This window comes from Lissotriton vulgaris, unplaced genomic scaffold, assembly GCF_964263255.1.
Source record: "Lissotriton vulgaris unplaced genomic scaffold, aLisVul1.2 SCAFFOLD_1256, whole genome shotgun sequence".
Classification (NCBI taxonomy): Eukaryota; Metazoa; Chordata; class Amphibia; order Caudata; family Salamandridae; genus Lissotriton; species Lissotriton vulgaris.
In genome coordinates, this window is record NW_028242559.1 from 43,587 (window position 1) to 187,765 (window position 144,179).

At 44.2% G+C, this 144,179-nt stretch overlaps 1 protein-coding gene across 1 annotated transcript; it reads right to left on the reverse strand.

Moving 5' to 3' along the window:
- Positions 1 to 61,060: 61,060 nt before the first annotated feature.
- LOC147668911 (zinc finger protein 862-like) lies at positions 61,061 to 63,130 on the reverse strand. Its single transcript, XM_086948351.1, has one exon. It carries the CDS (start codon positions 63,128 to 63,130, stop codon positions 61,061 to 61,063), a length of 2,070 nt encoding a protein of 689 aa, XP_086804477.1.
- Between the last annotated feature and the right edge of the window lie 81,049 nt (positions 63,131 to 144,179).

The following is a 144,179-nucleotide window of genomic DNA, read 5'->3' on the forward strand; positions in this document are numbered from 1 at the left end:
TCTGATTTTTGTTTACAGGTCGTGGTATTATCGTGATGATTTTGAGTATGTAATAAAGAATGTCGATTTGTGTTGTGCAAATAAAGAAATTATGCATTAGTGTTCATTGGTAAGCATGCTTTTAATAAAAGTATAGTTGCTACTGTATTTTAGTTTAATCATTTAGTTAGCATTTGTCGTATTTATTTTGGTCGGGCGGTAAGGTCATGATCGGTGAGCACTAATTGGAAGATCCCTATGAGTGGGCGTCACCCAGCACGGATGGGAGCGCTCGGGGGAGGTGGCCATTGGCCCCTCAACGGGGAGGCGGTCCCTTCTAAGGATGGGTCGCCGAAAGAAGAGGAAAGGCGGTCAAGGCCCCTTCCTGGGTAGGAGGGGTTACAGCCCCCTCCTGGGGAATTTCCCGGGGCCAGGACGTCTGCGACGGCAGATATGGTAAGTTGTGTGGGGTTTGGGGGGAGGTCAACACTACCTTCTAGATACCTCACACGAGTCCTCGTACGACCTCTAAGTGGCGACGAGTTTTTTTGGGGCCCCCGTCAAGTCAAGGGAAATTGGTAATTGCACTTGAGGTACGCCTCTGGGCCGCCCCTCACAAGTGAGGGCGATATTTCTGGGTTAGGGATCTTGACACCGGTTACGACCTTGCCGTTGGCCCTTAAACGTTAGGATGTACAATTTCAAAATTTCAAGTAAATGTTTTGCAGGATGTTAGTTCGGCTAGGAGAACCTTTGTATTAGAGACTCTGTTAAGGTTAGCCAAACATCGCAATGTAGTAATGAAATTGTACATAATATGAAACTGTTTATTTAATGTTTTAATTTTGTTTCATATTTTAATAAATACGGCCGGGGGGGTTACTCCCTCCCGTCTTCCAAAGACTTCAGAACTGTTTCCGGTTTCCCATCCTTGGGGATTGTGTTGAGAGGGGGTGGCGGGTATCTCAGCCATATTGAATTCCTCCATTGCACTAAAGCACTCCAAGCCTATTTCCTTGCGGATTCTTCATCTCTCCTGCGCCAGCTAGGGTTTAGATAAGCCATTATCATATCCACTGATTAATTAGGGGTTCTGAAAGGTACACTCACTATATAATTTTTTTAAATGTCTTTAAAAAATACAAACCATCTTTACACACTTATATTCTCCAATCCTTGTTTTGTTACTTCAGCTCGGTTGAATCACATTGAATCGACCATTTTCAACAGTTCTTTGTACTTACCTTAAGCATAATAAATATTTAAAAAATTATATATTACAAAATTACCATCTGTGGAAGACACAAAAAAATACAGTTACAATATATCTTTTACAATACAAAATAATTTGTAAAGTATTACATTTGCCTTTTTTGCTATTCTCAGAATATATTGAATTTCACTAGAAACAGTGACTTCAACATTACTCATCACATAACAGTGGGCAAAAAAAAGACAATCAATAAGATTATCTTAAAAAGAACTTTCAACATTCTCAATAACAATCTAAGAAACAGAAATAAAACATATCTTAAATGTTTTTTTCTAAGAGCAATTTCTTAAGTAAATATGACACATCTCAAACAATAATAAAATAACAAAGCACTATGATTAATTTCCATACACTGTAAATAATGTTACTTACAAATATATGCTGACAAAATATACTACAAAAACTCGTTATTGCTTTCACATACTTTTCCGCACAACCAAATAGTATGCATCATATTCTTACTTTGCAAACTGTCCAAAAGTAATTCTGAGCATCTGCCTCCCTGCCTTCTGATCCAAAACCACCGACATCATTTTCTCCGTCGCCAGTCTTCATCCCTCAACCTAACGCTATTCAACATCTACATGGCCACACTCACACAAGTAGCCCACCATCACAATTTAACAACATCTCCTATGCCAACAAAACCCAGCTCATCCTCTTCCCAGCTCATCTTCTTTACCAAAAAGCGACATACCACCAAAAGCAACCTCCATGACACAATGAAGGACGTCACCAACTACATAAAGAGCAGCTCTCTAAACATGAACATGAACAAAATTAAGGTACTCATCCTCAGACCCACCCCCTCATCCTTGGACGACTCCTGCTAGCTGACTACACTGTGGACAGTACAAACACCTACCAACCATGTCCAGAACCTAGGATTCAACCTCAACTCCTCCCTCTCCATGTGTAAGCAAGTCTACACCATTGCCTCGTACTGCTATAACACACTCCACATACTCCGCAACATTTACAAGTGGATCCTAACCAAAAGAAGAAGAACAGTGACACAGGCCCTCATCAGCAACAGACTGCACTGTGACAAAACACTCTACACAGCAATTCCAGCCAAACACCTGCAGCAACTACAACAAATCCAAAACACCTCCACCTAAGTGATCATCAATGTCCCCTGCTACAGACACATCACCCACCACCTGATATACCTACACTGCCTCACTATCAACAAGATGATCACCTTCAAGCTCCTTACCCTCACTTACAAAATACTCTACAACACCAGGCTAATCTACCTTAACAGCAGTAATCCACAAAGGCCAAATTTTATCTTACATTTTTGGCTTTAAAAATATTAGGTAAGAATTTGGTAACTCTTTAGGCAAACGTTGCTTAAAAACTAATTGACTATCATTACAATGAATCCAACCTTTCAGACATCTTAAATAAATAGTGTAATGCCCAGATGTTGTAGAAAGTCCATCATGAAAAATAATTGCAACAGCTACAAAAGTTCTTCCTGATATTGAAACTTGATCAGCTACAAAAATTGTGATTAAAGTTTCCAATTTTCTTCCATCACCTCTACAACGTTGCAGCATTAAAATTACATACTGTCCATATCTTTGTATAAATAATGTTGATGACATTTCAGATTTACATTGGCTACACTCCATGTTTTGACTTGTTCCTCTAATTAGATTGTTAAAAGACACTGATTCACAGTCAGGTAAAGTCAAATATATGAATCTTTCAGTGTTTATGTTAGTGCTACATGTAAAGAAACAATTTTGACAGTCATGTTGCCATTTATAAGAAAGGCCAAAAAGGTTTTCAATATCTATACCTTCATCTTCCAGTACAGCAAGCATAAACATTAAAGATTCCTGACAATCTTGCTGAATATTTGGCGTAAATTGACTAGAACCAGAACATATGCCCAAAACATTTCAAATATCAGAAACACTTTTTATTTTACTTTTATCACTACTACATTTCTCATAAACAGAATACAACAATGAACAGAATGTTTTGTCCCGATTTTCAACAATTTGCTGTTACAAACTTTCAAGAACAAAAACAACATTAACAACTACATTAACATAGCAGTTGACACAACTATTTTCAAACCGATAACCAACATTCTCTTCAACACTGCCCTTTTTCTTTTTTTTTGCAGGCGCAACTTCATCTTGTTTTTTTCTTTCTCTACATTTTCACTAAAGATATTCTCAAATCTTCCTTTCCTATCTACCATATGCTTTTCAAATACTGGATATTGACCTACATTAGGTGCATATTCTCTTCTTAACCTAATATACTCTTTCACACAATTTACATCTGCACTAACCTTTGTCTCATCAAAATCAATCAAGTACAATCCAGATAAAGTTCTGACTCAAGACAAAGCAACATATGCCATACCCTCTTTAAACACGGTACTTCCAATATTCACTAAAGCACTATCTACACTTAAACCTTCAGATTTATAAATGGTCACTGCATACGCCAAAGAAACAGGAAACTGTTTTCTGCGAACATACAAATCTTTTACAAGCAAAAACCGAACTGAACAATGACTAAATTGTTGTACTTCTTCAATTTGATCCAATTTGATTTTCAAAAATTCAACACCATCTCTATTTATGTAATTAACAAAATCAACAACTTTACCCATTGCTCCATTTACTAAACCTTTTTCCACATTCAAATTACATAGTAAAATTAACCTACAGTTTACGCATGCATACAAATTATTTTCTAAACCAGCAGTTTTACTTATCGATTTCTCTAAAGAATCCAATTTCCTCTTCAACTTTTCACTCAAAATAATAGTGATTCCTTCATGGTCTATTTTATCAATAGCTTACAATTTTAAAATTTCTTCATTTTCCAACTTCAACATTTCTTCATTGAATTTAGAACATTCACATAGTGTTGGCATTAAGCAGATTGCAGATTTATTTTCTGCAATTGTCATGTATATTTTCTCTGGTACAATATTTTCATTTGGAAACAAATTGGAAAGTCATCGTCTCTGTAAAGCTTGTTTGCCATGTCCAGTCATTTTTCCAATTCTTATATCTTGAAGAATAGTTCCATAATCAACTTCATTTGCTTGTCGCATATTTATAATAAGTTCCTTATATTCAAAATATGACCAAATGTTTACATTTCCAATACTCCCCAAAGACTTTCTAGTATCTTCATGCAGCAGTGTTTTAAACACTGGTTGTCCTTTTACAGGAGTAAGTTGTAGAACATCTCTAAAAACTTTGACGTGCTTTCCTCCAAATAATACGTCATACTCTGTTTTAAGAGTTTGCTGGATTCTTAACTGCACAAAAGCCAACATTAAGTTTGATACCATGCTTACATCATCAATAATTAGAAGTTTCATTTTCCTCATAACTCTTGAAACTTCACAACAAGCTTCTCCAGATAGCTTGTGGTATTCTAATTTGTTTTCATGATCTACTGGTAGCAATAATAAATGATGTAAAGTAATTCCTTTAATATGGTGGGCTGCTAATCCAGTTGGAGCAGTGACAACACAAGACAAACGCGACGCAGTTGTTTTCTGTAGAAAACTTCGGATTACTTTAATTAAAAAACTTTTGCCTGTTCCAGCTTGTCCACTCACGTACATTCGGATAGGTTCAAATGATGAGCAAGAGCACTCTTTCTTCTCATGAAGTAATCCATGGTCAATCTGTTCTCTCACTTGCTCATATATTTCCGTTTGCTCAAGATTTAGTTGTTCTTCCAAATTTCCTAAGTTTCTAACATCTTCTTGACCTTTATACATTGCTGTTTCCCCCTCTTCCATAGAAGTTGCTGCTTCATTTTGAACAAGTGGCTCTCCTAGTGGGTCCTGACTCAATGGAGCAGAAGTTTGACTCTCTTGAGAACTCTCTCTAGAAATCTCAGCTGCAATTGTAGCTTCTTGCTCAATTTCGTCATTCAACATGTTCACATAATTAGCAAAAACAGCACATTGTATAGTATCTTTAGTTGCATTGAAGGAATCGTCATAGCTCTCGAAATCTCCAAGTAATTCCAATTCTGAACGCCATGGCTTGAAAAGTTGCAAAAGAGCTAAATGGTAAAATTCCCTTTTGTCAGGTGTTTCGCAACTCAGTTTACGGTGATTAATCAAATGTCCTTTTCTTTGTTTCACCAGACATTCTTCGGAACCAATCACGGCATATATACCAATATTGATGTTTTCTGTAATATTGCGTTTAAAAATATAGTTTTTCAGCACTTCATAGAGACAAATGTTCTCAAAATGATGACTTCTATTTGGATAATATGTATCAAACATATTTGTTTTCACAATATCTGTACTTTCTGGCTCTTTTTCAGCTAAATATTCAATTTCTTGTACAGATTTAAGAACTCGGGTACGTGTTGCAGCAAGACCTAGACTCACCCAAATGATTCTTCTTGACTTGGAGTATAGACTTGCAGATGATAAGCAATCCGAGCATTCATACGCTCCAATTTCTTGATGAGATAACATCTTCAAACTGTAAGTATATAATTTCTTACTTAGACTCTTCTCGTGGGAAATCTCTTTCCACATTTCCTTCAATTCCATCTTTTCTGATTTTGTTAAAGTACGATGTTACATATCGAGCAACAGCAATGGAATTGTCTGCAACATATTGAATATCCATGTTAGCATTCCACATGGAGAAAATGACTTGGTTATAGTCATTTATGTATTTTGACTCTTTGTTTCTTCTTAAGTTGTAGGTATTTTTTGGAGACTTTCTTTTGATAGTAAGTTGCAAAGATGACATAAAACTGTTCACTCTTCCTTTCGATATTACTGGATGTGGAAATGCAAAACGACATTTGGTGTGGGACTTTTCCTTAGATTGGTACTTTCGACGACAGTACTTCCCACAACGATGGCTTTGGAATCGTAAGACTTGTTGTCTTAAGTCCTTATCTTGTATACTTTTGAGTATATCACATGTAGCATATTCTTCAATAAAAGACAACACAGTATCATCTGAGTCTGTACCAAATTTGGGAGCATCTTTGATCCATATTAGCATGTATATGTGAGGAGCACCTCTTGCTTGATACTCCTTTCTCCAAAAGAAGTTCAGAACCGCTCCAAGAGGAGGATTTTTTTATCTATGATTGAAATACCTGCATATATTAACTGGATCCAAAGAGCACAATTCTCCAGGTGTCTTGTATTCAATATTTAGTATATTTGGATTTGCCTCTCGAAGAAATTGAAGTAAATCATCCCAAGCATATTCAGCACAGCTTAGAGTAAGGAACCATGTAGGAGTTCCTAAGTTCCTTAGCATACATTTGAGTTCTCCATGACGACGATACCAGTACTCATTAGTAGCACACTGACACGCCATGAGATTAATTAGCTGAGATTCCAAAACATTATCTTTCTGCAGTACTTTAACTATAAATTCCTTTGCCGAAACATTTTGCAGATGTACACCTGTTTTCAATATATGGTTACTGCATAAGAAAGTCTAGATAAATCACTCTCAAACAAAAGATGAAACAAATACGGAATACATTGTCGAAATCTTGGATCTTCTGCATATAATCTTGATGTCCGGTATTCAGATGCAGGAATCTGCACAGGTAGGTCATCGTATCGTCCTCTTTTTCCTGTGGGAAACAATTGAGGGAAACAACGAGCATCAAGCTTTTTTCCCATACACTAATGGGACTTCCTTTTGCTTCTTTCATTTGGAATAACTCTATAGTATTCCCCATCACTTCTTTAGAATGCAGTGGATGAACACTGTAATGTTCGTAGATTTCTTCAATTCTAGACACATCCACTTTTTCAATTTGTCCAGATGGCAAGTCACTATCTTCTTCTACATACACATTTCTGTAATATTCATTATTTTTTACCAGATACAACGTTGCCTTTTTCACTTTCTTAACATCCACTAATTCTTGCCAGATTACTCTTAGTAGGAACGCCATTAACAGGAATAACTAAAGGCTCATCCTTTACGTTTTCTACACCAATTGTTTCAATAATTTTCTTTAAATCTAGAGGCAAATATACAACTCTTCCCTTTTAAAATCTCTGTAAATCAGAAGGAGGCAATTTTCCTGTCTTATGCTCTGTATGAACAATAGCCTGAAATGGATGCACACATTGAATAAGAATAGACTCATTGGTATTTAAATCCATCAGTTCAGAAGGAATATTTACCAACTCAAGATTATTATGCACAGCTCTAGCAGGTATTTTGTTCTCGTCTAATTTGTTGTATTCATATTTACAAATACGCTGATCAGAACCCAAATTAAAATAATTCTCTACCAACAAATAAGTTGCAAAATCCTTCCACTCATTATTATTTTCCTTTTCACTCTTTAAATACAAATCAACACTCCAGGTCTGATTGTTATAATGAGTTTGTCGACAACAGACACAACAATAATTTGGCCTTTCACCTGAAATCACTGTAAACTTTGCAATTTCTTGCTCAAAATTATCTGTACTCCAATGTTGTACATTCTCTTCTACATTTCCTTTTATTAATATCTCAATTTCTGCACTGTCTTCCTCAGGACCAAAATAACTAACCTCAATTTCATCACAAACGTTCTTTACATTTGATACAGATCCATGCAAAAGAGAACTGTTCAACTTTTTTAACAGTAGAGCTGGACTTTTTGCATAATACAATCTTCTGACTAATTTCCTCATTTCAGAATGATGTAATCAATAGACTCTTGCCGTACACTACAAATACTACTACAATTTCAAGTGTACGCTGGAGCTTAGGACGTCTCCCTAAAACTTCATCAGCTAACACCTCTTCTGTATTTCTAGGAACAATTTTCTCTTTCTCAATAGGACAACCATTTCTAACCTCATAAGCACGACCACTAGTGTCAACTGCATGCAACAAATCATTTCTCTGAAGATAACTTTCTTCATTGAAAAAAGCCTCAGAATTTGAACTATGTTTCCATTCCCCCCCAAAAAAACTCACAAAAATTACTTCTGCTAATTACTCTTTTCCACTTACTTTTGTCCTTCATTAAATGGATTGGTTTATCTAGTGATCGAATTCTATTGATTACTAAAATAAACAATTTTGTTTTCAATTCGAAAGCTTTCTCAACTACATTTTCTATACCTTTCGTCTTCTTATAAAATGCTGTTTTCTTTTACATCCCTTAATTTCTTTAATTAAATTTAATACAACTCTATTAAAAAACATTTTTTTCCTAATTTCCATAAATTGTTTTTTTCTCCATTTACTATACTCTATTTTTTCTGCAGTTGACTTTCCATGATTGTTCTCTTTATTCTTCTTTTTCTTTTTTTGTTCCAGACACACTAATACCATTTTTTCCTTTGTGTACACTATTCTTAGTCTTTATTATTTTTCTCAGAAAAGTGTTCCTTCTCTTACCAGGACTTTTTTTCTTTTTCTTAACACATGGTTCTTCATGTAAATCTTGTGGATGACTTCTCTTCAAATAAACACCTTTCTTTCGTTGTTTCTTCTTGTGACATTTGGTAGGCATGATACAGTTTTTTCAGTATTGATAAACAGAATCTATTAAAAAAAAATATATATATAACATTACAAAAATAAATATATGAAATATTCTATAATATTACTTATAAGAACAGAGGGAGGATTATGACGAAAACGTGAGACTATGAAAATAAAAGTACTTACAACAAGAGAGGAAGAAGTATGAAACAAGGGAAAATATAACGAAAAAGGGGAGTATGAACAGACACTGCAGTATAACGGGATAAAGGAAGTATGAATATACTGGAAAGTATCAATAGGTAAGGGAGACTGAAGAGAAATATGGAAATATGAGGAGAGAAGAAAGAGTATAAGAAGAAAAAAAGAAACTAAGAAGACAGAGGGGGCACTATAAGAAGAAAGAAAGACTCTAAATAAAAAAGAAGGAATATGTGAAAAGACACGCAACTATAAGAACAAAAAACGAATACTAGCAAAGGACAGTGTGTAATAGGACAGACAGAACAGTACCAGAAGAGAGCACGAAGAATGTGAGGAAAAGTGGAGCATAAGGAAAAAAGGATGTACAAGAACAGAGGATACAGTCTGAGGAGAAAAGAAGGAGTATAAACAGATGGAATATTATGAAGAGTGAAAAGTGTATGACGAAAGAGGCAGAAGTATGACAAGAGAAACAAATATAAAGAGATAGATCAGTATGAAAACACGGAGAATATGAAGAAAGTGCTGCAGAGTGTATGCAGGGAGTCAAGGAGGAGTAAGAGAAGAGAGCAAACAATATCAACAGATTTAAGAAGTATAAACAGAGAGGACAGAAAATGAAAAGAGAAAAGTAATATGAAGAAAAAGAGGAAAATATAAACACAGAGAGAAGGAGTATAGGACAAAAGGAAATATAAGAAAAACTCAGTATAATAAGGAGACATGCACAAGTAAGAGCAAAGAGAGGAGAATATGAAAACAGGGGGGAGTATAAGAACAGGGGGAAAATGAGGAGACGAATATGACAATATGAAAAGACGGCAATATTAGTAGAGAGTGCAAAGTATAAGAAAAGAGAGGAGAAATGTGAGTACAGAGAGAAGAGTATTAGAAAAAAAAGAAAAGTGTGAGAAAACAATAGGGAGTACCTACAAAGAACAGCGAGAATAACAAGAAACAGAGAATATAAAAACAGAAGAGTATATATGAAGAAAGAGGCAAGACTGTAAAAAGACACAGAGACAAAAATGTGGACATTTTACACATACATACATGTAAACAACCAATTCAAATCCTTCACACATTAATTCAAAACAAAACACACATGTCTATTGCTTTAACATTTCAAACCTTTCCAACTGACATAACTTTCCACCCTACCCCCAACAGATCATGCAAAAGTAAACTGTTAACAGAGGTGAAAAATTCTGCACTGTATAAAACACTGCTCCTCAACAATTTTACACTATGCATAAGCACTTACTTATAAGTACCAATAAAGAGAAAAGGTCTCATTACAAGCAATCAACATATAAACACATAAACTTGATCGATATCTTTAAAATATATATTTTTTATTGATTTTTTGTTGCTTACGTACGCTTATGTGAAACGACTTTCAGAATTGGCACAGTACACGTACACTAAATATACCGTAAAAAAAAGTAGCATCAATCACTAACTTTTTTCAATCCCCAGGGACCACATCCACCGGTGCTCAAATATAACGTTCAGCACCATGGGTAAAGCCCCAAAACCCCCACAGTGCCAGTCGGCTCCCTGCGTCCTTTGGGAGCCAGCATTGCTTTTTGTCAGAGAGACCAGCTTACATGCTGCTCTCTCAGACGAAAAGCAATCTGCTTTCCTACTTGAAACAGAACTCTCGCCCTACCATAGCAAAAAGCAGTGTCCCAGGGATAGACACCCCATAACACTACAGAAGACGGCCCTGATCATTGTAAACCCCCCTAAACAGTCCTAGGGGGACAGGAAGTCCTATAGCAAAGAGCAAACTTTTCCTGTCAATCTACACACTTAATCTACACACATATACAAATAAATAAAAAATGACATGTATTCCCATTAAATCAAAACGAAACACACTTCTATATTGCTTGAACTTTTGCACCCTTCCCAACTGACAAAACTTTAAACCCTTCCCCCATTGCACAATCTGCCAGTTGCCATAGAAACACTTCAGAAAACATCTAACTCAGCACAGAGGTGAAATTTCATCATACATTGTTGCAAATTAAAACAGCAAGTGTACTTGACTTGAGACTATACCAGCTTATCTTACGTAAAGTTATTTTTTTGTATCAGTTTTTCTTAACCAATACAAATCAGGCTTTTAAAAAACAGAAACATGCATCCTAGCTTAGTGTAGAATATTGTTGAACAACCAATCATTTCTTTTCTTTTTCGAAAACTGCATGTTGTCCACCATTTTAGAAAAATCTTACTTTTCAAACTGCCATTTCATTTACAGAGACCTTCAGAGTGCCTCTAGATCTCTCTTCAAGATGTTTACAGTGTGAATTGTGGGACACAGCTATATTTTCTGGAGCCAAAGGTACGCACAACAGAAAAGAATTCACAAAGACCTATGTTTACCAAATGTAGACATTAAATGGATTGGACAGAGAGGATTAAAGTGGCATCAATTGATGCCATTGGTGAAATCCTTTTTAAACCTCCAACACCCTGACCTCATAATTGTGCACTGTGGTGGCAATGACCTAGGCACTTTGACAGGGGTAGGTCTGGAAATGCTTATGAAGGGCTCGTTTCAACAATTGATAACACTGTTCCCCAAAACTGCCTTTGTATATTCTAATATATGCCAAAGGCAGAAATGGAAGTGGTCCAACCACTATTGTCCATAGATTGAAAAAGCTAGGAAACATGTGAATAAATCTGTTTCTGCCTTTCTCCGAGACTATAGAATGGGGTCCATCTACCACAACAATCTACGTTTCAATATGGATGGCATCTGTAGGAGAGACGGTGTACATTTTACAAATGAGGGAAACAGAGTATTCCTCTTGAACTTTAGACTCTGCATTGGTACTTACTTGTAGGTACTAAAATATTCCAATAAACACAAGGGCTCTTTTTAGAGCCACCCAACATCTAAACACATACACTTCATAAATATCTGAAAAATATTCTTCATTTTCTTCATTCAGTACGCTTATGGGACGACTTCCAATCTTCGCACCGTACGTCGTCCATACGTGCTTGGTATGCGTACGATAAATCAACCATTAAAAAAATAGCCTTTATCACTAATTTTTTATAATCCCCTAGGACTCCATCCCCCGGGCTCAAATGTAACGTTGCGGACCGTGGGAAGAGCCCAAAGGCCTCCACAATCCCAGCCGGCTCCCCACTTCCTGCGGGAACCGGCATTGCTTTTAGTCACAGACGGCAGCTTACATGCTTACATTCTACTTTCAAAGATGATTTCAACACTTATACATTTCATAAAATAATATAGTACTGCACGCTAAAGGAGAAAAGTCAGTACAATTATAATAGAATAGAAAATAGAAAAAAAAATACTTCCACACTCAACAAACTCGTAAGCAGACTTCACAGTTTAATTTAAAAGCACACAATAACAACAAGTTTTTGAAACGCATTATACAATAAAATGCGTCACAAAATAGGCTACATATATGGTGACTGTATTGTAATGTCACATAGAAAAAAGAAAGCCACTCTTACGCTACCAGGAAAACACAACAACACTATAAAGCCCAAATTTCCATTGTAGTGATTTCTTAGTTTCAAGTCTAGTTGTCGGATCAACACACACACTCCCTCATGACTGGTATACACCCACACCACACCCATTCTGCGTATCCGTCACTACACACGTGACCCAATGTATAAAAAAGACAGAGCGCACGTGTTGTATGCCATTTTAGAGTTGTTCCCAAAGCACCTAACAAGGGGCCCACTACCACATGCGTGGCCTCTTTGGTCACTGAGTTAGTGGCACCATATATGAGACTTCTTTGTTGGAGATCGGAACTACCTCATGAAGAAGGTGTCTTTTCCACAAAAAGGTGAGCAGTGAGGCTTGAGTTTGCATTGGAAGGAGTGAAAGGGTTGTAGCTGACTACATACAAAAATGCGACTTAGTGTTTTAGACGAACGCACTCCTACATAATGTATTAATTTACATGTTTAATTTTTTTTTCAAATAGCAGTAACATTTTTATAATCGCTAAAATGTCCGGAATATATTCACAATACAAACAGTTCGTAGAAATCTGACAATCAATGTCTATAAAATCGCGATATTATCTAACTCCAAATTAATATAGCAAGAATTACCAATCATAACATCTTTCTTTTAATATCTTTTAGATGTACAGCTTCACGATGCATTATGTAACACGGACAACGGCAATAGCACAAGGTGAGCAAACAAACTTGTTTCTGAAACAACAAGAAGTTATATGTCAAAGGAGAGAATATGTAGTATGCAGCAGGTGCAAAAAAAAACATTGGGCTAACGGGGCTTCAGCTAGGATGAGATAGCTTCCTGAGCCCACACACAGTCAAACCCGAGTACGTCACAGGTCTTTTAAAATATTTTGCTTGTTAATGAGTCTTTGATAACCCCCCCCTCGCTTACAGCCCCTGCAGCTCCACTCTTCTTTTTGCTTGAACTAAAACCCCCACCCCGGATTTTTTCTAGCCCCCTCAATCCCGATATTTTTAACTGTGGTTGTGCCTCTGGCTTCACGTACCCCTCCCCTGTCGAGTGTGTCTCTCCCACGTTTTAATGTCCTTTTTTCCCTTTCTCTTTCTTACTCTCTCACATCGTTTCTCTTTCTTTTTTAAAGATTTGGACGCTGCTATCTCCACTCTGCAGTATACAACCATATCTGAATTGAAATGATTAACTTTCTTGATTACAGTGAAGGCTTCTTCTACATGTAGAGCACCATCTTTCAATAACGCCAACGGCACTAGGTGACAAAGAATTTTGCTTCCGAAACAACAAATTATCTATGAAAAGAGTGAGTGGGTAGTGTGCGCCAGCTTAGCTGTGTAAAATGTATAATTACCTCCGACCAGTGACAACAGATAGGTTACAACAGTCTGACAAACATATCTACAAGCTTATTACGCCATTTTTGTGTCACTTTTAACATGGGAAAAGTGACTAAGGAGCTTGTAAATCTACGTCTGACTTTTCAGGAAAAAATCTCAACTTCAGACTCTACGAGACAGTTTTAATGTTGTTTTCTCTCTCTCACTCTCTGTGACATCATTTCTCTTTCTCTTTTAAACTTATAGAAAATGCTGTCTGCTTTGACGTGTAGAAGAAAAAGTGTCTTCAAGTTGTGAATTCCACTGGCCGCAGTGTTTGGCCACAGTGTTTATACAACGGTAAGCACAGAGGCCTAGATATACAATGCCTTCATTACAATGCATTAGAAATAAGTCGGCATATTTACAATCTTTTTCTGCCATATTTGTGTCAGTAACACAGTAGGCACTTCCAGATAGACACCACTCGAACGCGCCACTGTAACAGAACTGAAATGTACTAGGCACACTGCACATGTAAAACTGTGGTGTTCCTATATTTGTGAAAGGAGACAGTGCGTAGTGTGCAGCAGCTTCACTGTGTAAAATGTATAATTACCTCTGAGCAGTGACAACAGATAGGTTACAACAGTCTGACAAACAGATCTACAGGCTTATTACGCCACTTTTCTGTCACTTTTAATATGTGAAAAGTGACGCAAGGAGCTTCTAAATCTACGTCTGACTTTTCAAGACAAAATCTCAACTCCAGACTCTGCGAGACAGTTTTAATGTTGTTTTCTCTCTCTTTCTATCTCTATGACATAATTTCTCTTTCTCTTTTAAACTTATAGAAAATGCTGTCTGCTTTCACATGTAAAAGCAAAGGAGTCTTTAAGTTTTGAATTCCACTGGCCGCAGTGTTTATACAACAGTAAGCACAGAGGTCTAAATATACAATGCCTTCATTACAATGCATTAGAAATAAGTCGGCGTATTTACAATCCCGTTGTGCTACTTTTGTGTCAGTGACGCAGTAGGCACTTCCATATAGACACCACTTGAATACGGCACTATAACAGAAGTAAAATGTACCAGGCACACTGCACACGGAAAATCGTACTGTTACCTTGACTTGTAATGCTTCAGCTCATTTACTCACATCTACATAATTCTAAACTCTAATTTTCTTTTTTGTTTTGCAGATTACTAATCCAACGTCTTTTGGAGTCCACTTCACAATTTGTTTATAATATTGTTTTTTTTAAAGTTATTTTTCTAGTTGTTTATTTGCCTCGTGCTGTTTGACTGACAGTGATGGCCTGAGTCAAAGCTGTGGGACCCAGGGTATTATTGCCAGGAGAAAATAAACTTTTTCTTGTTCAGTATTTGGGAACTTTTGATTATCAGGTCACTATGCATATATTTTTATTTTTCTGTTCACAGGTGAGGATTCTGTCACTTTAGTATTTGAGATGCCCTGCACGTTTGACCTTCTGGACTTTAACAGATTCTCGCAGCTCCTCAGTGGTCTAGATTTGTCACTAGGATTCCTTATGACACTAAAGGTTAGTTCAGTAGTCACCTAAATTATAATAGCCCATAAGTGTGCAAGCTCGGTCAACTGTTGGCATCTGAATTTGCTTAAATGCTCTGTAATCTGTGCTGAGTTGCTTGACATGCGTACAGCAGTGTTCAAAGCCAATATTTAAGATATTGATGTGTTTGTATTTCTTCATGGGTCTGACTTGTCATGGAACCAGGAGCAGCTGTGTGAACGGCCCAGCAGTCATGCTATAGAATGCTTGGTGACTGGCAACTAGCACTCTTCAGGTGTCTATACAACTGACAGCAGTGTTGTTCTTTTGAAGTTCTAGTGAAAGGGGTCTGCAGTTACAGCTCAGGAGGGTATCAACAGGCTCTGAAGGATAGGGAGCCACATTACACCACATACAGCAAATCACCAGAGCAATGGCTAATCTCACAGACAGCAGCGTGTTGGGGATAGGTGCTTCTGGCTCATGTGCATCTTTCAGCAGGACTTTCAGATGAACCTCACGTCATTTGTCATTGCCCTTGTTGTAACTAAATGTCAGGGCATTGCAGGCATGACTTGATAAGAACAACCTAAGCAATTACAGAAAGCACTCATTCTCTCACGGAAGAAGAGCAGAAGGACTTAAGTACAAATCAATCACAGCTCAGGATAATCATTGGCTAGGCCTGGGGGTTCATTAGCTGGTGCCATTAAATAGGCCACGACCGAGACCAGAAATGTGGAGAAAACTTGCAGTGACATTTCAAAGTCATCTGAGTCAGGCAGGACAGTAAACACATATGAACGCTATCACCACTTTGGATGTCTCTTTATGTTAAAAGATTGAGTCTACCACTAGCCAACTAATTATTTAGAAATATTTACTGGACATTGGAATGTTCCTATAAAAGTAGGTTTTCTCAGGCTCTATTGTAAGTGTACCAAATGTTTCTGGTTCTTTAAATTTCAGGAATAATTTATTCCATATTCAGGTGGCACATATTGGGAAGGAGGGACTACCCCATTTTTCACATTTGTATTTTAGGACACAAAGGAGGGCTTTGTGCAGTGGTGGCTAGTAGAATTTGAAAGAGGCTGATCTCAAGATAGTGCCTCGTTGCTCCCGCTGGCGCGGGAGCCGCTTCTCTCACTTGGCTGTGTCTGGAGGCAGAGACTACGTGTCCCAGGGGGAGCGCTGTGAAAAACCCACACCTGAGGCTGATCTCAAGATTACCGGCGCATACATAGTACATCGTCACTTCCGCTGCACGGACGTGCGCGGATGTGCGCCGGGCGAAGCCTGGGCCAAGGGCGGGCCCGTTCAAGCATGGACAAGGACGGGACGGGCCACCTCCTTAACATCTATGCTCAAGCAAGGTCAGTGAACACCCGTAAAGATCTAGTTTGTTTGACAGAGTCTGGATTGTTATATTCTTCATAGAAGCTTGCCATACCTGTCGCATTCATTATGGCCACCGGCCCCACTACAGGAGGGAATAGCGGGAAAGGCGCTGGTGGGTCTCTAATGGGCACTCTGGATAACTTTCTCATAAGAGTATCGACAGCCTTGGCCAAAAACATCAAACTGACTGAAAAAAGACTATCTCTTGACCCCCTCTTTGACAAGCGGTCGTCAATGAGAAGTTTGGCAAAGGATAGGTCACCTGTCCCCAAAGAGGTTCACCTCCAGGATACGCTGTCCTCCCAAGGGGAGGGGGGGGGCGGTGAGAGCAGCTGTATTTCTCAGTTAGCCGGGCACCTTGCATCCCCGGAATCACGGCCTAATATTTCTATGGCCAAGACTAACCCGAGCATTTCCTCGAAGAGGCTGACCTCACCTAATATTAAGACTGCATGCAGTACCTCATCCAAAGCGTGTAGTACCAAAAAGAAAACATCCAGGGGCTCAAGCACAAACATTGGCAAGGAAAGTAAAAAATGTAAAGGAGGTGGCGACCAAGGAGAATACTACATCAAGTACCTTAGCTTGTCCTAATCCATCGCCATAAGTTAATGAAGAGGCTAATCCATTGCCTAATGTGGAGGGCGAACTATCGGGTGAACGGGGTCTTTCGTTTTGGAAAAGGCTGGAATCTACTGTTAAGAAGATAATTCACCCGATACATGAGAGACTGGACTGTATTGAGAAGAGACTGGTATGCCTGGAACATTCGCTTGCTTCGGTCCAGTCACGGGTGGGAAATCGGGGTGGCGGTCCACACTGTACATGGTCAAATTCGATAGGGCAAACGGCTGGGGGCACAAATTCTAATGTTCTGCTAAATGGTAGTAATAATACCCCAGTAAATAAACCTGAAGTTCCCTGTGATGTTAATCCTCCAACTAACCTAGCAGGGGCTATTCAAACAGCCCAGATAGAAAGGGATAAAAATACGATGGTTAGTAAACCAGTAATGCAACCTCGCCCACTGTCTAATTTCCCTCCAGCTCATGTTGTAGCTAGCCTGCCAACTATAGAACTCCCCCCAGAGTCAGCCCCTTATGTGGTAATATTAGCGGGGGTTCCACCACTAGAACGAGGGAGATATATTTGGAGTTAAAGAATAAGTGCATCTTTTGGCTTAACGCAAATTGGCCTTTGCAAACCCATATATGCGCAGAAATTCTATTTGTAGGAAGAGTTAACAGGGTGGGCAGATGTGCAAAGTCTGTTGGGGGCGATTGTATTATCATTAATTTCAGGGACAGGAGATATGTTGAACACATTTGTAATTGGCTACAAAAAGATCTCAAGTCCATGATTCAAGGGAAACATCACTTACAACGCAACTTTTACAACGAGATACTATTACAACGCAACTTTTACATCGCAAAAACTTTTACATCGCATGTATTTACAACGAATGCTTTTACAACGCAGGTACCTTTACAACGCATACCATTACAACGTAAGTATTGGTAAGTATATAATTATATTTTAAATGTTATATGTTTAGGGTAAAGGGGTATTTTTAGGGTTCAGGGTCAGTTTTGGGTTTTTGGGTAAAGGGGTATTTTTGGGGTTCAGGGTCAGTTTTTAGTTTTTGGGTAAAGGGGTATTTTTGGGGTTCAGGGTCAGTTTTTAGTTTTTGGGTAAAGGGGTATTTTTGGGGTTCAGGGTCAGTTTTTAGTTTTTGGGTAAAGGGGTATTTTTGGGGTTCAGGGTCAGTTTTTAGTTTTTGGGTAAAGGGGTATTTTTGGGGTTCAGGGTCAGTTTTTAGTTTTTGGGTAAAGGGGTATTTTTGGGGTTCAGGGTCAGTTTTTAGTTTTTGGGTAAAGGGGTATTTTTGGGGTTCAGGGTCAGTTTTTAGTTTTTGGGGTACAGGGGTACAGGGTAAAAATAAATTTAAATTAAATTTAAATTAAATTACATTAAATTATATTTTTTAAAATTAATTTACGATTATAAAATTAATATATATTTAACAATACTTACGTTGTAATGGTATGCGTTGTACAGGGACCTGCGTTGTAATAACATTTGTTGTAAATACATGCGTTGTAAAAGTTTTTGCGATGTAAAAGTTGCGTTGTAAAAGCATGCGTTGTAATAACATGCGTTGTATCGACATAGATCCATGATTCAATCACTCCCACTGTTTTATTTTTATGCACCAGTACAGGATTTGTATAGGGAAATTCTTCTAAAGAGTGAGGTACCGAATCACTCCATTGTTCGGAATGTCAGACTGCATAATAGGTTCGCGGTCCTATCTGGGTTGGAGAATTGCGATTGACAACAAATTCAGAAAGGCTGCTATAGAGAGAGCATAGTACAGGTGCCCGATAAATATGTAGCCAGAAGTGAGGGTCAACTGCACGAAAATGTAAGTCTACCGGTAGGTGTGATGAGGTCTAAGGTAAATAATGGAACTATAGTTATTACACAGAAGGGTGGCAAACTTCCTTCCCAGCACACATCAAGTAGGGTAAGTCCCCTACTTCCTATGGACCCAAATATACTGTTGCAGCTTAATTCCGCTGTAGTAAGGAACGATATAGCGGGTGGGCGTTGAAGTACAGCACGCCTGACATAATTAATATATTGGAATCTGGCGGGTTTGGGGCCCAAGTTAGCGTCGCCATGCTGGCTGAGCATTATTGATAAATTTGACATCTGTCTCTCTCAAGAGACCTGGTCTGTTGAACCAGTATTTAGATTGGGCTACCTGAACCTCTATGTTCCGGCTGTGAGAGGGCAGAAGGGACGTCCAGTAGGAGGAATGGTGATATGGGTCAAGCAAAATTTAAGCTGCATTATTCAATTACTTCCAGTCTTACACTATGACATTCTTGCAGTAAGACTTAGCTTCCTGTGTAGCCTAAAAACAGATATTATTATCGTCTATGCTAGAGGTGTACCCGGAGGGAAAAAATCGGAGGTAGTAACGGCTTTGGAAGCATTGACCGAATCCATGCCAGCTAGTGTATTGCCTCTAATTGCGGGTGATTTTAATACAACTTTTGAGCCTCTAGGACTCGAAGACCTAAATCTGTCAGAAGAAGAAGATTCTAGATGGGGCGTCCCCCAACTTGAGACGATGCCTATTAGTAAATGGACTGAGGCCGCATTGCACCTGAATGGGTTCTGTCTAGGAAATCAGCTAAAGGTTGCTAATGGTCGAACACCGTCGGACAGGATGGGGAACAAAACCTATTATAACGGCATAAGGTCAAGTAAAATTTACTATTTGCTTGTTCACCTAAAGCTTTGGCATTCTCTTGTGGATACGGAGGTGAAGACTCGCATAGAGAGTGACCATAACCCCTTGACCTCATTATTTAGACTGGGTGTTGAGGGAACGGTAGGTGTGACTGAAGAACTAATAGCCCCAGAAACTATCCTAACAAATGACGAACGTCACCTTAAGTGGTGTAAAGTTGCTGAACAACCTGAAATGCTGATTGCTATTAAAAACAGAGTAGATAAGGTATTAGCTACTTCAGGGTCAGGTGTAACTAATGGGACGAAGTATAGTCCATTTGTGGAAGACCATGCTGATATTTTTGCCAACCTCAAAACCTATTTCTGCAAGTCAAGCTCTGCTAGGATAAATCAAAGGAAAAATCGGAGAGCTGGTATAATAAATCTTGCAAGGAAGCCCGGGCTGAGTTGGGCCTAGCATTAAAAACTGAGAACCCAAGAATAGTAAAAGTGGCTCGAGGCAACTATAGGAAAATAAAGTGTGGGGCAAAAAGAGAATGGGAAGATCACAAATGGCAGGATCTCAAGGGAGCTGTTCGTCTAAAAACCCAAAGCTATTTTGGGATACCTACAAATGGGAAGGAGGTGGGTGTGCGGATAGCCCGCAACACAATGTCCCCCATAATTCATGGATTGAGTATTTTAAGCCCCAATATGCCAATATAGAAGATACTCAATGTGAGGCGGCTTTTGTTTTTACATTTTATGAAGATGCCGTTTTTAGCTTAACTGATGTTGATAGAGCACTAAACTCAGTAATTGAGGGGCGAGCCCCAGGGATGGATTGCATACCTGCGGACTTATTTCTAAATGATAAAGAAAGATGGCGATTATATATTGTCCATCTATCAAATGCCATAGCCCAAGGGATGGCTGTCCCCAACTTATGGAAGGGAGCAGAAATTGTGCCTGTTTACAAAAAAGGGGATAAGTCGCTAGCAGGCAACTACAGGCCTATTAGCCTGATTGATTCTATCCCAAAAATAATGGGTCGCTTAGTCCTGGGGATGATACAGGACTGGATGGACGAAAGGAACATCTTGAGTCCATTGCAGGCCGGTTTCCGCCCCAGGACTAGCACGATAGATCAAGTCTTTTGGTTTATTATTCTTTATTGGCGAACAGTGGTCCTGGAGAATGGGGTACTTTATGCGGTATTCGTTGACTTGAGGGAGGGTTTTGACCTAGTCCCGCTTTGCAAATGTTGGCGAGTCTTGGAAGAACTTGGAATCGCCCCGGAACTGTTGACCTTGGTCGTCTGCTTTCACGAGGACAATTATGCTAGGGTCAGGTGGGGCAAGCGGGGTGAGGTTATGGATGCCTTCCCTGTTGAGCGGGGAGTGAGGCAGGGTTGCGTCATGGCGCCCACCCTGTTCTTGCTCTTCGTGAATGGGGCGGCAGAATACCTCTCCCTGGTCCCTACTGACGCCCCTGTGATGGCTGGTAGCCGCGGCCCGATCCTCATGTTCGCGGACGACACCTTGATAATCTCAAAAACCCCAAGTGGTCTGCAACGGGCCCTCCAGGGCTTCACAGACTTTTGCCGGCTGCGTGGACTTTCTTACTGAACATAAACTTTCCAAGTCATTTAAGCTATTTAGAGATAGTATATATATGAATAACTGCCTGCTAGAGCAGGTTGACGCTTTCACGTATTTGGGGTTCAACCTACAGAGAGATATGCACTGGAATAGTCAATTAGACCTGACCATATAAAGACACCAGCAACAGGCAGGTTTTTCTTCTTAAAAGGTGTAAAACTTCCCTTACAAAACCTATCAGGCCACTACTTGAGATCTACGGGATGAAGGTGTTAAGTTCGGTCCTTTACGGTGCTGAACTATGGGGGTTCGAAAATTTGAAAGATCAGACATTATTAGAAAATGAATTCTTGCGTAAAGCTACTAGTGTCCCAAAAAGTACGCCCCTAACACCTCTGTTTTGGGATCTAGGTAAAATAGCAGTACAAGATCTGGCCATTCTGCATCCATTACTGTATTGGCGCAGATTATGGACAACTGAGGAGTTACACCATTATGCCCGGGGCCTCAAGGAAAATTTTGAAAAGGATCACTTTCATAAAATTAGCTGGTTGAAGGCAATTAGATCCCTGTTAGTGAGAATGGGTATAAGTGAACTGTGGGATGACCCAACAAATGCAGTATTTCCATCTAAGACAGATATGAAGGCCACATACTGGAAGCTGGTTACCTCAGAAAAATGTGTAAAAGGCCTCTCATCTCACCTTACAGGGAGATTCCTTGAATTCAAGGCTTACCCAGCGTTAGAACCGTACTGGGACGCCACTGAGAAACCGTCTGACCGCAAGCTTTATTTCCAATTCAGGGTAGGCACTCTCCCCACAAGGTCATTTACAGAAGGGTGGGCTGGAACTAATGATGATAAATGCCCTAAATGCAGGGACAAACAGGAAACCATTAGCCATCTATTGTTCTTTTGTCCCCTGTATACTGCTTCACGGGAAAAATGGGTAAAACCAGTATGTCAACTAATTGGTTCCCGAAAACACAAAGAGGCGCTAAGAATATTATGTACAGATCCCAGCCTCCTAATTGCTATAGCTTTGGCAAAGTTTTTGAAATGGGCGTGGGTAATTTGATCGAAAATAAATGGACAATATTACTGGTAGATTTAAGGCAGCCCTTATTATGATTAACTGAGTCATGAGGACTGACATCTAGCTTATAGCTACTGCAATCTTTACATCCCCTTTTTAAACAAATATTAGACTGGTTTTAAGAGGTTGTCTTTTATAGTTATATATTCAACATTAGTCTTGTGGAGTTTAATCTTTTTTTAATTATTTATGGAAGTGTACTTTTATAAGATTTTATCTTGTGAGAAACGTATGTTTATGTGATACTTTTATGACGTAATTGTCGAATAAAGTTTATGAAATGAAATGAGTTGCAGGATGCGGCATCAAGTTCATTCTATTACTCCCATCTCCCCACAGGCGCAGTTCCATATTTGTCATGAAAGGCAAAGCATTGAATAACTGAATCAAATCAGTAATGTTAAAACAATGCATAGTGACAGTCTGAGAGAATTGTGCATAACCAGTTACATTGTACAAATTCATTTTTATACATGGCGAGATTAAGGGATTTGCCCAGAATTAAAGGACATTGAACCAACTCTGAGACTTGAACCAGGTACCCCAGTTCCAAAGTTGACACCTCTAACACCATATCCTCTCCTATGTTCAAGACTCAGTGCGTGAAAGACGTAGATAGTTTTTTTAACACCATCTCAGTCGAGACTCTGTGGATTCTGATTTACATGGGCCACTCCCATTCCTTTTACCATAGATCATTGGCTAGGTTTCACAAATAGCAGCAGAAATATCTACTTAAATAGTAGGACCACAGAATACAGGAGTGGCACCTGCACATGGAAAAATACACCAAACATCTATTTGCAACCAGGAACCGAATTTCAATCTGTAGATCCTACCTACTTTTTAACTTCCACAAAACGCTCATCTTTTCATCCATCCCAAGTGAAGATACCATTCCTTTATTAGGATAGCACCCACTTTTACAGAGGGACTGCTATTGCTCTAGCAAGACCTTAGCTGAACTTTACAGCTGAGCTACCTTACCTTGTGTGATGTACTTCCAGGACCTCTCAGCATTGCTAGTAATGTGCTGGATAAATTATGTCAGGGTGTGCTTGCACGAATAGCAGGAAACTTTATAAATTATTGGTGGCTGATATTCAAGATTCATAATTAATGGTTGTACACTCCTACTTTGTCTGAAAAAGAAGGACTGGTTAACAGGTGCACTTTTAATGTTGGGCCTATTGACAGTAGTATGTGACGATGACCTTTTGGATTAGCAATCTCTGGCTACGGTAGGTAGTAGTTCTATGGAATTTTCTGGAAACTTTTTGAGAGGCTGGTAATTGTAGGTTTGGCCACACACAGGTGGGCAGTCTAATTGAGGTTTTGATCTGAGTGCCAGACTCCCTATGAACATTAATACTAAGAAAATTCTAGTCACAAGCAAGATGAGCATTTGTAATTGTATGTGCTTAAACAACCTACGCAACGGGGATTAAACATGTGCCTTGCCAAGTTTTGATTGTGTACATTATGAACAATAGTGACTGTATTATGTGATATTGAAAACACCAACTGTTAGCCACAAATCAAATGGAACATTTGGGAATAATCAAATTGCTTCACACTTCCAGACACTGGCAAACAGTGAGCTTGAAGCTAGTTTACAGAAATCAAAGCAGCAAAGCATATTGCTGGATCTAAAACACAATTTGCCTGCCACTTCATTTGGAAACCAAACACAATATTCGTAAACTTGATTCCATAGTATCCTGACGTATCTCATTACACAAAAAAATGCACGCAATACCAGCGTTATGAATTAGAAAAACTATGGTCTCCTTATACCTTTGTATTTTGCTCTTTGTTATTCATCTGGTGGTTGCCCTTCTGCAGGCTTTAAGTGGGCCGGCACCCTGTTGGTCTCAGTTCTAAGAATAATTAAAAATAAAATAGAAATAAATCCACTTTGGGCTCTATATTTGATGCGCTTACCTTCACAGGCCTAAAATCATTCTGAACAAAGAAAAAAATGTTCCGGCAATCCATGTCAGTAATTTAGTTCCCGTTTCTAATTCACATTTTACTAAGTATACATTTGATAAGAGTGTTTTCCATATCCAAGATGCTGTGTTTTTTGTGCTTTTTTGTGTAGCACATTACTCTTGTTAAGTGCATACTTTGGACCAAGTCACCTCCATGTTTTTATAATGGGCCATGATAGCTCTGGAGTTCAGGTTGCAAACCGTTCACGTTTCTCACCGTAACTGTTAGTGGCTCAAAAAGGTGATAAGAGTGATGCCAACGTGGACATCCAATTCTTGGCCTCTCAGCACAGCACACAGGGCGTGGTCATGCTAGCATGCAGCATTCTGAATCCTGCCAGGACATGAAGAAACACATTCTGAAAGGTAGTCATTTACTCCAACTTGTAAAACATGTGTGTTAGAAATGGGATCTCTGGTTGGCTGAGGCTTGCGCCAAAGCCAGGCAGAGACCACCACTCTAGGCAGGGCAAGGAAGTTACATGCCAAAGATAACCCCTGCTCACCTCCTTGGTAGCTTGGCACGAGCAGTCAGGCTTATCCCGGAGGCCATGTATAAAGCATTTGCGCACGCACACAGCAACAACATCCCACGCACACTACAAAAGGAACTCTACACAAGGTTATATCAAAAATAGGCTTTGTATCCTCAAAACACATTAGAATAGTAAACACATAATATAGATGGAGCCACCTGGCACTAGGTCATATCTACAAGGGAATTATTTACACATGACAGGGCCACTTGGACCACTGTCAGAACCATCACAAAGTGAACTTAGTAAAAGTAAAACAGATCAGAAACGTACAACCAGTAACCACTGGTAATCACTGTACTTAGCATCAGCCTGTGACATAAACTACATTATGAACAGTATCACATCAGGCGCCAATTACATTCTGAGTCAACCTCACCAGCATAAACACATTATGCAATCATCTCACAAGCCTAAAAACGTTAGACCCTAACCTCCTAAGCATAACTCACATTAGGGGCATAAATCACACAGAGAAACATAATCTCACTAGCATAAACCATGATACGCAAAACAACCTCATAATCAGAACAACCACATTTCAGTGGCGGCTGGTGACATTTGAAAGTGGTGAGGCGTAAATACTGAACTGTGGTGAGCGAATTCAGCAAGCGAGGCCGAACCACCTATGGGGGGGTTTGGGGGGTTCGGGGGGTTCTCCCATGAGAACATTTTGAAAAAAGAGTGGCCAAATGGTGCATTCTGAAGCACATTTGAGAAAGAGGTTGCTTGGCGAATACATCTCTGGGAGTAGCCAGACAAGTCTATTTGCACTTGCACAATTACATCTCTCTCCCTGCATTCACATAGGCACAGTCACCCTGCAGTCATAGACCCATTACTCGCCCTTCCCTGACACATCACTAAGCCAGCATTCACCCATCCACATCACTCACTCTGGACTCACACAGGTACACTGCTCAACCTGCACTCACACAGACATCACTCACCCTGGACTCACACAGGCACACTGCTCAGCCTGCACTCACACAGACATCACTCACCCTGGACTCACGCAGGCACACTGCTCACCATGCACTGACACAGACATCACTCACCCTGGACTCACACAGGCACACTGCTCAGCCTGCACTCACACAGACATCACTCACCCCGGACTCACACAGGCACACTGCTCAGCCTCTTGCAATACTCGCGGTCGTGCCGTGGGGGTCATGGCAACATTGTATATTTTATTAAAAGGGATACGGCTATTTTTTTTTACCAGTAGGTTACCAACAAAACAACGTTATTATGGGCAATCTCCGGAGAGGGGCCAAAAAATGAATGGGCATATCATCTAAACTGACGTGTCTGAGCTGTTTTGAGGCACAATAGTACTCAGTGTGACAAACTGACACTTTCAGAATCTTCATTCAAAGTTCCCTTTGTCTGCCTCATCTCACCTGCCACGAATCCAGATTCTAAACTTTTTAAGTTATTCTGTGCTGCGTTCCGGGCTTTGTTACAGCGCCTTGGGCACCCGCAGGGCACTGGACTGTGACTCACCTCAGCATGAACTGCTGCAGGCTCGAGTGTGCGCATTCAATTTATATCTGAAGCACATGCGCTGAATCCTATGCGTCGTGACACAGAGCACCCTTCATAGCTAATGGAAAGTCAAAATTGCACGTAACCCACATGGAGGATGAGCGGAAGTTAGTAACATGATCTATGCAAACTTTACACGAGCCTATGTAGCCCGGGCAGATAGAAAGACATCAAAACAATAGGAGCTAACTGTAACATTAAGTTGAAAACGAAATCATACAAGAAAACGCATCTAGCCATACCTGAATAGAGCCCTAGGAGAGACAGTACTCAAGCAGATCCTTAGCAAGACTCATGGTACTCGAGTCACAATTAAAGAAGGCAATAGAAGATAGAAGTCACTAGCCAGGGTCGGCCTGTGCAGACTATGCCACATAAAAAAGGAAACCTTGGAGCATCTATTTTTGTTGTTGTAGATTTATGTAGCGCAAACTCGACTGGAAGGTATTGGAGCGCTTTACATGAGAACTAGGTACGTTAAACAAGGACACAATCATTTCTTGGTAGGCACGGAGAGATTCAATGATTTGCCCAGAATCAGAGGAAACTGAGCCGACGCCGAGGGTCGAACCCGGTTCCCCAGCCCAAAGTCGGCAGTTCTGGGCGTAAGGCCACAACCTCCCCCCCAATAATGCATCCGCCCGGTTCTTTAAAAATGCTCAGCGCACTTTAATACATTTCTATCTAGTGGGATGCGCACATGCTCTGAAGCAAAAGACCTACACTTCTCCGCGGAAACCCTGCTGACCCGTAGTCGGGGAAGCAGGGACTAACATGTGGGCTGTTTTGCTGGCACTTCACCCAGACACCCCCTTTCAGATCCTGGGGTTCCGTTTCATGTGATATCCTATTGCGTTCTGGGATCTGTAGTCACTCACGGGATGCCGCATTAAATCAACTGGGCTGACACAGAAAATGCCAGGACACATTATGTTGCACGTGTAAGTGAACACGGTACACTTTCCTCAAAAGTCACCATCCCTTCTGTGCCAGGCCCCAATTGTGGCACAGCGGGTAAAGGGTGGTCTTTGAATAAGGGGGGGGGGATCAGGTGGTGGTCTGGCCTGCTGCCCTCAGAAGGCAAATACTCGTCCAGCAGATGGTTCACCTTCACCGGTTTAACTGGGTGCCCTCCCCCCTCCCCCTCACCCTTCCCCACCCCTCAGGCATCGCCCAGTGGATTAGCGAAGCCCAGAGAGTGAGACTCGCTAGTTGCCACCAATCCATTGTTTCCCGTCTGCTTGGGTGAGCAAACAAAATGGGTAATGTCGCGCAGGGCTGGGGTTAACAAATAAAACATTTCAATTTTTAAAACTTACCAGGTCCGCGCCTTCTGTGCTCCGGGGTCCAGGTCTCATGATTGCTGTTGGCGCCTAGCCGCCTACAGGCACTTCCGCCGACCGCCGATCCCTCACAGCCAATCCTGGCGCCTGTAGGGCACAGCTACTCTCTGCCCACCCAGCCCATTAGAAAACAGAGGCTTGAGCCTTTGCCCCAGCCACAGCAGGCACTAGTGCGCATGCGTGGGCACGGAGAAAAATGTGCCCTCCGTCCCCACTCATGCGTACTTGTGCCCCACTTGTGTCCCATGTCTGACGACAATGTGAATGCCTGTCAGTTAGCATGACGTCGGTCCGCCCACCCCCTTCAGACTCTGAAGGGGGTGGGCAGACCGACGTCATGCTAACTGACAGGCATTGTCAGTTCAGTTCTTCTACAAAGGCAGGGCATCTCCGACCGAACTTAAGTAAACTGACTGAGAGTTCAGTTTACTTAAGTTCACAAAAACCGAGGGAGGGAGCTGCGGGCACCACGGTCGGATGGCTGGTGGGGCAACGCCCCAGCGCCCTTAATGGACGCACCGCCACTGCCACATTTAGAGGTATAGCACAGGATGCATAGAACATACTACATGCATTACATGTCCCAGCATCACCATCACATTAGGGCCTGGTGCCCTACAAACCTAATAGTCCCCCTGGCCAACTGTCCATCTCAAAAGGGGGCTCAAATGCCCTATGTCCCAAAAGTCAGGGCTGCTGCCAATGCAGCGAAAGTCAAGGGTGCGCAATCTGCGCAGACCTAAACGTTGCAGCTGCTCACTACTTGCTGGGCAGCTGGGAAGACATGGGGCAAATGAGTGCATTTCACTCCTAACTTCAGTAAACATGCCCCCAAAGAACTGTGCGCATGGGCTCTCAATGGCCCTTGAAACAAATTCAGCCAACTTTGGAGCCACACGGGGCTCTGAAGCAAATGATGCCACAACTGGGGCAACCACGGGCCCCTCTGGCCCTGGAAACAAATATGCCCCCTTGGAGCGCACTGGCACGGTAAAACCAACACGCCCATGATGTTACAGCGGCCTGCAACTGCGGCGCCGCTGTGGAAATCAGCCTAACACTGGGGGCGGGTACCTGGCCTTTGGCCCCAACACCCCCAGAACATTGCACAATTCAGCCCCACTCACCGGGCTGTTGTGTTGCGCTATTCCGGTCTCCTCTTCACCCGGTCCCGCTCCTGGGGGCCGGGTCTCCTCACAGGTGGCGGGCGGTGCTCTCCCACTCATGAGAGCCTCGCTAGGGGATCCAGCTGTGTCTCCCTTGCGGCGTGAGGCTTCCCCTTGCTCCTGGGAGCTCCGCACTGAAGCCTTTCATTCTTCACCCAGGCCCCCTCCTGGGAGCCCTGGGACGTGTTACGGGCACTCAAGGAGGCGGGGTAGGCTCCCGTCCTCCTCGCACGCAGTTCAGCTTCGCACTCTCCTGGCAGGCAGCAGACCCTGCCCACGTCACAACAAGGGCTGCCTGACTTCTGGGTCACGCCGAGAGCAGCCTGGAGAAGGCTTTGGCACTGGCTCGGACAGCGGCGGTGAAACGCGGGGTGGGCCCTAGTTTCATTAATAACATATAAGGTGTGCAATGAGGGGTAGGCTCCCTCCAAAATTAAAATATAGAGCAGGGTGGGCAACCACTAATCCCAGCAATTTTGGGGGATCCCTTTGCTGGGGATTCCCTCAGGGCAATATGCAGCTTAGCGCTGCCAAGCTCTGGGGATCCTTTTGGAGCCAAATCTCAGCGCTCCCAGTGCACAAAAAGGCAGCATCAAGTCTTGGCAAAGTCAAAGGAAGCAAAGGGTCCAAAATGTCCTGGAGGCATCAAGGGGGGCAATGTAGGATCCAGGGGCCAGCACACAGGGCCCTCCAGCAGGGAGACAGCCCCCATGGCGGTCCATCCTGGGCCCCTCCTCTGTCAGGAACAGCACACCAGGAGTGAACTATTTCATGGAGTCACAGCCCCTTCCTTTATACACCATTTTCCTTTGTGACACTGCACAGGGCTGGTGAAAAACCAGGCGCAACTGGTTTTGGGGAGCTTTGGAGCACTTTGTTGTGCTCAGCTTCTCTCCATTGTCAGGTGGGGGCTAGGTGCTCAGATGCATCACAGGGGGTGGAGACAGCAATGTGGAGGGAAGGCACAGCCCTATTCAGGTCCTAGGCGCAAATCCTCCCTCCCATCTACATGCAGATCTCCCTATTCCCACTGGGCAGACCCATCCTGGCTCCTGGAGCCACCCACATCATCCAGCACACAGAAATGCCAACTTCTAAAAGTGGCACTTCTCCACTAGTCACAATAAATCTGCGCACACCATTGCGCAGCATTTATTCTCACGGGTTCGCACATACCAAACTCGCCCCTGCACTCCTCTCATATCAGGAATACCATGGACACACATATCCCCCATGCATTCCTATGGGAGGGCAGGCCAATATCACCACACACACTCAGAGCGCGCACCCCCTTTACACTGGGCGACAGTGCTAAAGTGCGCAGAGGCCAAAAATCACTACCATCATGTCAGAGCTCAAGGCAAAACGTTCAGGGGTGATCCTGCCAAAAGGGCCAAGTCCAACAATGTGTCTGTGAAAAATATCTTTATATAGCAAAAACGATGAATATGGACTTAAATTTATGTCTTGAAATAAAGTTGCCTAATTTATTCAGGCGACTTGCTTTCTAGACACAGAACGCGCTGAATAAATCATCTGTTTCTTCTCGTTCAGAATTGATACGCTGCCAAATGCCCAATTTATTGCCTGCTGCTGCACCTCCTACACAAAAGAGATACAAATGGAAAATGAAAGAGAATGAAGAGAGCAAATGAGAGGAAGAAGTGGTAGAGGAGGGGTGAACCGAAGTGTGAACGATGACAAACGAGCAGAGAAAGGGAGAAAGAAAAGCAAGAGGAAAGGTAAAGAGATGGGCTACTTAGTTAAAGAGCAGTCTTGTCCTGACATGTCCTCGGCTCATCTAGTTGGTGTCCACGGAGGTCCGTTTCTTTTCCACAAGGAAAGAGCTTGTGACCTGCCCTGGAATCACAGTTCTCTCAGCGCTGCAAGGGCTCTTGCGAAAGGCTGTAACCCATCCCTTCACAAACTCGTCACCATGTAGCACTCGGGAAAGAGAGGGTGGTGAGAGGCAGCTCTAAATGACTGGCAAGCAGCCCTAGGAGTACAGGTACAGCTGTTTCATAATGCGATTCTTTATTCCAACATTATTGGGCGGTCCCTGGGGACCCAAAAGTGTTGCAGACCTGGGCTGGCAGGATGTCAGCCCGGAGCCGGATGTCAGCCCGTAGCCTGCTAAAAATACACGTAATATTTCTTCAAAACCATGACCTAACTGGCACAAGTGCATTAGTGGTGCAGCGCAAAATTATCCACCTTACCATGTCACAAAACACGTCACAGTTACCGAACAGACACCCGGTATGAACGTGCACTTAGCACATGTTTCTTGTGTGGTTTAACAAAGTAATGTAAGTGTTGTACTTTGCATCATTATTAAAGAAGGCATTCACTGTAGGATTAGAGAATTTACTCGCACTATGGAGAATATTTACAAAGGCTTATCGCCACCAGAACATCACTTTTATTGGCGCTCTGGTGACGATAAGCCCTTTGCCTTATTTACAAGGCGGCGGTAAGCCACTTAACGTGGTTAAACACCACCTGGTAAGTAAGGCTCCTTTTCACGCAGCACTTGGCGTGAAAGGTGCAGGCAATGGGTGTTGCTGTGGTGATTCCGCAGCAACACCCATTGCTTTTGATGCTGACCACTATTTACAAGGGTGGCGTAGATATGGGGCAGCACCGAAATTAAGACCAGGGAAAACCTGGTCTTAACCTGGCAAAACAAGGAGAAGTGATTGATCGCAATTAGTAATTGTTCATGTGCAGGAAGGTTTCCCATCCTGCACATAAACAATCATTTCAAAATGATGAGTTGCAACTTCTATGTGTGCTGCACAAAGCAGCCACATAGAAGTTCCAAACCACCATTATGGATTGTTTATGTACAGGAAGGAACACCTTCCTGCAAATGAACTAACATTCCCTGCAATGCAAGCAACCTTGCACCATGGTGCCTGCGTTGGTGCTAGGCAGATAGATTTCGCCCCAGCGCTAGGGTAAATACAGCAGTATGCTCCATTATTGTGAATACAGCGCATTCCTGTGTTTTAAAACTGACAGAGAACGGTGTTAGCAATTTTGGAGCTACACCTCGCTACACCAGTTTATTGCAAATATGCCTCTATTTGTTTATCATAATTGACTGAATTATTTGTTGAAGTCTTAATGAAGTAACCCATTCTCAATTAATAGATAATGTGCTCAGTATGAAGATGTAATTCGACTTTCATAATGTGTGATCTGATACCTTAAACAACACTTACTATTTCAATAACTGGATAGAAATCACCTTCACATATGTAGAATGTGATATAACTTAAAACGATAAAAGAGTTATGTAGTGTGTGCATTAATGCTTCATTTATTTGATTAAAATGTAGCTCCTAGCCATACTTGCACATGATTATTTTGAGACTGACTGAATGTTACATGTAATGTGAATCTAATGTACTAGAATTGTATTTTTATTTGTTTAAATGTGTAAATGCATATAAAACGTGCACCATTGAGTTCATGCTTTTACTTGTCCTTAGTAGGCTTGTTTTTACCACACTGCATGATGACTGGTTTTCATTTTCTCCTACGTGACATTTCTTGTTGTTAGTTATAGAATAGATACATTACTGTACTAGAGATAGAAGGAAGCGCCTGAGAAGAAGACCTTGACGAACGAACGTGGGGAAACAGATCGTCAACTGAAAGGCATCTTGATCAAATCTTGAAAACTGATTATTGAATTAGAAGGAGATGTTGTTCCCATGTCCAGTGTGGGATAACCTGCTGATGTTGCAGTCTGAAAATTAGAATTGGACAAGAACAATGGGCCACTGGTGATGCGTAAAAAGGGGTGTTACCTAGTGGACATTGTGTGTTATAACTTAGTGCTCACCGAATCTGGGTTTCAAACTTCTTTCAGATTTTCTGTTGGAGCCTTCCAGATCCCTCTCTACATGTCCCGATACTTTCCTCAGAATGCTCAGAGCATTTCCCCTCCACCTTGAGAGGTTCATACCTCTATGCCTACTTTGTTTTCTACATAAGTGTTGCTTAGGCTAACACTTACTTTCTGACCCATAGAAGACTCTTGTCCGAGCTTCCAAGATGCTGACACCTTCCCTACTTGATTTTCTCTCATTTGATTTAAACTTCCTAAATGGAAATTCCTGATTGAGACTCTTTAGAACTTTGAACCATTCTTTAGCAGGAACCCTATCCTAGATAGACTACATTAATTCATGCAGAGACAACAGAACTTGTGACTCTTCTCCGAACTTAGATTTTCTGTTGGAGCCTTCCAGACCCCTCTCTACATGTCCCGATACTTTCCTCGGAATGCTCAGAGCATTTCCCCTCCACCTTGAGAGGTTCATACCTCTATGCCTACTTTGTTTTCTACATAAGTGTTGCTTAGGCTAACACTTACTCTCTGACCCATAGAAGACTCTTGTCCGAGCTTCCAAGATGCTGACACCTTCCCTACTTGATTTTCTCTTATTTGATTTAAATTTCCTAAATGGAAATTCCTGATTGAGACTCTTTAGAATTTTGAACCATTCTTTAGCAGGAACCCTATCCTAGATAGCCTAGATTAATTCATGCAGAGACAACAGAACTTGTGACTCTTCTCCGAACTTCAAGCATTGCTAGGACTGCCTGTGGCTATTCTGTATTTCTATAGCATGGTTTTAAGAGTTGTGCATTTGAATTTGAATTTGTAATAAACCTTCTTTACTCTAGCTACTGATTCCTGGTCTTCATTGTGTAGCCAAATGCGTTGCACTGTTATTTGAATTTGCTTGATTGTTAATGCTATCACCCATCACCTCTCAATTGGATACAAAAGTCCGTCGGAGGACCAATAGTAAGCAAGTGGGAAGAGAAAACGCTGTATATCTGTGCCTAAAGAAATCTGTCTTGCAGCCTGACATCCGTTTTAACAAGGCAGCTCTGCATGTATGCATTAGTATAATGCATTTATTATAATGGAAAATGGATGGTAATTGCTTTTTGCAATTACCATCCATAACGCTGTGAAATTAGAATGGTGCAGCTCCTCAGCACACCAATAGAAACTGCCAATTGCTTTGTGTGCTAATCTAAGCTGTCTTGGTGGCTGATACATGTTGAAAAGCATTTGCAATGCAATAGGTCTCACATTACTTAAGTTTGAGCTATTGGCATTGCAAAATATTGCAACACCAATTGCAACAAAAGTCTATAAAATGTAGGCCAAAAAATGTGTTTTTATTCTTTTTGCAATAGTGGCATGCTGCCCTTTAGATGAATATGTTTAAAAGTAAAGTGTGCCATACTGCGATTGCTACAATAGTTAATTGTGGATGCGTTAGCAATTTATGTGTGCACTGATTGCTGGTGGTGTGTGTGCCTGTAGAAATTGTGCACTGATGGCTGGTGGTGTGTGTGCCTGGTGGAAGTGTGCACAGCCGGCTGGTGGTGTTGGTGCCTGGTGGAAGCGTGCACTGACGGCTGGTGGTGTGTGTGCCTGGTGAAAGCATGCACTGACGGCTGGTGGTGTGTGCCTGGTGAAAGCACGCAGTGACGGCTGGTGGTGTGTGTACCTGGTGGAAGCGTGCACTGACGGCTGGTGGTGTTTGTGCCCGGTGAAAGTGTGCACTGACTTCTGGTGGTGTTTGTGCCTGTTGAAAGCATGCACTGACGACTGTTGGTCTCTGTGCCTGGTGAAAGTGTGCACTGACGGTGTAGTTGTGTTTGTGGTTGTGTGTGTGTGTGGTTGTGTGGTTGTGAGTGTGGTTGTGTGTGTGGTTGTGTGTGTGTGTGTGGTTGTGGTTGTGTGTGTGCTTGTGTTTGTGTGTGTGTGGTTGTGGTTGTGTGTGTGTGTGTAGTTGTGTGTGTGGTTGTGTGTGTGGCATTGTGGGTGGTTGTGAGTGTGTGGTTGTGTGTGTGTGAGATTGTGTGTGTAGTTGTGTGTGTTGTGGGTGTGTGGTTGTGTGTGTGTGTGTGTATGGTTGTGTGTGTTGTGTTTGTGTGTGTGGTTGTGTGTGTATGGTTGTGGGTGGTTTTGTTTGTGTGTGTGTGTGGTTGTGTGTGTGTGTGGTTGTGTGTGTGTGTGTGGTTGTGTATGTGTGGTTGTGTGTGTGGTTGTGGTTGTGTGGTTGTATGTGGTTGTGTGTGTGTGTGTGGTTGTGTGTGTGTGGTTGTGTGTGTGCGAGTGGTTGTGTGGTTGTGTGTCGGTGTGTGTGTTTGTGTGTGGTTGTGTGTGTTTGAGACAGGCAGCCACCCTGCACTAGCTGATGAAGTCAGCTAGTCACTCTGCTTCACTGCACTGGCACGATGAGATGCCATGTGCTGAAGGCAGCCAGTCACCCTGCCTCGTTGCACTGGCACGATGAGATGTCAGCTGGTGAAGGCGGCCAGTCACCTTGCTTCTCTGCACTGGAATGATGTAGGTTCACAAATATTATCACTTTATTCCTCCCTGGTGTCCCCTCAAGTCTTTCTTTCATCCCCATCCTCACCATGAGAGACTGAAAGACTGAGATGAAATGAGTGACTGGTTGAGAAAAGGACAGCCTCTGCTGAAAGGAGGGACAGAATGACGAGGGTAGAGATAGCCCGTGTAGTACAGGATGGCAGTACCACTAGAAGACAGTGGCAGGAGGAGTCCACTAAGAAGTCGAGAGCTTCTGGTGAAAGGAGGAACGGAGTGACTCAGAGAGGGAGAGACAGCCCACTGGGAGGGCAATTAGGAGAGACTGAAGGGTTGAAGTGAATGGAGGAGACCGGTAAGAAGCAGATACTCTAGTGAAGGAAGGGGCAGGGTGACTAGGAGAGCGCAGAGACAGCCTAGAGTGGTGGTGGGGAGTGCCACAAGGATAGACTGAAAGGCTGAGATGAAATTAGTGACCGGGCTAGAAAAAGAGAGCCTGTGGTAAAAGGAGGGGCAGGGTTACAAGGAGACGGGAGAGACAGATGAGAATAACTGGTGGGCAGCATCCCCAAAAGGCCACGGCCCAGCTACCGAGCCACAGATCATAGATCTATGCATTGACATTGTGAACCCCCCACTTTCACAGCTAGCCCGGGGTAGGGCTCTATATGTACCTCTTCTGTCTGCAACTTGGCAGATAAACAGGCAACTTTAACGCAATAAAGAAGAAAAATAACTCCATGTTATATTTAAGAAATGCGTTTATAGTTTAAAAACAAACCTGCCAGTAGTGCCACCACTGGAAACCATTGAACACTACTACCGCTGGCTACTTCAGCCCCTAACAACTAGCACTTCTACTAGGGATGTGAGGTTTTTAAAGTGCTCTTTTCTTTTAAGTGACTTGTTCTGCCAGATACTTCTTTCTGTCTCAAATCAGTACATTTTCGGTGCATTATCCTACCTCTACCCAAGCAAGTTAGACAGAGGAGAGTTTATTTCTCACGTGCAGCCTCACATTGGCCCGCATAAACAAGCCGTTGCACACAGCTCAGCAATCGTTTTAAAATATTTTCCTTCTTACTCTGTCAGGCCATCATCCATTCCATCCTGGCTCTACTGCTCACGTTCGTCTCTGACGATGGGGTTAGTAAGGTACAGTGCTGGGAGACCCCCTCACCGATAAAAGGTGGGCATTTTGGCATCTGTCTGCCCTTACTGGCCTGTCCCGCCTAAGGATTGTTGAGGCAGCTGCCTCCACACCGCTGGTCCTCTGCAAGCAGGCAGATGACACCTACTTCTGTACAGCCTGGGCCCCAGTGTGTGTTTCCCTGTCCAAATTTGCCACATACATTCAAGCAGGGGCACTGCATTCTAAGGGGGATCTCTTCACAACGATTGGGAGAAGCCGCAGCAGGGCATGGACTGAGCAAACGTGCAAACCCCCCGACGTTGGCACAATGCACCAATTCAAAATATTTTCGAGCACATACCTGAAAGGCATTCATAATATTTCTTGATAACAAAGTATCATTTATTTTGCCTCCGTTTCAACAGCCGCATTATTGATAAGTAAAGAAAACAACACAACACCAGCTTTTCAGTGTATCTTTCTTAATTTTCAAGTACAACTTTAATTTACGTTTGGTTCATTACCCTACCCATCAGCCTCCCTTCAAAACTCTCCTTCCAACACAACCAAAAGCCAAACAACAAACACTGGAGGCAGTGAAACAAATATTAGGATTTGTGGGCAGGACAAAGCAAATAATAGAAAACGCGACCAGAATCGAAGACCAAGACAAGACAATTTTGTTTATGTGCAGAATGATTCCTTCAACAGTTTCCCAGCTAATTATATTATGCAGTACCTAGAAACAGAGATAGAAGTGCGTAATGATTCCTTGAACATTTTTCCCTACGAGCAGAGATAGAATTACGTACTGGCAAAGCGGAAACATGGTTTTCTGACTACACACTGTATGCACAGCGTTTACAAACATATTTACAACAAGGGGTGGTGAGGGACAGAGTCTCTGAATTAAACAGAATACTCTCACCCAGTCAAGAGATCAGGGCTAGATCCAACACCGTTTTTTAGCTCACTGCACCATCCCAGTTTCAGAACCTGGCTGTATGCAAATTAGTCGGTTCCTGTCCCAGTGCATGATGGGAACAGGGAAAACCAAACTACAAAAGCCAATTCTTACACTGGGAAGGAAACAAGCTACCGGGGACCGGTTTCTGGCATTTCAGCCTCTTCGGCCCGGCTTGCTTGAATCCTGATGGTGCAATGAGCAAGGGACTCACATCTGAGTATACCCTTCCACGCTTAGGGTGGACAAAAATATTTACAACAAGGGGTGGTGAGGGACAGAGTCTCTGAATTAAACAGAATACTCTCACCCAGTCAAGAGATCAGGGCTAGATCCAACACCGTTTTTTAGCTCACTGCACCATCCCAGTTTCAGAACCTGGCTGTATGCAAATTAGTCTGTTCCTGTCCCAGTGCATGATGGGAACAGGGAAAACCAAACTACAAAAGCCAATTCTTACACTGGGAAGGAAACAAGCTACCGGGGACCGGTTTCTGGCATTTCAGCCTCTTCGGCCCGGCTTGCTTGAATCCTGATGGTGCAATGAGCAAGGGACTCACATCTGAGTATACCCTTCCACGCTTAGGGTGGACAAAAATATTTACAACAAGGGGTGGTGAGGGACAGAGTCTCTGAATTAAACAGAATACTCTCACCCAGTCAAGAGATCAGGGCTAGATCCAACACCGTTTTTTAGCTCACTGCACCATCCCAGTTTCAGAACCTGGCTGTATGCAAATTAGTCTGTTCCTGTCCCAGTGCATGATGGGAACAGGGAAAACCAAACTACAAAAGCCAATTCTTACACTGGGAAGGAAACAAGCTACCGGGGACCGGTTTCTGGCATTTCAGCCTCTTCGGCCCGGCTTGCTTGAATCCTGATGGTGCAATGAGCAAGGGACTCACATCTGAGTATACCCTTCCACGCTTAGGGTGGACAAAAATATTTACAACAAGGGGTGGTGAGGGACAGAGTCTCTGAATTAAACAGAATACTCTCACCCAGTCAAGAGATCAGGGCTAGATCCAACACCGTTTTTTAGCTCACTGCACCATCCCAGTTTCAGAACCTGGCTGTATGCAAATTAGTCTGTTCCTGTCCCAGTGCATGATGGGAACAGGGAAAACCAAACTACAAAAGCCAATTCTTACACTGGGAAGGAAACAAGCTACCGGGGACCGGTTTCTGGCATTTCAGCCTCTTCGGCCCGGCTTGCTTGAATCCTGATGGTGCAATGAGCAAGGGACTCACATCTGAGTATACCCTTCCACGCTTAGGGTGGACAAAAATATTTACAACAAGGGGTGGTGAGGGACAGAGTCTCTGAATTAAACAGAATACTCTCACCCAGTCAAGAGATCAGGGCTAGATCCAACACCGTTTTTTAGCTCACTGCACCATCCCAGTTTCAGAACCTGGCTGTATGCAAATTAGTCTGTTCCTGTCCCAGTGCATGATGGGAACAGGGAAAACCAAACTACAAAAGCCAATTCTTACACTGGGAAGGAAACAAGCTACCGGGGACCGGTTTCTGGCATTTCAGCCTCTTCGGCCCGGCTTGCTTGAATCCTGATGGTGCAATGAGCAAGGGACTCACATCTGAGTATACCCTTCCACGCTTAGGGTGGACAAAAATATTTACAACAAGGGGTGGTGAGGGACAGAGTCTCTGAATTAAACAGAATACTCTCCCTTTCTCACTGCTCCATCAGGATTCAAGCAAGCCGGGCCGAAGAGGCTGAAATGCCAGAAACCGGTCCCCGGTAGCTTGTCTCCTTTCTGGTAAAGAATTGGCTTGGTAGTTTAGTCTGCCCTGTTCCCATGATGCACTGGGCCAGGGACAGACTGATTTGCATATAGCCAGATTCTGAGCTGGGATGGGGCAGTGAGATAAATAACGGTGATGGATCAAGCCCTGATCTTTGGACTGGGTAAGAGTGGTCTGCTCAATTCAGACACTCTGTTCATCACCACCCCCTTTTGTAAATCGATTTTGGCCACTATAGGTGTGGCAGGGTATACTCAGACATGAGTCCCTTTCTCACTGCTCCATCAGGATTCAAGCAAGCCGGGCCGAAGAGGCTGAAATGCCAGAAACCGGTCCCCGGTAGCTTGTCTCCTTTCTGGTAAAGAATTGGCTTGGTAGTTTAGTCTGCCCTGTTCCCATGATGCACTGGGCCAGGGACAGACTGATTTGCATATAGCCAGATTCTGAGCTGGGATGGGGCAGTGAGATAAATAACGGTGATGGATCAAGCCCTGATCTTTGGACTGGGTAAGAGTGGTCTGCTCAATTCAGACACTCTGTTCATCACCACCCCCTTTTGTAAATCGATTTTGGCCACTATAGGTGTGGCAGGGTATACTCAGACATGAGTCCCTTTCTCACTGCTCCATCAGGATTCAAGCAAGCCGGGCCGAAGAGGCTGAAATGCCAGAAACCGGTCCCCGGTAGCTTGTCTCCTTTCTGGTAAAGAATTGGCTTGGTAGTTTAGTCTGCCCTGTTCCCATGATGCACTGGGCCAGGGACAGACTGATTTGCATATAGCCAGATTCTGAGCTGGGATGGGGCAGTGAGATAAATAACGGTGATGGATCAAGCCCTGATCTTTGGACTGGGTAAGAGTGGTCTGCTCAATTCAGACACTCTGTTCATCACCACCCCCTTTTGTAAATCGATTTTGGCCACTATAGGTGTGGCAGGGTATACTCAGACATGAGTCCCTTTCTCACTGCTCCATCAGGATTCAAGCAAGCCGGGCCGAAGAGGCTGAAATGCCAGAAACTGGTCCCCGGTAGCTTGTCTCCTTTCTGGTAAAGAATTGGCTTGGTAGTTTAGTCTGCCCTGTTCCCATGATGCACTGGGCCAGGGACAGACTGATTTGCATATAGCCAGATTCTGAGCTGGGATGGGGCAGTGAGATAAATAACGGTGATGGATCAAGCCCTGATCTTTGGACTGGGTAAGAGTGGTCTGCTCAATTCAGACACTCTGTTCATCACCACCCCCTTTTGTAAATCGATTTTGGCCACTATAGGTGTGGCAGGGTATACTCAGACATGAGTCCCTTTCTCACTGCTCCATCAGGATTCAAGCAAGCCGGGCCGAAGAGGCTGAAATGCCAGAAACCGGTCCCCGGTAGCTTGTCTCCTTTCTGGTAAAGAATTGGCTTGGTAGTTTAGTCTGCCCTGTTCCCATGATGCACTGGGCCAGGGACAGACTGATTTGCATATAGCCAGATTCTGAGCTGGGATGGGGCAGTGAGATAAATAACGGTGATGGATCAAGCCCTGATCTTTGGACTGGGTAAGAGTGGTCTGCTCAATTCAGACACTCTGTTCATCACCACCCCCTTTTGTAAATCGATTTTGGCCACTATAGGTGTGGCAGGGTATACTCAGACATGAGTCCCTTTCTCACTGCTCCATCAGGATTCAAGCAAGCCGGGCCGAAGAGGCTGAAATGCCAGAAACCGGTCCCCGGTAGCTTGTCTCCTTTCTGGTAAAGAATTGGCTTGGTAGTTTAGTCTGCCCTGTTCCCATGATGCACTGGGCCAGGGACAGACTGATTTGCATATAGCCAGATTCTGAGCTGGGATGGGGCAGTGAGATAAATAACGGTGATGGATCAAGCCCTGATCTTTGGACTGGGTAAGAGTGGTCTGCTCAATTCAGACACTCTGTTCATCACCACCCCCTTTTGTAAATCGATTTTGGCCACTATAGGTGTGGCAGGGTATACTCAGACATGAGTCCCTTTCTCACTGCTCCATCAGGATTCAAGCAAGCCGGGCCGAAGAGGCTGAAATGCCAGAAACCGGTCCCCGGTAGCTTGTCTCCTTTCTGGTAAAGAATTGGCTTGGTAGTTTAGTCTGCCCTGTTCCCATGATGCACTGGGCCAGGGACAGACTGATTTGCATATAGCCAGATTCTGAGCTGGGATGGGGCAGTGAGATAAATAACGGTGATGGATCAAGCCCTGATCTTTGGACTGGGTAAGAGTGGTCTGCTCAATTCAGACACTCTGTTCATCACCACCCCCTTTTGTAAATCGATTTTGGCCACTATAGGTGTGGCAGGGTATACTCAGACATGAGTCCCTTTCTCACTGCTCCATCAGGATTCAAGCAAGCCGGGCCGAAGAGGCTGAAATGCCAGAAACCGGTCCCCGGTAGCTTGTCTCCTTTCTGGTAAAGAATTGGCTTGGTAGTTTAGTCTGCCCTGTTCCCATGATGCACTGGGCCAGGGACAGACTGATTTGCATATAGCCAGATTCTGAGCTGGGATGGGGCAGTGAGATAAATAACGGTGATGGATCAAGCCCTGATCTTTGGACTGGGTAAGAGTGGTCTGCTCAATTCAGACACTCTGTTCATCACCACCCCCTTTTGTAAATCGATTTTGGCCACTATAGGTGTGGCAGGGTATACTCAGACATGAGTCCCTTTCTCACTGCTCCATCAGGATTCAAGCAAGCCGGGCCGAAGAGGCTGAAATGCCAGAAACCGGTCCCCGGTAGCTTGTCTCCTTTCTGGTAAAGAATTGGCTTGGTAGTTTAGTCTGCCCTGTTCCCATGATGCACTGGGCCAGGGACAGACTGATTTGCATATAGCCAGATTCTGAGCTGGGATGGGGCAGTGAGATAAATAACGGTGATGGATCAAGCCCTGATCTTTGGACTGGGTAAGAGTGGTCTGCTCAATTCAGACACTCTGTTCATCACCACCCCCTTTTGTAAATCGATTTTGGCCACTATAGGTGTGGCAGGGTATACTCAGACATGAGTCCCTTTCTCACTGCTCCATCAGGATTCAAGCAAGCCGGGCCGAAGAGGCTGAAATGCCAGAAACCGGTCCCCGGTAGCTTGTCTCCTTTCTGGTAAAGAATTGGCTTGGTAGTTTAGTCTGCCCTGTTCCCATGATGCACTGGGCCAGGGACAGACTGATTTGCATATAGCCAGATTCTGAGCTGGGATGGGGCAGTGAGATAAATAACGGTGATGGATCAAGCCCTGATCTTTGGACTGGGTAAGAGTGGTCTGCTCAATTCAGACACTCTGTTCATCACCACCCCCTTTTGTAAATAGCGTTTACAAACAACACGGGGGACAGTGTCTTGTGCAGGAATGTTTAGTAATATCTGAAATGCTGGAGAGAGCACAATGGGATCCGCACATTATTCTCTTCAGTCCTTGACAAGAAAACTAATGTTGCGTGGCTTATGAAAGAATACACATCCCCACTCCTGGAAACTCTCATGCAAGCTAGCAGTGCTGAAAGGGCCCGCAGCTTTTGAATGAAACACCTCCTCCTCCCTTCCAGAGCCCTGAATGCAATCTCCACCTTCACTCAGTGACTTGCAATACTCACAGCTCAACGTCTCGACTCCAGCACAGAGCCATTGACGTAAACAAATACAAGCACCGCACACTGCACTCCTGCCACTGCAGCTAGATGAATATTGCAGCAATCTTACTTGGTAACTCTTATGTTAGTTTCCTCTTGGGCTGTAGATCCGGATTTGTGCTTGGTCGTCAGATTTATGCCTCAAACTGTCATTTCCCAAATTGGAAAAGAAACGTCTTTACTGAGAGTAGAGGCACATGACCACACTGTCTACTCACTGCTGAAAGCATCCACTGGACTCTCAAGTAAAAAAGAAATAGATCACTTCCAAAAACGGCCGCGAGTGGTGCGCGCGCCACTGCAGGCATATGTCTTCAATTATGGCGCCCGTGTCGGCACGATAATTGAAGACATATTGGCTTTGGTGCTCGTAACAGACACCAACAGGCCATGGGCAGAGCTACGGGACCACCTATGGCCTATTGTGTGTTCTGTTAACAGCACGCGCGCAAAGCTCAATCAAAATGGACCTAGAAAATGAACACGCACGAGCATGTGGAATTTCCAGGTCCATTTTAAAAACCCCCTACAAAACGGCTCGCCTAAGCAGTGCTAATTCAGTGAAGACATCACGGACTTCATCACCCCACACGCGCTCCCCTCCAAAGACTACATCCTTCTGGGAGACCTCAACTTTCACCTTGAAAAGATCAACGACCGCAACACCGCCACCCTCTTGGACAACCTCGCCAACCTCGGACTTAAACAACTGGTCACTTCACCCACCCACATCGCAGGTCACACACTCGACCCCATTTTCACCTCTAGCAACCATGTCTCCTTCAGCCACACTACGAATCTCCTCTGGACTGACCACAGCTGCGTTCACTTCACCTACAACAAGCCGAAACCCACCATCCACCTCCAACCAACTCTACAAAGAAACTGGAACAAGATCACCACCGACCAAATCTCCACATCACTCCTCCAAACCTCCCCAGCCCTCTCTTCTAACGCCAACGAAGCCGCCTCCAAGCTCACCCTCTGGCTATCCAACACCGCCGACACCTTAGCACCACTGAAAAAACGTCAACACAAACCTGGCATCAAGAAGGCCTCATGGTTCAACGATGACCTCAAGAATTCCAAGAAACTGTGCCGCTCCCTTGAAAAGGCCTGGAAAAAAGACCCATCCACCAACACCAAAGACGCCTTCAAAAGCGCCATCCGTACTCACCACCAACTGATCCGAAAAGCCAAGAAAACAGCATTCAAGGATCGACTTGACAACAACGCCCACAACAGCAAGGAACTTTTCAACATCGTCAAGGAATTTTCCAACCCCTCGGCCAACTCCAACGACATCACCCCTTCTCAAACCCTCTGCGATTCCCTAGCCTCTTTTTTCCACAACAAGATTGCTGACATCCACAACAGCTTTGACAACCAACCCAGAAGCCAACCCACCCTACCATCAGCCGACCATCTTCCCCTCGTTAACACCCTTAACGCCTGGAACCCAATCTCCACTGAGGACACCATCCGCCTGATGAATTCCATCCACTCTGGATCCCCCACAGACCCATGCCCTCACCACATCTTCAACAAAGCAGACTCCGTCATAGCTCCGCACCTCCGAGACGTCATCAACTGTTCCTTCAACTCCGCTACCTTCCCAGAAGACTGGAAACACGCTGAACTCACCGCCCTTCTGAAAAAACCAACAGCAGACCCCACCGAACTCAAAAACTACCGCCCCATCTCGCTTCTTCCATTCCCGGCCAAAGTCATCGAGAAAGCTGTCAACAACCAGCTCGCCGCCTTCCTCGAAGCCAACAAATCACTCGACCCCTCACAATCTGGCTTCCGAGCCAAACACAGCACTGAGACCGCCCTCATCGCAGCAACAGACGACATTCGAACTCTACTGGACAATGGAGACACAGTCGCCCTCATCCTCCTCGACCTCTCTGCAGCCTTCGACACAGTCTGCCACAGCACCCTTTTACAACGCCTCAGAAACATCGGAATCCAAGGAAAGGCACTGGAATGGATCACCTCGTTCCTCACCGGAAGAACCCAGAGAGTCCGCCTCCCACCATTCAAGTCCGAAGCCTCTGAAATCATCTGCGGCGTACCACAAGGATCTTCACTCAGCCCCACCCTCTTCAACGTATACATGAGCCCCCTCGCGGCCATCGCCCGCCAACACAACCTCAACATCATCTCTTACGCGGATGACACTCAACTGATCCTATCTCTCACCAAGGACCCCAGCACCGCCAAAACTAACCTACACGAAGGAATGAAAGAAGTCGCCGAATGGATGAAACAAAGCCGTCTGAAACTGAACTCAGACAAAACAGAAGTCCTCATCTTAGGTAAATCCCCCTCTGCATGGGACGACTCCTGGTGGCCGGAAGCCCTCGGAAATGCACCCATCCCGACAGACCACGCACGGAACCTTGGCGTCATCCTGGATTCTTCACTCTCTATGAACAGACAAGTCAGCGCCGTATCCTCTTCCTGCTTTAACATTCTTCGCATGCTCAGAAAAACTTTTCGCTGGATCCCCACCGAAACAAGGAAAACAGTCACCCATGCCCTGGTCACGAGCCGACTGGACTACGGAAACACCCTCTACGCAGGTACCACCGCTAAACTCCAGAAGAAACTACAACGAATCCAAAACGCCTCAGCCAGGCTCATATTAGACATCCCACGCAACGAACACATCTCTGGTCACCTCAAAGACCTCCACTGGCTACCCGTCAATAAGAGGATTACTTTCCGTCTGCTTACCCACGCACACAAATCACTCTACGACATCGGACCAGATTGCCTCAACTCTCGACTGTCCTTCTACACCCCCTCCCGCCAACTTCGCTCTTCCAGCCAAGCCCTCGCCACTGTACCTCGCATCAACAAGACCACCATGGGAGGCAGATCCTTTTCATACCTGGCTGCCAGAACATGGAACTCACTCCCCGCTTACCTTCGCCTCACCCAGAATCACCTAGCGTTCAGAAAACAGCTTAAAACGTGGATTTTTGACAAATAATCATCCTCCCCTTCCTAAGCACCTTGAAACCCTCTGGGTATGTAGTGCGCTATATAAATTTTATGACTTGACTTGACTTGACTTGACATCATGAGGGTTTGCCCTTAAAAGGGCTCAAGAAGCTGTTTTCCTATGCCTTATTGTACTCTGTTACATATATGGTTCCAAGTATTGGAAACGTTATCTCACTTGGATCTAACTTAGGGTTTGCAATATTAGGGAATTATGGATATAATTTAGTGTTTGGCAAGCTGGTCCTCCCGTCTGCGTTGGTACAAGTTCATTAGAATACAATGGACTTGTAATAAAGTTGACAGAATATTCATTACATTTCTGGCGGAGTTCCCATCTTCCATACTCTAAATCAGGCCCAATGTTCTCTCTTAGGCGATGCACCAACCAGGTGCTGCAATTTGAAGGCATTGGAGTTTGATCAACACGTTTTTGTTGACATCCATATATGCCATGTTTTTATAGTCAGTGTACTATGACACTATTGTTAGGACTGACTGGACTATTGAGGAAAGCTTAAAAAGCCAATGATAGTTTTTTAGTAGACATAGATGGTGAAAGCCTGTGGTTAAGAATATATGATGTTACATCGCGGTGTTCACACTGCAATACCTTTACAACACAGGCATTACAACGCAAGTCGTTACAATGACTTGCGCTGGAGGGCACTGGACTTAGGAATAGTATGATTTACTATTCCAACTCCAGCCTACGTTACAGTAGGGAAGGTATTGCAATAGTACATTATACTATTCCTTAGCTTAGAGCGCTATCCAGCGCTAGTTATTGTAATAACGTGTTCAAAAGGTATTGCGGTGTGAACACCGCGATGTAACCGATGTTTCCCATGGTTAATGCCAAGGAGATCTGGGTATTAAATTATTGGGTATATGATTCATGTAGATCCACATGGGGCCCATTGCACAAAAAATGTTGTTTGATTTACTCTCGTAGTACTCTTGGCAGTTCAACAGTAAGCCAGTAGTAATGCAAGAGTAAGTCACACAGGGCCTGATTCACAAAGATAACTTACATTAGGAGTTTGTGAATATCAACAAGTAGTAAAATTACTCAAAAGTGTAAGCTTACTCAAAAGTGTAAATTACCTTTGTTAATCAGCCCTCAATGTTAATTGTTGGGCTAGGGCAGGCTTCTCCAACGATTAGCCCACGAGCTACTGATAGCTCTCCATCTGCCTTCAAGTAGCTCTCCTAAGTGCAGATCAGCCTACTATATTAGTAGCTCTTGTTTGGTTGAATTAATATGTGTACCACAATAAAAGTGTTAACTAGAGACAAGAATGTTTGTATTTTCAGAATTCATACGTTGATCAGACCCCCCAGGATATTGCGGCATAGATTTGAAAATTTAGCGGCACAAAAATAGAAATTTAGTGGCATTATTGCAGCACTTTATTTTACTCGTAATCATGCCTTTTCAGCCTTAAATCAATTTAAACTGATTTAGCAGGGTATTCCACTGTGAAACTGGCATGTTTAAAGTGTCTGCGGCTCTACGGAAGCACAGCTCCAGTCTGCTCCTCATGAGATGGGGCCCTATTTCTTCCTGGGGTGTTCTAGCACCCATATATGCACCCCTGCCAGGGCACCACCCCATATCTCTTACCTTGAGGATGCAGTAAAATACCACTAGCCTACCCACTCTCACCATTTCCCCTCAGTCTTCCATTTTAGATTTTGCCAAGGACTGCTTTGTCTGGAGCAGGGTAAAACGTCCCTTGACCTCTTTAACCCTTCCAAATGCAGAATAGAACCATCAAGATAAGCCTTCAAAAGGCCAATTGACCATAGATACTTGTTTTTACTCAATATCAAGACCTCTGTCTCTTAAGGGTTAAGTGTGAGCCAACTTTACACATCCATTCCCAGACCTCCTCCACACATGGTTGGAAGGACGCCACTGGCACTGTATGCATATCTTTTGGTAGTTAGGCTAGTTAGTACTAAGTTGATGACTACAATCAATATCAATATACGATCAGACAGTCTGGAGAGGGCTGAGTCTACAAAAGCTTTTCAGCCAGATAGCAGGGTCTGCCACTAACCTGTGTAACAGCCACTGTTTCCCTTAAAACAGCCACTGTTGCCCTCAGTTTGAGGTCTTGCAGCTCAGCACAGCATTGAAGGAATGCGGAGACAAACTAAAATGGCACTCGTCTTGTGCTGTTTTAATTTGTCTCTGCATTCCTTCAATTTCGCAGACACTTTTGTAAAATCGCAACATTTTTACAAAAGTGCCGATTTCGCAGCAAATCGCGAAATTGCGAAATCCTGGAGGCTCTGACTCTGTTGTGCGGGACTGTGAGAAGCGCGGTAACAGGAAGTGCTACATGACTGCATAGGGCTCCCGGAAATCACTTACTTTCCATCCCGAGAGATCCATACCCGTGGCAGCTTCTATTTCACATCAAGTCTACGGCATTCCTTTATGAGGGTGGTGTGTGGATACCAGGACCCTGAGGACAATTTCCTAGGCAGATGGTGAGGAGAGCAGGAAGTTGTGGGGACATGAAGGGGAGGGCACAGGATTCATAGAATAGATACAGAAGGAGGACGGACAGGCACCTGGTTGGGGTGCCGGACATTTGATATGGGTGAAGAAATAAATAGGCTGAAAACTCCTACATGGCTACTGTGAGTTCCTAGACCTATGTGACACAACAGAAGGGCTATCCCTTCCTCTGGGGGGGATGGTTATCAGAATTCATTCTTAAAAGTAGTAAACTTATATATACAAACATATGTGTGTTGGAAAATGTGCCATGCAACAGCTCTGAGAGCTACAGATTTAAACAGACGTGTAGCAATAAAAACTGTTTTGTCCTAAACTAGCATGTTGTATGTTTTACTACTTTTGGTGAGTTTTCAGGCTGAACTCATAGCTGTGCACTACAGTGTGTGATTCTTTGTTACTTTATATTTTAGAAAAACCCACTCCTATACCTGCCCCGCATTTTTACATAAGTGCCGATTTCGCAGGCACTTTTGTAGAAATCGCTGCATTTTTACAAAAGTGCCGATTTCACAGCAAACCGCGAAATCCTGGAGGTTCTGGTTTGTGTGTCTAGAAAATTAGTATATTTCTAAAAGATATTTAAAACTGATTTTTGAATGATAAATTAGGTGTCATTTAGGAGATGTAGCACTAACAATATTACTTTGGTGCCAGGGGCATAGCGGCTATGAATGCTATATATTACACATGTAGCAGCACTTTAAATTGGCAAATCCCTTTTGCTGACAACCCTTCCTAATGCACTGAGGGGATCACTGCTGGTAAACTTGCATATGGTGGGCACTAGTGACATTTTGTTCACCATGACAGTACTATTAATATTAGTAGATGGGAATCATTTTCTTTCAACATAAGTAGCGCCTGTTACAGAAAAAGTTCAAGTTCCTTGGATAAGGGCCTAGATCGGCTTCTCAGATTTCTTTTGGACAGTCAGTAGAAAGTGTTCTGACTAGAATGATCTTTCTTCTGCTAAGATTGAAACACATCCAGTGCCATTTTAATGATCATCAGCATAATTACAGAAAAGAATATTCCACATTTTGAGCAGCTCCATCAGAGGACATAGATAAGCATTAAATTGCAATGGTGACATGCAGTGGCTGCTGGTAATTTGACCAGGGAGGGTAGCAGGGGTCCAAACATGCTCACATACACACTGACTCACACCTATGCATTCACATATGCACACACACATACCCATTCACAACACTCACTAACAAATACACATACATTCATAAATGCATGGGCATGCACTAAACATTGAAAAAAAAACATAAAACGTACCTTCATTGTAAGGAGGGAAGCCTCAGGGGTCCCAGGAGAGTTAGGACTGCTGCCTTCCCTCATTGGCTGATGTAAGGTCAGCCAATGAGGGGAGGCAGCAGTCTTTCACTCGTCACAGAGTGGGATGAAGTCAGTGAGACTGCTGACCCCACCCCATTCTGTGACGAGTTGTCACCGATTGGCACTGGGCACTTCGGGGCTTACAGGGGCAGCCTTAGGCATGTGCAAGCTGTGCACCTGCACAGGGCCACCAAACCCCAGGGGCCACCACACCAATATATATCCTTGATATAATAATCCTCTGAGGATGGACAAATATTTGCGTGGTTGCCCCTGGCAGGGATTTGGCAGCCTCTGGCTCTGTTCCACTTCCAAACACCCTGACACCCCCTCTTCACTGGCCTCCGCGCTCTGCCCCGCCCGGACCCCCTCTTCCGGGGCCCCCTACCTACGCTCCCTGCCCAGGGCCGCCATGAGCCTAGAACCGCCCCTGGGGCTTAAAACAGAAGCACCCAGGTCGTAGGCAATCACTGACGCTCCCCTTTGTCACAAGAGGGAGGGCCTCAAATGTAAATGTAAATGTACATGTATTTATATAGCGCAAATCACCCACACCGCAGGTATCTATGCACTTGCTTAGGGAACCCGTCCTGGTAATCCCCTGTGAGATAACCCCGGCAGGGTATCCACAAGGTGAAAGCCAGGCATCCCGCCGCGAGGGGCCGTTCTGGAGGGTATACACCTGTTACAACGCAACTTTTACAACTACCTACCATTACAACGCAACTTTTACAACGCATACCATTACAACGCATTGCGCTGGGGGGCGCTCTAGGATAGGGAATAAGTATAATTTACTATCCAAAACCTTCCCTAGTGTCCACGGGGACTGGAGTTGGAATAGTAAATTATACTTACCACTATCCAGCACCTCTAAGCGCTATGCGTTGTAATGGTACGCGTTGTAATGGTCGCGTTGTAATGGTAGGTAGTTGTAATGGTATGCGTTGTAACGTCATACATCCATTATCGAGTCCGTGGAATTATTGAGCCCAAGCCCCGTCGAGGCGGGGAATTGAACCCTGGTCCAGGGCCGATCTCAGCTTCCGGGTCCGCCGCCTCTAACCCCTGAGCCACACTTCTCAGACAATGTTGCCAGGCTGCGGTCACACCCACGGGGCTCTGAAAACCGAAGCCTCGCAAAGTTCCGCTCAGGCACCCGGGGCATGCGCATTCAACACATATCTAGTTCCTGGCTGCCTGACCTGAATAAGAAGAGTGACTGTAATGCTGACCTTTGCTTAGGATGACAGAGATTCTTCTTGCTGGTAAAAGGTGAGGGGTGTGGCCCCTCAGCCTATATGGGCGGGCTGCTGCCGGTGACAGTGCTACTCTCTATGGCACGCCACATGTAGGTAGGCGTTAGCAGCTGCATTATGGCAGAGGAATGTTGCCCCACCTGCTGCGAGTGCAGCAGGCACACACATTAATAAAAGGGTAATAGATACCATTTTATTAATGTGCCATAGACTCCCCCTCTGTTATTGCGTGATGGCACGAGGCGGGCTGATCAGTTCAATTGCACTAGTAATGCAGTCCCCTGGCAGTGCACAGGTCGGATCGGTCGGCTGCCTACAGCCGACCAATCTGACCTGCGCACTTCAGAGCCTGCAATCCCAAAGCTGAGAAAAAGCTGAAGGATTGCAGCAACAGGCCCCAGGCTCAAAATGAGCGCTAACCACTGTTTCTAATAGATTGACCATGCAGGAAATGTTAGATGTAGGCCTTTAGTTTCAGTGCATAGTTGAATTATCCTGCAGCTTATTTTTAAAAGGGAAAGACCGCTGCATATTTCAACATGCAGGGACCGATCTTGATTCTAAGGAGACATTATTGGCAGAAGTTAGAATGTGAGTTACAGGTGGTAGTGTGAATTATATTTAAAAATCTTTGTGCAGCAAACATCCTGGGGATAATCTGTGGCTTTACATTTATTTATTATACCAGTAAAAAATGTAGGGAAGTGCGGATTATGGCATCCACAAGGGTTGTATCGAGGAAGTATGTATTTCAGATCAAAGTGGATGTTTTCTGTTTAATTTGTATATGAACTCTCTGCAACTTTTTTGTAGAGCCATCGCAAAGCTTGGATACTAGTTTTTGTAGCTTCTACAGTAGCAGCTCCTCTGTAATGGCAGAGGAGCGTCGCCCCACTGCCTGGCTCAGAGCCAGCAAATGTAAAATAAAACAATGTTCTTGCATCGATTTATTTTGCAATAGCCAGCTATTAGCAAGCGCTGTAGGGAGTGGCAGACCAAGGCATGGGAGGAGGAGTGCTGTGAACACTCCCTAAGTGCAGATGTGTTTTTGGCCGGCTGTCTCAGGCCAACCAAAACACACATGCGCACTTAAGTTTCTCCATTCCGGCTGCATTGATCGGCCGGGCTGGAGAAACCCTCATAGACTCCATGACCTGATCGGAGCGTTTTTCTTGCCCGCTCAGGCCAATCCGTGCACTGCTCTGCAGCACGTGGATTTGATGGGAGTCTGTCCCAGGGGCTGCTGGGACCTAGGAAGATGAGAGACGGCGAACGCAACATGATGCTGGAGGCGGCCGGCGGCTAAAGGTACGTTTTTTTAATCTATTATTTCTAGATCCCTGCGTAACCCCCCCTGCAGTACCCCTTCAGTGTTCCCCCCAGCTCCGTCATCATTTTTGATCTCTTTTCTTTTTCATTTATTTAGATTTTTTAATTAGTTTTAACTCATGTCTATAATCTATGTTTTCTGTAAAGCTTAAACTTTATTTTTGCAGCAAGTTTCAAGAATATATCAATCTAGCCTTGAACATCACTAGTTAGAAGTTGCTTTCCTTCAGAATATCGTTCCCTTGAATGAGGTATATATAAGATTATAATATAAGAGTTGTATATCTAGTGACTTTCCTTTGCGCTTTAATGACCATTGAGTAGATCAAAATGGAATAGCTCCTTATGGTATGCAAATAGAAGATTTAAACTATGGGCTTGTAAAAGTGTTGCTCTTGTACTAACTGGTGTATATGTAGGTCAAGAATATTATTGTTGAGCAGTATGATTGTGGCTACTGTCTACCCAAAAATAAAGTTACCTAATGTGATCAAGTCCTTGAGATTGAGAAAGTTGTTAACAAAGTATTTATTACTATACGGGAACCTCAAGTCAGCATAAACTGTGTGGTTCATGTAGGGAACACCACTGCTTGGGCAAATAAAATCTCTGTGCTTCTCAGGGAGGTGATGTTGGCTTCTTTCAACCAAACATAGCATTTGGCTATAATGGCCTGGCGTCCACCCTTTCACATTATTCTGTTTTTCAGCAAACAGCCATATGCTTATAAATTAAGAGACATATTTAACGTTTGGCGGGTCATCCCATCCACCTTATTACAAATGCTATAAAATAAATGCGCTTGTGATGAGGCCGATGGGATATCCGTCACGTTTCTGATGGAGTAACCTGTCTTGAGTCAGTAAGTACAGAGGCCTTTGTGCAATCATGCCAGGATCTTCTAAAAAAGAGAAATGTATGTTAGCATCAATACTTTGGCCATGTAACTTGAACTGGTGTATAGTCACTGCGCTTTTGTTTAGCAAACTCATAACAATGGTATCCCATTTTTTCAAACTGAGGGGACTATGTACAAGAACTGCATCTAACTAACGCTACTTCAAAGCAGTTTTCCTATTGCAGCCTATCACCAAAAACTATCGCCCTGTTAGTGATGTATTTACAATACGTCGCTACATGGCGATAGTTCCAGGTAGCTGCGTTGAAAACTGATGTTAAAACTAGCATGAAGGCGATACAAATTCTGGCATTAGTGGGCTAAAACTGACAAAAGGCCAATTTGCAGGAATAAAACTCACATTAGTTAGCCTAACGCAGGTTTTTTTGCTTCTAGAGGCAAAAATAGCCGATTAGTCCACCCCCAATGAAAAATAGGAAACAAACCAACGGAATGCAGATAGGAGCAGCCAGTGGCAAGTGCAGCACAGATCAACTATCCCCCCCAAGTCCTCCAACAGCCAGGATGACCAGCCAGAATCCCTGGGGAAGAGGAAATCCAGGGCTACAATCAGGAAAAGAGGCGCATCGCTGGGCAAAACCAGTGATGCATCACTTATCATGTGCACTCCTTCCAACACCATGGCATCCAAAACCTTGCAGACAGTCCCTGGGGCCCCAGGCCTCGCTGCACCTGCGTCAGGGCCCCGGAGTGGAATACAGGGGTGCTGTGGAGTTGCTGGCACGTGGTGGTAGACATTGAGGTGTTGGTGATCACCCCTACCTGGTGGTTAAATCTGCCAGGCCACAGGGAGACACTTGCTGACCTATGTGAGAAGACCGCCTGGTGCCGTTTTGAGCTGTGAACTTTAGAGGTGCTCCTGCGCACCAATGTTGGGAGGTCTGCATTGCATACGCCCACCACTACACCAGGGTGCACAGAGGAGATAACCAATGGTGGGCCACACCTCTCTGCATCACAGGCCAGAGGATGTTGCTCTGGCCGGACGCTGTGGAGGGTGAGGCCCCTTAGCTGCACCAAACTTGTGTGGCAGGAGCACTGCAACTTCACGCCTAAGGGGGCCCTGTTGCATCACCTACATCCAGTGGTTCCCCAGCGGACTTGGTTTCAACTGCTGTACCCTGGCATGTGAAATCCCACCTGGCTGAGGCTCCTGTTGGCTGAATCACTTGGAGAGAGTGTAGCAGATTGCGCCACAGTGTCAATGCCCATGGTGAGGAGAAGGTGGGACGTGTAGTGGAGGAGGCTCGGGGTCGAGTCGGGCCCAGGCCTTGCATCTGTGGGTGACCCCACAGCCTACCTAATTAGGCAAAGGTGCCACATGTAATTATTTCTATTGGTTCTATTTCTATTGGTTGTCCAACCACCCCAGAATAAAGTATCTGAGTGGGTAGCGTTGTGACAACTTTTAACTACACTTTGATCTACCCGTATCACATATAATCAAAATAACCAACTCCACTGTAATCAGGTGTCGCAGCACACCTGGATGGCATTCGGCTATCTGGGTGGGACCCTGATGATGAAGCATGTCACCAACTAGGTTGGTGAGTGAGGGGTCTTCTAAGGACAAAGGATTGTCCCAGATTGGGTTGCAGGGCTTGCACCTCAATACCATACTAATGTATATGTATTAAGTACCCCTAGTGGTTACTCCTCGATTTTGTTTAAGTATTACATCTAAGGGGACCAGGAGTTCCTACTAGACCTTTAAGGTCAACCACCCTTTCTCTCCTACTTGTTTACAAGAAGATTTGATATTAGTCAACCTGCCATTTTTTTTTTTAAATTACCAAGAGACAGCAATCAAACCGTAAGAAATATCATGTTAGGGGTCCATTAGCACACAACCTGTTGCTTTAAGGTCATGTCAACACAAGTTCATTGGATAAGCGCAACTGGAGCCCACCGCGGTGTACATAAAACCAAACACATATGACTTTGGGACTTCAAGCGCTCCTTCTGACGTAAGATTTCCCCCACAGCATCAATAGTTGAGCAAGTGTTTTGGGGAGAGATGGGGCCCGATGATAAAGTATGCAACTGCTCTGGGTGAGGGTGCAGTGTCTTTTTAACAAAGCAGTGTATGTACGTTTTAAGTAGTCGGTGTATAACAGTTGTGCAAAGACATTCCATGTGGATTTCGACAGACACCCTCTTATATTTTAGATTTCTTTGATCATGCCTGATTCTCTTCCATTGTTGTATGCCTTGTAGAGGGGGTAGGAAGCAAACTGCTGAAACCCTTGAGAAGCTCATCCAAGAGCTTCCATTTGCGAAATAACGGCGTCGAAGTAAAGTGGTACATCATCGTCACCTCTGTCTGGAGGGCTGTCCATGTCTGTGCATGATGGCACACCTTTCTCAAAACAAAGGCATTGGCTCAAATCAAAGGAAGGCAGTATCACCACGTGAGAAAGCTGGTTTCTTGCTACTAATCTCAGCCAAAGAGAAGAAATCTTTGTGTGCCATTCCAGCAATTAGAGGAGAAGGTGGTGTCAATATCACACATCCTCTAGACACTACTAATGAGTTTACCTCTTATCTCAAAGAGGAATCCTGTAGGAAAGTTTCTTAACCACATCGCTGCTTGAGAGTTTCCCCTGCTGTTCTGGACATCAATAAAAACGGGTGTGGTCATGACGAGCTCAGCTCGTCATGAGCACAGGAGCACTGTACTGCATGACGAGCTAAGCTCGTCATGAGCATGGAAGGGGTTAACAAATGTTGAAATACCCTCTGTTATTGATGGCATGAGGGAGATTTTAGAGGAACGTGTAACAGAAGAGGAGGTTGTTGTGTCCACAAAATAGAATGCTCCGGTCTGCCAGTGCCCAGTAGATGTGACAGGACAGTACCAAGCTTACCACAAGTGAACAGGATGACTCAACACCTTCCAACTAACCCTATTGCTGATTTAAAAACAACACAAGACAACATCCCCAGAACACATACACAAATAACACATGATAAGACCACACATACAATACACAAAACACTAGTGACATAGCAAAGGCTCCCTGGGCTCTTATTCACGCAAGTAAAATTGGATGCCTGACAAATGGTTTGGGATAAAATACCTCAATATTCAGGTTTCGGTGAGTCACTGCCTCTGCTGCATCATTGACACCCCTTCAAAACACAAACTAACAGGCGCTTAATCGCAATCATAATCATCCATCCACATTCTCATAAGTACTAAGTCTCCCCGTTGTTTCCCCACATACGTTTCTAGTATGCTCACGCACCCCAGCTCTTTCAGTGCTCAGTTGAAAAAATGAAAAATGCAAGGAGGTGCTGACTGACATCCACAAGGGTTGTATCGAGGAAGCATGTATTTCAGATCATAGTGGATGTTATATGCTTAATTTGTATATGAACACTCTGCAATTGTTTAGAGATGTATGGTCCCATCCATACATCTTACTAATCCTGAAACCGTCCATGTATTGCTCGTCTCCACCACTATAAAACACTTCCTTACTTCCTTTATTTCGAAAGACCCATGACATCCCAAAGCACATTTCCTTCCACCTCTGGGCTTTATCATCAAAACGTTATCACCAGTTCACCATTCATAGACTGTCACTCTATGCATACAATCAAATCTGCACTTCTAACTACATTGATCTTTCCAGATCCATTCATCACTTAATCGGAACCCATCCTTACAAGTACTTTTCAACCACTCCAGATGCACCTTAGTCCCAAGCCATCCTTTCTTTCAACAACTGCAGGCAAGCCAACACAGGGTCCATATTTGGTGTCGTCCTATGGGCCAGCCGCCCTAAGTGTCTCTCTCAACACCTCTTTGGTAGGTAAATGACACTTCCTGCTTTCAGCAAGCCCATTAGCGCGGAGTAGGTACACCGCTGCTCTTAAATGAGTAACACTCAGCTAGCTTTCATTTCCATAGAAGTAGGGTGACCAAGTGGCATGGGTGAAAATTCAGGACGGGGAGTGTAAAAATTCAGGACGAAGGGTCAAAATTCAGGACAAAAATTCAGGACCGGAGGTCAAAATTCAGCACAAAATTTGGCAACAAAAAGTACGTTTTATAGACACAGAGGAGGAGGCGCAATAGTATACAAGTAAGTAGATAGGCAACCAACATAAGTACAAGTCAAAAGAAGTTTATAATAGGTTGAGATACCGTGCAATTCACGTTTTTAGGTCTTGCCTGAGCCAGCGCATTCGCTGCAAGACATTTAGTAAGTGGGCTTTTAAAAGTCCTACAACAGTTTTTTGGCTGGCATAGAGCGTGCGGTTACGCACACAATGATGAGCAGAGGCGCCATCTGGCTTTCCTCTCGCGTCATGGTGCATGCACGTCGCACACCACTCGCCAGCCTGCTTATACTTTTGCCATTGCGCACGCACCACTTCTGGTGCTTTCTTATTTTATTTTTTTAGCGCACAGAACTCCCAGGCGTGTTTTCCTGATGCTCTGCTCCGCTGTGCACTTTTCAAGAGGTAAATTAGAAGCATGATTTATGTGGCCCGAGAATTGTTAATTGTTTACAGAGTGAAAGCTCTTCCTCTCCTTATCTTGTCTCTCCCTAGCTTCGCAACCCCTCCCCTTATTTGCCTCCCTTTTTCACCCTCCCTCCCTCCCTATCTTTCCTAACTATCATTCTACCTCTTACGCCATATCTTATTATCTTACCCTCCTCCCGCCTTTCTTCTTTCTCCTGCTCCATTTTCTCCCTCCTCTCTCCGTTTCCCTAGTTGACATGGCTTCAACCAGTGTTGTAAAAGCTTTACAGATTCTCAGCTATGAAAACAGTTTATTATCATGAGTTTTATCTCCTGTCTTTGTTTTCTGTTCCCTTTCCTCCTTTGTGTGCCTCACTTGTTCCAGTCTTTTCTCTCCCACTCTCTTCACGCTCCCACACTCTTCCCCATCATCAGCCGTCCCCTCTCACCCACTTTCTCTACTCTCACCCCACTTCCCCGAGAAGCCACCTCATCCCTGCAGGTCGCTGTGCGGTTTCCATTCATCCTCCGCCAGGTTGGCATTAATTGCCAGCGTGTGCCAAATATCTTTGCAATTGGGAGCCTGCGTGCGACAGTGGCCTTGCTGCCGGCCCTCCCGCCGGACTCCTCTTCTGCCCTGCGTTGAATGAGGCAGCTCGCTGGACCCGCTCCAAAGTGCCTCCCCTCCCCTGGCGCCAGGCCCTATAATGAACAGTGATGGATCAAGCCCTGATCTTTGGACTGGGTAAGAGTGGTCTGCTTAATTCAGACACTCTGTTCATCACCACCCCCTTTTCTGAATCAGGCCCTATAATGAAGGCTTGTATGGAAGTGCTTAAGCATGGACAAGGAGCCCAGCTCTGCAGACAAGTCTGCGGTGTGGGACCGAGAGCTGCCCAGCCTGGTGACCCCCATCTTGGTCGTCCTGTTCAGGAAATTACTGGTGGGGCCTAGTCAAGGGAGTAGCCAAAATATTAAAATCCCCCCCACTTCGAACCAAAAATCTTAAGGCACCATGCAAACTAAACAAGTCATTACGACAATCCTCAGAAGAGCTCTCTTGTCTATTCCATCCATGCATCTACCCATACATCCTTCCCTCCACCTGCTGATATCCACAATGTCACCTTTATATTCTATTGTGCATTTAATCTTTCATCCATCATTCAGTCTTTCACCATTCTGTCCATCCACCCATCTATATCCAAACCTGTGCATCCATCTCCAAGCCCATCTATCCATCCATCACTCCTTTCACTCATCCATCCTTCCATACGTATACCCTTTCACTAAATTCATCCTTGCACTCTAGCCATGTTCCCTTTCACTCATCCAGCTACCCTTTCACTCAGCAATCCAATCATCCATCCTTTCTCTCATCCTTCCACCCAACCACTCATCCATTCATGTACCCTTTAATTCACCCATCCACTCACTCATCCGTGCTGTCACTTATGCATCCACCATCCCTTCCACTAATCCATCCATCCTTTTAATCATCCACCCTTTAATTCTTCCATTCACCCTCCCTTTCACTCATTTATTTACCCTTTACTTCATACATCCTTTTGCTCATCCATCCACCCTTTCACTCATCTCAACCATCAATCCATCCACCCTCTTTTACTCGGCCATTCATCCTTTCACTCAGCCATCCACCCTTTCACTCATCTATTCCCACCCACCCTCCCTTTCACTCATCCATTCCCACCCACCCTCCCTTTCACTCATCAATTCCCACCCACCCTGCCTTTCACTCATCTATTCCCGCCCTCACTTTCACTCATCCATTCCCACCCACCCAACCTTCCTTTCACTCATCCATTCCCACATCACCCTCCCTTTCACTCATCCATTCCCACCCACCCTCCCTTTCACTCATCCACTCCCACCCACTCTCCCTTTCACTCATCCATCCTTGCATCCTTTTTGTTCACTTACCCATCCACCTGTTCATCCATTCATCCACACATTCACCCTTTCTTCCACCTACCTTCCCTTTCACTTATCCGTCCATCCACAATTGTATCCATCATCCTTCTAATCCCCCTTTCACTCAGACACCTACACTTTAGTCATTTCACTCACTCAACCAACCACCCACCCTTTCACATTAAGTAGAGCCCAAATCACGAACTCCACCCATGCCCCTGGCCTCGTGCTGAAATTGAAACAATGAAATCAGGGGCCCAAAGTGTTTTGAATTCTGGAGTGAAGGATACCAAAGCTGCCTGGTCTTGATTTCACCTCCTACATACATGCCAATCGACCCGCTTCAGGCGGTAGACTCCTGATTCTTAAAGCAAAATGTGATTTCATTTTAGCGGTCTCCTGCCTGAAATTGCCTCTGTTTCAATAGAAGTTAATGGGGAAAATGCGTTCCCCCGATTTGCTTTTCTAAATCTCCACTTTCCTTTACTTCAATAGTGGCAAATACGCTCATACCTCATTTTACCGCCACCTTACACTTCTGCCTCTGTATCTCACACTTACAAATTATTTTTCATTCCTCCTTTCTTCCTTGTCATTGTATTCCAGCCGTTAGGGCGGGGCCATCCTGCTGAGCATCACTGTCAGGGAGGAGTGTTTATAAGTGTTTCACCATGCAACAGTTGGTGTTGTTGCACCAAGGATATTCTGCTGCATAACTAATTACTTATAAGCAATGTTCCCTCTAATTTTTTTCCTCTGTGTGCGGCAGTGGAGGGTCTCTGTGCGCTGCAACCATGGCTATGTGCGCCAGGAACCAAACCGCGCGTGTCTGCGGCGCCAAATGGCACTCCAAAATTTTACTTTAAAAAGTGAAAAGATAGTGCATTTTCACACATACAGCGCCACAATAAGGGTCTTAAGGGCAGTTTGCAAATTGGATAAGCACACCATGACATGAATTGGTTACACTGGCAAGTACACTTCAAGTGTAGAAAAGCACAAGACTTCAGTGGTGGTACCATCATTAGATTTTAATAAATATTCGTAACTAGAGCACAGTTCATTGGGTGGGGAAATGTTGCAAGCCTATACAATATCTTATATACACAGTAAGGGAGAGGGCTGTTCAGACAAGTCAAGTGCCATCACTAGATGGGTGACAGGGTTGCTTCTCACGGCGATCCTTGCCATTTTTCCAGTGCTGATAAACTCGGTCTAGGTCAACTTTCCCATTCAGGAGGTAGGCCTTTGTCCTCATCAGCATGTCCAAATGCTTCTGCTCTAGTCTATTCCTCAATTTGCTCTTGATAGTATTCATGAGGCTGAATCCTCGTTCACAGTCTGCACTAGATGCTTGAAATGTTGCACAGACATCAACAAGCTGAGACACCACACTATACTGAGCAGCATTGCGTACAGTGAAAGTCACCATGTCTTGAAAGGTGGTAAATAACCCCCCCTTAACATGTTCTGCCACCACATATTTATAGTCTCTGTACTGTCGAACAACATCTTCTGGTGTTTCACAATCACCCAGGACCAAGACATTTTTATACTTTTCAACAAGTCTTTCAATATTCTCAGTCCCAAAATCAAAATGCGATTGTGTGGCTATTGCCTGGATCTCAAAACTTGCCCATTCTTTTAGCTCACCTTCAGGGAACCTTTTTTGCATGTGCTCACAAAGAAGGGAAACAAAAGACAAAATAGGCCCACTGTCAAACTCTTGCCTTTCCTTGTACAACATCATCAGCTCTCTTACATTGCTGCTCCAAAATACAGTGTCCCCCAAATACTGTTGCTTAATTTGGCCAATCTTTGCTCTTGCATACTGTACGGCTTCAACAGTAGTTAAAGAACTTTTTTGGAATAGTTTGCACAAAGATGCAAATTCACCCAGAATGTCATTAAGTACTGAAAGGGAAATATGGTAGTTGGAGTCCGATAGTTTTTTATAACAATATTTAGCAATTGGATCATTCTCCTCAACTTTCTCATGCTCAAAGTACTTAAGAACAGTCTCGTAATTACGAATTAGTGCACCAATAGCAAAATGCCTTGAAAGCCACCGGACTTCATTCAGTGGTCGAAAAGAGACAACTTCACATTCAGTGACCGATGCAATTTCATCCAGCTTAGACTTCCTTGCAGGAGATCTGGAGAACACAGTGTAGACAGTCCTCAATAATGTCTCCATCTCTTTAATCATTGGAACCCTCTTCCAGGCATCATCAATTCCCAAATCTTCTCGATGTGCGACACAATGCTGCTCAACTAGATGAGGAATGGATTGTTTAAGGCGAGTAGCAACACCATTATTCTTCCCCAGCATCACAGATGCACCATCAGATGTGAACATGACCATTTTCATGAGGTCCAGTTCATTGGCAGTGTAGAATTCTTTCACGGCAGTAGTGATAGCCTCAGCATTACAGCTAGTCAGCTTCACTATGCCCCCAAACTGCGTTTTGTGCTCAGTTGATGTTACAGGTCGGAACTTGAAGTACAGGATGAGCATTTTTGTAACAGAAATATCTGTGCTCTCATCAATTATCAAGGTGTGATACAAAGCTTGCCGAAGTTCTGTCATAGCTTCACAGCGTATCACGCTATTGATGGCCTCAAGGAACTCAAAAGCATAGTTCTTGCTCCTCCAGCTGTCTGGTATCTTCACATACAAAGCTAAGTGGTCATGGATGTCTTGTACAGATAACATTGAAGTGTTCATCTTGATTGCCAGCAACACGTTGTTGATGAGAATCTTTATCTCCTCAGGCATAGATCTTTGGCGTTCAACTACTTCCATTCTATTTGCTTTGTCAGTGGCAGTTTCTGTCAGCATTGCCCGTACTCCAAAACCAAACCTGGCAGCAGCACTTCTGCTTCTCAATATCACCAAGGCAGACTCATGTACTTTGCTAAGTAGATGGCGTTTCATGTAGTCCAGTTTCCAGCCATCACTCCATTTCTTCCCTGTGGAAAAGTCCCCAACAATCTTGGCTTCGGCACATGCTCTGCAAATCAAGCCCACATCTGGACTGTATTGAAATAGTTCCCCGAGTTGCATGCGGACCTTGCTTCGTGACTTCTGTGTCTCAGCCTCCACAATTTCCTTCATCCACTCTTCCTTGAATACAAGGCAACATTTCTTCCTTTGTGGTGAAGCACTGCACTCTCCCGAAGTTACAGCTTTGCGCTTGAACATTTCCGTACCCGCCGGTTTGAGCCTGCTGTCCCACAAAGCCTGCAAAATAAGGAAACATGGCTTACGTTGACGCCTAGCTCATGAATGCAAACTGTTATACTACAATGTTGAAGATGCACCACAGTTTAACTCAACCCAACAATTACCTCTTCTGCCTGCACTCACGTGCGCCTCTTTAAATGTTTGGGGTTCTGGCTGTGAAACCTGGCTGTGAAACCTGCAACAGAAGAAAACATGGGTAAGTATATATGGTACTACAATGTTCAAGATGCACCACAGTTTAACTCAATCCAACAATTACCTCTTCTGCCTGCACTCACGTGCGCCTCTTTAAATGTTTGGGGTTCTGGCTGTGAAACCTGCAACAGAAGAAAACATGGGTAAGTATATATGGTACTACAATGTTCAAGATGCACCACAGTTTAACTCAATCCAACAATTACCTCTTCTGCCTGCACTCACGTGCGCCTCTTTAAATGTTTGGGGTTCTGGCTGTGAAACCTGCAACAGAAGAAAACATGGGTAAGTATATATGGTACTACAATGTTCAAGATGCACCACAGTTTAACTCAACCCAACAATTACCTCTTCTGCCTGCACTCACGTGCGCCTCTTTAAATGTTTGGGGTTCTGGCTGTGAAACCTCGCTGTGAAACCTGCAACAGAAGAAAACATGGGTAAGTATATATGGTACTACAATGTTCAAGATGCACCACAGTTTAACTCAACCCAACAATTACCTCTTCTGCCTGCACTCACGTGCGCCTCTTTAAATGTCTGGGGTTCTGGCTGTGAAACCTGGCTGTGAAACCTGCAACAGAAGAAAACATGGGTAAGTATATATGGTACTACAATGTTCAAGATGCACCACAGTTTAACTCAATCCAACAATTACCTCTTCTGCCTGCACTCGCGTGCGCCTCTTTAAATGTTTGGGGTTCTGGCTGTGAAACCTGCAACAGAAGAAAACATGGGTAAGTATATATGGTACTACAATGTTCAAGATGCACCACAGTTTAACTCAATCCAACAATTACCTCTTCTGCCTGCACTCACGTGCGCCTCTTTAAATGTTTGGGGTTCTGGCTGTGAAACCTGCAACAGAAGAAAACATGGGTAAGTATATATGGTACTACAATGTTCAAGATGCACCACAGTTTAACTCAATCCAACAATTACCTCTTCTGCCTGCACTCACGTGCGCCTCTTTAAATGTTTGGGGTTCTGGCTGTGAAACCTGCAACAGAAGAAAACATGGGTAAGTATATATGGTACTACAATGTTCAAGATGCACCACAGTTTAACTCAACCCAACAATTACCTCTTCTGTCTGCACTCACGTCTGCCTGTGCAATTGTCTTTGTAGTACGGTCTCACGAACCTGCAAAAGAAAAAAGGGTGCAGATTGTGAATCTATTTACCCAGCAACCCTCAACCCAACGAGGAACGTAAACAGAATTACCTTGTCTTTGTGGTACTCGCACCTGACCCCTGTAATCCAAATACCGTTCAGACTGGAAACCTACAAGTGAAGACAAGTAAGTCAGCAAACGCCCGAAGATAAGAAACTGTGCATGGGACCAGTCAAGAGGCCCAAGACGAAAAATGACCAAATAATTACCTGGGATTCCAGCCTAGGACAAACAGGAGTATGCCCATGTGTTCCATTATTAGCATCCATTATCTTAAACTGGTCTATAAATCTGAATTCCCAGGGGAAAGCGGCATCACAGAAGGTGTAACACAAAATACAAACTGCAAATGGTTGAGGTGGGTGAACAAGGTAACCCACAGGATGGCTGAGAAGCACACAATCCATCAAAAGGTCCCACCTGAAGCTGCTGCAGTGCCGCGCAAAAAATATGATTGACTACGTTCAAGCAATTTTCAGGCAACCATAAATATGTCAAGCTAACTGAAGAATGATGGACCTGCTGCAGAGAGATCTAAGTTTTGCCTACTGGAAGTTGACTCATTAAGTAGCTGAGGAGGTTAAAATGCCTGATGAAAAGCTGGTGAACCATGCAGATCAAAAATCACATTCAATGTAACTAGGTCAGTGAATTACTGCTTCTGTCAGAAAGCTCATTTTGTTACTTGCAGTTCATAACTTTAAACCCTAACCCTTTTTGGACAGTAAATAAAACATTTATAAAAACGCAGCTTTAAATTTAAAAACCTGCATCAAGAGGAATACCCTTAAATCTTGTTTTACTTGCAGAGATTTTTATATATTCTCCACATCTTTATTGCTTTTGTTCACAAGAAAATTTCACCCTTAGCCATCGAATGCTAATCATAAGTACATTCTGTTCTTAGCTGCCCCTATTTTTCAGTATTCTGCCTCCTTGCCACTAGTTTTTTGTGCCCGCCTGACCTCTGCGCCACTCGTTTTTGGTGCCCTTATGCACTGCCCCACTCGTTTTTGGTGCCCTTCTGGCCTCTGCCCCACTCGTTTTTGGTGCCCTTCTGACCTCTTCTGCCCTCTGCCCCACTCGTTTTTGCTGCTCTCTGCCCCACTCGTTTTTGGTGCCCTTCTGTCCTGTGTCCAACGCTATTTTTGTGTCTGCTGTGGGCTTTTGTTTAAATATTGCTGACAATCAGAGCCCCCTCACGGGCTCCGATTAACAGCAATACTTAAACAGAATGCCAGTCTGCCCCGCGCTTTCCTAACAAAAGCATAGCCAGTTTCCAAACACAGCGTGTACTTTAGCCGAGGGAGAGAGGGACACGCGGAAAGAGCCCGGTGAGTTTGTGGGGGGTTAGGGGGGGATGTGTACGTGTGTGTGTGTGTGCGTGCAAGTCTTTCTGTATGTGCGTGTGACTGTCTGTGTCTGTCTGTGCGCGAGTGTGTCTGTGTGTGCGCGTGTCTGTCTGTGTGCGCGTGTCTGTCTGTGTGCGCGTGTCTGTGTGTGTGCGCGTGTCCGTGTGTGAAAAGGCCTGACCAAGTTGGGGAAAGGCTCTTTAGATCTTGCCATCAGTTTTGGACTTCCTTGCAAGGTCAAGTAGGGGAAAGGCTCTTTAGATCCTGCCATCATTTTTAGACTTCCTTACAAGGTTGCCATTAAGGAAGAGCCCAAGACTTTTGCTTTATAAAGTTACTAAAGAGGGCACACTTAAATCCGTTTTCTAGAATTTATTTTAAGAGATGTACAGACTACCCGCAGGTCAAAGGGTGGGCAAAAAATGCTATTTAAATTCATTTTGCTAAAAGACTCTTAACGTACCCACAAAACATTTTGCTTGGAGTATTTCAAAGCCTGAGCAGATTGCAGAGTATGCTTTTTAGACTCTCACTGAACATTGACTACTTAGTTCTTACTGAGGTTTTCTGTGTCCAGGATCACTTCTTTTTGTAATACATCTCAGATGCATCCTCCAAGCCCATACTTCCAAACTCACTTTATGGAGGGTAGCAATCTAGCAGTGAGGCGAGGGAGGAGCTTGGAAAAATGCTCTAGGAAATACCCAAACACTATCCCAATAGGAAGTACTCCGGGTGAAAGGCGGTGATTAATTTGCGAATGAAACAATAAATGCAAAAGTTAAATGCTTTTCTTCAGGCTACCTCCAGCACTGCTAAAGTATGGGGATTGGCTACAGGGCCGACTTTAGCACTGGTGGCTCCTGGTACAAATCTTTTGGCACCCCCTTCCGATGGCCACTTTCTCCATACATTTGTTCACTACCACTCTCTAATTGTGCCCCTCATCTCTCTATAGCCACACTATATATATATATTTGCTCAAAGCACTACTCTTAGTTCACGCACATGGTTTTGTAATCTGTATGGTACACATTCTTTGCAGGAAGCACATTATCCCTCTGTGCTACTTTATGAGTATAAACTGCCACTTCACAAATATATGATCTCTCAACAGCAGTAACATGAATCACCAGGGCTATCTTGACATTTTTGTTGTTGGCTGAAAACTGTTGGACGCAGAAATAAGTTCACGTTTAACTCCCAGCATCAAAGTCAGCGCCAGTTATGGCTGCACCAATCGCACCGACCAAAAGCTGGCATGGATTGGCTAATATCAAGGCTGCTTAGCCCTAGTTCCATTGCATGCCTCTTTATTCCACCACCCTGCATCTTCTGGAAGATGTTTTTTCCCCAGTTTTCCTGTCTTTCGCATCCTTGTTTCTCCACAAATTCCCCAAACCTTAAAATAAGTTCAGGTGAGCCCCATGCCTGACAAAGCTCATTGGTTTAAATACAAAAAAATGAAAAACACAAAACTAATGTTCCGAGTGGCCAAACAGGAAAAAAAACGGCATGTCAAGCCAGTAAATGTTTTAAAATGTGCAAATCTGAAGAAATTCTTTTTTTGCATACAACTGAAATAGCTTTAGTTATGTGCAGCTGTAGAAACGTATATAACTGCGGCGTTTCAGCTATAACCAGTTTTGAAAACACTGCTTAACCATGCATTTTTTATTCTGTAGTCCACGGCAGCGTTTTAAAACTGCTGTTTCAAAAGTAAGGCAATTGTTGCCCTTTCAATATTGGGCGTAGGCACAGTTTAGAAAAAATGATTTCAGCCTTAAATCTTACAAGGAACACGATTGATTCCCATTGTTGGTGATCAGTGCTCATACGCGGACTCCATGAAAATTACAATTAGTGCAGCAAGGCGGGCATTTCAGGCTGTTGAAAGAAGGATGGAGAATAGTGGTAGATCACCGCAGCAAAATGATGACCGTCCGCCACTGATGCGAGGCTGCGGGGGAGACTGTGTGGAAACGCAGTTAAGTGTCCATGTTAATCGCAGCCCTTTCACGAGCTGCGATGAACATGGATATTTAAACAAAGCACTCAATGTCCCCCGCAGCCTCGCGTTACTAACAAAACAATCCAGCAAGTTTACAAACACGGCATGTGTTTGTAAAGTTGCTGGATTGTTTTGTTAGTAACGCGAGGCTGCGGGGGACATTAAGTGCTTTGTTTAAATATCCATGTTAATCGCAGCTCGTGAAAGGGCTGCGATTAACATGGACACTTAACTACGTTTCCACACAGTCTCCCCCGCAGCCTCGCATTGTGAAATAACTGCGAGGAAATAGTGTGTGCCGTCTGAGGGGGTACAAAAGCGACAGGAACAAAAGAAGTCAAGGGGGCACATAGCACTTACCTCTGCTCCCGACACCCGAGTGATTCCTTTCACCGCCGCCTCCGCAATCACGAAATGCCCGATTTTCGCGCCGCACGCTTTTTAAAAGCGGCGGCGCGAATACTCTCGCGGGATGTGCGCGCTCCACAAATGGGAATGCGCGCTCAGGGGTTTGCAAGTGCGCGCGCGCGCGGGCGCGCGCCTTGCTGGGAACAGTGCTTATAAGGTCCCAAAAGCGAGACCTATTGGCTCTGCCAATGCTTGTTCAGTATGCGCGCAGCTTTGAGCAACTGTGCCGGTCTGTTTGTTGTATTTCATAGGATTTAGGAATGTTGAAGCTCTAGGTAATGGCAAAGCTAGCACATATTTAGGCAATGGCGGTTATCAAAAGAAAACAATTGATAAAAGCATCCTCCTTAATATTTTGCAATGAAACTTTTACAAACATCTTCTTACAACCAACCTTGCACCATTTCCTCAAGGAATTCCACTTACAGTACTCCAGTAAATCAAGACCTTTTATTTGCTCTCTTTCATCCTAATTGGGGAGATAATCGCGCTGCTATACTACCTTGATCTTGAAGCTATTTTGGCCAGTGGGATTTGCTGAAACTTTCAGTGATAGGACAACTTGGCAAAGATTAATGCAAGAAGCGAATGTTGGCAGTAGTTTTACATGCAATTGTGAAATGGTAGGCAAACTATAAAATGGATATGCAGCTCATGGTGCAGATAAATATATTGGATCCACAGGTAGAGAAATGGCACTTAACAGTGAAGCTTTTTTTGCATTACCTTTTAGATGCAGAACTAAATATGTAAAGAAAGCAGCACTTCTGTAAACCTATCGCATCTCAGGTGTTTCAAAATTGTGTATGTGTCCTAATCTGTTAAGCTTGTGACTTGCTTTCAAAAGAATAGAATTTTTTTTAAGCTTCCCTTAGTCTAAAACATCTGTGAGATAGCATGCCTTCTTACATTCACGTTCACAACATATCAGTTCATTGTCTCATTTAAAATAGGACATCCAAACCGAGAAACTCAAGATAGCCACAAGAAGCAAGTCTGAGAGATCAATGAAGGGGGGGCATGGGAAGTGAGCCAATATAATATAGCAAACATTTCAAGAAAAGCCTCCCCATGTGCAGTTACAGCAGAAATAAGAAATCTATCACTTCAGGCAGCGTAACATGAACTCAGCAATTAACACCCATTTCGCATTCAAGCAGCCTTTACATTTGCAGATTATCTACTTGCCCGCATTTCCATTTCTTTTAAGCAGCCTGGCCCCCGGCTTCCCCTCCCACTGAATCACTTCACAGGAGGCCCCCTCCCTTCTGCTGGGCCATCTCAACTTCTGAAAATACTTGTCCTTTAGCACCAAGGCTAAAATTAGGGACAAATGCCGTCCATGGAAACTTCCTTCATGGACAACGGACATTATGGTAAATTCACGGACTGTCCGTGAAATTTTCGGATGGTTGGTCACCCTGCATAGAAGTATACGACACCCAGTTGTACATAACAAATCAATCTGGATCGTCCTTCGAAAAAATAATGCTTCAGAAACAGGACCTAATAGGGGCCCGTGTTGAATGCCTCCTGAAGGCCGGAACCCCTCCAGCAAGCAAGCGAGAAGGAGGGGCGCACCGGATTGGTCGCCCCCTAACCATCCATTAGCCACCCAATCATGGAGGGAGGTTGTTTGAAATGGCCCTTTTTGCAGGGTTATCCCCAAACATTTTGCTTCTTCCTCCTATTTTTTCTAGACCTGCTGTTGTTGGCTATAGGACTCTGGGCACTTTACAACTGTTGATCAGTGCTAAAATGCATATGCTCTCTGTGTAAATTGTTATTGTGATTAGTTCTCCCTGATTGGCATATTTGTTTTACCAGTAGGTCCCTAGTAAAGTGCACTGAGTGTGCCAGGCAGGTAAATCAAATGCTACTATGGACCTGCAGCACTGATTGTGCCACCCACATGAGCAGCCTTGAAAAGATGTCTCAGGCCTGCCACCGCGGTGCTTGTGCGCAGTTTGCTAACTGCCATGTCAACTTGGCAAGTGCACCCACTTGCCTAGCCCTAATCTTCCCTTTTCTTTCATATAGGGCAGCCCTATGGTAGGCCCAAGGTAACCCCCTGGGCAGGGTGCAGTGTATGTGAAAGGTAGGACATGTACTGGTATTTGTAACACGTCCTGATAAAGATATACTGCAAATTTAGTTTTTCACTATTGAAAGGCTATCTTGCCCATAGGACAGAATGGAGAATGCTTTGTATTGTATTCTAATTGCATTTGTATAGCGCTTACTCCCCCTGACAAGGCGTCAAATTGCTTTTTTGGCGAATAGCACGCTACTCTGGGACCCATGGAGGATTAGTGTTGAATTAGTATAGTGAAACATGCAAGTACATTTTAGGTGGTGGATATGTTAGTCAGTTATTTGGATGCAGAAGGATAGAAGAGGAAAGAAGGTTTGTATGTATATTGCGCTTCTAACCCCTGATGGGGTGTTGAAGCGCTTTTTTTTGGAGAGTAGCACGATACTACGGAAACCCATAAAGGATTAGTGGTGAATTAGTATGGTGAAATATGAAAGTAATTTGAGTGGTGGATATTAGTCAGTTATTTCGAGTGAGAAGGATAGCAGCAGGATAGAAGTGAAAGGTTTGCATTCATATAGCGCCTGTTACTCGTGATGGGGTGTTGAAGCGTTTTTCTGTGAGTAGCAGGTAACATTTTCTAAGCATATCTTCCCGTAGGGATCAGATAGAAAAATGGAGTTTGGTATCCCTGAACTCAGGATTTAATAACACATCTTTTAGTAAAGATTTTTTATAAATTGTGTGTTTGAAAATACCACTTTTAGTAAATGGCTGTTTTCTTGTTCAACCATCCTTTGTGCATTTGCCTGTTAGTGGAAACAGACTGTCTGCCTTTGGAGTGACAGGGGCTAGGGAGGTGCAGTGGTTCCAGGAGTTTGGATGAGTCGGCACTAGGCTGACTAGGTCTCTCTGCATTTGGAGTGGCGGGAGGAGTAGCACCTGTACCTGAATAGGGCTGTGGCTGCCTTCTGCAATGCTGGCTCCGCCCCCTGTGAGGTGTCCGGGACCAAGGCTTACACTGACAATGGATGTTGTTGTGCACTTGTAGAGTGCCCCCCAAAACTCGTTTGAACTGGGCCCAGAGACCCTTGCACAAAGAGAACAAAGACATTTTGGGGTATAAGTACTAGACCTAAAATTCCAGACTTTAGATCAATCCTGGAATTCAAGAGGAACCTTTGCCAAGGAGAAGAGCTAGAGGAATGTATGACATTACAGCGCATACATTTACAACACATTCCTTTACAACACAGTTTTTACATCGCAACCTCCATTACAAAGCATCATTTTACATCACATGACATTAAAACACATTTTTAAAAACTACATTTACAACGCATTCCATTACATCGCATTATACCATTACAACGCATACAATTACAATGCATACCATTACATTGCATTTAAGGTAAGTATTGGATAGTGTAGGGTTAAAAATTACTATTCAAACACCAGTGGGTGCAACAGTAGGGTAAGTGTTCGATAGAGTAGGGATAAAAATTACTATTCTAGCTCCAGTGAGTGCAACAGTAGGGTAAGTGATGGATATTGTAGGGGTAAACATTACTATTCTTATTCCAGTGAGTGCAAAAGTAGGGTAAGTGTTGGATAGTGTAGGGGTACTATGCGTTGAAATGGTATGCGTTTTAATGACATGCGATGTAATGCCGGCATTGCAGTGACATGCATTGTAATGACATATGTTGTAGTGCCATGCAATGAAATGGCTGTGTTGTAATGGCATGCAATGTAAAGGATGTTGCGATGTAATGACTGGGTTGTAAATGTAGTACGATTTAAAGACTGCGTTGTAAAGGTTGCTTCCCGAGCTGGAGAGACTGAGGAGAAGTACTGCCCTTGCTGTGTGTCTGGGGTTGTCCTGCAGTTGCTGTTTCTGCCAAGAAAAGGAAAAGACTTTGCTGTTTGCTGTGTCCCCTGCTTGAAGGAGCTCTCCAAGGGCCTGAAGTGTGCTGGCCTCCTGTTCTGAAGTCTCAGGGACACAAAAGACTTCCTGCAAATCTGTTGTTGCTGCTGGACTCTGCCATCTGTGAGTCCTACCCTTGCCTGATGTGCCTCCTTCCATTTACAGGACCTCAGAGGGGGTTTTGCAGCTCATGTCTGCAAGAACTGGTGCAAAGCATCGCAAAGTGGTGCATAGTCTCTTGGAACCGGAGCCGGACGACACGAAGCCTCACTGAGTCTCGCTGGGTGGAGCAAAATATTGCTGCACAGCCCCCAGCACCAACGCCGGATGGCGCGAAGCCTCGTAAAGCATCACCTCCGGTGTTTCACGCATCGTACCTGTGCACCAAGTTTTCCAAGCAACACCCTTAGACCAGAACCTTCTTGGATTACAACGCCTCACTTCCCCCTACAGTCCGGATTCGACACATCACTTCTCCTGTGTGCAGCAGAACAGTTGTCTCGCCTCCCCAAGGACTCAAGAACTGACGCATTGCTGTGTTTTCCAACGCTTCCTTTCTCTGCGGCTGTTTGGCCTTGTGAATTTGTCACATCTTCAGGTACTTTGTGTAAAAGTCATGCATCCATAGTTTTCTATGGCACAAGTTCTTGAAACCTTTTGAAAGTCATATTGTGAACTGTGTATGTTGGATATTTGTCTTTTTGGTCTTGTTTAGTTTAGATAAAGATATTTTATTTTTCTAAACTGGTGTGGTGTCCATTTCTGGTGTATTCATTGTGTTACTGTGAGTGTTGGTACAAATACTTTACACATTACCTTTGGGATAAGCCTGTCTGCTTTTGCCAAGCTACCAAGGGGGTGGGCAGGTGTTATATAAAGTGTGTATCCCCCTTACCCTCACTAGAAGCAAGGGTCCCTATTTGGACAAAGGTACCTATCTCTGCCAACTAGAGACCCCCATTTCTAACAGAGGTGGTAAGCGGCTGGGGGGTCAAAAGTGGTGTAGGTCCCCAGTGTGCATGTGAACTCCCCGATCTGACGAGGAAGCCCACCCACCAATGCCAGAAGGAAGTGGGTGTCGCAGCCGCAAAGCTGATGGGTGAGGGAGAGGCGGAAGAAACCCCAAAAAATTATCCAAAAGGGGGAATTTCTATAGGTAGGTGAGCTCCTCACATGGTGTCCTTGGGATGCCTCATGGCAGGGACACTGTGCGAGCAAATAACAGCACAAAGCCACAGTCAGAGTAGATGAGATGCTCGCACAGGGTCCTTGGAATGCCACATGGCAGGGGCACTGAGGAGCAGGCGAGTGGCCAGCAAGGGTCCAGGGCAAGCGGAACAACACTTGCAGCCTGGTTCAGTCCTAACGGACGCCCAACAAATTCGGTAGCAAGGAAAGCCTGGATCTCCAAACACAGAGGCCTTGTTTAAAGGGGCATCTCGAGCAAAGATTGTGCTGTCATAAAAGGAACAACAACAAACTTGAGAGGACAATGTACGATTTAAAATGACATGGATATTTATGAATGACCAACCAAAAGTTACGAGATGTACAAACCATGTTTAATTAACCTTTTGCCTTTTTATGCACCATATCATGTTGTCAATGGAATGATTAATGGGGGAAGGGATGCAGTTTGGTAGTAGGGCGCTAAGAAGGGGGGTACTCACCCCTGGGAGTTGTTAATAAGAGAGCGTGTGGTCAACGTATAAACACACACTGCAGATATCCACTTAGAAGTAAAATATCTCTGATGTTTGCAATGAGTCGAACGGCCCTGCAAAGTCTAATCCTATTTTATTTTAGGGTCTCTAAGGTCCTTCCACGGACGAAAGAGGAATATTTCTTATTGCCTTGCACTTGTAACAACATACACACTACATGCAGTCCTGAGCCACAAGCTGTATACAATGATCTGTTGATGATAAATAACTAAAGAGATGGAATGAAAAATAAGGAAGGCTTCCCTACAAGGAATGTTGCTGGGTGGCCCCACAGCATCGCTCCTTCTTTAACAAGCATTTGCAATGCAATAGGTCTGCAATAGGTCTCGCATTATTTAAGTTTGAGCTATTGGCATTGCGAAATATTGCTATTAAGAGCCTTGGGGTACAGATGGACCCAGCTCCTAATTTTTTAGTGCAGGCCCGGAAGGTAGCTGCCACATGCTATGCACTCATGAGGCTTCTGAGGAAAATGATCATCCTTCTTCCCTTCGAAGCCAGAAGGATCCTAGTGCAGGCGCTGATCTTATCACGCCTAGATTATTCCAATGCATTATATCTAGGCTCCCCAAGGAACAATTAAGATACTGCATACTGTTCAGAATTGCGCAGCGCGCATGTTGCTGAACGTCCCGCGAAGAACATCTGCCAAACCCGCACTTCGCCAGTTGCACTGGCTTCCAGTGCAGCAGAGGATCGAATTTAAAACCCTGGTCACGATCCATAAAGTAATTCACAAAAAAGCACCCTTACTGATACAATCATTATTTTGCCCTTACCTTCCTAGGCGGGAATTAAGATCCTCTAATAAGAACCTCCTGTCAATCTCAAAAATTAGGAAAGTGCGTATGGGTGGCCGACGCTTCTCCCTACAGGCCACAAGACTCTGGAATAATCTTCCACTCTATATCAGAATGGAAAGCAACCATCTTAGCTTCAGGAAGTCGTTGAAAACTCTTCTGTTTGTCTGAAATTGGTGAATGAACGTTGTCTAAAGCGCTGGGATGCCTCCGGGTAGCCATGCGCGATACAAATACGTAATCATTCATTCAACACCAAATGCAACAAAAGTCTATAAATTGTAGGCCAAAATGTGTTTTATTTATTTTTGTAGCAATGGTGGCATGCTGCGCTTTAGATGAATATGTTAAAAAGTAAAGTGCGCCATACTGTGATTGCTATAATAGTTAATTGTGGATGCGTTAACAATTGACGTGTGCACTGATGGCTGGTGGTGTGTGTGCCTTTAGAAATTGTGCACTGATGGCTGGTGGTGTGTGTGCCTGGTGGAAGTGTGCACTGCTGGCTGGTGGTGTGTGTGTCTGGTGGAAGCATGTACTGATGGCTGGTGGTGTGTGTGCCTGCTGAAAGCGTGCACTGACGGCTGGTGGTGTGTGCCTGTTGAAAGCGTGCACTGATGGCTGGTGGTGTGTGTGTGCCTGGTGAAAGCGTGCACTGACGGCTTGTGGTGTTTGTGCCCGGTGAAAGCGTGCACTGATGGCTGGTGGTGTGTGTGCCTGGTGGAAGTGTGCACTGCTGGCTGGTAGTGTGTGTGCCTGGTGGAAGCATGCACTGACGGCTGGTGGTGTGTGTGCCTGCTGAAAGCGTGCACTGACGGCTGGTGGTGTGTGCCTCTTGAAAGCGTGCACTGATGGCTGGTGGTGTGTGTGTGCCTGGTGAAAGCGTGCACTGATGGCTTGTGGTGTTTGTGCCCGGTGAAAGCGTGCACTGATGGCTGGTGGTGTTTGTGCCCAGCGAAAGCATGCACTGCTGACTGATGGTGTGTATGCTTGGTGAAAGCGTGTACTGATGGCTAGTGGTGTGTGTGCCTGTTGGCAAAGAGTGCACTGACGGCTGGTGGTGTGTGTGTGTCTGGAAGCGTGCACTGAAGGCTGGTGGTGTGTGTTCCTGGTGGAAGCGTGCACTGGTGGCTGGTGGTGTGTGTGCCTGCTGAAAGCGTGCACCGACGGCTGGTGGTGTGTGTGCCTGGTGAAAGCGTGCACTGCCGGATGGTGTTGTGTGTGTGCCTGCTGAAAGCGTGCACTGACGGCTGGTGGTGTGTGTGCCTGGTGGCAAAGCGTACACTGACGGCTAGTGGTGTGTGTGTCTGGAAGTGTGCACTGAAGGCTGGTGGCCTGTGTGCCTGGTGGAAAAGCATGCACTGGCTTGTTTAAAAGTAAAGTGCGCTATACTGCGATTGCTACAAAAGTTAATTGTGGATGCGTTAACAATTGATGCATGCACTGATGGCTGGTGATGTGTGTGCCTGTAGAAAATGTGCACTGATGGCTGGTGGTGTGTGTGCCTGGTGGAAGTGTGCACTGCCAGCTGGTGGTGTGTGTGACCGGTGGAAGCGTTCACTGGCGGCTGGTGGTGTGTGTGCCTGGTGAAAGTGTGCACTGACGGCTGATGGTGTGTGCCTGGTGAAAGCGTGCACTGACAGCTGGTGGTGTGTGTGTGTGCCTGGTGAAAGCGTTTACTGACGTCTGGTGGTGTGTGTGTGTGTGTGTGGTGGAAGCATGCACTGACGGCTGGTGGTGTTTGCGCCCGTTGAAAGCGTGCACTGATGACTGATGGTGTCTGTGCCTGGTGAGGGTGCACTGATGACCGGTGGTGTGTATGCCTGGTGAAAGTGTGCACTGACGGCTGGTGCTGTTTGTGTGCCTGTTGAAAGCGTGCATTGATGGCTGGTGGTGTGTGTGCCTGGTGGCAAAGCGTGCACTGACGGCTGGTGGTGTGTGTGTCTGGAAGCATGCACTGAAGGCTGGTGGTGTTTTTGCCTGGTGGAAAAGTGTGCACTGACATTTGTTGGTAGGTGGAAATGTAGACACAAACGATGCCAACTGAGTCTCGAGTTAGTGCATTTTATGAAGGAAACCGAGCCGAGGCTCCAATTAACGTCAGTTGTGATGGTGCTTTCAGTGATGTGAACTTTGGTGTGCTGGTAACTGAGCTGAGACCAGTAGCTTATTCAGCACAGGACAGTGCACAGCGGTCTGCTTGGGAATGGCTTCGGGTTATGAACAATCCGATTTTGGATCCTTTTTCTTTAGGAACCTTTATAAAAAGCTGCAGCTAAGCCATTATTTGGAACACTCTGCCTCAGAGGTCATGTGCCAAAATTCACACATGCAAAACATCTTGTGATGTGAAGTAAAAAGAGCAGTAGTTGCATAGAAATTTTTTGCTGACACAAATTAAAAACAGCATTTCCTTGATCACAGAACGTTTTACCGTACGCCAATAGGTCTAGCTTTTGGGACCTTCTAAGAATTCAGTTATGCAGCACAATATCCTTGGTGCAACATGTTGCATGGCTAAACACTTATTAGGTCTCAAAGGCGAGACCTATTGGCCAGCCAATTATTGGTGTGGTTGTGTTGGTGTGTTTGTGTGTGGGTGGTTGTGTGTAAGAGTGGTTGTATATGTGGTTGTGTGTGTGTGTGTGCTTGGGTGTGATTGTGTGTGTGGTTGTATGTGGTTCTGTGTGTGGTTTCGCCTTTGGTACCTTTTAAGTGCTTAGCTAAGCAGTTCATATTTATATGACATGGCCAATCGCAGAGCAAAGAAAGGGCAGGCTTCCACGCTAATGGATGGTGAATTGTAATAATCCACATTTGTAAAGCGGGAACAATCACCCATAAGGGTCTCCAGGCGCTGGGGGCCGTCGGGAAGATTTAGCAAGCTATTGCCCAGTGTCACATGGTGCTGGGCTAATCTGCTGCTGGCGCCTGGGATTGAACCGTTATCCCCCAGATTCAAGCGTCAGTCACCCTGGCCGCAGCGCCACACCTCTCCTTCTGTACGTTTGTATTGTAAAGTTATGAAAAGTGTGGGAGTCACAGAGGCACTGAAGACAAACCATTATTGTTGAACTGTAAAGGTTACAAAGCCTGCAAAAAAATACTCTGACAGCACAGATAGGTTTCCTGTTTTTCCTACCTCTGTGACTCATTTGTAAATCTTCCTGTTGTAAGAGGACTTATCAAAATATTTTTTTTTGCGGCAAATAGTAGGGACCCTCCCTGCCCCCTGCACTAGCTAACCAAGAGGTGGAGCGCAGTTCATCGACCTAAGAAGGATCAAGTGCTCAATTAGCCCACACAGCATTGCAAACCCTGAGCTTTACGTTGCATGCTGAGCTCTGCAGTGTGTACATTAACCTAGTGGTCTGCATTATTGGATTCAGAAGGATTGAAGTCATAGTGAGACGATCTTTCAGTCTTTATGAGACCGCATCCGTCACTCGAATTCTTTCTCTGATCTCAGCAGCAGGCACTGATAACGGTGATGAAAAATAGTATTTCCTGTTCCTTGATTTTTCTCCAAACTACCCCCAATACCCCACATTCTCCCTGCAAACAATTTAGTGAATTTATGGCGCTGCCGCTGCTCCCCTTTGACTTCAGAGACAAAAACACGTACTGGCAATGGTCACAATTGTAGAGAGAGATGGGCCAGGCTTAAGCCACTTTGCAGCTGTGAAAAACAAGCCCCATTGTGAAGGCACTCGATCTAATGATAGCACAAAACACAAACACAAGAAAGGCGTGATCTCTATTAATTTCTTCACCTCTTTTGAATGTACAGTTCTGAAGCAGCACTGGTGGCATGAATGCTTGTTCCTCTGATAAGACACTGCCGCCTTCCACTGCTATTAACTAGTCACAACTGCTGCAGGTGGCAATGCAAGGCCAGTAGCCTAAGGGATATGATAAACAAACATTTCCAGAAAACGCAGTACTAAGGATGTACATCTTTCCAAAGTAGGAAAAGGAAACGACTCGTAAAATAAAACATTCCAAACATGAAAAATCCGCTGGTAAAAAAGCCCATGTTTTTCCATAGTAAGGGTCGGGAGGTAAGCATAGCCGATAGGAGTGGGAAAGGGAAAGACATGGGGAAAACGAGCAAATCAGGCAGTGACTGGTGTATGCTTAATCGCACAAACGTCTCATCAATATGTAAAATTACATAATGGGATGGAGCCGGTCACAGAAAAACATATCCGCCCTTGTGAATCCGCTATCGAAAAACATATCTGCCTTTGGGAATCCGCTATCGGAGCCCGAAGTGCAACAGGGGTTAAATAAATATCTTTTAAAAAAACTGTTTTCTGTGCAATGCTTACGCCAATGACACCAGTGATAAAACAAGCACTGACGACCGGCAAACACGACACAAAGTAAACATTAAAAATAGGCCCAAGAAGGAAAACAGGATTTACCTCCATCGCGCAAATGATACCTGGTGATACTTATTTGGATACACCATGGGATGAAGAAATTGAGCAGATGGTCTCCTTGCTGTAGGCAATGTCCATGGGCAATGGAATGTTACTTATTTGTTGAGGAGTTTTGTACTTTCTGACAAAAGAAGGGGTCCTGACTCTAAGGTACATACAGCGTCCGTTCTGATCATAGCGCCTCATATAAGAATTAATTTTTCATTGTTTGAACTCCTTACAGTGCTATTGGTAGCTCACAGCCGCTTCAGAGCGCTAATGGCATGACAACCCATACATACATTAACTTTACATATTGCGCATGCGTCCCCTGATAGACAAAACATAAATGAATACCTGAAAAGCATCAGGCTTTCGCCACCTGCCTGGTGTCTTCACAAACGTAGCACCCCCAGAACACACGTGTGCACTCCCTGGTGACAGTCTGGTCATAGTGCCCACACCATCATCCGCTCCCACCCAACATCATGCACATTTTGCCCATAATGCTATACTGGACACATAGTTTATGGGTAAGAACTGCTGCAGGTTTATTTCATACAACAAGCGTATGACGTTTGGTGGGTTTTCTTACGGGCGATCCAAGGCAGGCAGCCCCTCGCTGTCCTGCCCGCCTAACGAGCTAGCCAGCACGGTGGGTCGACGCCCGGACAGTGCAGCACCTTGTAGATCCTTATCTTATACTCCCGCCCCTTACATGGCGGAGCTGTATGGCACACCCCCGGTCGGTTCAGGCCCCCCGACCACCCAAAGGACTAAAAGGGCGCCGTCGCGGTTTCCCGGAACCTCCTGTGGCTCCAGGTCTTTGGCTCAGGCCCCCTTATTGTGCCAGACAGAGGTACCCTTACTGTACCAGTCTGCCGCAGAGGTACCCTTACTGTACCCGTCTGCCTCCAGATCGCCCTGTAACTCCGCCTGCAACACAAAGAGCACTCTTAAAACGTTCAAACATTTGAGCCGCCTGTCCAGCCGCTGGGTATGAGGATAGGGTGGGTGCAGCTCTCAGGCGGGCGGAAACAGGAAAAGAGGCAGAGCCAGGGGCAGCAGAGGCTTAAGTACCCAGCTCGTCCCCACAGGTAATCCCTCCCCTGGCCGCGCATCATGACGAACGTGGTGAGGGGCAGGGGATCATGCCGACTTCCCCTCCTGGCCACACCCCAACCACCAGGGGGGGAGCTTAGACTAGCGGCCACTAAGGTGGCTGCCCTGCTGAAGTCCCCCTGCATGGGACGCGGGCAGCGGCATAGTTCCTACACCGTCATCCGCTCCCACCCAACATCATGCACATTTTGGCCATAATGATACACTGGACACATAGTTAATGGGTAAGAACTGCTGCAGGTTTATTTCACACAACAAGCGCATGACGTTTGGTGGGTTAACTTACGGGCGATCCAAGGCAGGCATCGCCTCGCTGTCCCGCCCGCCTAACGAGCCAGCCAGCACGGTGGGTCGACGCCTGGACAGTGCAGCACCTTGTAGATCCTTATCTTATACTCCCGCCCCTTACATGGTGGACATTTCGGGAGGGGGGGGTACTAAAAATTTCGAGGTGGCTAATTCTTCTTCCAGCGATAGTCAATGGAGATGCAGGGGCTCTAGGGATGCGTGAAAAAGCAACAAAGCTTCGTTGATACGCAGATGGTCTTTTAAAGACCCGTGAAGTACTTGGGTGCGGCTGTGTGTGTGCCCGGAAAGCTGCCTCATCCTGGGCTAACACACAGGAGGGGGGGATGTCAATTGGCATTGCGCGCCTCAGCTGGGAGGCTATGGGGAACAGAGGGCAAGCGGCAGCCGCCCACCACAAAGTTCATGATGCTATAAGTAATGTGCAAAAGAAAATGCCCGTTCATACTGCGCCTGGTGCCTGTCAGTCGCCTACATCCCTGAAACCCTTTGGTTTTGAAAGTTTTTCTCTCTGCCGAGCACAGTCCTGCAGTAGTGAAAACAAGGCGAGGAGGGAGAAGAGGGGGTAACGCCCCCAACCACAACCGGAGATTACATGGCAGGGTTTCAAACGTCAGTCAGGGAGGGGTAAACAACAGATGGCACACTGCAGTCAATTAAGTGCTAGAAAGCGGAGGAAAACTGTAGTTAGGCACGGCTGTATCGGGACTTCAAGGAAGTTACCATAGGAGCAACAGCCAACAGAAAGGAAGAAAACAGCAGCAATGCTAGATTTAAACCAATCGCAAGGGGCAGCAGAAATTACACGAAGTTGAAGCCAACATACAGATTACTATAAGTCTCGCTGAGACAGTGCATGCAGCGCATGCGCTGCCAAACACAAGACCTAAAAATCCAGTACCCACACTAGTCCTTTACATCAATTAGAAAAGGAAACCGTTATTAAGCACTAAACATATTATTGTTAGATTATTTTTCAGCACCTGGGTTAAGAGACTGCCACTGGGTTCCTCCTCCTGAAGAAAAGTGAACGCTAAAAAGAGACCTGATGCTGAAAGTACAAGTTGGAACGTTTACCTCGAATATTATTTTGCTGACCAAAACAATTATCTCACAGCTCCTCACTGTAGAAAATGTGCTACATCTTTATGGGCAAAATAACTCAAGCATCTCGTTTACTTAATAAATAGACAGTTCGCCCCTCAAATGGAACTGGGGATCAGGTCCACTTCTGTACTCACTTTGGTGATTGCTAAGAGTTCCACACTTGAACAAATTGCAAGATCTTGAGCAAATCACTTTCTCTCGCCACCCCTTAGTTCTTCTACCTTTCTCAACAGTGATACACAAAATTCCGTGTAGCAGGCACATTAACCCACTGCGTTATCATACTAGGATTTTAAGCTGGAGGGTGCGCACACAACTTTTCACACATCCCTCTTTGACTAGCAGCGTCCTTCTCTATCAAATGTCTCTCGTTCCCTCTTGTTATGATAATAAAGCCTCTGGCTCAAAGGCAGCTAACTGATAAACTTCAGGAAAACTATTTGCCAAGTTTTGTGATGAAGCCTGAACACATTTCTGATGACAACTTGAAAGAATGAGGGAATATTCCAAGTTATATGCTGGCAGGTGTGAACTGCCTTTAGGTGCTGGAGCGCATTTAGGAGGCCAGATATTACCTCCCTTAATATGTGGCCTGCAGATTACACAAGGACATCTGTAGCAGGTGCATTAAAACACTGGTCTCTGCCTCTGCTATTTTACCAACATTTGAACCTGTGACTGGCAAGCTCCACACACATTTCTTTGCCAGAGGCTTGAACCTGCCTGGTTATTTTATTTTACTCTGCCTCCTGCTTACCATTGTTTCTCATGATGTTGTAAGTACATTCCTGGAATGGGGATCAGTCAAATGAATATTAGGGAACCTCATTGTATTGTGGCGTGCTGACACTTTAGCTCTTCTAAGAGAAAAGAACTATAATGGTGTTTTTCAGGAAACAAGCGTCAGATCGCTAAGTATGTGGAACCATTGAATATCCTTGTTTTGCCATCAGGATGCCTCCATTGCAAGGCATGCATAGTAAAAAAAAAAAAACAGAGGGCATGAAGTCAGTGCATGAATCCCCATTATGAACATGGTTTCTTCATTAGCTTACAAAATAGCAAAACCATTATCTAAACCAGTACATGAAGGAGCTGTTCCCATTATAGTCTTTCTTCGTTGTCCTATACTCTCTATTATTATTATTATTAGGGGCATTTGTAAAGCGCCTGGTGTACGCCTACAGGCGTGTCCCCGCGTGTTGCTCGCAGTAGTGTAGCCTATAGGGATGTGCCACCTTGGAGGAAATAGTGATAAGGCCCGAATGTCTTGTACACTTTAAAAGTTCAATGTTAATGGGCCTCCTTTTTTCCGTCTTGTGAAAAATACTCCAACAACCCATAGTTGGTAGTGAAGTTTTTAGGTATTGTTTTCTGTGGGAACAGGTGATAAAGTGTTTATTTTACACTACATTGAGTAAGTAATCATAACCACTACCTGATAACGCTTAAGTATCACTGGACAGAGGTGGTTTGGGGGCATTCCTTCAGGGACATTTTAACCCCTCCCCTGCTGTTGACGGAACCGCTCCGTCATCAGCCGCGGTGGCACTGTGCTGATGACGGAGCGGTTCCGTCATGGCCCGCCCGACGCTCCTGCACGCTGAGCGTTCTATTGAGCGGGCGGGGCCATGACGAAACCGCTCCGTCATAAGCACAGCGCAACCGTCGCTGGTGACAGAGCTGTTCCGTCACCAGCATGCGCCCGCCCCATTTCCGCCCACCCCCTTAGCACTGCGGCGGAATAGCCGCCACAGTGAAGGGGTTAAGGAAATGGGCAGCGGAGAGCATTTGCAAACAGTATGGATCAGTGACATTGGCAAACGACGACAGGGTTTAAAGATAACTTTATAGGGGCGATTGTGGACGGGTTCAACATATTATACATTTAACATTGCTAGTCAACACATGGTACATAAGAGGAATGGACTTCCCATTTTCCTTGGAACATGTCTTTGATCTGAAAAGTCTATCCCTCACGTTCATCAATGAGACATTTTACACAGGCATTGCCACACACAATACACCATGATTCACAATGACACATACCTTCAATTATGCCCACAATAATACTCGCTAATTCTTGTACTCAGGCTTACTCACACCTTCACTCACTTGTTCTCTCTTTATACCCTCACACTGCAGACACAAGTGTCTCTAACACATAAGGTCTTGCAGTTTCAGGTAGATATTAATATACACATACAGGCATACACAGACACACACGCACGAGCAGGAGACAGGGTGAGGTGAGCCAAGAGGAAGCGGGAGGAGGTGGGAGTTGTTAAATAAAGATTAGAAAAGAAAGAGGAGAGGACATAGGTTAGCTTACAGAGACTATCATGGCCCACCAGGCTTTAGTACCTAAGACACCGCTACTCTCCAGCAGCCACTTCCGTGTCTGAAGAGGGCTGCTTCTCCAGTTTGAGAGGCACACGAGCTATAGACAGCAGCAGCGAAAGGGAAACTAACTATTTTTTTTTTTTTTTTTAAGTTTTCTATAGCGCGAACAAGACCCTTGCTGGTGTCAGAGTGCTTCACAGGCAGGAGGATCGTCATATAACTAAGAATTACAATCAGCTAGTACAAATATAGTACACTATCACGGTTAACACATATATACAAGAGTGTATGACAAGATTTAAATGAATTTGACTAATAGAATCGCTTTCACTTCTTTTTTGAAAAAGGCTACAGATGGGTTGAGTCTTGTTTCTGGGGGTAGGGCGTTCCAAATCCTGGGTGCCATTCCTGAGAAGATACGGATGTATGTCTTCTTCTTGGAGAACCGTTGTGACTTGAGAAGTAAATTGATAGAGCTCATGGTGGATCTTTTACCACCAGATAGTACTAGTTTCTCTGCTAGGTATCTTGTTTTTTTTGATGCAACGCTTTATGTGTCATCACAGCGATTTTCAAGTGGATTCTGGCCTCAAAAGGGAGCCAGGGGAAATGTGGCAGTTTCTTTTGGTGCCGTTGATGAGTCTGGCGACTGAGTTGATTGATGCTCTAAGGGGAGTGGTAGTAGATCTGGGCAGTCCGCAGAGGGCAACACTTCCATAGTCCACTCTCGGGATAACTAGAGTTTGAACAGCTTGTTTGAGGTCATTAGGCGGGATGAAGTGTTTCAGTTTTCTAAGAGTATTCATTTGGAAGTTGGCTCCTTTAGTTGCCGCACTGATGTGCTTCTGCATATTTAGCTTATTGTCAAGTGTAATTCCTAGGGATTTAGCGGAATCTATGATGACCGGTTGGCCTTCGAGTGCTGTGAGGTGCTTCATCCACTCGCCGATGCTAGCTGTTTGTTTGGGGGGGGGGGGGGCGATTAGCAGAAATTCTGTTTTTAGAGTGTTTTAGGGTGTTTAGTTTCAAATGGTTCCTCGCCAGCCATGTCTGTGTATCTTGAAGTGTTAAGTTCGAGGCCAATATGTCTTCAGGTAATTGGACCTTAATGTAAAGTTGTGTATCGTCGGCGTACATGTGGTATTGGATATTTGAAGAATTGAGTAGCTCTGTGAGAGGTTCCATAAACAGATTGAAGAGTGTCGGGGAGAGGCAGGATGCCTGTGGGACTCCTAGGGTGACTGGAGCGGGTTTAGATAGCGATTGGTTGATCTTGAATCTTTGGGTTCTGTTTTGGAGGAAGGAAGAGAACCAGTTTAACACCGTTTCTGATAGGCCCATTCTGTGTTCGAGGAGGTCGAGTAGGTTCTCGTGCTTGACCGTGTCGAAGGCTGATGATAAATCAAGCAGGATTAACAAACAGGCCTTGTTTTGGTCCAGTAGTTGAAGTGCGTCGTCGATTATGTGCGTCATGGCTGATTCAGTGCTATGCCCTGATCTGAACACTGACTGGAACTGATCGAGCAGGTTGAAGTGATCGATGTGATTACTGAGTTGCATGTGAACACATTTTTCCAGTAGTTTAGCCGAGGTCGAGATGTTGGAGATTGGGCGATAATTGTTCAGGTCTGACGGGTCTGCCGTAGGTTTCTTTAGCGCAGGTCATTGCTAGGTCACACACACCTCCAAGTGAGCCCAACACCTACTACTGAGAGGCCTGCCCCTGCACTGCAGGAGTACAGCAAAGCCTGTTTTCACCCAGCAGTATCAGCAACACACCTGCTAGGGTCTTGATTCTTTTTAAAGTAACTGTATTTTTTTCCAGAGTAGAGGAGCCCCAGGCCTTCCTAAATGATCATCAGGCACCACGTTACTACCTTCTTCCTTGTCTTTTGGATGTATTAACCATTGTCCTCTGTTCAGAACCGCACTGGCAGTATATAACTAACTCATCAGTAACGTAGCGCAGTGCAGCGCAGACCACTGCATAGCATTACATTTCTTGCAAACTACCCCTGTGTGGCTTTGTAGATCTTACTGAAGCCTTTGCATTGTCCTTGTGTTGCCTTGCTAAATACGAGGACAACACAAAGGCTTAATAAATATTAATTAGTCTGGGACCCAATCTCTGCAGTGCAGTTAGGTCCATCATCACTATGACAGGTCATTATTCCACAACCTAAAAGTGAACAGGAAGGCCCAATACACTGCAATAAACCCAAAAGTTGATTTAAAGACAGAATCCACTACACAGATCCAGGCAGCTATTGAAGAAATGTCTGCTGGGAAGCCACCTCGAGCGGATGGGTTTCCACTAGAGCTATAAAGATCAACAAAAGTAGATTAAGCATTTTTGATAAGTGCAATGTTCAAGGATGCAGAATCAACAGGGATTGTACTCTCTGACGTTAATAGAGTAAGACAGTGGGTAATTAGTTGCGAGGGATAGAAGCCCCACTCAAATAATAAGCACAATCCTTGTCAGGAGGAGCCCCAAAATGACTACATAAACCTGGGATTGTCCCTCTTGTACGTTGGCACAAAAGCAGTTAGGCTTAACTTAGTGGCAATGTTTATGCAGCACATTAACAGTATAATGTGAAAATACAACACAAGAAAAGTACTAAAACAATTTATAGTAAAATGACACCAAAACAACAAAAAGTAAATCAGTAGACTCAGAGATGTGATTATTCTTAAAGCTTTAGGTGAAACTAGTGCACAAAATCACAAAACTCCACTCGCGGTATCTAGTCTCAGTGGACTGGGAGCAAGTTACAAGTTCAGGCCAGCTGCGATGGAGGTTGGGTCGGATACAGAGAGCAGGTTTGTCCTGCTGAATTGTTACCGATTTGCATTGGTGGGCCACAGGAGGTCATTGTTGGCAAGAGGAGAAAGCCAGGTATCGTGGACGATTGCTGTTGTAGTGCGAAGAGCTGGTTGCTGCTAGAGCTTCAAGTTGGCAGTCAACACAGTCTATTGATGTCTGCACAAAGTGCAGGTCTTGCTGTAGCCTCACATTGGCTGTCTCTGCAGACAGCCACTGTCAGCGCGAAGAGTATTCACAGATGAAGCCTTTCATTGGCTGTCATGATACGGGTCAATTCTCGGCCCAAAGAGGTGACTTCTTGACCATGAGACGACCACAACTTCTGTATTTTCAACTTTTCTTCAGAAGGTGTTTACTCTGTTGACAGCCAAGGGTCTTCGACCTGGGGGACCTCTTAGGGATCAGGACTCACTTCAACAGAGGTCAGCAGCTGGTCTCAGGCAGGTCTAGGCTGCTCCAGTTGGTGCTGGTCAGCTGGGTAGTTGCAGGGAGGCCTCTGGAAGAATCTTGTGTCCCTGTAATTCGAGCAGGAGATTAGCCGGCTCACCCTTAGAGTCACTTCTGCAGAGCCTGGTTCCAGACAAGCAGTTCCAATCTTCCTGCTTGAGAAAGCAGGGCAGTTATTTTTCAGAATATTCCACAGGTCCTAGTGTGCTTTGATGAGAGACTCTGAAGGTGCCACTTTTATACCTGGTGCCAGCTTTTGTGTGAGGTCATTCCCTGGCTTACTCCAAAACTGGTCCTGTTCAGCTCTTCCCCTTCCCCTGGTCCTGGCTCAAAACTGTCTAGGGTGACAATGGCAAGGACAGGTCTTGTGTCAAGTTGCTTTGTGTGTGCTGCAGGCAGGGTGCTTTGAAATATAATCCGAGCAGGACATAACTCAGCCCCAGCCGACCTGTCAAGAAGAGGCTCTCCCTCCACACCTAGGCTTCTTTTGTCTCAATGTCTGGAAGCAATACACAACCCACAACAGAAGTCATGTGAGCCTAGACACAGGCAGCAAGGCACAATTGGTTTAGGGGAAAAAATTACAACTTTCTAAAAGTGATATTTTCAGAATAGAAGCTTAAAATACAAATTAACTTTTAAAGAGGATTTTAAATTGCAATTAATTTGAGTGTAAACAGCATTTCTCTAAATGGTTCCCAACTGGAGTTATTGTTTCTTAAGTGTAATAAGGTAACCCAGTGTTAAACTATAGGAGAGATAGCCTTACTGCAGTGAAAAACGACTTTAGGAATTTTTCACTACCAGAATATGTAAAACTTAAACACATGTCCTACTGTTCAAATGACATGTACCCTGCCCTATGAACCTTTAGGGTCTAACTTAGGGGTGACATATGAGTATTAAAAGGGGATGTTTAGGCCTGGCAAAATCTTTATTTTGCCATGTTGAAATGGCAGTTTAAAACTGCACTATAGGCTTCAGTGACAGGCCTGAGAGATATTTTAAAATGATACTTTAGTGGGGGATGCACCATGAGTGCTGCAGCCAAATTGTAGCGTATAATGTACAGGTCCTGAGTACATGTAGTGCCTTATACTAGAGGCTCACAACTTCATTAAATGTGCCAATCAGTGTAGGCACAAACACTTTACCACTAGTTAGCAGGAGTAAAGTGCAGGAACATGGCTGTTAAAATGTTGACTAAGGTCCTGTCAAATAGACAAAAGATGTTGCTATCAGATCTGATTCATAACTCTCAGGTGGACTTTGTACCAGGGCACTCCTCAGGTGACAATTTGCAGACCATCTCACACATTTTGTGGCAGGAATTTAGTGAGGTGCATCAGAAATCTCTCTCTCTGCCTGGACGCATAAAAGTAGTTCAATTGTGTCAAATGAGTGTACTTATTCTTTACTATGCAAAGCTGGTATAAGACAGGAATTCATGACAATGGTGTGATGGCTTTCGACGGACCATACAACAAGGACAAATTGTGAGCAGGTTGGGGGTTGGTGGGTCCTATCTAATCTTTTTCCTATAGGGGAAGGTAGTAGACAGTGTTGGCCCTTGTCACTGCTGCTATTCCTGTTAGAACTTGAACCAGAATGCTGGGGGTAGAGAGGATAGAGCAAGAACCTAGCCAACAAATGATGTTCTAATGTGCAAATTATATTCTCCTCAGTTTATTGAACCCTTCTTTCTCTATTCCTATTTTGTTGTTTAATATCTCCAACTTCTTGTCCTTTTCAGGATATAAAGCAAACTGGGAAAAGAGTGACCTACTATCCTTCACCACCAACCCAATGGAAGAACTGATTGAAACATATTTGTTCCTGTGGGTTTCCAAGAACATTAAAATATCTTGGCTTATTGGCTAACCAGAGGGTGAAAGATGTGGTTCCAGAAAACATAACGCCACTACTGCAAAAAAACATGGGCAGACATTTTAAAATTGGCACCTCTGAAACTGTTAGTCTGGTGGTGAGTACAAGTGATAAAGATAAATATTGCACTCAGATTTGATTACATTTTTGGCATGTTGACATTGATGATACTCAGGTTCCTGGTTCAGGAGATAGATTCAGTAATTATAAAGTTCAAATGGAAATGAGTGAGGCAGAGGCTCCGGATGACAAAATTATAATGCACAACTAACTTAAGTGGCCTATGGTTGCCGCAGTTTGATGGAGCAAGATTTTATAAGTACAGAAACTTGCTCGGACTTAGTCCTCTCGAAATAACATGAAACTTATTAATCAATATGTTTTGTAATACTAATAATTGCACCAGACGACATTTCTAGTATCTAGGGGAAGCTTGACAATGTGCATTTACTAACAGTAACCCGAGTGTCTTAAAATGGCTGCCGAAAAACGTAGGAACCTTTCTGCACATGCATCTACTCCCTCTACGTAGTATGACGTCTTTCGCTTTTGGTGGGAATTTCTTGCAGCTGCACACTAGTGCCAAGATGGCCGCTTCACCCTTTACATTCTAATGCACATGCTCCTGCTCAAGCTAAAACTTGTGTGTTCTGCTTAACTATTAATGCTATAGTTAAAATAAAGTAATTGGGTTAGAGTAGAAATAAGTGATATACAGTGCATTCATTTATTTTCGTATTCTAATGTGTCTCTCTTTGACTTCTTTAATAGCTCATGTTTGAGCCTGAAGGGTGACTTGAATCGCCATATTGAAATCCCTCTGCGTATGTGCTGGGAGCACTGAGAGATCTCGAGCTGTGGCATTGAAACCTTGCCAAAGACCGTCTTACCCACGATGTGCCAGGGAACCTCACCCCATGACCTGGGAAAAGGAAGACAATTTGCAAATTTGTTAAACATTGTATATTAAAATTAAATAATATTGCTATGTGGAATAAAATCCTGGGAAAGTAAATTTATGGATGGGAACATTGATCAACTATATCGAATGGAAATGATCTCATACTAGTATGGTATGATGACCTCTCCTCGTCTTGCTGACCAATCAAATGAAGGGAACACATAGAATTTGCAACATTAAGGGGGTGGTACACACTCTGAAATGATGGTATAACTAAGGTAGGCTTAGTCAGTTTGATTGTCTGACTTGTCACAGACCTGTCACTGACCCAATGTATGAGAATTGAGAGCAGGGTGCTAGTCAAGCAGTCTGACAGAAGAATCGGGAGATTTACCAAGGGGAAAGAATCGATCTACCCAGTCGGGGTCTGAGAGTAGCCGTAGCGAGGGGTGCGACGATCGCGTTGCACTTAGCGGAGGTTACCTGTCCTGTCTTGCACCTGTCCTGTTGGCACCTGATTAGTTGGGAGCCCTTTATGTCCCAGCCCGTGCCCAGGGTTGGTCTTCACACCATTCTAGGTAAATATAATCTGTGTGGTATGTCCTTGTACAGTCTCCCTCTTTCACTCTTCCCAGGTATCAATGTTTAAAGGCATTTTCTTAAAGTCCTGTAGGATTTATGTTTTAATAGTTATTTTCTTACTTGCAAAGTTATTGATCACATTGTTGTGGCCCTTGACTCATAAAATATTTCATAGATAAAGTGTTTAAAACCTCTCCCGAGTCTGTGGTTATTTCCGTAAAGGTAAATGTCAATCGCTACCTATTATTCTAAATCCGTGATCCTTAGAATTAGGACTTAAAGCACAAGTGAGAAGGATTTGGTAAGTCATGGTGTACAGGTGTAAGTCCTAAGGTGAATAAAATTCTGATAGGCAGGAAGTTAAGCTGGATTACTAGTTCAATGTGTGAATGTTATGGGTCCAGGTGAGTATAGTAAACTGAGCTGGTAATCCCGCGCACCATCACAGTTGTATTCTGATATCTTTGCATGGAGGCTAACACACCTATGTAACACTTTTTAAGGGTTAAATCCCAACATGGCTAGAGATTAGGAAACATGCAATTTGTGAGAGAATGGACGGACTCTATGTATACTCACACCCATAACACTGTTGGGACCACTGTTCCCTCTAGGCCGCGCGCGCGCGCGCGCGCACGCACCTTCAATGACGTCAGCGCGCACCACCTATCGTGGAGCGCGCACACAGGCCGTCGCAAGAGATTCGCGCCGCCCGCCGCTTTTAGAAAAGCGAGCGGCGCGACCATGACATTCAGCACATTTCCAGTGGTGGTGGCGGCGGTTGGCGGCGGTGCGGGCTTGAGAAGTTGCAGGTAAGGAGAATGTATTTACCGAGGCGGGAGGCGGGAGGAGAATGCATTTGGTTTTCGGTATAGGAGAGGGCAGTGAATGGACCTGGGGCAGCGAGGGCAGTGAATGGACGTGGGGCAGGGAGGGCAGTGAATGGACTTGGGGCACGGAGATTCATAGACCGATGCCATCGTACAAGTCATTTTGAAGGTGCTGCCGCCACGAGTGCGCACCACTTTCTCCTGGTTTCAGGCTTTTCGAAAACTTAAACAACACGGAGGTTTGTAGACGGCACCGAATAAGATCGATACACACTATCGGTTGGGGTCGTTTCAATCTAAATTTCATTTCTGCCTGTAACGCCAAGCTAAAACTAAAATAGGTTGACTGCCACATACATTTTACCGTCAATCTTTCTCCCCTCAAACTTAGTGGTAGAGGATATAATCTCCATGATGTAATTAGACTCCCCGAGATAATCAACCGGATTGTTGTCTTTGTGTAGTAACACAACATCAGGTCAGTGTCAGTAAAATATACTTTGCGAAATAATGGTGTATGCAACCCGAATTTATTACCAATTTGTTCATTCATCACAAAATCAGCTTTTGACCTGAATGTTCTCCCTTTCTCTTGTTGGTCACACATAACACACAAGATCCTTCCAGTCCACCCTTCCAAGCTACTTTCATCATTCACAAATGCTACTTTGAATTTGCTGTGCAGCGAGGGCAGTGAATGGACGTGGGGCAGGGAGGGCAGTGAATGGACTTGGGGCAGGGACAGGAGGGTAGTGAATGGACCTGGGACATGAAGGGCAGTGAATGGACAGGGAGGCGGAAGGAGAAGGTATTTACCGAGGCGGGAGGCGGGAGGAGAATGTATTTACCATGGCGGGAGGCGGGAGGAGAATGTATTTACCACGGCGGGAGGCGGGAGTGCTCATATCGGGTGAGGAGCCTCTCTGGCAGCATTTGGTTTTCGGTATAGGAGAGGAAGAGAGACCAGAAGAGAGAGACATAAAGCGCACTGAATAGACACAGGGTCTCCAGGGCAGGACTTGACTGGACGTGGGCAGGGAGAATATTGAAGGAATTCGACTTGAAGGACAGTAGACAGGGGCAGGGAGGGCTCTGCGTGAAATGAATGAAATGCAACATTCCTTTCTCTGTTAACTGAATCAGTTTAGAGTGTCAAGCAATCTTTGCTGCTAAAGGACAAGGCTGAGCTGAGGTCAGCTTTTCAAACATGCACGTCCTTACACTTTTATTAAAGTCATTATTTTAGCAAGTTGTTTAAGCACATTTAAGATTTCCATGAATTGCGTTTTATAAGTATTTAGTGATTAGTGAATGGACCTGGGGCAGGGATGGCATCAAACGGACATTGGTGAGTGGACAGGGTAGTGCACTTGGAGGCAGGGGGGGTACTGTATGTAGATGAGGCAGGGCGAGCAGCTGGGGGGTGGGACAGGAGCGCCCTCATTCATCATGGTACAGGAAGGGCAGCGAATGCACATGGGAGGAAGAGAGACCTGGGGGGGTGGGGGGGCACGAATGAAACACTGGGGCATAGCGCACTGAATAGACACAGGGTCTCCAGGGCAGGACTTGACTGGACGTGGGCAGGGAGAATATTGAAGGAATTCGACTTGAAGGACAGTAGACAGGGGCAGGGAGGGCTCTGCCTGAAATGAATGAAATGCAACATTCCTTTCTCTGTTAACTGAATCAGTTTAGAGTGTCAAGCAATCTTTGCTGCAAAAGGACAAAGTTTTGGTTTTTAAAATAGCTAAATGGATATCTTTGTCATTTACAATGCATTATGCCAATAGTTATAACTTTTGCGAATGTGACACCTATAGCATTTGGAGTGCAACATGTTTTGTATGTTCGTGACTTAGATGGCAGCTCTTGTTGTTAGGCCACATCTCTAGAGAGCACGAGCGTGCAGCAGGGGAGAGAAGCACAGAGAGTGCAGCAAGGAAGGGAAGCACGCAGAGGGAGCCCAAGAGTGAAGCAAGGGTGAGATGCAAGGACAGGGAGCCTGAGAGTGCAGCAGGGGACAGAAGCATGGAGAGGGAGACAGAGTGTATCAGGGGCGAGAAGTACGGACAGGGAGCCCAAGAGCGAACCAAGAGAGAGAAGCAGGAGAGGGTGTCTGACATTATAGAAAGGGAGAGAGTTGAGCATAGAAAGGGGGAAGATGAGTTTGGGTGAGAGGCATGAGAGGTGAAAGGCAGAGCAATGGAGATAGACCTGGGAAAGGAGTAACCATGGGGCAGATGAAGATGAGAGCAACAGGGAAAAACTAGTGGTGTTGACTAATGCCGAAATGGTATAAATGATGCTGTGTTAGTGCTCATTGACAATCGTGTGTACTTCGAGGAGAGACAATAACATACTCCAAAGAGATGTAGTGGCGCCAAAACTTCCACTGTGCTAAAATCTAATGATGGTACCACCATTGAAGTCTTGTGCTTTTCTAAACTTGAAGTGTACTTGCCAGTGTAACCAGTTCATGTCATGGCGTGCTTATCCAATATTGCAAACTGCCCTTAAGACCCTTATTGTGGCGCTGTATGTGTGAAAATGCACTATCTTTTAGCTTTTTAAAGAAAAATTTTGGAGTGCCATTTGGCGCCGCAGACACGCGCGGTTTGGTTCCTGGCGCACATAGCCATGGTTGCAGCGCACAGAGACCCTCCACTGCCGCACACAGAGGAAAAAAATTAGAGGGAACATTGGTTGGGACCCACAATCCTAACAGATATTCTATATTGCAAGTATGGAGAACAGAATACAAGATACTTAAGATACCTTATGGAGGAATATTAAACTTAAAATTGGGGAAAATTATTTTTTTGAGGCAGATTGGTCGGTAATGCGTATCAAAAGTATTTAAGACCTAATATCTGAGGGCCTCCTTAAATGCTTAGAGTATCTGCAAAAGTAATAAGGTTTACACCTCTGTCAGAGATGGTGATACAATTAGTTAGTTATCATGTTGCTCTAGAATGGCACTGGGACCCATTCCATATGAGCTGCCATCTTCTCCTTTGTGGAATTATTTGGTGGATTGCTCCCTTCTTCCACAGGACTAAAATTGGATCTTTGTTCTCTATTGCCACCGCAGAGTTGCTTATGTTCAGGGTCAGACTAGCTGTTGTGGACATTGGGCATTTACCCGGGAGGATAGAAGGGTGGGGCCGAATTTGCAGCAGAGGGGGGCATTTTTGTTACTGGTGTCTGGCATTTGCAGCAGTTTTGGTATATCGGCCCCCAGTAGCAAAAGCAGCAGAGGGGCTGCTCCATCAAATATGCCACGGCTGCTCTGTGTTTCCAGACTGCCCCTGCTGTGGGTCTGTTGACAAGAGTGACTTTTACAGGAATGTACATGAATATTCTACTATCCTGAGTCATTCAGGGAAGGCATGATTATCTTTCAGCTTCTTTAAAATATTATATGAATGGCACTGGGCCAATTAATGCTTACACCAGTGGTGTAACAAAACTTGAGGGAGCCCCGCTGCAGGTACATGGAGGGCCCCCGCTCTGGATTTAATCAGGCGCTCTCAGGGGCTGGGGGGGTCTGTCACTGGCTTACGTCCCCTCAATCTAAGTCCTAACTCCAATTGCCGTAAATGAGGACAAGCAGAAGGTGACATTTTACATATTTTGTGGCCCTGTGCAGTATTAACACAATACTGATGTGCAACCCATGAAGCTATGTAGGCTTCCTGTGGCTATAGTTTCAATTGACAGATTCAATTATGATTAGGTATTTAATCTACAAAATCTTGGGTATGACTTCACATTGGAGAAGGTGGTTTAGTAGTTTCAAAGGAGATGGAATACCATAATACCAGACTCCACTGTAGATTACGTTAAAGAAATGGTAACTACAGAGAGCTGCAAGAATGTGATATAGAGACTTAAAGACCGATCATCAATTTCTCTCATGTCTCATCATTTTCTGATCCCGGAGGTGTTGTAGACTATCTGTGATGAGCGAGAGCCCTGGAAAGTATCTACCTGTAATCCACTGACTGGGAGGCTGACATACAACTTGGACTTTGACTTCCTATTTACACTTATGAGATAAGACCACCATTTGTGGCTTTCCCTTCTCAGCTAGTAATAACTTATCTATGGATGGATGGGAAGTTCTTCTTCCTCGTCTATGACATTCCTCCTTGGTGATTGAATTGATATTGCTATATTCGAGATGCTAGTGAGGAAGTCACATGGAGATTTGGAAGAGGGAGGTTCTATTATATTATACTATATTACAATTATTGTATGTTGTATATTATATGAACTATGTTCTTGCAGATATTACTTGCTGCAATATTGATCTGTTTAAAGAGGAAGTGTGTTCCTTAATACACATGCAGGTGTGATTGCTTTAGCCGACTCTCATTCGCCTACCTTTGTTTATATTTGTGAGGGGAGTATATATGTAGTATGTGCCATGATATATAATGCGTATGTATGATGCAACTCATGATATATATATTACATAACCTGTGTTTCCCTCCCCCCCTTGACATCTCTAATCAGGAGTGTATTTAGTGTTAAGGGTTGGCTTGAACTGAATTTGGTCTTCCTAGCATTGGTCGGACATGGCAATTACTTGATATTTGTTAGGGTGGTAAGTTGGAAAACAGGTTGCGTGTTGCATAAGTGTTGTAGCAAACCTCAGCAAGGCCTGCCAGTGCAAGGGATTCCCCCTTCTTTGCTCAGAGTCCTCAGACCAATAGTAAGAAGTTGGCACATAAACTGGAATAGAAAACAAAGTATTTATTGAACCTCATGAGGTGGAACTACAACCATTCAACACCCTTCTGTAGTGTATGAAGTAGCACACTGACTAGAAGGAGCTTGATCCTTTTATACCCACACAGGGGCTGAAATGAAGGCAGTACAAGGCACATAGTGTTGGTTTCAAATACATATAAGGTCATACAGAGAGTGTGCTAGCAACAAGTGGGAAGGGCTGACAGTAAGCTAATTCTGGTGGACACATCTTGACAGTTACAAGTTAGGAACAGCTGTAAGCTCTACTGGGCATGTGCAAAGCAAAGGAGGATAAATATATCTCGTCTCTAGGCAGATTTCAAGAGCAGTTAACAGGAAGGTAGGACAGAGTACATGGTGAGCACGTGGAAAACAAAATGGCTGCCAGAAATACAAAATGGATTCCATAAACCGACAAGATAATCTCTAAATACAGGATGTCTTCTGCTAATGCTTATTCTAATAACTGTTAATTTACAACATAAGAACACTTAAGTTTATCAATATGAAAACATGACATTATGTAGAAATTTGTAACCGATCCAGCGCCAATCAGGGATCGATAATTGATAACTTCACAACACCACATTCAACGGGCCCATAACACAAACTTAACTACGCCACAATATATAATGATTCGCTAAAAGGCACTGTAAATTTAGTTCCAAGACTAAATTAAATCAGTGTTTCCTTATGCAGGCTCGTATCTTATCAATTCTAACTAACTAACTAACTAACTGAGCTTGAATACCAACTTCTTTCCTTTGGTCAATGGACCTAAAGTTGAGAAGTTGATGATAATAATATTAACAATCTATCCATCTATGATTATCTAAATAACCACAAACTCGGTAAATAATTAATTCTTTTTATCACCAAATAATGTTAGAATAAAATAAAACTCATACATATACAAAAAACACAAGGCAACCAATGCCTTCATCACAGGGATAAAAAGAGAGAACATATATCAATGCAAACAGCATCAAACTCATATCAGATTAATAAATGCACATGAAGGAGTGGATAGAGTTTCAGAGACATAAATACATTTGCAAATGATTACGCAAAGTACGATTTAGCTAACTAACTACTAACCCACAAAAATAAGGAAATACCACCCCTTGGCCTTAGGGATAGTAGGGGGTTCCCTGAGCAAGGTTATAGGATACCAATGCAGGGTAGTAATAGGAAACAGGTAGGCCTCTGCGAACCGACGAACAACAACAATAACCCTCTAAGCTCTCTCAGAACTGTGCTTGCTAACCACACCCCTAAAGGCACTCCAGTTATACCATAAAACTTTCATGTCCAACGCAATAGTTGAAACATTCACTAAACTTCGGTCTCTCATTGGTTGATTCAGGGGGTGTTCTGTCACACCACCCTAGTCCCAAACACATTTCTAATACCCTCTTTGTTTTCTATTCATTCTTATTATGCTATTCGTGCATTTCCTCAAGTCTGTAACATGCAACGATAACTGCCGCTTTCGACGGAAGAAGTTTAAACTTTTGTTTTCTTTCCCAAGCCATCTTTTCCACTTCATGGTAAGCACACCACATTTCTCAATGAAGGCCAGCTACTACCTTTCTCTCCACTCACTGTGAGTGCTTGTTTTTCTGTATTTTATTTAGGTCTGATCATTAAATTAACCCGTTTGTATTTACGCAGAATTGTAGGCCCTTGTGTTTCTAAAGTAAAGAAAACACATACATTATAAATATCACAAATATACTTTTCACTGTTAATCTCCCACCATTGTACTAATCCCACTGTTATTTTCCCTAGCAAGAGCATTAGTTTGTAGGAGCAGCATTATTTTTGTTAATCTTTTAGAACAAAGTGAAAATGCAGCCTTGTCTTTCATGCACTAGTCTTAGCATTAGTGCACGCATGCGCAAAAGCGTTTCCCATTGTGTTCATGTTGGTGCATATTAGTCACACTTCACACAATTAATAAGTGTTATTGGGGTGGTAATACGAGCAGGTTTTGTACGTAAAACCCTGCTCTATCAATTGCCCCCTTTGATAGCATTTTTGAGCCATCACAAAATACCTATCATACTAATTGCCACCTTTATTTTTGTCTAAAGGTATGTACTCTCTTCTCTCTTTATCATTATTTTGTCTAAATGTTTTCATTTTATCATAATAATCTCCTTTCATGTCTTCTAATTCCATTTCATCTCTTTCTTTTTCTTACTTTTCATTTGTTATCTAATTCTACCTTTTTCTCACATCTACATTTGCAACATTTATATGTCATCATTATTGATAACACCACTGCAGCTATTGAAATTTTTGGTATTAGCATTTTCCCTAATAAACTACTTCCAAATGTATTCAACCATTTACCTACAGAGGAAAAACGCTTACTAAGTTTCTCCCAGACACCATCAACCTCTGGTTGGGTCAAGTCTTCATGTCATTTTGTAATATTCTTTTTTTTTTTTTTTCAAATAAATTTTTATTGTTGCACTAAACGCATCATATGAGAATACATGAGGACACGGGCTGGCTTCAACATTCAGCCAGTATCCGTAGGTTCCGCAACTTTTCTGTTGCCCATGAGGATCACCCACCAATCAACTACAACATTGCAATTTGAACCAAAGCATTTTACACATGCCAATGAATAAGAAAAAACAACCCCTAACAAACAGCTCCTGCCCTGCCTGTCCCCCACCCTCACCCCAGAGTCTGTCCACCCTTTCCTGATGAAAATACCCCCATCGAACAAGCACAGGGTAATATAGCGATACCGTTGAAGAGGCCCCATCTCCGCCCCCCCCTACCATGTAAGGATTAATCATCAGGCATAGGAGCATTCTCCTTTAGAGCTCCTGTAAGTTCACTCTAGACCATGGTATTGCCTCCACTTTGTCCATACTCTCCGGAACTTCTTTGGGCAGCCCCTGGCCTTATAAGTCACTCTCTCCGCCGCCATATAGAGGTCGAGCCCCCTCCTCCACTCCTCCAGTTCTGGCGGCTCGGCCACTCCCCAGCGCCGAGCAATGTCTCTCTTGGCCACCACTAGGGCCAGCACTAGAAATATGGTCAGAGGGCGGGCCAAGTCGACTTCGGTCGTCAACCCCAGCAGCGCTAGCTTTGGGTCACGTGGTAGGGTAGTCTCCAGTACCTCCTCTAATTCCCCAAATATGACCTCCCAGTACGTCTGTATGATTCTACATCCCCAAAGTGTGTGGTAGAAATTTCCCTCTGGCTGGTGGCATCTAAGGCATGTCGTATCCATGACCTTCCCCATTTTGTACAGTCGCACTCTATCGTAGTACGCTCTATGCAGCACCTTCAGCTGAATGAGACGGAGTCTGGACTTAATCGCGACCTCACGCGGGTGCATGAGAACCAGCTCCCAGTCCAGGTCTTCCATCTCCCCCGTGTCTGCCTCCCATCTGGTGCGCAGGTCTTGTAGGGTTCCTAATGTGTTGTTGGTCAATGTTCTGTATGTAAGGGATACCGCCCCCCTCCCAATCTGCTCCTGCAGTAACCTACCCTCCAATGGGGTGTATTCTGGGATGTCTGTCAGATCAATGTTCTGTGCCCTCCATGCGTGCCTGAGCTGTGAGTATCTGTAGTACTGAGTATTGTGTAGGCCAAAGTCCTCCTGTAAAGCATGGAAGGTTTTGAGTTCTCCCCTGGCAATCACGTCCCCTACGGTCGAGATACCGATAGTATCCCACTGTCTGAAGCCTGTCAGTTTGTTGAGTTCACCCAGCCACTTGCAGTGCCATAGTGGGGTCTGTCGGGTGAGTCGTTTGTCCCATCCCATTCGTTTGGTTGCCCTGTTCCATGCGGCCAGCGTGATCCTAGTAGCAGGCAGAAGGTGTCTCCCCGCTGGACCCCCGTATAGGTAGTGCAGAACGGTCGTGCGAGACCATTGTGATCTTTCCAGTGCATACGTAGGGTGATCTGCCGCCGCATGTAACCACTCATTTATCGGGGCAAGGTGTTCTGCCCAATAGTATGCCTCTAGGTTGGGAAGGGAGATCCCACCGTTGTACTGGTGGCGTTGCAGTGTGGCCAAGGCTATTCTCGGGTGTTTCCCCAACCATAGGAATGTTCGCAAATCACAGTGAATTTTGGACAAGGTTGTGGGAGGGAGCGGGTAGTACTCATTTTGCAGGGCATAGAGGAATTTGGGTAGCAAAACCATTTTATACAGAGCTGCGCGACCCAATAGGGTGAGAGGAAGTTGCCTCCACCGGTCCATTTCTAGCTTCGCACTTGCCACAATGCGCGTCACATTGTTGTTAAGGGAGAGTGTTGCGTCTAGTGTTATGAACACCCCCAGGTACTGGAATCCCTCCGTGGTGTGAATGAGGAGTTCAGGTAGGCACTCCCTCCGCTCTCGGCCCTGTGGGTCATAGAGGATTGATTTATGCCAATTAATAGTATGACCAGCTCTCGCCCCGAAGTCATCCAACTCTTTGAACAGGGCCGGAATCGTAGCATCCGGGTCCGTCACAAACAGCAGAACGTCGTCCGCGTATAATGAGATTTTTTCCTGGGCAGCTTCCGAGTCGCCCCATGTGAACCCCCTAATCTCCGGATTCTGTCGGATCCGGATTGCTAGTATTTCTATTGTCAATGTGAACAGGAGGGGGGACAAGGGGCACCCCTGACGTGTTCCCCTGTTAATGCGGAATTCACGTGATAGTCGGCCATTCACGCGCACTCGCGCCTTTGGGGCTGAGTATAAGAGACTGATCCATCGTAGAAACTTAGGGCCAAAGCCGAACCTCCGCAACGTCTCAAACAAGAAGGGCCAGTGGACTGCATCGAAGGCCTTTTCGGCGTCTAACGAGAGGAACCAGTGGGGTTCGCTCCTCTCTCTGACTTCCTGCAGCCAGTTATGGTGCGGCGGAGGTTTAATTTGGTTGCTCTGTCTGGAAGGAATCCGGACTGATCTGCGTGTACTAGATCAGAAATTACCCTCCGCAGGCGCCGAGCTAGTACCGTAGCCAGAATCTTCGTCTCCATATTAAGGAGGGAGATCGGGCGGTAGGAGGCACACTTGTCTCTGGGTTTACCCTCCTTGTGGATGGGGACAATTGTGGCCGTGGCTAGATCGGGTGGCAGGCTCGCCTTTTCGAATGCCTCGACAAATAGCTTTTTAATATGGCGTTGCAGCAGGTCTGCCGTACGTTTGAAAAATTCCGCCGGGAAGCCGTTGGGTCCCGGTGTCTTCCCCGACTTCAGAGACGCTATTGCCTCTTCTAATTCTTCTAGCGTGATCTCTGCTTCCAGGTCCGTGGCGTCCTCTTGGGACAGTGTTGGGACCGCCATGTCGCACAGATATTGGCTGGCTTCCGCCTCGCCACCCAAGTCCCTAGCTCTATAGAAGTCCTCGTAATATGCTGCAAAGGCCTCTGCTATAGCCTCGTCCGAACAGGCTGATCTGTTCCCTAGCACCTCAATCCGATCCACCCAACGTGCCGCTCTTTCTCTCCTGCTCAGCCATGCTAGAAGTTTGCCCGATTTGTCCCCCACGTCGTATAGGCGGTGGAGTGTAGCCAGAGCCTGTGTGCGCGCTTCCCCCGTGACAAGTTCTCTATAGTGCCTTTGCGTGTCTAATAGTTTCCTAAGTATTCTTTCCTCCTTCCCCTGATGATAATCAGTTTCGAGGGCTAAGATCGTAGCCTCCTCATTCGTCACCTCATGATGCAACTCCCTTCTAGCCGCTCTCAATCTGCTATTTATACGATCCCTAAGGGTTGGCTTCAACGCTTCCCAGAGCGTGATCCCTGAGTCTACGGAGCCCTCATTCTCAGCTACATAGACCTTTATGTCTGCTCTAATTCCCTTCAATAGGTCCAGTGACTGCAGGTCCCATGCCGCAAGGCGCCATTCCACATTCTTTTTCCTCCTCCCTCGTCCCAAATGTACATATACGGGGGAGTGGTCCGAGATCCCCCGTGCTTTATACTCCGCTAAATCAGTGACCGCGATTTCTTGCCTAGAAGTAAAGAGATAATCTAACCTGGAAAAGACCCTGTGAGCCCCGGAATAAAAGGAGTAGGCCTCCTGTGTCGGGTGGAGCCATCTCCAGGCATCCGTGAGGCCCAAAGTGTGCATCTGTCTTGCCAACGCCGTACCATGTCCCGCTACATGTGAGGACCCCGATCTGTCTCTCATGGCACACATTACACCGTTGAAGTCCCTCCCCACAATCTGAATTGTATCGGCCGTTTCTAGAAGGATAGCAGTGACTGCAGTGAGAGTGCGTGCCTGTAGTTTTGGCGGGGCATATACTGAGACGATTGTGTACCTGCGCCTCCTCCATGTTCCCTGTACTCCTGCGTATGTCCCCTGTGGGTCCAACCATGTGCGAGTCACCACAAACGGTGTGGATTTTTTAACGAGGACTGCCGCCCCCCTGGAGTCCGCCGTGTAACCTGCGTGTGCTAGTACCACGTGCCTGCCTCGTGCTATAAAGGTGCACTGGGTGCCTCTTAGATGAGTCTCCTGGAGCAATATAATGTCCGGCGCTAGCCTCTTGAGGTATGCATTCACTAAGCCCCTTTTGATCTTGGACCCAAGACCGTTCACATTCCAAGAGAGTAACGTGACGCCTGTGTCACCAGTGTGATTGTGATCTAGTGTGTCTGCCATTGTGTGTACCCTCCGTTTGTCCAGGCGTGGCACTTGAAGTGGTATAGTGTAAGGTGCGTAATGGCATGCAGTCGCTGTTTCTCAACTTGTGCCCCCTCCCCTCCCCAAGGCCTCTGATCCCCAAACTCCCAATTGCAGAAAAACCATGCCCCCCCTGCCCCCCCCACCCCACCTCCCTCCCCTTCCAGTCGCGGCCCTTCCAGGGCCCTAACCATCCGCGGGAGAAGGCCTGTCGCCCTCCCACAATACCCTCCCATCACAAACCAAACAACTGTAAAAAACTAGAAAAACAACATAAGAAGGCGTGTCAACTTGCGTGGTCCCGTTGCCGGGCTGCTATCTCAGTGTCCCCCGGAGTGTCCATGCTCATGAGTGCGAGTCCTGAGTGTCCGCCGCGGGACCTAGACCCGAAGAGTCCTGTTCCAGCAGTTGTATCTCGGTGACCAAGGGGTGGACTGATTCTGGACGGCTGGTCTCTCCATCTCCCCCAGATTCCCGCCCCTCCGAGTCCTCGTCCTCGTCTCCCTCCGAGCGGATACCATTTCGAAGGCTGCTGAACCTGGAGCCCTCCACAGAGTTGTTATTCGGGGATGTCGATCCACCCCCTCTCCTCTCGCTGGCACCCCGGGTCTGATAGGGCGTCGCAGGTTTACGGCCTCTGTTCCTTCCGGTCCTTCTCCGTTGTGGCTTCGGCTGTTCCCACCGGGCCCTCTCCCTCAGTGATCTGTCCATGGCGGCTCTACCCGCTGTTTCCCTACTGTTCAGAATCGGGCGTTCCTCAAGCCATTGCCAGGCGTCCTCCGGACACGTGAAGAAAATGGTTGTGTCTTTATAGATGACTTTAAGTTTTGCCGGGAATAGGAGCATATAGTCTAATTTCAAGGCACGTAGTTTCATCTTCACTGAGTCGAAGGAGCGGCGTTGCTTGGACACTTCTTGGCTATAGTCCGGAAAGATCATAATGGTGGTATTTTCGAATCGGATCTCCCCCAGCTTCCTGGCTTCCCTAAGGATTAAGTCCCTGTCCGCATAATTTAGGAATCTAGTGATGACCGGTCTTGGTCTTGCTCCCTCCGGCGGTTTGGCCAGCAGCGCCCTGTGCGCCCTCTCAATGACGAAACATTCGGAGAACTTAGCTGTGGGGAAAGTAGTCTTGAGCCACGCATGGAGGAAGGAGGCCATATCCCTCCCCTCAAGTCCCTCTCTAAAACCCACAAAGCGAAGGTTGTTGCGGCGGGATCTATTTTCGGCATCATCCACCTTCCATTGTAGTTGCCGATGAGAGGCCTGCAGCTCTGCCATGTCCTTTTTTAACGCTGTAATCGATGTCTCATTGTCCGTGACTCTGTTCTCGGCCAGCGTTACTCTCTCCGTTAAATTGCGAAAGTCCTGGCGTAGCAGCGTTATCTCCGAGCCCACTTCACCAATTTTTACCTCCAATGCCGCCCGCGATTCCTGGATATCACTTCTTGATGCCTGGATGGCTGCCAGGAGCATTGCCGTTTCTGTGAGAGGTCCCGGCGGATCCGTCCTCTGTTCCGAGTTCGGCCTAGATGTCGCAAAGTTGTCCATGGGGCCTTGCTTCGTTGGCTTGGGGATCAGATCACGTTTCCCCATGGCTGTCCTTGCCGCGTTTCCGGCTGTGATCTTGGCGCGATCTCTGTTGGCGCCTGCGACTTGTTGGGGATGAGCGCCTGTAGCCCTGACGCCTGTAGCCCTGACGTGTAGAGCTTTTGTTTTGGGGTGGCCGCCGTCGGTTCGAGCGCCGTGTGGCTGTCGGTTCGTGCACCCCACGTCCCCACTGAGGGCACCTCGTCTTGCCCCCTCCCAGCCACCCGGGAGGTTTCCACTGCAAGGTCAGATCCCAAGCGTCTCAGGTTGCCGCTCCCTCTGTGCCATCCAGAGTGTCCGGGGCGTACTCTCTCGCCGTGTAGGACCGCAACAGGGTGCTCGCTGGGGGTCTCCCCTCTTGTCATGCACTCAGTCGTGATGATTTCCCACTGCACCACCCCCAGCGCAGGACTCAGCGTCTGGTCTGCGGGGAAGGAACAGCACTCAGAGACCAGAGTGCAACCCCAGGCTGGGCCTCCCCGCCGTCCCTTCAACTGTGAGGTGCGTTACTGGGCCTGGCAGTACATGTGTGTAGTCACTGCCCGATTCCCGCTGCCGCCGTCTGCCGTCGGGCCCGCGACCCAGGGTCCACACTGTAGTGCTGCTCGCCTCGCCAAGCGGGTGCCAGGAGGGGGGGGGGGTGCGTTGCCGTCAGCGCCGATGCCACAGCCTCGCGCCCGGCGGGGAGCACCTGGCTCGCACTGCGGAAACCTGTCTCCGGTTGGCCTCACCCCCAGGTCGTCTCTACCTGGGCTCACCTTCTCCGCAGCCGCCGCTTCCGGACACCTCGCGGGTGCGGGGGATCTCCACCTCTCCTGATGGCAGTGGTCTTCGTCGCCGGGCAGGGAGGGGGGAGGGGGCAAGACCGCCCCGGGCTTCTCCCGCTCCTGTGTCACTCTACCGCACTACGCCCCCGCTTACAGGCGAGGGTGCCTCACGTCCCGCTGACGCTCACCAGGTCTTTCTGTGAGCGGCCGCCATGTTGGTAAAGGCTGGCTGGGCTCGGGGTCTCCGGTGGTGGGAGGGCTCCATTCGTCCGCCCCCGGGGTCGGGTCCCAGTCTTTCCGCGCCGCAGCCGGGTCTTCCTCCGCACCTGGGTCGAGCACCTGGGTCGAGCTCCGTGATCTGGTCCTCTCGTCCGCTGTCGCCTCCTAAGCCTGCGCCGCCATCTTGACCAGAGCGAGCGCACCCCGTCCGGTGCCGATTTTGTCGGATTTGCGGGGGATCCGCGCTATGGTCAGCGCCAGCAAGGAAGTCCCTGATGGGGAACGCTCATAGGCATCACCCGTTGCGAAATCCTTCCTCCGGTGTGGGGAATAAATGACGGATCACTTGGCAGCCCGGCCGGAGCTCCGGCAGGACACGTCTCAGCCGGCCATGCTGCTAGCCACGCCCCTATTTTTGTAATATTCTTAATATATCCTTCTAGACGTTTACTCTTATCTAGGCCTGGCGATGAACTTCGCTCCGTTCGCGGAGTTTGGGGAGTTTTCTGCTCTCCGCTGAGCTCGCATATTGCAGAAAACTCTGCTTCACGATGTGCAGCGGAGTTTTTTCCCCACTCGTGATCCTGGGACCTTTATTTTTTAGTACTGGGCTGTGGGCGTGAACCCTTGGCCTCACCATCTCCGGCGGCCCCTCCTGGTATACTGGGTTGCCACCATGGCACTCACAGGTCTGGTCACACTGACCTGGCATTATTGTTCACAGTTCTCCCCTCTGGAATACAGGACCACCCACCAGAATGGTGCCTGGTGCCATCCACAGAATCCTCACTCCTCTGCTCAGTCTATGTTGGCCCCTCCTCCCGAAACAATCCAGCACACAGGTTATGACCTGATTGGTGCAAGCGCAGATTTCTCAAACCGGGAATCTTCATGATAGGGATCCCCTCTGGACCTTGCTCCTTCCAACAGTCTCTGTGAAAGAATTGTTCCTTCAATGGCCATATACTTCAAATATTAGTATACATCCTACTTATTAAGACTTGGCGACAAAGTTATTCTAGACAATTTTTATTTCAACATTTCTTTTATTTTCATTTTATATGGTTTCTTAATATTAGATTTGTAAAAAATTATTTCATCATGAATACATTTTTTTGAATATTTTTTCTTAATACATGTAAACAATTATCACAAAAATAGCTATAAATATGTACAAAATAATGTGACACAAATTATTTAGGAAGACACCACCTGATACCATACACACAAACTCAAAATACTAACATTCTCACACCCATATTACATTCAGACCACACCATCAAGGAAAAAGGGAAAGGCTGAGTTACAGTTGGCAAGATCTAAGTGCCAATTCTAGGGTCTCACGATGCAATTTGATGCCCCTGCACCAGGTCGACGCGCGTTTCGGCGGCTCCAAGCCACCTTCCTCAGGACCTTTTTCTCACAGTTTATTTACCAGATATCAGGGGATCTATAAGATATATATAAAAAAGAAAAAAGAATATATCTGTCACCAAAACAGTCGCAACAAGGTAAGAAAAACACAGCAGTATAAATTTTTTTTAAAAAAACAATTGTTTAGATTTAGCACAGTAGCTCTTCACATGACCATAAGTTGCAAGAAAAGGTACACGGTGTATAATTTCCCTTTTACATGTAAACATCATAGCGTCATATCCAAGATGGTATACTCGTGTCAAGCCTAGTTTCACAACAAGCAAAGAGTAGTAGACAAAGATCCTATTCTTGCAGGAGATACTTTTCAATTTCAATAACGCACACCAAAACATACTACAAATAAAAGGGCGTTAATCTACTTACGGTAAAAACAGATATTTCCTATTGCTTTAGTTCTATCTTCATATAGGTTGACCAATTTGGAGAGACAAGATGTACAATTAAAAAGCACCTAAATGAAAAGCAAAGAAAGCCCTTACTCTACATACTACAATTGGTTTGACTAAAAACAGGTTTGTTCTTCCGAAGGAAATCTTACCAATTATCATTACAATATACGGTCCGTTGTTAATAATGGCTCAGGTCTCCATAGTGGTATATGACAATTCCTCCTATAATCAGGGCGACTAAAACAAAAATACGACGATGTTACGGTCTGTACAGCCTATCTAAGGACAACATACTGATCTATATAGCCAAGAAGCATGTAGAAGAAAAGGCACCTCCTAGTCAGCTAATAGTTACCAATTCTCTTATGCTCGAAGTTAGACGGTAAAGCGTGTCTTCGCGATGAGAGGGCTTAGTCTGATTATAAGTAATCTGAAACATGGAAGAAGACGCAGAGTCAGAACATGAATATGTCTAAACCACTATATTCATATGACTCATTGTAGTTAAAAATTATGCTATAACTGTTGCATGGACATGTGTCTGATAAAGAATATCTCACTTTTATCAGTACTGCGTTATATTCCAATGGAGAGTGGATTGAAAAGGTTTTAATACCGCTGACTCCGTACGACCATCTGAAATATAAAGATGGTATATATTTCACGAAAAGATGCAAGGGCATAAGTATAAGGACATGCACAAGCTCACCCTAATCGTACGATTGCATGTTAGATTAATAATGGGCACTGAGGCACAGAAGTGTTGGGGAGGCTCAGAGAGCATAGAGTCAAATGTTAAAAATAACAGCCCGATCTTCCCAACATACAGCACTACGGCCGCATTCTAATCCTACATAATCTCACATAACCCATAGTTATAACCTACCAGGGCGTCTCGCGTGGCCGAATAAACTCCCCTCTCTTCTTCAAATGTTCGCGGAAAACGGCGTTCGTAATGCAATATCCGACTTAAAACCCCTCAGCGAGGGCACAAAATCACGCGATATCACCCGCGTTCCTGACGTGATCTAAAACGTCATGCGGGACTCGACATAGAAAATGGACTGCACATCAGTAGCCATTTGCCTAACGTATATACCTTACGTAAAAAACCACTAGAGAGAAAGGGAGGAAGCCGAACAAGGGGCGTTATTAACTAAGCTGCGAAGGAAAGACTAATCTTTAAGTAAATGAAAAAACTACTTATTAAAGGTCCCAGTGATACAAAAACACACAAAGGGATAAGACTTGTTTATTGTAAATGGACATTTTCTCTACGTGCCGGTAATGGTGATTTACACACATGTCCTCTTACCATTACTTTTCATAGGTATGAAAAAGAGCTCAAAATAAGATAGAGCACTCAGGACATAAGAAAATTCTCATACAGGTAAGAAAAAAAGGGAAAAAGATCAGCGCCCAATAATGGATCATATTTACAAGGACTGTTAATATAGATTGGAGTACAGGTACTAACTAGAAAGAATGTGAATATCTCTACTTGGTAACATACCAGGATATTTCCTCATTTAATCCACGTTTGACACTATCCAGATGATAGATCCGGGTGATTTCATTCAATTGGCCCATTCTGGGTACTACCTTTTTCAGGATAGACCACTTGATTTCATGTTCAGTGTGGTTCTTATCTAGACAATGTTGGACTAGGGGGGCCGACAGTTTTTTAGTCCTGATGGCATACTTATGTTCACTGAAACTGACGCGACTTCCAACAGTCTCCTCTTTCTCACAAGGCATCCCTGGTCTTGGCGAGCTGGCAGGCACTTGTGCTCCAGGCTCCAGTGCAGGTGGTCTTGGGTTTTCTGTATGATTTCACTTCACTTTGCAGGGAAACTAGCATTCCTGGGCCCCCAGTCATGGTCACAGGCAGAAATCTTGCAGAACTCCACCTCCTCGCACAACCCGTCTGGCTGCTCGGCAGATGACACTATTTTGGGGTTTCAAACTCCCCTACTTTTAGTCCTTTTCCAGATAAAAAATGTACTTTAGTGCCTGAGTTTTTGAAGGTTTATGTTGGGGTTCTCCTTCTTTGAAATGAACATCCTTCCTCTTTTTTCTTTCTCCTGAAGGATGTCTGTCACAGTAGCCAGCGTCCCCAATTTGATTAAACCACAAAACAATTCATGGGAGTGACCAGAGTTGGCACCTGGATGTCAGCCACAGTGATATGTTCATCAAAAGGTTAATCCTAGGCTACCAACCCTACTCTTTGTGATTCCCTTATCAGCCCCATCTCTCTGTTCCAGAGATGTGTTCAGGGCCCTTCCTTCTGATCTTTCATTGAATCATATAACTCTTTGAAATGCACAGAAGAACCTGGCTCTCCCATCCTCCTTTGCATGTCCCTCCCAGCTTACAGGAATGCTGACATACACAAATCTTTCTGGGGGGGCTACTCTAATCCTCATGTTTTCACCAGGCAGGCCTAGGCTTTCCAAAATGGAACCATAGGTCCTCCATGTAATGTACCAGTGCAGGCACTCTTGAACTCTGTGTACATTCATAGCCCATTTTATTTTAAAAACAAACACTGCCAAAATACACACGTTTGCCATGTGCATACTTTACCAAACTTCACCCCTTATTTGTTGTACTTCTTTTGAGCAGACATACACTCAGCATACGTTTCCATCATACAGGCCCATCTACATCTACCTGATGTTTGCCAGGGGTGGGTTAAGCACACAGCAGCTGGTTTGTTTAAACAGGTGAGTGTGCCTGTAGGCCTCACTCCAATGACATGGCAAAAAGGACCTGTTCACAGCTACTGCTCACTACATGGTATGCTGCCACCACCACCCTTGTGCTGCTTAACTCCCTGTGATGGCTGTAGCCTTCCACCACTATGAGGGCAGTGATTTGGGCTCTCTTCCCTGTCCAACAAGACTGTAATTCATGAGACAGGCCTATGTCATGGTCACACACATGATCTGTGTTTGCCTTTGACAAAAAATAAATCAGCATTAGGGATCCATACACCAGTACATTTGGGCACACAGGGCAGGAGTACACATCTCTTACCATGCAGAGGACTGTTCCGTCCCAATAATCTGCTCCCAGGATGATTATGCACACACCTCTTGATGGTTATTTATGGAATTCCTCAACAGACTGTTATATTATTCCACAAGAGCCATTGTACAGTTCTTTAAGATTTTCCTGGAGGGTGACATTCTATTCATGTATGTTGATTATCTCCTGTTTGAGTAATTTTTGCCTCTCAGATCTGACTTCTTTGCCTCTTTCAGGTCGTATACTCTTGATGCTCAGGTATGAGTTTACCTTAAATAAATGAAAAGACAAGAGACATTTGGCAAAACAGGAATACATTGGTTTAATTAAATGTTGCAGCCGGAGAGCCTCGACAGAGTGCATCTGCTCAAAGTCTCTTGGTGTACAAAGTTTTGGTTGTGGTTATATAAAGTTCATGAGGTACAATAAAGCAATTTACCACATTCCAAAAAGCATCTCAGTCATAAATCTACAATTGCAGGCATCTGATAAGGACCCAGATGGCTCTTGACCTCTGGGAGAGCTTATGTGGGCCAGTGTGAATGTGTCCAGATGTCCGGCATAAGGAGCACATGATCACTACGTGTGGTGTGCATGTCGTGTCCTGATTGATTGTTTCTATCTACATGTGGTATCTAACTTTGTGGTAGTTTGGGGAATGTGAGCCTTTGGCCAAACGTGTTTTATTGGGCCAATTATCTCAGACCTCTTTGCAGTGCAACAATCTATCTGTCGGATCAATCAGAGTTTATCTTTGGCGCATGTTTGCTTTTAGGTTAAGAGGGATGCCACCTGTGACCTGGTATTCAATAGGCATGGGTGTGGGTCATAGGAATTGTCTAACCAAGTATCTCTGGCCCAGGGTTGATGGGGAGGTCACCTTGGGTGACACCAACAGCAATGATGTGAGTTCATTAGAACTCTTGAAAATAATATGGCAGTCACTGGTACTTTTTGTATCAACAACCTTAGCATTGTGCGTACAGTTGTCATAGCATACATTGTGATTGTTCTTATTGGTATTGACACAGTTATGTTTGCTTGGGTCATAACATACATTTACATTGTTCTTTCTAGTAACAGTATTGTCATTTGGGCATTGATTATGGCATACATTGATATTGTGATTGCCAGTGTTGGTGCTACTCTGCGGGTACAGGTTATGACATACATTGATATTGCATTAACGAGTATTGGCATAGTCATACGGGCACAGGTTATGGCATACATTGATATTGCATTTATTGGTATTGCCATTATTGGGCCAGCACATATCATGTTGTTCATTGATATTGAACTCACCTATTCCAACACTCAGCCAACCTCATAACATCCTTTTTAATGTCAGGAATTGCCCCTTCCAATTTGATTTCTAAAGTGGTGAAGTTCTCTCAGAGACCTTTAAATAGATCCTCTAGAAACTGCTTTGCTAAGGGCAGGCCCGGACCGGCCTAGCAGGCACCGGGCAATCCCCCGGTGCGCCGCACGGGTGGGGGGCCGGTTTTGGGCCCCTGGGGCCGTTTTTATTGCAGGCCTTGTAACAAAATCGGCAGAAAACCGGCCTGGCAAAGTGCTCGGCGCACCCCCCCGCCCCCTCCGAGTGGGGAGGGAGGGCCGGCCGAGCACTTTGCAAAGGCCCGTTGTGGTTCCCAGTCCGGCCCTGGCTAAGTGAACTTCTGAGTCTCTGTAGGTCGGCAAAGCAGGCTTATCTTCAGAGGGATCAGTGAGCCAATGAGTGTAGCACATGTCTTGTTTTTACATTGAGGCCTTAACAATAATGTCTTAAATTTTCTTTTTTTCCCTTTTACCATGCCATTGTTTAATTTTCTTTAGTGTTCTGCACATTAGCGGCAACTAGTATGGCTTTGGCTGTGTTCTGATTCAATCAGATATCCAGTGTAATCCAGTGCTGATATTGTTCCAGTCCACAGCTCACAAGATTTTTAGTTTGTAGCAAGTCTACCTGTCATTTCCCTGACCACAGGTTGATTGTTTGATTGTGTGTATCATTTGCCCTTCCTTGCTGTAGTCCTCTCAATCTCTTGTGTCTTTAGGAGTGAGGTCTTTGGGGGCCATTCCTACCATAATCACCACTAGAAGATGCCAGCTGCCTGCAGGCCTCTGATAACTGCCTGTATTCAGTCTCCACAGCGGGGGCATCTCTGTGTCTCTCAAGGTGGCTGCAGGCCATTGTCCGGGATTCTTGTGGCACCACAATCTGTGGGATTCATCCAGAGTGGCTGCCATGTTAAGCTATTCTGAGGGGTTAACAGGTCCAATAAACTGCTGCCCAACATCAACTCCCAATGAGGTAATGCATCTGGGAACCCTGTCTTATGTTGGCGGCTCAGGGCCCTATGCCTCCCAGTATGTTTTCTATTGAAGGTCTGTATGGGCAGTCGTGTTTATGCTGGGTTCATAGTCTTCTATCTGATGTGTTGTCAGGTTCTTGTTTGGAGGCCGGCACTCCCCCTTCAAAGGGCCGGTACAGGTCCACTCAGCATCACACCCTGTATCCCCCTGAGCTGCCGTCCTGTGACTATTAAGCCAGCTCTTGCCGTTTTCCCCAGCACCTTGTTGATTTCCAGGGTGGTCAGCCGATGTCCCTTAGCCTCTCTCTTATATTTCTGCGCTGGATCAGACATTCCCTCCAAACCTTTCACATCTCAAAAGCATTCTGCAGTGGTAACTGCAATCTTGTCCTTACCTCGATGGGCCCAATAATTATCTGCTATCCCTTCAAATCAGAATGATTTGGTAGTGATCCACTGTGCAACTGGGTGATGCAAGGTCTTTGTTTAGGTATCTGTAGGCCTGATTCCTTGCCAAAAGACCCACGTAAAAGTGCATAAAAAGGTGGGCTGGGAAGGACGGAAGAGGAACACATCCTAAGTTTCCTTCCTAGTCGTGCCTTCTTGGTGTCGAGTCAAGTTCCATGGGAATGAGGTATCTTTTAATATTGGCATAATATTTGGATCATAGCCAGTCAAACAACACTGATAGGGCTATAAATTGTCATCCTGAGCTGAACCGAGGATATGTTAGATGGGCACAGAGCACATCTCATTGTTTCATGGTGGAGGAAGTGGCCTTTCCCAAGGCCAAAACCTCACCTGTTGCAAGTGTCACTTCTTGTAGTCAAAAGTCAACTAATGGGGTGAACACAAAGGACTTGTATCATCTACATTGCAGTATTTGTGAATCCAGCTTGAAAAGCAAGCTGAGCAGTGGCGGCTCCTCCGCTAAGGCAGAGGAGGGTCACCCCACTGCTCGTTGAGAAGGGGAAAAAATGATACTAACATAGTCATAATCATTTTAGTTTCTTTTGCGACTGAGGCAAGGTGGGGCTGGCTCGCCGCTGAGGGAGCAGAGTGGTTTGCACTTCCTGCCTACATGTGCATGACCCTTTGAACGGCCATTTTAGGGCCGGCCAAACAGTCATGCGTAGTTGCCATGTTCGCCATTGGGCTGTGTTGCACAGCCCCGTGGAGGTTCTGCAGCGTCGTGATTGGCTGGTAGAGTCCGGAAAACTTGGTGCTTCCCGCGCAGGCTGCAGGTATTAGCTGGGAGGAAGACAAGAAGACGGAGGAGAGGCGTACAGCAGAGGCAGAGGCGGCAGCAAAGCAAGTACGTTTATTTTATTTATTTAATCTTTTCATCCCTCCCCTCTCACCCACGACCCCTGCTCAGAGGCAGCCGCCACTGATGCTGAACCACACTGGCCTCTGCTGGGAAAAATGAGAAAAGGGTGGTGGTAGTGACAAGCAGGGAAATAAAAAGACAGTTTCCAGAAATGTCAACTCATGTTTATGCCAATGCATAATCGTAGGGCCACACACAAGCACACATGCATGCATGCACACACAGGGAACCTAGGGAAGGGTAATGTCCTCAATCGCGGTAGCCATGTACACCTCCTACTCAGATTGAAAGACGGGGACTCAGTCGTGACAAACCATGAAGACTTTACCAGGGAGAGCCAGTAGGGAGCCTCCCCGCCAGGAATTTAGCAAAAAGGCCTGTTAGCACAAACTATAATCTGCGGCTACCAATACCAGCAGCGTTGTGGTTTGACAACACCATGTGGCCCAACTTTCTCCAGCAAATTGACTCCTCAACTGCGAATTGACAGAATCGGCATGAAGTGCATCTAGTCCCATGGCGAATAATGAGAAGAAAACATGCTTGATCAGTCAGATATTAACATTAAGACACTGGAAGCAGAACAGCAGGGGCGGTGTCACGGCGTCTTTGAACACAAGATAGGTTGTGTGTTCTGTTTTTACTAAAATACGCACTAACAAGGTTCGCCATTACTGCATCTTCATTTAATGAGCGTTGAATTCTGGCCCTAGCAGCACGCCAGATGCCACGGGGCTCTGTCATATCTGACTTCTATCGTTTGATTGCTAAACCTGGATGAAAAACAAAATTCTTAAATTCAAACTCGAATCCCGACAGAATGATCACGCACATTAAATTACATTTGATTGATTCACTCTTTAAATGGTATACTTTTCCAAAAACAAAATTATTCCTGAGGGTTGAAAAGTATGTTTGCAGTTTCTGATGAGCTTCCCAGGCCAAACCGAAGGCTCCACTGATGAAGACCACACTGCTGTGCAATTTATGCGCAGTTTTCGTAATCTGACCAGCTCACTAAAATGCCACTGTTTAAAAGCAAGTGTTTTAAAAGCAAGCAAGTGCTCTTGAATGTTAAAATGTACATGCTTTCTTTGAAATGAAATACGTTATGGGAGTATTTATTTTGTTACATTTATTTTCATTACTGTTTTAACAACTTGAGATTATGTTAGCGGTATTCTTCTCAGGATCGCTGAAGAAAAAGTACATTTTCTTACATGAGCCCCAATTCTCTCTCCTCATCCTTTCCGTCCCCATAGTCAGCCACTGAAGGATGCCAGCTGCCCCCAGGCCTTCACCAACTGCCTGTATTCAGTCGCCACGACGAGGGCATCTCTCTGTCTCTCCAGGCAGGCCAATTTCTGGGATTCTTGTGGCACCCCAGCTTCTAAAACCGCCCCAACAGCATCAACGAAACAGCCCCATCATTGTCCATCTAGCCGAGCACAAGGAGTTGGGGATACCTAGGTACATGACTTCCAGCAGCAGTTTCCAGATACTTTCAAATCGCTAGTGTGTGTCCTCCACCTTGCATTACAACATACCAGTGGCGAAACAACCTTTACAACGCAGTCGTTACGATGCAATACCTTTATCATGCATCCATTACCATGCAATGCCTTACCAGGCATTTCCTTTACCACATAAGTCTTTACTACACATATACTTTAACTATGCATGCCTTTACAAAGAAATAGTAAGTTCAGTAAGTATATACCAGGTAACTGTATATATAATATTTATATATTTTCAAAGTAAAGAACAAATGTTACATGGACGTTATAGAAAGGCTCACATTTCTCCTGTACAAAACCATTGAAATTTAGCAGTTATATTTACTAATTAGAACTTACGCCTCCTGCAATCACTGCTGATGACCTCACATATTACATCACTCATGACATGGTCAGTGACATCATTGATTACATCACTGATGACACCTCAAATGGCATCACTGATAATATAATTTTTAACATCATCCAGTGAGTGTGTTTCGTAAAAGTTTCTGAGACTTAAAAGATACATACTAAGGTACTGTATAAGTTAAATTACTATTGCTTCTGTACTACTAATGAGGACTACTATTTTGAACATATGTCATCTGAGAAGCTGTGAGACTGAATCTGTGTGGGTGGCTGTCTAAGTGGCTGAATAGGTATATGGGCGGGTGTGTGAGTGTTTGTATGTGTGAATAAGTGGGTGTATGAGTAGCTGCATGGGTGAGTGGGTATTTGTTAGTGGCTGTATGGGTGTGTTGTTCGAATATTAATTTACCTTGAAAAAACAAAGGCAAGGGGCATTTGGCAAAACAGGAACAGTTGGTTTTACTAAACACTGCGGCCGGGAGTGCAGCATTCAGAAACAGGTCTGAGGACTGACTCAAGTTACAATCTTTTTGAATTTCTCTTTATACATTTCTTGAAGCATCATGAAACAATTCTTAGACCCTGTTTCTGGAGTGGAATGTGGGTGTCTTGTCATGAAGTCATGAATTACTCCCAACTGATTACAAATGCAGGTGGGTCTCGACCTTGCATAGCCACAATGAGGGCCAGTGGGTAAAATGTCCTAATGTCCAGCATGGGAAGCACTTGATCACTGTGTGTATAGTCATGGGCATTATTTGGAGGTAGTCAGAGTTCACATCTGTGACCTCTAGCATGCTCCCTGCAACACCTGGCATTTCATTTGCGACCCCTGGCCTCAGAGGGGGCAAAGGGGTGGCAAACGAGGTGCCAGGAGTAGCAGAGAGCAGGCCAGAGGTGGTCACAGCTGCGACCTTGACAACCTACAAATGACATTCATGTGTGTAGTGTGGGCTATGTCCTGATTAACTGAGTGTTCCTTGCTTAATGTGACACATAACTTTATGGTGTTTTGGGAACATGCACCCCTTTGGCCATGTGCGTTTTATTGGGGCTAATCTCCTAGAACCATTGTGGTGTCGCTGCCTATCTGTGGGACTAATCTTGGTTTATCCTGTTTGCGTGTCTGTTCTGCTGGTTACATGCCACCCCACCTGTGATCTGACAATCAGTAGCCTCAGGCCTAGGTTGCAGGGGCTGCCTGACCATGTATTTCTGACTCGTGGTTGATGGAGAGGACATATTGGGTGGTTTCGAAAACATTGATACAACTTTGTTTTTGTACATACACGTATCATTGTGTTCATGGACATCCATATTAACATTTCCCCCTTTACTTAGATTTTCAACTACATAATTTACTGCATACTTCATGACAGTCAAATTGCTGGGGGTTTGTCGTGTTCCAGACTTAACTATTACCAATTGCCTTGCTACTAGCATTCTAGCCAATTTGAGGACACTGTTTTTGAAGCATGAAACCCCTACTTGTAGGAAACCGCACAAAAACAGTATAAGAATGAGACTGTGCACCAATAATGTACACAGCCCGTCACCCATTGGGGGATTAGGAAAACCCGCCGGAGTACCAGTCTTGCCTAGGGGCACCTCCCTCCTTATGCATGTCTGTTTGTAAGTGATGCAGTGATGGATGGCAAGAGTCAGAGTCCCATTGTTCATGTCGTTTCCAGGGATGAACATGCAACAGGACACACCAATCTTGGCACACACCCCTCCCTCCAATGCAGTCATGAAGTCCAACACATACCGATGTTGCATCACCATGAGGCGGATGGCTCTTAGTTCTTCCCTAATTGCATTAAGGCAGAGTTCGGTAATGTTCATCATCTTTATCAACTCCCATTTGGTTATGTGCAACTAGTGGGGTTTACTTTCATCTGCACTGTGAAAAAGGATATGGACCCTCCCACATTGACTTATGTGTCCTAAAACTGCAGTAATTCTTCCAGAATGTCCTTGAACTGAGCCCAGTCAAAATAATCAGAAGTTCTTTTTTCTTGAACCTGATGAAATAGAGTTAATGTCTTCAGTAGCAATGACCAGGGTAGGGGTGTGTATTGTGACCCGGAAGACAGGCCTCGCCATCCGGGGACAAGCTAGGTGTAGGCAAATTCACTGCACTGCCATTAGGTATATATCAGCTTGGTGCCCCATTGCATGTTTGGGACGTGCAGTATTGCACCACTGTTCTTATTAGTGCCAAATGGAACAGTTCGTTTTGCTCTGAAACACCAGGAATACAATGTAAGTTTCGGTACAATTAGGGGTTGTCACTTCCCTTCCAATTTCTTGTAACTATTTATCTTAGTGTCCCATATATCGTGACGGGGGGTATCAATGCTAGTGTTTAATCCTCTCCTACGATACTTATTTCCCTTCACAAGATGGACGGCCATACATTGGAACTCTATGTTTGTTACTGAAGAAGACTGCACCAGACATGCTAAGGGCCACCTGGGACCACAGACGGAAGCGGGAGTAGAAGTGTTTGTGCACTGATCTGGTGGCTTTTCTACCTCCAAGAATCTTTTTTCTGGAAAGTCTCTGGGCCAAACAGTATATTCCTCTACGATGCCCAATCTATGCATTCTATCTAGCTCTGTTTAAATCTTGCGAGGATTGGTGAAGAGGTATAGTGCAGTGGGATTGGTCTTGTAGAGGGTCATGTTCACTACTATTCTATGGGATTCTACTCTGTTGAGTTGTATCTTGGCCCTAATACTACATAGGTACAGATGGAGAAGGCATTTAGCAGTTTTGGGGGGCTATCTCTTGTGACAAGTAAAGCCTGTCTGTGCCTACTGCATATGATATGAGCGAACAGATGAAGCATGACCTGGCCAATGTCTGGGCATCCAAGGCAGTCATGTGCTGATACCATGTGTTGTGTAAGAGTGCTCTATTCAGTGCGGGTGGAATACTAGTGTTGTTGTCAATGTAATTGTAAGTGACAAATCTTCACATGTGTGATTGGTTTGTGCCCTCTTGATTGCATGAATTAATCGGTTAAATAAATCCCCGGTGTTTGCGTATTGAACATAATATATGCAAGAAGTACGCAGTTGCAGCAGTCTTTTTTTATTTGTAAGGCATGTGCAAGAGCAAAGAACAGCAGACACGTGTTTCACCCGAGGGCCAGCAGACCAGGGCTTTCTCAAGTCTGATTCCAAAACAGAAAAAGTTAGAGCAAAATCATAATTCCACCAAGTGGACACGTCACAGTGTACCAATAACAATACGGAGGAGAGTAAAAAGTGAAATTGAGATAAAACGATCGTAGAGAAAGTATGTGGTGGAAAGGTGATGGGTGACAGGCAAAGTGAAAAGTAGAAGTAAACATGTGAGTAACATCCGATGATGGTGTATGTGTGATATTGGGATTGAAAGGGAAAGTAAAAGAAAGGTTCAAACGTACATTAGTAGGTCAAAGGTAATATAGAAATAATGTCTCATTACAATCATGTGGGTAAATGAACCCAATTTAAAGCAAAAACAAAATACACTGAGAGGTACATCAATAGTAGAATATTGAAAAACATAGTTAATCATTTCATCTATAGCAAAGGAGGATCCAACAAAGAAAACTATGCGAACGGCATGTTAATAAATGTGTTAAGTGCACGATTACCCGGGAGTGTCTTGGCGCTGGCCTGTGGACTATGTCAGTTTCTGTAAAGATGAAGATGACTATTTATCAAATAGCCATGTTTTCAAGGCCTTCCTGAAAGCAAGTAGAGTTGGAAGGTTTCTGATGGCAAAAGGGAGTTCTTTCCAGAGTTTGGGGCAACTGCCCAAAAGCTACTGCCACCACATGTGGCCTAAAAGACTTTTGGAGTTGGTAGCAGTTTAGCTCATTCAGAGCGTAGATGTCTTTTTGGAATGTACCAGTAGAACAGGCGCCTCAAAAAAGTGGGGCCAGTATTCTGGAGTGCTCTATAGGTAATGCAGAGAGATTTAAAAATAATGCGGTTCCTAACTGGGAGCCAATGTAGTTTATGCAGATGCTTTCTGACAAATGAATGCTTTGGAACACCCAGCAGAAGACGTGCCACTGAATTTTGAGTCATCTGCAACTTATTGAGTTGTTTCCCAGGTAGGCTGTTGTGCAGACAATTGCAGTAATCTAACTAGCCCAGGATTAAAGATGAGATCACCGTTTTTTCTGCTGTCCATGGGGATAAATGGGAGTACTTTTTCGATGGTTTTTAACAAGAAAAACATATTAAAGAGACCCCATTTACCTGTGACAGGTGGTATGAATCAAGGAAAAAGGCCTTAGTATTTAGTGCTTCTTAATATGTACACATACATGGGAGAGAAAGTCCATCTTGGGTGTGATAGACCAGAGCAGCCATAGTGATAAAAACATATTTAGAGAGATAAGCACAATCAAGGGGCGGTGGATAGAATACAAGAATAATGAAAAATATATAAACATAAAATAATTAGGATTGTACATTTGTAAATCTCTCCCCTCAGTCTCATGATATTTTGTAAGTTGTCAGACATGCATATTTATTATATAGGCGTGCATCTGTGTATCTATATAGGTGCTGCACCTGTCACACTGTTTTAGCCTAGAGATGCCCCTGGACGCATTGATACCAGCAGCATGGCAGTTGCTTTAGTTGACAACAACGTTGTACTGCTGGATGAGCTTTATACTGAGATTCTATAAGTCTTAGTTCTGCTTCATATTTTTTGTCTCCCGGGTCCTCATCCTGTGCAGATGTGCTATAAGTGCTATACACTTCCTCCTCATTATGGCCTTGGATGCGTTCCATACCCCCTCCCAAGTCGCCTCTTTTCCCTCATTTAGGGTGAAATAATCATCTGTTTGGTGTCCCAGCTCATTTCGTAGCAAAGGATGTCTAGGAATTGAAGGGTACCATCTTCAAATTTGATGTGTAGGTCCTTCGTCCTTCATCCATGTTTCTGGTTTTTTGTATCCGAACCTGGTCTGAGATGGATATTGTTCTTATTTCAGGTGTAATTCGTCTGTGATACGAGCATGTTGCTCCTTAGATTGAAATTAGGGCCTCCGGTTTTATGGTAATTCTTTTTTTACATTTCCATCTGTATTTAACCATATTTATTTTTGCAAAATTTTATCCATATGTATCCATATTTATTTTGGGCTTAGTGAAAAAATGAAGCTGAAATTAGTATATTTTCACATGTATTTAACTAATAAATGTACATTCTTACTTGAATGTCTGACAGGTTTCATATGAACACCCACAGATGATAAAACAATAAATCTATAGGAAGCCATAAACATTTTAGAGTCAACCTTGTTCATATCTGCTGCTGTTTGGCCCTCATTGCTAGTTTAAAAAAACAACAAATTATATTCCCCTCACCTGTCAATCCGCACAGCCAATGGCTTGGCAGTCATTTAGAATCACTCAAAATTAAACTAAAGTCAGTTTTTATTTACATATAAAAATAAATTCAGACAGGAAATATATGGCTTTCTGTCTGTATTTATCAGTAAACATAAGCAAAAATGGAAAACATGGCGATTTAAATGTAATCATTGCTAAAGTTTGTATAGTGTACATTCTTGCATGTGAAATTCCCTCCTTACATCTCTAATCCCCATCTCTCTCAGAACAATTTAAACTTTTTTGGTAAAGCTCCCATATGACCTGCACCTTTGGAAGATCCTCTTTCAGGAATTACAAACAGCATTAAAGTACACAGGTATGATAAAGCTACTACTTGCAAAGCTCCCCAATGCTTCAAGATATTCCCTTAAGAACGCTCTGTAATATTATCAGAGTGTGGCTATGGTAAATGCTTGACCTAGTAACGAATCTACAATAATTACAAGCTGACCATCCTTGCCTACATGTGTGTCAAATACAATAAAGGGGAAGTCTTTTTGAAAGAAATCTGCCACCTCGTTATGGTTGGCCCCGATTGGCGACTAAAATGCTGTTGAGTGTGTTCTATAGCTCATTCTACTTTGGTCTTTCCTCCAAGGGTAATCTGGCTGAATGGTATGCAAGTAACTTCAGATCGCCCATCTTTTAACCTGGAAGTGTAACCACTTACGTACAACTTTCACCATTATGGTGAATATGCATAAGAGGTCTGATCTTTATCCTTGTATGAAAGTATATTTACTGAAATGTGTTTTGATCTTTCAAATATGTTATTTTTGGTGTGTAGGATACCCACATCATGGAGTCTTTCTTCTGTGTGACTGTGCTGACCATATGTACCAGCCCAAGTACGTAATCCCTTTAACTCGTCAACTTCTAATTCTAAATATCTTACAAAAACATAGGACCTTTCCCCAACCATGGGCAAGAGATTTCTCATTTTGAGAACGTAATTCAGTTTGGCAGGGGACACAAGTGCCTCTTAGTATGTAGCTCAGGGCCGCATTGGGTCTGTGCAAATGCCAAAGCTGATTCACGGGGTTTGCTTCCCCTTCAAAGATATTCATATATAGTCAGTTTTGTGCTCACCTAATGGAGGAGGGTGACATGGCCGACATTACCTTTGTGTCATGTCTTGTCACTTCTTTATCTATCTAAGTTGTCAGAGTTCCTTCTACCTCCTGTTTACTCCTTTTATTCTTTGATGAGCAATTGGCTTACAGAAAACTAGGTCGTGTTTCTGAGGGGAGGTTGACTGTCTTGGCCATCATCTGCTTTCTTCCTCAATGAGCATGATTTCCCTCATGTCAAGTTTTGGAACCACCTTTCCATTAGACAGGCTGTTTTCTGTGCTGAAGCTGCTAATTGGTTTCTCTTAGTCAGAGATGACGATGTGCAGGGAGTTCGCTGCTCCTATTTTATCGGTGAAGCGATGAATCTTACCAGGGAATTCAAATGCCATAACAAACGGATAAGTCCATCTGTACAGGATCTTGTCCTTACGGAGTTTTTCATAATTGGATTGAAATCCAGTCTCTTTTGTAACATGTTTGGATACATATTTTAAAGATGATGCGTGTTTTCTTGGAACATCACTTTGCCTAGTTTTCTCAACTTCTTTTTCTCGATTGTTATGGAATTTTGCTTAGCCATCATGTGGTCTCTGAAAATGTTGAGGAGGATTTGGTACCACCCAGTGAGCTCTGTCCAAGTGGACCTTCGAATTATCTTCCCCCAGAAGAGTTGAGAACATTCTGGTGATGTACACTTTTTCATATGCTCCTTCTGATCCCTTCTTCACCCTGCTGATATGAAGGTTTCCCTCCTAGCTCAGTTCTCCAACACATCAGTTTTCTTCAAAGTGTCTTCCAATTTTTTGACATATGCAGGAGCGTTTGTTCCATGGCTTTTCTGTTTCTTCCAGTAATTCTGATTCCATTTTGTCTTCCACATCCAACACTCCTGTTCCCACTGAATCCACTTCTTGCTGCACCTCAGTGATCTTACCTCCCAAATCTGCTCATAACTCCTGTAAACACTTCACAAGCTCTTCTCTCAGTTCCTGTTTAAATTAAGGCCTGTTTTTGTGCACACCGTTTCAGTGTCCAACTGAGGGTATCCATCAATCTGATGACACCTGGGAGCTTTTGACTCTTTGGCATTTTTTAGGAGTAGTGAAGTATTGCAGTATTCTTTGTGGATTTATTTTTAGGTTGCATTCATTTATTGTCAATATGTGTTGGGTTGTTAACATGGCTGATTTTCTGAATGCATTAACTACCCACACGATACTCTGATTGTGAGAAAGTGGCTTATTAGTTGGGATACATAGTAGTTCACTGCAAGTAATAATGGCACTATTCTTGTTAGGTCCAGTAAAGTTTTCAGTAATTGAAGGTTAAGCTAAACCCCTAGTAGCTATGCCACAGAGTAGACAGGCTTAACTTAAGAAAATGTATAAAGCATAAAACAGTAAAAAAAAAACAAAAAGCACAGCACAATAAAAATCCCACTCTAATTTATAAAAATGGATTATAATTTAAGAGCAAAAGGAGATCAAAATAACAAAAATCCAATAAGTGTTACTGGACATATGAATATTTAAAGAAATAAATGGCAATAGTTCCATAAAATCAACTGCGGTCACCCGATTGCGCTGTACTACATTAAGGGTAAGGTTTAAGGCAGACTGCAATGGATATAGAGACCAGGTTCGTCCCGGTCGGATGGCATACTTTCCGACTTAGGGGGCGATTATGATCTTGTTAGGGAACACTTCTGACTGAATCGGTTTCGTAATCGTTTTTGAACAAATTGGGTTTTGTCAGTATGACCGACCAATTACGATGCATCCGGATGCTTCCGGATATGATTCGGTCAGACTCGCATTGACTTCAATGGGAGCCTGTGTTCCGAAAGAGAACACAGGCTCCTATTAAAAAAAGGGGTGGGTGAGGAAAACCTTGCATCCTATGGCGGGCATGGTGCCTACCACATTGTGCATTTGGAAAGAGGGGTCCCTCGGGTACCCCCATGAGTCCCAACCAAAGATCTCAGGGTGAATGGGGGCCTACGGGGACCCCCATAGGCAGATTCCGACAGCTGTTTCATGTCAGGCAGACCGAATCGGAACCGCTGTCCGAATTGGTCAACGTACTCGCTCGTTCGAAAACCGTGTTCATAGAGCTGCATGATTCAGCAACAAAAGACTTGGCCTGTCTGAATGCCTTTCGGAACCAATTTGGACAGCCCGAACGGTTTACAGGCATCTTAATTGGCATTGGGACATGTGTACGGTTCGGTTGGAAACAAGTGTTCCGAATTGGATTCAGCAAACTTGAATCTAATTCGGAGCCCTTCCGAATGTCATCGTAATCGACCCCTTTGTATCTGAAATGGAAATCAAAAATCCTCAGAGTGGAATGGCAACAGGCTATGGACGAGATTGATGCCACCAGGCCGGGTAACCGTCAGATGAAGTTTCTATGAAGTTGTGAACTTTTGGTGGGAAAGCTCAGAGCAGAAGAAATCTAAGTCCCTTGCTAGGTGGATACTTTTGGCGCTTTCATTCAGTGAAGATTTTTACCTTTGGACTTAACCACTTTTCTGGAGCTCGTATTTCTCCAGCAGGGCAAGGTTACAACCAATAATTAAACAGAGCTTCTTGAGGCCCGATAGCTCCTCCACATTGTCCCACAGATATTAATTTGCGGCTACTGAAATGCTTCGAGCTGGAGCAACCTGAATATTTGGCCTAATGGCAACACGCCTTCATTTTCATTGGATTGACTTGGCCACTTTTTCCAGGTCTTCTCTTAGTTCTCCAGACAACCATCATCGAAAAACTTAGGAACACCACTTAGAGGTCAGGAGAAGCAACTAGCAGGGCCCAGGATAGATCTAGTTGAAACTGGTCAGCTGGGCTCTTCTGGAAAGGGAGCTTCTTGCAGCTTTTGTGTCTCTGTAGTTTAACAGGAGGCCGGACAACTGACCCCTCAAGTCTGCTTCTTGGTCCTGGGTACACGTGAGAGGAGGTGCAGCACTTAGTGTTCTTCTCACAGATAACAATAGCAGGTTTAGTCCATCTTCTATCTTCCTCAGGTCCAGAGGTGTTCTGTAGAGGTTATTGGGGGTGCCACATTTATGCCCAGTGCAAGCCTGTGGGTAGTGGAAACTCCGGGCTATGTCCTAACCAAAGGGATAAAAGTTCTCTTTTGCAGCAATTTCTGTGTGTAAACTATCCCACAGTACCCCCTCTATCTACAACTAACATGGCCAAACCTTTCTTCCCTGTACAGTGTGGCTATGGTAATGGGCCAACCCTCCCTTTAGATCACCCCAAACCAGTCTTGGGAGTAGCACCTTTCTAACTGGGATTCACGCCTTACTAGCTAACTGGACAATAGAGGTGGCAGGCCCAGATGTGAGCTACATTTGCCTGTGATAGGTTAGACACCATTTGAAGTTAATAGCGTTCCTGGGAACATCCCGATGGCCATCCTGTCAGGGAAAGGTCAAGCCCTCTCCCTTTGTGTCAGCTCTAGGAGCCACTTCACACCTAATAAGGAGTCATTCAGCCTCTGGGTGACAGTGAACACTAGCAGAAAGTTCTGTTTTGCTCAGACAGAAAAATTACATCTTTCTAAAAGTATCTGTTGAAAATGGCCCTTTTTGCAGGGTTATCCCCAACCTTTTTGCTTCGTCCTCCTTTGTTTTTCCTGACCCGTGGTTGTTGGCAATAGGACTCTAGGCACTTTACCATTGCTGATCAGTGCTAAAGTGCATATGCTCTCTGTATAAATTGCTATTATGATTGGTTATCCATGATTGGCAGATTTGTTTCATCAGTAGGTCCCTAGTAAAGTGCACTGAGTGTGCCAGGGCTGGTGATTCAAATGCTACTAGCGGGCCTGCAGCACTGATTGTGCCACCCACATGAGTAGCCCTAAAATGGTGTCTCAGGCTTGTCACCGCAGTGCCTGTGTGCAGTTGTTAACTGCCATATTGACCCGACCAGTGTCCCCACTGGCCAGGCCTAACCCTTCCCTTTCTGTACACATTGGACACCCCTATGGAAGGTCCAAGTTACCCCCCTCGGCAGGGTGCAATGTATGTGAAAGGTAGAGCATGTACTGGTATGGGTGACATGCTCTGATAGTGAAATACTGCTGATTTCGTTTTTCACTATTGTAAGGCTATCTTGTCCATAGGCTATAATGGTGAATGCTGTGTATAATGTTATCCTGCATATCTTTCCATAGAAGCAATATAGAAAATTAAAGTCTGGTATCCCTGAACTCAGAATTTAATAACACATCTTTTAGGGAGGATGATTTTTAAATCCTGTGTTTGAAAACAGCACTTTTAGAAAGTGGCTGTTTTCATGTCTGACCTTTCTGTGGGCCGTGGCCTGTTTGTGAATTGACTGTCTGGTTTGTGGGTGACACGGGATGGGGTGAGACAGCCCTAGGCTGAATAGCTTCATCTGCATCTTGAGTGGTGGGAAGGGATAGCACCTGGGCCTGAATAGGGCTGTGCCTGCCTTCCACAATGCTGGCTCCCCCTCCTGCTCGGCGGCAGATGACCCTGCCCCTCTCTCTCAAAGGAAAGAAGGAGTCAAGTAAACAAAGTGCTCCAGGACTGACCAGAACTGGTTTGGACTACGCCAAGGCCTCTCTGCCCTCAGAGAACAAAGAGAATATTGGTATAGAAAGGGCTACCCAGATTTGAGAAAATTAGATCATCCTGGAATCAAGAAGGAACCTCTGCCAAGGAGAAAGCGGGAAGAATGAAGAGGAATGACTGTCCTGCTGTGTGTTTGTGGGCTGACCTGCAGTTGCTTTTCTGCCAAGGAGAGTGGAAGGACTTTGCTATTGCTGTGTCCCCTTGCTTGAAAAGATCTCCAAGGGCCTGAGAAGAGCTGGCCTCCTGTTAAGAAGTCTCAGGAACAAAAGGACTTCACTCCCAGCTTCCCCCTAAACTCTGCTGTGTGAGTTCTGCACTTCCTAGAGTGCTTGATCTATTTGTGGGGCCTCTGGAAGTTGTTTACTGCTGTTTGGGAAGCTGGAAAAGAAGAAGAACAGAAGATCTACAATTTGCATGACTAGCTCACTTGCGGAGCGCATCATCAACAGTGTGAGAAAATTCCTGTTGCCGCGAAGATCATCGCAGCGCCTGCTGCCGCTGCAAGAACCGACTCCTTGTTCGCTTGCGGAGCGTATCGCTCCTGTGTGGGAAGATTCCTGTCGCTGTGAGTATCATCGCAGAGCCTCTTGTCACTGTGAGAAACTGTTGCATCGCTTGCTTGCGGATCGCATCCCGTCGCTTTGAACATCGTCGCAGAGCCAACGCAATGAGGGTCCGCGAGAGGAGAAGATCAACGCTGCGCCGCTCATCGTCGCTGCACCGAAGATCGTCGCCGTCCCGAAGACCGTCGCATCGTGCCTCTGTGAGATGCTTCCTACTGAACCTGCGCACCGGAATCCATACAAGGTAATGCATCCCTCCAAATAAAGACCGGATTCGTCGCAACACGCCTGCTGCGTGCAGTGGGGTTGTCGCATCGCCTCCCCAGGGTCTCAGGAGTGACGAATCACTTATTTTTCAACGCTGCAGTTTCCACTTGGAACTTTTGTCGCATCTACAGGTACTTTGGGCTAAAAGTGACGCAACTGTGAATTATTTTGACGAAAACCCTAGAACTCTTTTAAAATCATATTCTTGAACTGTGTATGTTGGATTTTTGTCATTTTGGTCTTGTGTAGTTAGATAAAGATACTTTTTATTTTCAGAAACTGGTGTGGAGTTCATTTGTGGTGTTTTCACTGTGTTACTGTGAGTGTTGGTACAAATACTTTACACATTACCTTTGATAAGCCTGTCTGCTTGTGCCAAGCTACCAAGGGGGTGAGCAGGGGTTATCCAAAGAGTGTATCCCCCTTACCCTGACTAGACCAAGGGTCCCTATTTAGACATTGGTACTTACCTCTGCCAACTAAAGACCCCCAGATCTAACAGTATAATTTTCAAAATAATAATACAAAATCTGACATGACCATTGAGTTGGATTTTAAATTACTTTTAAAATGTGTGCTTGAATCATTTTCCAAGCTATCCCAAACTGAAAATAAGCATTATTATTAGTTATAATGTAACCCACTACTTTCCCATGGGAGAGCCAGCCTTGCCAAAGTATAAAACAACTTTGGAGATTTTTCACTGTCAGGTCATGTAAAACATAAAATATGCATGCCCTACATTTCAAATACCATGTCCCCTGCCCTATGGGCATTTAGGTTTTACCTTACGGGTGGCTTATACATATTTAAAAGGAAGGTTTATGCCTAGTAAGAGGTTTATTTAGCCATGTAGAATCGGCAGCTTTAAAACTGCATACTTATCCTGCAGTGGCAGACCTATGGCGATGCTTTGCATCTGTCACTTTAGTGGTGGCACAATCTGTGCTTCCGTCCACTAGTGACATTAAACTTACAGTAAGTTAACTGTGTCATTCAGATGTATACCAATTTGACATGTTTTAGGGGTAATAGCACGTACATTTGGCACGGGACAGCAGTGTCCCTGTATACAGAGTAAAAAAAGCAACAAAATCTAGCACCAAAATGAGGCTGATCATGCAAATAGGAGCATTTTCCTACAATGTTCAAAATGGGTTTTACTCACTGAAGGTTCTTTTGTTTGCAATCTGCAAAATTCCCACTATCTCCTCCTTCCTCCCCACAGAGATTCATTTCTTTCTGCTGTTTCCCTGGTGAGGGGTGTTTCTCAAGGAACACTGGGTCTCTCACCTGGCTCTCCTGTTTGTCTCCACATTAATCAAATCAATGTGAACGCCACTTAGTTCTAGGTATTTGCTGTATTTTATGTCTAGCTTTTATTGTGCAATCTGTCTCCATTCCCTGTGTGATCCTCTTCCCTGATCCTCCAAATCCCACAGGCTAGGTAGAGTGGAAGTTCATCTTGACACAGAATAATCTTCTATTCTGTCCCTGACATATCACCTTCTTTCTGATTTCTAAATAATATTCAGGCAGCACACCTTTCGGTAATATAGGGCCAGATGCATCAAGATTAGGAATAGTGATTAACTAATTGCGATTTTCTGCTAATCACAATTAGGAAATTGCTATTTCTAATGTATGAAACTCACAAATCAATCTACCTCATGCATAATAATTACGTAGGTCGACATTTTAGGACCCATTAGGAATCAGCACATTCACAGGGATGGTGGCCTGCTGAGGTCAGCCGACCACCATGTCTGTGATTGCTTTTAAATAAACTGGATGTGTTTAAAAATAATAGTTTCTTGTTTTTCTTTTGTTTGTTTCAGAAGACACAGTGGTCTGGTGGAAAACTGCCTTCTCTTAAATAAACTTTTTTTTTACATCCACAAATGGAAAGGGGCCCCAATGAGACCCCTTCCTGTTTGGGAATGCATTACCACTACACTTCTGTAGTTGGTAAATTATTAATGTTTTATGAACGGAATTCATACAACATATGACGATGTTGATTTTAAATTGGAATCTCAAGAAACAGAGGTTGGTATATTTCTGGTTCTTGCGGCTGATGACTTACCTCTAGATTTAAGGTATTATTTTAACAAAAAAGTTTGGGATTTTACAGGAAAAAACTGGACTTATTGCAGAACTAGTGCATATTACTGTAAAACCAAATGCAGCATACCATCATACTCCTCAATGCAAGTTTACTTGTGAACCAGAGGAGAGAATTTCACTTGGCATTGAAAGGATGGTTGAAAATGGCATTTTGAAAGAAGCCCCAGGTAGTCTGTGGCACTCACCTATAAAGGGCTTACACAAACCAAATAGGAAAATGAGAATAAATGGCAAAATAATTGGAATAGTGATCTCATTTTGTCCCATGATACTGAACCCAGCAGTGATTTTATTTCAAATTCCAGCAGATGAAGAATGTTTCACAGTGACTGATTTGTGTTCAGCATTTTTCTCTATTCCTCTTCACAAGGATAGTCTGTTTCTTTTTGCTTTTAGAATTCAAAATCCAAAATAGAGTCCTTGGTTGGTGCACATGGGTATACTAAGTCTCTCCATATTTTTCCAAATACTTAAGAAAGATTTAGAATCTTTATAATTGTCCTGTGACTCGGTACTAGTGCCGTACATTGATGGTGTGATGGATACAGCAAAAACAAAAGAGGCTTTTAAGTTGGACTCAATTGCATTGTTGTCAGGAATCAGGCTAATGTTGCATCCGTCATTCTAGGAGGGTTGAGAAAGAAAGACAGAAAAAGAAGAAGAATCTGAGTGAAGCCTCAAATGGTAAATCTTTTGCAGGATCTGTAGGTTTATATGAACTTGCGCCATTTCAAGATGGCGGCCGTATTTGCCCAAGTTTTTGCATGCCTTGAAAGGTTTGGCTTAAGGGGAGTGTGCACGCTCTTTACTGCACACTTCAATTTGGAAATCCTGCGGTGAAGTTAATTTCTTCTGCCCGCTCCTCTTAGTTGAGTGGGTGGTAGACTTAGGTAGAAGTCTTAGAGTTTGTATGTTATTATGTAGTATGTAGTTATTTGAGCGGTATTGGGTGGAATTCCATTACCACATTCAGAACTTCCTGCTCCTCTGTTCCGTAATCAGCGAGGAGTGGCAGTGGAAAGTTCCGGCTGATTATTTGTTCCTGTGGAGAGTAGAGTTTCATTGTACCAGCGGCAGTTTTAGAAGTGGAGCGTCATAATCTTCAGGAGTCAGTAAGAGCGGTCCAACATTGTGAACTGCACTGTCCTGCCTATTCCTCCCTTGAGCGAGCTTACCTATCTTTTCCTCCCTGTGTTTTCCCTCCCCTGTTTCCTTTTTGCGCGTTCCCAGATAAGAGGCATACAGAACAGAGTTTGATGAACGCAGTTTCAGTGCTACTCTGCCTCAGCGCTATTCTGAATCAGCGTTGCTCTACATCTGCACATACCAGTATCAGCGCTATTCTGAATCAGCGGTTCCCTACATCAGCGCTTCAGAAAGATAGTGAAAAGGACTTAAGACTATTCAGACTTTGTGTTCCTGATTCACTCAGATAAGCAGTTCATGTTCATATGTTCAAATGTATGTGATTAATACAGAAGATCGGCAAAGTCTCCATGAGTAGTAGGTAGGAGTTAGTTTAAATCAAAATAGCATTAGATAACACTAGATTTGTTAGAGTAAGTTGTTTATTGTATTCTGTCTCCTCTGTGCATTAGGTGATACCTCTTCTTGGGTCCTATTCTGGTAGCTGCAATAGAAGAAGTTCTCCAGCAAGGGGTCCATTGCACAGAGGGTATTCATCAACCTGAAGCGGTCTCTTCTCTGTCCCACTCCCCTTTCCCCCTTGCTGGTGGATGTTACTAGGTATACTGAGTGACATTACCGGTGAGTGGGCATTGGGAATTTAGCATCCATCCTGCTTCCGTGGAGACTCAGGTACTTCTGATAATTGTTGAATAATTTGGCTGAAAAATAGCCATGAATTTTCTCATACTAAGATGCAATACTGCAAAAAGTAGTTATTTATTTGGGATATCAAATTGAAAAAGGAAGGAGGAAGGTGTCTAAGGTCCAAGTAATGCATCTCTGCAATCCTGAGAACAAATCCTCCTACAGTAGAGAGAGAAGTGAGGATGTTTCTAGTGATGATTGACTAGATCGCTGGAACGATGAATACATGCAGCGCTTCCTAGAGCTGAGATACAATTTGTGTACGACACTAGACCTAGGAATGCCTGAGAAATAGAAGGATTTTGACCTATTTTGTTATGAAAAAAATGGTATGCACTTTCTGTCCTCACAAAGCACCATAGAGATGCAAAGAGACCAATGGCATATTTTTCTGCAACATTAGTCAAGTGTCAGCAGCTCTGCCCAGCTACATAAACAATTTAGCTACTACATCATTGGCTATTACACAGAATAAAACAATTGTAGTGGGACTTTTGTTCACTGTATTTGTTCCACACTTGGTTAAAACACTGTTAACATGCACACCCACTCAGCACTTGACCAGCAGCCATTTAACTAAATAGGAGTGAATAATCTTGGCTGTATAAACATTTCTATAAGGAGGTGCTGTATGCTAAGTCCTCCTACATTGTTGCTAGTTTGTGAAGATGATGAAAAAGAGGAAGAAATTGTTGATGAGCATGACTGTATTAATGTAACAGAACTATGTACCAAACCAAGACCATACATTCAAGATGTACCACTCCAATTGCTGATTTCATTTTACTTGTGGATGACTCATGTTTGCGAGACCATCATGGAACTCTTTGAGCAGCATTTACTGTTTGCACTTTGATGTACATTGATGCAGCATTGTACACATATAATGTAACCTCACCACAAGTGTCTGCATTGATTGTCATTACAAGGGCATACTGCATGGCCAATTATTTGAGTATTGCACTCTATATGAATAATCAAAATGGATTTGGTGAGGTCCATAATTATGACAAATTGAGGTACCAGCGAGAGTTCATGACATTCTCTATCACCCCAATTAAGGATGTCACCGGTATTTTTGATTTACTGAATGCCTTGAAGTTGCCAAAAAGGATTGCTGTTGTAAAGTGTGCTGCACATAGAGTGGCAATGATTTGGTTACATTTGATAATCAGTTTTCGGATAAGACTGCTCCATACTGTGCTCCTATGTCTACCACATTACCATGTTTAGATGACTATTCGCAAACAGATGATTCAACTGTTGGAACTCTGAATGATTTTATTTCTATTATAATTCAGACAATAATTGATTTGCTTAGTCAGAAATCAGATGAAAAGAAAAGGTGGGGAAATCAGGTTGTTATCAATAAATCAACAGATGTAAGTTTTTTTTGTCAGGCTCACTGCTACTGCAGAGGGCAAGATACATGCATTGACCTATATATGTGGGACATGATGGAATTTTGGGCATATTTCATAAATACTGGTTTAATCCACATTTGTGAAACATTGCAGGAACTTTGTGTCAGAGATTTATCACATGTCCGAAGATTAATATAGGAAAAATAACTAGGGTGACTTTGAGTCACTTTGGAAAATCAGAAGGTTGCTTCACAAAGCTGCAGGTGAATTTTTTAGAGATGCCATTGTGTGTGTATTAGATAATATATGTGAAGTGAGGATCATCATGTTATGGTATGTGGATGTGTACTGTGCACAATCATCCATGGATGTATCCTGGGACTGTGCAAGTGTGAGCTGCTAACCCCGGGGACAGGGAGATAACTTTCTTGAAGATACAGGTCTTAAACTTCTTGTGGAATTCATGAAGAGAGGAGGAGACTTTTAATGAGTAGTAGGAGGTGGTTCCATGGTTTAGGAGCAATGTCAGAGAAGGCCCTTGTTCTACGTAGGACATGTGCTAGTAAGAGGCTGGCTAAGTGGAGGTGCTTGGAAGGTTGATGAAAGTGAATGTGGTTTTTCAGGTAGGCTGGCCTAGTGTTGTGTGGTGCTTTGTAGGTGTGGGTGAGGAGCTTTAACAGTGAGCACTTGTATATTGGGAGCCAGTTGAGCTCCCGCAGGTGTGGTGTGATATGAGACCGTCACGGGAGGTTCTATCACATTTGTAACAAAACCGCTTATTTTAATATTCCCTAATGATTGGGCAGTGTTAGACCTGGCATCATTGACGTGAGTCTCCCTTCCATTTTTGACAGATTGCCTCCTCTGTTTTGATATGCTTTTGGTAGTTTTATGCTTTGGGCACTGCACCACTGCTAATCAGTGCCACAGTGCAAGTGCTCCCTATGTTAAATTTATGTACTAAATGGTTATTCCATGATTGGGGTATTTGATTTATCTGTCAGCCCCTAGTACAGTGCACCATATGTGCCCAGGGCTTGTCAATAAAATGCTGCTAGTGGGTTCGCAGCACTGGTTGTGCCACCCACAGAAGCAGTTTGTAAAGTGTGTCTCAGGCCTGCCATTGCAAGGCTTGTGTGCAGTCTAGCACTGCCATGTCGACTTGGCCAAGTGCACCCAGTTGCCAGTCCCTAAACCTTACCTCTGCTTCATATTAGACACCCCTATGGTAGGCCCAAGGGCAGGGTGCATTGTAACTATAAGGTAGGACATGCTCTGATGTGTGTAGCATGTTCTAATAGTGAATTACAGCCATTTTCATTTTTCACTATTGAAGGCTACCTGTTCTCAAAGGTCAGAATGGGCAGTTAGATCATTAAATTCTTATAATCCTAACTGACTCAGGGAATATGGTAGAAATTCAAATTTAGTATGACTGAATAGGTATTTTCTTGCCTAACTATCCTAGCCTGTTTCTGCTGGGTTGTGTATTCCTTGTTTGGGTTTGTGAGTGACAGGGCTGGGGGATTCCAGGAGACAGGCTGGGGCAGCCCGGTGGTGAATAGAGAGATCTGCATCTAGATGGGAGGGAGGAGTTGCACCTGGGACCTGAATAGGGCTGGGCCTTCCCTTTAAAATGCTGGCTCCATCTCATGGGGCTTGTCTGATGTCTCTGCCCTGCACTGTGAAAGGAGAGGAGAAATTTTGTCAACAGAGTGCTACAGAGCTGTATCTTCCCTCCCCCGTGCTGGCTCCACCACCTGTGGGGCGGCTGATGTCTCTGCCCTGCACAGTGAAAGGAAGAAGAGAGTCATGTAAACAAAGTGCACATGAACTGGTTTGGACTAGGCAGATGCCTTTCTGCCTTCAGAGAACAAAGGATTTTAGGGTATAAATATTGGGACCCTGATCCCAAGAAATTAGATCACTTCTGGAAAGAAACCTTTCTGCCAAGGAGAAGAACCAAGGAAACTGCAGGTGTTGTACTGCCCCTCTGCCAGTGTGCTGTTTGCTGGGTTGGCCTGCAGTGGTTGCTTCATTGCCAAGGAAAGGAGAAGGAACTTTTTAAGGACTTTCATCATCTTCAGAATATTCTCCAAGGGCTTGAACTGTGCTTGCCTCCTGCTGAAGTCTCAGGGACAAAAGGCTTCACCTCCAGCTCCCCTCTAAATTTCCTTTCTGGGAATTCTCAACTCCAGACATTTGCATGTCGCTGGGAGCTGGAAGCGCGACGCATCAAGAGGAAGCGTGTCACCACCGCAGCTGAAATCAATGCATCGCCAGAGAAGCGAGCCTTCGCCGCATCTCCCTGGAAGCGTGTGTTCATCGAAGCTGCCTGCTGTTGCATCCCCGGAGAAGCCTGACGCCATCGTGAGAGTCGCCACCGGATCACCGGAGAAGCGTGTCGCAGAGCCTGTCGTGGATCCAAAGTACAGAGTCGTCGCAAGGCTTCCAGGGCGGCATCGCATCATCATCGCATCGCCACATCAAGGGCGCCATCTTCTCGCATCGCAACGGGATCATCGCATCACATAAAGGTGCCATCTTGCGCACAGCAACGGGCCCGCAGGCCGAGTATCTACGCATCACCTCCGCACCGGTAAGGATCACGACGCATCCCCTACTCTGCGCAAGCATTGAGGCACGACGCATCATCTCCCCTGGATCACAAAACCGACACATCTCCCCTTTTGCAAGACTTTTGTTTACTTTGCGTTACTCATCAAGGTACTTTGTTGAGAACTTTGTCGCATTTACTAACAACTTGAACTAAGCAGCTTTAATCATCTTTTAGGTGATCTTAAGTGTAGTATTGTGGATTTTTGTTGTTTGTGGTCTTGTGTTTAAGTCTTTATAAAGAAAACTTATTTTTATAAAACCTGTGTTGCGTCCATCTGTAGTGTTTTCACTGTATTACTGTGTATATTCCCAAATGCTTAACACGCTGCCTTTGAAATAAGCCTGTCTGCTAGTGCCAAGCTACCAAGGGGGTGAGCAGGGGTTATTAAGGATGTAATCCCCTTATCCTGACTTAGAAGTAAGGGTCCCTATTTGGACAAAGGTTAATACCATTGCCAACTAGGTACTCCAAGATCTAACAGGCAGGTTTTTGTTATATAGCGTTATTATTCACGCTGATATATAATGTAAATATGTTGATTGAAGCAAACTATAGAAGAGTGCAATGTGAGAGTATTTGCCAAATGTTATTAGATGAGTTTGGTGCATTAATTTCCCCTATTGGTGAGGCTTTGAATCATGTTAAGATTAGAAAATGGTCTACTTTGCTGGAATATTTGGCTAATATCACTGTTGATGCACTAACAAAAAATAATGAAGTGATGTTGGCTATTCACTTGATGATTATTCAAGGACATCTTGCCTCAGATATGATTTTGGCGAAAGAAGGTGGTATATGTTGTGGTATTTAGGTAGCAAATTGCTGCACCTATGTAGCAGATATAGTGAGAAAATTAATAAATATATTGATAACATAACTAACTTTGAGCATGAGATTCATCCGATCTAGTGTATGGGAAAAGATAGGTGCATGGTTTGGTATATTAGGTAAAGGCTTACTAATTGTTAGACTTCTCAGCATTAGGGTGGTCTCCCCCCAAACATTTTGCCTGCTTAACTTCTCTTTTTGGTGATTCATTGTGTTGGCCTTGTGACTTTGAGTATTTTACCTCTGCTGCCTAGTGCTAAAGTGCTTGTGCTTCTACCCCTAAAAATGGTTACTTTTCTTATATCCACAATTGGGATATTTAATTAATCTGTAAGTCCCTAGTAGAGTTCGCTACCTATGCCCAAGGTCTGTAAAAATTAAATTCTACTAGTGGGCCTATAGCACTGATTGTGCCACCCACAAAAGTCACCCTTTAAATATACCTCAGGTCTGACAATGCAGAACGATATGTGCAGTTTTACTGCCATTTTGACTTGGCATTTAAAACCATTTGGCAAGACATTAAACTCCCTTTTATTACGCATGTCACCCTTTAGGTAGGCCCTAGGTCAGTTATAGAACAGGGTGCTGTGTAAGTAAAAGGTAGGACATGTATTTTTAAGTCTCACACATCCTGGCAGTGAAACAAACCTACATTCGTTTTTTCACTACTGTAAGTCCTAATCCCTTCATGAGTTAACATTGGGAATTTCTTTTTTATACTTTTAAGCTATAATTCCTTATTAGAAAGGAGCAGCTATATCATGTTTTGTATCTTTGGAATGGTAATGGCAAATCCTCTTTACTGGTGATGTTGAATTTGACAAGACTGTTTTAGAATTACTCTTTTATACAGTCTTCTGTTGGGTGAGACCAATTACTTTTGAATCATAACAATTTAAATGAAAATACATTTCTTTTTCCCACTCTAAATGTAGTACTAAACACAGTTTAATTTATATATTTCATTTGGTGAAAGAGGCTGTCATACAGAACATAAACAAAATAAACAGTTAATCAGTGACTGAACGTGACATATAGTGAAAAAAGTGGTGAAGCTACAAACACTACATGAATCTATAAATAACAAAACAAATGAAAAAATCTTTGTTCACTTATGAAGTTCAAACAGCAACCCACAATATCAACTATTCATGGTTACAGTGGCGAAGGACATGAGTAAGAGGGTTTGACCCTGGTGCCTGTATTATTGTAAGGTCATTACGTAGGTTCTGCTTCAGGACAAAATGAACCACGCTGTGCCAGCCGGGCTGTTACAAAATAGAAAACAGTAAATCCTCCAATCCTGGATAAAGTCAATAGTGGAAATTACATCAGGTCATCAAAGACACAACATCGTTGTGACTGGTATAAAATCCAGAAATAGAGTTGGTAAGGACCTTACTGAAGAACCCATCAATAAAGCTCAAAGGAGCAAATGCGTATTATCCAATTTTGAAAAGTAACAATACCCAGGAATCCTTTGTGTTAATCATAGATGAGTCATCATGCTGGCTAATAAAAAGAAAGGAAAGGGTTCACGTGAATAATTGAGTCTTCCTGGGTAGCGGTATCTAGAACTACTTTTGGTTTATCCATACCTACTGTTGCACTCAATGCAACACGATCCATCATGGACTGCATGCCTGTAAGACTGAATTATTTGTCTACACCACTACCTTTGAGTTTCAATGATCGGTTCCCCAGTGAGGTGCATACCAATGCCTTTCCTGTTTTTTTTACCAGCCATCACAATGATTCATCTATGATTAACCTAATGGATTCCTGGGTATCATCAATTTCAAAGTCACTTATTAACTGGTTGTTTTGTTTATGTTCTGTATGACAGCCTCTTTCACCAAATGAGATATATAAATGAAACATATATATAACTTGAAGAATCTTTGTGGTGTGTTTAGTACTATGCTTAGAGTATGGAAAAAGTAATGTCTTTTCATTTAAATTGTTATGATTCAAAAGTAATTGGCCTCACCCAACAGAACATTTTGTAGACTATTACAACAATACCCAGGTTCCGAGGGATACAGGATCACCCCTTTGACTTTAATAATAGCCTTTTAGAAAGTGGGAATTTCTCTGCTCTTAAAGCCCTGTGCCCTGCATTCTTTCTCCAATACATGCGTGGGATGGGTGATAGCTTAACTTTGTGTATTCCCTCAAGACAGTCACACACAAAGGAATGTTAGATGCGTCTGAGTACCCATGTGCATCCTGATGGCTCAACCTGGGCAGGGTGGGCGGAAGGAGGGGACATTTACACCTGAATAGACAGTGCCCTGTTCCCGCACAAAGGATTGATTACCCCCCAATGCTCAAAAGAAAGGAACTCTGAGCATTTCAAAGACACTTCATTGAAGTCACCCCACTTCAAAGGCACAACTCTGACCCCACCTAATCAGTCACTTCTGGACCTATAAAGAACCTCTGTCAGAAGAAATGTTGCGCTGCTACAAAGACTATCAATCTGCATGACTGCTGTTGTGAAAGAACTGCTTTTCTGCTTTTCTGCTGCGCTGCCCTGCTGCCTGTTGCTTTCTGACCCTGATGAGGGAGCACTGGATTCTGCCTTGAACTCAGAGTGATCTCCAAGGGCTTGTTGGCTTGCCTCCTGTTGCTTGAGACTCAGGCTTATCAAATTTTCATCATCTACTCCTGTGACCGTTCCTTTGGAAGTGGACCCAAAAACTTGCTCCAGTCAAACCGATGCATCTCCTCTCTGCATGTAGCAGAACCGATGCATCATTGCATTTGCAGTAGAAGAATGGGCGCATCGGAACCATAGCTTCACCTTAAAGAACTGACACATCGGAACCAAAACATTATCACTGCTGAAGTGTGGGAGGATCGACGCATCCCCTTGACTGCGTGAAGCAAACAACGTATCCTCTAAGGTACGAATTACTCTCAGCTCAGCCCATGGTCTTCGAAATCAATGACTCGACACCACTACGTGAAGAAAATAGACGCCTCACCGTGACCGTGGGATCGACACCGATATATCACTTGGGTGCACCCCACATCTCGCAGGATTAAGGTATTGTATAAGGCTCCTGTATCCGTCCTGTGCTCCATCACATTCAGCCTGAACTCTTGACTTTGCCCCAGTCCGTTTGTGACAAGACAAACCCCTAATGCGCTCATTGCTTCTAGACAATGTTTTTACTTTTATTCTTTCAAAAATAACATCTCGACTTCTACTCATTCAATTTTAGTAGTTTTGGTCTTGCTTTATTGCTTTATTTATTTATAAAATGTATACCTATTGTACTAACCTGGTGTGGAGTCTCTTTGTGGCATTTTCATTGTGTTCCTTTGCGTTGCACAATTATTTTACACATTACCTCCAAAATTAGCCCTGCCTGCTCAGTGCCAAGCCACCAGAGGGTGAGTCCAGGATAATTTATGGTGTGCAACTGACTTACCCTGACTAGGATGTGGTTTTAACTTGGACAGTGTGCATACCCTTTGCCGACTAATACCCAATTTCTAACACTATTGCATATAATAATTTGAAAAGTAGAATGTTGAGAGGTTCATTGAAGATAATGAAGTGCCTTTGGGCTAATAATTGCTAGTATAAGCCTGCTACTCCGACATATCACTGTTTATCTTTCTGTTTCTCCCTTTTAAATTTGAACTTTCTACCCTCAATGGGTAGACTTTTCTAATAGCCTTGTAACCCTTCTGCCTTTTGCTGTACTGGTTGTTAAAGGCCCTCTCCCTTCAAATAGTTGAGTTCAAGCCTTTAACAGCAGTATTGCCTTTGGCAGAGTGTTACAAAGGTGTATTATAATATCAGTCATAATAGGTGTTATGTCGTTTTTTAAAAAAGTTTTTGAAGCTTTTTGCATTACATTTTTAGATTGTAGTTGCAGAAGAGAGAAGAAATCAACAATACGAAGAAAGAAGGGAGAATTTATGCTCAATGAGAAGAAAGCAAATGCTTATGGTGTACTGAAGACTTTATAGAAGAAGACCGCAAAATCAAAAATGATGGAGGGAATGCTATAGTGTACTATAATAAGACATTTGTTTTATAAACTTATCAGAGAGGGGAATTTTGGAAGAGTTTTTACTAATTAGAAATATATGCCTTTGTAAGACGGGTTTTAGTTAACCTGACTAGGCTAGAAAAAGCCTGCCTTGACAGCTGTTTGGATTTGCAGAATAGCAGTGCACATTAATTTTACACGAGTAAAGGCTTTCTCTCTCCTTTTCCATTCATTAAAAAGAAGCCTCATCAGTGGTGTTTGCAATATAATAGTTTATTATCTACTAGTTTACCCGTCGCACGTTTCTGCGATCTTAGAAGAAAGGAAATTTAAGGAAACTTTTTATGATAACATTTAAATTACATTGTGTCATTTTGATTGAAACTTATTCATTTTAATATGGAAAACATTTTAAAGTTTTGTTTTAATTCTGTTTATTTATACGAGTGCTTGTGGATACACTGTATTTTTTGTTTTTCCGTCTGGTTCGTACACAAATAAATCAGAAGGTTTTCCGACGCCTGAGCAGGCCACATACAGTTGTCCATGTGAGAAGCACGGATTCTCCAAATCTAGTCCACACACTTGCAGCGATTGTCCTTGTGCGTTGTTGATGGTCATTGCAAAAGCGAGTTGCACCGGAAACTGTAAACGTTCAGTATTGGAAAGAATGAGGGCCCTGGAGGGCCAGGGGGGCCGATATTTAACAAATGTTTTTTTGTTTTTTGCCAGAAACCTTGGCGGGAGTGTACTGAACAACTTCCCAAAGTTTCATGCCGATCGGATGAATGGTGTAGTAATGCACAAAGGACCAACAGACATACTTTCATTGTTATATATATATAGATTGTGGAAACTATTTTCAGGGTGTTTCTGTAGTCTGTCACTTTTAAAAGTTTCCTCTCGAAGCTCTATGTGTGCTAGTCATTAGCTGAACAAACCACTGCAATGCTTCGCTATATAAAATGTCAGCAAGACATTATGAACATCTAACCCGCAGATGGCGACTCGATCCTACAACCTTAGCCAAACAAGAAGTCCACAATCCAGAAAGCCATCGCAGACTACATCAGAGACAACGGAACACAAGACACAATCCCTGGCATTGTGTGAAAGGCACTCAAAGCAACAGTAAAAGGGGTACTAATAGAAATAAAGGTGAGAAGAGACAGAGAGGTGAGAGCCCAACTTGCGCAACTTGAAAAAACATAGAAAATCTAGAGACTCAACACATCAGGGACACGGCAAATCAAAGTACACTGACGCAACTCACAAAAAAGAAGTACGAATTCAATAGAATACTCAGCGAGCGAGCGGGTCTTTGGATAAGGAAATACAAAGAAATCAACCTCTGTGAAGCGAACAAAGCAGTGAAATCACTAGCATCTTATCTCAAACGCAAAAAAAGGCAGCACAGCATCACAGCAATCACAGACACCTCAAACAAAACACACACCTGATACAGCGAGATAGTACACACCTTCAAAGAATTCTATGAGGAACTCTATATCAAAGACGTAGGGCTAGACACTAAAGGAACAAAATCCTACTTAGAGGGGCTAAAGCTACCGAAAAGAACGGCTGAAGAAGCGAAAGCTTTAGGCCAAGACTTCAAAACCCTTGAGATCAAAACGGCCATAAAATCCCTAAAAGACAACAAGGCCCCTGGACCAGACGGGTACACAGCACAGTTCTACAAATCCTTCCAAGATCAAATTGTACCAACGCTAACGAAAGCTTTCAACCATTGCGGGGATTTAGGGGAAGTAACGGCCACAATGGCACAAGCCAGCATCATAGTCATTCCAAAGGAGGGTAAAGACCCACAATTGCCAAGAAACTACCGTCCTATATCACTTATCAACTTAGACTGCAAAATATATGCCAAAATACTAGCAACTAGGCTAAGCAGAGTGCTCCCAAAACTAATAGGAAACACACAAGTAGGGTACATGAAAGGCAGGATGTCTAGCGATAACACCAGACTCCTCTGCCAAGTCATAGAACACTACTCAAACACACACTCCCCAGCAGTCACAATCACACTAGACTCTGAAAAAGCCTTTGACAGGGTGTCCTGGAACTTCTTAGAAGAATGCCTACAGGCAAACAATCTAGGGGAGACATAAGCCAAGAAGGTTATGGCCCTGTACAAAAACCCAAAAGCGCAAATAGCCATCAACGGCACCACCTCAGCATCTTTTGATTTCCAGAGAGGAACAAGACAAGGCTGTCCACTATCCCCACTGCTGTTCCTACTGGCCCTAGAACTACTGATCAAAGGTATCCCTACCAATAAGAATATTGCAGGCATCTCCATCAACAAAACAACGGCCAAACTAGCGGCCTACGCTGATGATCTGCTGATCATCACAGAAAACCCAACACAATCAATACCTGCGCTCAGGCGCACCATAAACTCATAAGCCTCCCACTCAGGGTACAAATTAAATAGAGAGAAATCAGAGTGCATGCCCATGAACATACACACAACCAGAGAGGTTCTAGGAGACTCTGGGCTGACTTGGCAAATGCAATCGATAAAATACCTATGAATCATTTTTGGGAGAAACCTACGAAGCACGCTTGAACAAAATGAGGTCCGCAAATTGAAAAAGATAAAAGGACTGCTGGAAAAATAGTCGCCTAAATTCATCACCTGGTGGGGAAAAGTAGAGACAGTCAAAATGATGGTAATTCCAATAGTCAACTACCTAGACAGCATGCTCCCCTTAGCACTAACAGATGACTTCCACAAGAAAATAGACCAGGCTCTTAACAAATTCATCTGGAGGGACAAAAAACCCAGACTTAGGAAAGAACTAGGAGGCCTCAATATTGCAGACCTAAGAACTTTCCAAACAGCCTGTATTGCCAGGCAGGGTTTGCACTGGGTAACACAAAACCAGACATATACACCAACATGGCTAGACATAGAGAAAGCCATCCTCAACAATGTAGAACCCCTAACTCTACCAACAGCCAATAAACAAATACTAAAGAATAACCCTGTGCTCAAAATGGCAAAAATGGCACTCCTCAAGGTAGATCAGAAACTAGAAGTAAGCATCAGAAATTCGAAATGGGTAGCTCTATGGGCAAACCCCAAGATAAAATACAAAAGCAAACCACTAGACATAGATACATAGAAGAATCTTGGCTTCTCACACCCGACTCATTTAGAGGAGGAGAGCACACCGCTCACCTTCAACATCATAAAGAGCAGGTTTAATATGCCAGAAGTGGAGCTTTACAACTTCCTAGCCATCAAAACAGTGATCACAAAAGCGAACCTCAGCTGCTAAACGCCCTCAATTTTCCAACTTATGGAAAGTCTGAACAAGACAGGCCACCATGTATCACACCTGTATAAACTCCTACGCCCCACCTCCTCGAAACTCAATGAAAAAAAAACAGTATTTGGAATCTCAGATAGGCAGGAACCTAACAGAGATGGAAGCAGCCAATATGTGGTCATCCTTCACGAAGAACATTATATCTCCAACACTAGCACAAACAAAATTCTGGCT

Excerpts from the sequence above, each read along its gene's own strand:
- LOC147668911 (XM_086948351.1), bottom strand. The coding sequence starts at position 63,130 with ATGTTCAAGCGCAAAGCTGTAACTTCGGGAGAGTGCAGTGCTTCACCA.